The sequence below is a fragment of the Drosophila gunungcola genome (genome assembly GCF_025200985.1).
Source record: "Drosophila gunungcola strain Sukarami chromosome 2R unlocalized genomic scaffold, Dgunungcola_SK_2 000017F, whole genome shotgun sequence".
In the NCBI taxonomy this organism is placed as follows: Eukaryota; Metazoa; Arthropoda; class Insecta; order Diptera; family Drosophilidae; genus Drosophila; species Drosophila gunungcola.
Genome location: NW_026453173.1, coordinates 533,803 through 677,981, shown reverse-complemented (window position 1 = coordinate 677,981; position 144,179 = coordinate 533,803). Strand labels below are relative to the sequence as shown.

At 38.1% G+C, this 144,179-nt stretch overlaps 6 protein-coding genes, 1 long non-coding RNA gene and 1 other non-coding gene across 18 annotated transcripts; 3 read left to right on the top strand and 5 right to left on the bottom strand.

The window, feature by feature from the left end:
- Positions 1-30,743: 30,743 nt before the first annotated feature.
- LOC128256395 (hydroxysteroid dehydrogenase-like protein 2) lies at positions 30,744-32,120 on the bottom strand. The gene is made up of 4 exons (XM_052986735.1): positions 31,871-32,120; positions 31,654-31,817; positions 31,366-31,579; positions 30,744-31,301 (listed from the first exon to the last, which is right to left on the bottom strand). The coding sequence occupies exons 1-4, from the start codon at positions 31,882-31,884 to the stop codon at positions 30,833-30,835; spliced, it is 861 nt and encodes a 286-aa protein (XP_052842695.1). The 5' UTR covers positions 31,885-32,120; the 3' UTR covers positions 30,744-30,832.
- A 1,474-nt stretch (positions 32,121-33,594) lies between these two features.
- On the bottom strand, positions 33,595-35,236 carry LOC128256390 (glutamate-rich WD repeat-containing protein 1). The gene has a single exon (XM_052986720.1). The coding sequence runs from the start codon at positions 35,143-35,145 to the stop codon at positions 33,787-33,789; it is 1,359 nt and encodes a 452-aa protein (XP_052842680.1). The 5' UTR covers positions 35,146-35,236; the 3' UTR covers positions 33,595-33,786.
- Positions 35,237-36,651: 1,415 nt separating this feature from the next.
- Positions 36,652-37,068, top strand: LOC128256398 (uncharacterized). The gene is made up of 2 exons (XM_052986739.1): positions 36,652-36,841; positions 36,914-37,068. The coding sequence occupies exons 1-2, from the start codon at positions 36,783-36,785 to the stop codon at positions 37,008-37,010; spliced, it is 156 nt and encodes a 51-aa protein (XP_052842699.1). The 5' UTR covers positions 36,652-36,782; the 3' UTR covers positions 37,011-37,068.
- On the bottom strand, positions 37,039-39,451 carry LOC128256384 (mitochondrial intermediate peptidase). The gene is made up of 3 exons (XM_052986698.1): positions 39,186-39,451; positions 38,589-39,118; positions 37,039-38,537 (listed from the first exon to the last, which is right to left on the bottom strand). Exons 1-3 carry the CDS (start codon positions 39,318-39,320, stop codon positions 37,106-37,108), a joined length of 2,097 nt encoding a protein of 698 aa, XP_052842658.1. The 5' UTR covers positions 39,321-39,451; the 3' UTR covers positions 37,039-37,105.
- A 3,323-nt stretch (positions 39,452-42,774) lies between these two features.
- Positions 42,775-85,187, top strand: LOC128256383 (nuclear pore membrane glycoprotein 210). Its single transcript, XM_052986697.1, is given in 20 exon segments — positions 42,775-42,990; positions 43,049-44,108; positions 45,291-46,332; positions 46,335-46,660; positions 46,723-47,473; positions 47,535-47,852; positions 50,291-50,422; positions 50,492-50,691; positions 50,758-51,021; positions 51,702-51,827; positions 52,137-52,242; positions 66,506-66,627; positions 66,681-66,779; positions 66,838-67,071; positions 67,181-67,327; positions 72,291-72,443; positions 77,961-78,096; positions 81,606-81,656; positions 84,824-84,898; positions 84,968-85,187. Coding segments are annotated over 20 exon segments (5,631 nt in total). The 5' UTR covers positions 42,775-42,835; the 3' UTR covers positions 85,102-85,187.
- Positions 47,887-48,023, top strand: LOC128256407 (small Cajal body-specific RNA PsiU2-35.45). The gene has a single exon (XR_008267777.1). It is a non-coding gene; the product is annotated as a small Cajal body-specific RNA PsiU2-35.45 (non-coding RNA).
- On the bottom strand, positions 65,020-65,656 carry LOC128256404 (uncharacterized). Its single transcript, XR_008267773.1, has 3 exons — positions 65,553-65,656; positions 65,432-65,495; positions 65,020-65,375 (listed from the first exon to the last, which is right to left on the bottom strand). It is a non-coding gene; the product is annotated as an uncharacterized LOC128256404 (long non-coding RNA).
- An 11,652-nt stretch (positions 85,188-96,839) lies between the features above and the next one.
- On the bottom strand, positions 96,840-133,012 carry LOC128256386 (proton-coupled zinc antiporter SLC30A2). 11 transcript variants are annotated; one of them, XM_052986702.1, is made up of 11 exons: positions 132,768-133,011; positions 121,456-121,640; positions 120,801-121,292; positions 120,560-120,715; positions 120,289-120,451; positions 119,950-120,103; positions 108,757-108,987; positions 108,469-108,595; positions 97,406-97,575; positions 97,270-97,340; positions 96,840-97,210 (listed from the first exon to the last, which is right to left on the bottom strand). In XM_052986702.1, the coding sequence occupies exons 3-11, from the start codon at positions 121,089-121,091 to the stop codon at positions 97,101-97,103; spliced, it is 1,473 nt and encodes a 490-aa protein (XP_052842662.1). In that variant the 5' UTR covers positions 121,092-121,292; positions 121,456-121,640; positions 132,768-133,011; the 3' UTR covers positions 96,840-97,100. The 11 variants fall into 11 exon arrangements, 10 of the variants coding, with proteins under 10 accessions (XP_052842662.1, XP_052842664.1, XP_052842663.1 ...); XM_052986704.1 differs by having other exon boundaries at positions 132,785-133,011; XM_052986703.1 differs by having other exon boundaries at positions 132,804-133,011.
- Between the last annotated feature and the right edge of the window lie 11,167 nt (positions 133,013-144,179).

The following is a 144,179-nucleotide window of genomic DNA, read 5'->3' as shown; positions in this document are numbered from 1 at the left end:
ATCACACCGATGAATGAGCAGCAACCCAGGTGTGGCCGAGCCAAAAAACGGCTTCGGCAAACAAATTCATTGCGTTTTACACAAGTGTCAACGCGGCATGATAACTAAACGAAATTAAATTGCGACAAATTGCAGAGACTTCGGGTGCGAAGCACGCACACTGCTCCGGAGGCCTCCTCTGCCGCCACCGTTGGCGCTTAATTACAAATTGGCCCCGACTAGGCCAACTGGACACTAAACCTGGCCAGACCCCGGCGGTCTGGAGGCGGAACACCTCGTTCGCATGAAGTGTGACACTTCTGTCGCGAGGACAGGCCCTTGCAATTACAATGTGGAAAGTAAAATTTCTCGGTGGCCGGACGAACTGATTTGCTGCCCTCCCCTGCTCATCCTGCGATCCATGTCGGTTTCCCCGGCTCTGGCTGCAAATGCGGTAATTGCCTATCTGTTAGCCAACGTTGGTCCAGTTTCTGTTGCGGCTCACTACTACTCCATTTTGTAGTATTGTTTGCGGCCGACGGTGACTGCAGTTTTTAATTAATTTTGAATACATTTAGCGAAGAAATGCGCATGCCTGTGACCTTGAGCAATTAGGACCGTCGGTTTCGTCTGGCGAGCCCGTATCCGCATCCAATGGATGTGCCATATACCTACATGTCAGGGTCCCATCTCCGTTCTGTGTGGGACTTTGTGTATCAAATGCTGGTAATTAACACTTGAAATTTTCAAGAGCAATAGTCTCTATACAGTTCTCTCCTCTCTCTTTCTCTCGCTCTCTCTCTCTCTCTCTCTCTCTCTCTCTCTGTTGGAATCTCTGCGTCCCTGTTTCCATCTCTTTCTCTGTGCGTCTGAGTGGCTGGGGCTGTACTTGTGTAAGTCAATTGAAGGGCCCGCCCAGCCAGGAGGTAGAAAACCGTTTGTGGTTCAACGAACTTTTGAGGATCGATATAGCATTTTGTGTGCGATTTAAAATGGCTGCTTTGCCCCAAACTGTTTGCACACTCATTTGCTTGGGCTTAAAGAAAGCTGGGGAAATTTAAATAAACTTGACGACAGGCTAAATATTTAGGGTTATGAATAAAACATTTGCAAACGAATGAGATTCCGTCCAACAGCCAGACAATAAACAAAGACGGACCAAACACACAAAGGAATTGGAATTGGAAATGGAATTGGAAATGGAAATCACAACAGCAACAACAGCAAAAACAGCAGCCCTAACTGCCACTGCAAAGTCCAACTGCAACAATGTACGCTAAAACTGAACACAACCGTATGTCGAATATGGACTCCGAAATCGTTCTTCATCAAGGTGGAGTGGAGTTCGGAATGCACCGGGGCTTGAACTGGAGCTGGTATCTGTATCGCATTCGTACCACTGGCTTCTGCACTCCTGAAGCCGGTGGGGCAAACAATGGTTGCTTATGCTGCTGATGCCACTGCTGACGACTTTGGTTGGGTTGGCGGCAGTAACAACTGGCAATACATGGATGCCTCCTGTGCCGCCATGGCGATGCCTCCATCCTCCATCATCCATCCTCCAGCCACCCGTTCCCGCTCCTCTCGCATTTGTGCGCACAGGCGCAGTGCGAAAGAAATGGCGGATTCTGCCCCAAGTCTTGGCTTCACTTTTTGCAGCTTTAAGTGACTCTATCGCGGAAAACATGTAGCTCATGATATTCGAGAGAATACGCACCAAATGCTTAGATGCTGCCAGCAACTAAAAAAACTACAAAATATGTGAATAGAACACTTGCCTGCACCCGGATATCGACGTGGACATACTCACAGCCTCAGAAGTGAATCTGCAAATGGAGCCAACGCAGTCGCTAGCCACGTACCTGTACAGCTCTTGGTGGTTAGTGGTCGGTAACTGCGGGGGGTTCTTTGTCAATATCCACAAACCGCAGCTTTTGTGTATCCCCATCCTGCCAGCACTAAGCGCTGAAATTTGCGGACATGTGTCCAGCTTTGGTAAACGACGCCCTGTGGCTGTCAAACAACGCACTGACGTGAGCTCAGATGCGTACCTATAAGGTAACTACTCTCATTTCCCCAAGGTGCACAGAAAAAGTTAAAAGATGTGCCACTCCAGGCAAATTCACTGTTGGTAACCTGAAATTCTGAATCATTTTTTATTTTATGTAAATTATTTACGATCAAATATAGTTGCTAATAACTAATATTCTAAAGCATAAACACAGTTATGTTTTTTTAAGAAAACCTATCCTATTAGTTAGACAAAAATATATTACTCGACTACCCTGAAATAAGAAAGGAGTGTCACTTCCTTTTTTCTAATGAGCATTAAATGCAAATTGACCTTAAAAGTTGGAGACATTGCTGTTTTCAAGCATTTTTGAAACTGCTTTCAAACTTTTCTGTATTTAAAATTGTTTATGAGAAAACTTGTATCGGAAATTTTGTTTGCAATCAAGTTCTTTAAAAATAAATATTAAATTGTTTCTTCAAAATATTTGAAAATAGAAAATTGCACATTGCTATGTTCTTGCATAATTTGGAAAAGAAGAATCCGTTCGCTTGTTTTTGATTTTAAAAAATGGTTTAAATTGTAAATTGATTATCATTGAGAACTGTTTTATTTTAATTTATTTATGCAGGTATAAAAAAGTTATATTCTTCACAATAGTAATAATCTAAAGTCTCCTTTTTTGTGCAGTTATAAAAGTCAAAAGAGGCTTAGTACATAATAAGTTCTTGTTTTTTTCCGATTGATCATATGGCAGCTATGTGAAATATTAGTATGCATTGAAATGGACAATTAAACTTGGCTACATCAACTCGTCAAGTGACGCTGATATATTGTTAATAGGGTCGGAAATGACCCCTCCACTGCGATGCAAACTTATGACTGAAGTAATGCAAGCGTAAAACAACGCGACATATAATAATTAAGCTTCAGGACTTACGTTGTTTATGTGTGTAAATACAGTAAATCACCCTGAACTAGGACCCGGAACTTTGGGTTTACAGCTTTGCATCAAAGTCAGAAAGATTGGTTTCTGTCATTGTGGTTCTCAAAAACGTTTAAAAAAATTTGAATTGAATTAAAATTACCTAAAATGTGTAAGTGTAAAAACTAAACTTTTAAAAAATCAACTCAACTTCATTGTTTTTTGGTCTTAAAGAAAATTTAAAGAAAAATTTAATTTAATTTTCTTAATATTTGAAGTTGTTTGATAGATCAGAATATGCTTTCGCTCAGACTTTCTTATTTTCAACTAATTTTCTTTGTCATTACAAATACGGTAGATTTCCTACTTTACAGAAGCAGATTTGGGGCGGACAGCATTCTCTAGACAGATAATCTTAATATACATATACTCTGGAATTGAATTTGTGGCTTAAAGCAAGTATTTTTGAAACCATTTTTTAGAGGATGTAATTTAAACATTGACCAGACTCAGTAACTACAATTCAATACGAAGACAAAAAAACGTGCCTTAACCAATTCAAACCTTATCCGCCGCCACAGAAATGCAGAAACGTCAGCTACTCGTTTTATATGGTATTGGAAATGTTAACATTCAGGGAGCTCCTACAGCAGCAACAAGGCAACAACTACAATGGCGTTGACTTGCACCATCCACATCAAAGGAGCAACAGGAATCCTACGCAAAAGCAATCAGTTTACCAAGCCAAACGAAATACCTGTAGGCTGGTTTTGGCGTACGAGCGACGGAGCGCGGACAACAGGCTCTTGGTCTTGGAGTCAGCTTACCAATTGGATGCCGCAAAAGTCGCATTGTTCGCAGTGCTTGCAGAAAAGATATCAAATGTATTGATAAGCCAGAACGAACCTGGGGCTGTGGCACAGACCCATGCATAGCGCGGTCTGCAATTCCGGTGAAAAGTGCAAAACATCGGGGCCTGTGGAAAAGTTGTGGCTTTTTAGTGGCGTTCGGTGGCCATTATGTTGTAGCTCCTTGGGGATCCAGTTGAAGCAGCAACACGGAACACAAGCACACAGGCCACCTTAACGGCAGCACCGTCGATGGACGAATGACGATGGTTGCTGCTCAGGTAGATAAATTCGTAATACAACCAAAACGTCTGCAATTTTTCGGGTCTGGAACTGATGCTGAAGGGACCTCTGGGTCTTAACCGGCCGACAGTGAGTCGCAGTCATGTTGCAGTGCCGCATGTTCGGCAAAGCTTTGCTGGCTGTTTTTTTTTTTTTTTTTTAGCATTTTGTATTGTTTGTGTTTTTGCGGCTTATCCAGCGCTTTCAACGCCTTGCAGCCAACGCAGTCAGCCAGTTTGATCCGTACGTCATCCTGCTTCATGAAAAAGCCGCAATTGCCACAGCAGTGTAATTAAAGTTTTACGCCCACTGCGAGGCAAATCCAAAATGGCATAGGGAGCATGTGTGCTGCCATTTTATTTGGTTGCAAATGAACTAATCAGAGGTTAGCATATGCAATTGATTTGAGGCGAAATTTTTAAAAAAGAAGAAGTAAAGCAAATTTTGGCTAGACAACATTTATATACCTTACAGCTATTACAAAAATTAAGTATTCTCTAAAAGGTGTAAATTTTGAGTTATTGAATCATTAGCAGCTATATGATATCGTTTTCCGATTTGAACAAAATTAAATTCTAGTTCTGAATTATAAAATTATAACTATATCCAAAAGAAATGAAAAAAAAAATAGAATATTGAGAAGCTTAAATTTTTTTGATATACTTTTTTGTTAGTTCCGATTGTTTTCATCCTATATTATAAAGTCGTCCAATTTTAATCAAATTTTAACAGTAATTCTGATATAATATAACCATACAACTAAAAAAATTAAAATTCGGCAAGATTTTTTTTTCCTTATTGCCTTTGGGAATTGGATGCTATAGTCGCCCGATCCGGCTCGATCCGACCTATATACTATCTTCAACAGGAAGGCAAACTTAGGAAAATTTTATGCAGAGACAGACAGACGGACATGGCTACATCAAGAACACATATATAACGGGTCAGAAATGTCTTGACTCAAATAAAAATACCCTTTGTTTTTAAATTAAACAGTTGTTCGAATTAAACCAAATTTAAAACTTAATTCTGAAATAATAGCCAACGATTATACAGTTGCGGTCCAAATAATAGTAGTGCCAACTCCCAATAGTAGTGCCGCCGCCCCTTTTTATTATATTTCTTGCCGAATATTTACCATGATCGACTATTTAATTAAATTAGACTATATACATAGTTGAAAACAAAATAAATCCTGACCATTTCGCAGTTTTTAGTGTTACTTGTTTTGTGGACTTAAGAGAAATAAAAAGCCCATTTTGTCATAATTTTAAGAACTAAAAAAAAAACAAGAAACTGAATAAAATTAAAATAAGGTAATAGATGCATTTATATAGTAAAATCCAAAAACCTTTTCAATAGCACGAAAAAAAGTTTTTAGACAATACAGCATACAGTTTTTTTTTGCAAATCCAGAACACCAATAGAAGCAGAACTAGGATAAAGCCAACGATACTCAAGGCTACGCTTATTTTGTGTAATGGTTTTAAATAATCGAAAATATACTGTTAAAGATATTTTCAAACCATTTCCAGGCTGTAGCCATTTCATGTCATAGTTAACCACTTTTTGTGGTATTGGCTCAGTTTTCGTATACGTATTTTATTTGTACCTATATGTAAAGGTATTTCATTTTAAAGGGCGTTGGTTTTTAAAATTTCTGAGTACGATACGTTAAATTACAATGAATTTCTAGTTGTGCATCATGGTTCAAGCTAATTGTTTTCAAGTTATAAAAAAGTGGTAATGTAAATATGTAAGAGGACAATAAATTTTACTTTTAGTCATTCGAAAGACTGAGTCTGAAAAGAAACTTCTAACTAATTCAGAAACATTTCAAACATTTATTGCCCTAATGGTTTCATATTTGACCCTAACGGTGTAAAGCCAGAGCTTACAATAATCGACAAAAATCGAACTAATTTAATCCAAACAAACGTTGGGAAATAAATTATCCAAATATATTTGAGTTTTCTCATTAATTTTCAAATTGGAAATAGCACTACTATTATTTTGCCCGTGCAAAATTAGTCCGTAATTTCAATATAATGAACTACAAAATGATCTGGATTTCTTTTGTTTACAACTATTTATAGTCTAATCTAATAAAATAGTCAATCATGGCAAGATTTGGACAAGAAAAACAACAATTACAAAAAGACTGACGGACGGACGTAGGTATGGGAAGCGTTTTTTCAGAAGCCTGCCATCCCTCTTAGACTACAAATCTTAAAAGCGGTTGCAACTGGGTTATATTATCCGTTAGGTATTTGCTTGTTACATGAGGGGTCGCTTCCGCTTGCCATGTTTTTATTTGCACAGCTCTGAAGCGAAATAAAAACATCACATAAGGCCGGCAGTCAACCTTACCCAAAGGTCACTAGAATGCTTAAAGGGATTTTGCAATTTTACCTCGCAAGAGCAAACAATAAAAACAATAAATAACGATTCGATAAGGAGGTGCAGAGAACATCTTTAGAGGCTGCACCTGCTGCACAAAAGAGCTTATCAATTTCCACATTTTGTAGCTGTTAAAAAAAAAGCACGGCGGAGAACCCAGATACAAATGCTGGGGCCAGATATAAAGATTGAGCGTGCGACGGCTTCCCAAGCACATTGGTAATTTCCAGCCGCAGCCGAATTAAACCCGTTGTTAGATTGGAATTTCAACCCAATTAGGAAATTTTTCAATAAGCGACAACAAATATTGGCTGCTGATGCTTTGCTGTGGCCCTTTCTGCTGAAAAATGCAAAACCGTCTGTGGCGGAGGCTTCATACAGAGGCTGCTTCGGCAACAATACGACACGTACATAAAATATATTGTTATGTCTGCGATGAGAAAACTAATTGACGATGACAGCAGTCCACGACAACATCGTCCAATAATCGACAATATATTGCTCCGGACTAAAGACCAGAATAGCTTTTTTCAGCCTTTGCTGGCGGGTCGGGATTGGGTTTTCGGTTTAGGTAAAGATAGGCATGGGATGGGTTAGGGATAGCAATGGCGTTGACAACCGGGCCACTTTGGACGTTTTTTTACCTTCGGTTAACTCATAAGTGCCTTCGCAGATTTAATTTTCGAAGAGACAAACAAAAAACCACAATCGCTTAAATTTATTTATGTATCTACTATTGTATGGTATCAAATGTGCCGCCAATGCATCAGCAATCATATTGCGATGCACGAAATTATTGATTTGTTATTTGCAGAATTGCTGACGGAGTCTTGCCCAGAATATGAATCAAAAGTGTTACATCTGATTTTCCGGCCTTAAACAGTAATATCTAAATTATACCCGTAGCTCATAGAATAATAGTTTGTATAGTATGTATTGTATGTATGTCATTATTGTATCGTTGAATCATTCTGTTAAATAGAAGCGCTTCCGACCATAAAAGTATTGAGAAAATTAAACAAGTATATTGCACTCAGTTTGAAAATTTAAAAAAAAAAAAGTCAAGACGAAAAACTACCAGTCTGAGTTAAATTAATATTGATATTTTTAAACAATATTAATCTTAGAATGAGAATTGGCCAAAAAAGTAATTCCTATTTTCTTTCAATTATAATTTCAGTCAGAAGTTTGCAACGCAGTGAAGGTTACATCTCCGACCCTATAAAGAATATATATTTTTGATCAGCATCACTAGGAGAGTCGATCTAGCTGTGTCCGTCTGTCTCTTGTCTCTCAGCTTTAAGGCTTTCTGCATGAAACGTTGTTTTTCTATTGCAGGTAGAACATAAGTCGTAACGAAACTGTGCCGATCAGTCGCAAAAATAAATTTAAAAAAACTATAACGTTGCTGTTTCTTAATATTTTTTTAGTTCTTCGGGATGTAGTAATTGTTAAATATTTCAGAATAACGGTTTAAATTTTATTAAAATCGGCCGACTATATCAAATGCAAACAATCGGAATATTAAAAATAAAATTATTTTTTTTAAATTAACTTCTCTATTTTTATTTTTTTTTTATAAAATTCTTTTGGTAATGGAAAATTTAAATCGAAAAACGGTATAATAAAGCTTCAATAGGAACGATCAAATAATTAAGCTGAAAATCATCATAGCTTCAATCTAAACATATACGCATGTTAATCAAAATTTAAGTGTTTTCAAGAATATTTAATTTTCCCAATAGCTGCACGGGTATATAAACATCGGCTTGCCGCAGTTTGTTTATTTTCTTGTTTTTTTTTTTTCAATATTTCTATTGTTCCCATATGATAAAGTCGTCCGATTTTGACCATATTTAAACCGTAGTTAAAAAAAAATTAACACCAAATAACCAAGAACTATAAAATAAATTTAAGGAACAGCAAAGCTATAATTTGGCTTAATTTTTCCCGATTTTCCCGATTTCTATGGGAGCATTATGCTATAGTCGTCCGATCCGGGTCATTCCGACTTATATGCTACCTGCAATAGAAATACAACTTTTGGGAACGTTTCATGCAGAAGACTTTAAAACTGAGAGACAAGTTTGCGTAGAAACGGACAGACGGGCGGACAGACTGACGAACAGTCGGACGGACAGACGGACGGACAGACGGATCAAGAATATACTTTATACTTTATAGGGTCGGAGATGTCTCCTTTACTGCGTTGCAAACTTCGAACTGAAATCTTAATACCCTCTGCAAGGGTATAAAAATAAGTTGTGTTAGTTCAATAACGAATATAATTAAAGACATTCGTAAACAACTTGTCAATAATTGTGTAACTTTTTTAATCCTTCTTGACCATAGTAAAGCCATATATTAAGTATAAAATTACAAAACTTTCTTTACTTTGCAAGTACTGCCGGACGGTTCACAGAATCCTTTTTTAATGGAAAGCTACAGTCAGTTGTTTCAGGTACTTAAATTTCCAGTTTTATCCCATTTCGATTTTCTACGTATGCGAACGATTGGCCAAGTCTTTTGTCCGATTGTGAAGTTCATTTGTATCCAGATGGCATGCAAATTTATGTAAGTAGTCTTAGTCTAGTAATGAACTGCTTCAAGTGACCGACAAATGAGCGAGGGCTAATGGCTTGAGAATAAAGTCAAAAGTGTATTCTGATTGCTAATTGATACCAAAAATATTCAAAATCTGGTCATCAGCTACAAAAATTTGCTGAGCACCCACTTGATTTACGGATTACGTTCAGAAACACCCTCAGCTGGAGTTAACACATTACAAAATGTACTGGTCGAAATTTCGGCTAACAGCTTCAACTCTCATACTTCAAAACATTCCTTCCGCTTCAAATAGGGCTAAATAGGGACAAATATGCTCAAGATAGTATAGCCTTAAATTCAATTATTATATACGCTTTAAATTTAAAACGCCTATATCATTGCTCCTAGAAGTCTACTTTGGGTCGTGACTATTGGCGTCCTCAACTGAGAATGATGTGAGACATCATATTGTCAAAAGACTCTTCCTTCCAGATCCTTATGTTGTCGTCATCACCAAATTTAACTTTAAAACAAGAAAGAACGCTATAGTCGAGTTCCCCGGCTATTAGATATCCGTTACTCAACCAACAAACTTCAAACTTAATATTTCCCCGCAAAACAATCGGAGTTCAGGTGGCGCCATCTGTCTAAGAGCCTGCAGCACCCCGCCTCCCGCAAACAATTCTTTCGTTCTGTCTCTCTACATCAGCAAATACCGGCAGAGCAGCGGCCGATCGATAGATATGACCAAAACACACACACACAGAGTACAACTGCAGCTAACAGTCTAACATGTCTCAAAATGACTTGACAGACGTGTTTATTGCTTAGCGATTTCTGGGCGTTAGAGTGGGTGTGGCTCCGTTTTGAAATAAGTAAGAAATACTAGTATCTGTATTTCAAATCCCACATCTCTAGCCTTCATAGTTTTCGAGATCTCGGCGTTCATACAGACGGACATGGCTAGATCGACTCGGCTATTGATCTTGATCAAGAATATATATACTTTATAGCGTCGGAAACGATTCCTTCTACCTGCTACATACTTTTCAACGGTTACAATATATCCTGTTATTCTACGAGTAACGGGTATAATGAGAAGAGATTACTCGTTCTTCAAAATAATTGTTCCAATGGGGCTCTTAAGCTAAATGTCAAATCCGACCATGTGGTCTAAAAAACCCAGTTGTCCATGCTTCAACTTCAAAAAACTAAATTTACTCAGATTTACTCAGCAAGCTCTCTAAACTATTTTAGGGTAGAGCTACTTTTGATGCTGATATTATTGCGTTCATTGAAACCTGGTTTAATTAAACAGTACATGACTGCGAAATTTTTGCTAACAATTATGTTATTTACAGAGTTGATCGTCCGTCATGTCGTGGTGGTGGAGTCCTAATTGCGGTTAAATTAAGTCTTACTTCCGAGCTTATTGATACTCCTGCATCCTTGAATATAGAAATTATTTCTGTTAAACTTGTACTTCCCAAGTACAACACACTAGTTACTTGCTCGTATATACCTCCTGGGTCTGAATTTAATATTTATTTATTTATTCTGCCATACGTCATATGCCATCATTGGCTAGTAATAACGATTACCTTATTGTTCTTGATCACTTGAATCTTCCAAACTTCTTTTGTTTTCAATGCTATGACTCGGTCCCAATGACTCCTTATTGAGTTAAACTGGATCTCCAATCATAATGAATAATGACTTTTGTTTTTGACAACTACGTCTACCTCCTTTATCTCTTCCTGAGGACTATGACCATCCTATCCTACAGTTTTCTTTCAATTTCTATTAACTATCCAAATCCATTATCTCACCTTGATACAATCTTCAATACAGTTTTTCTTGAAGCTGATCAAGCTCACCAGGCTCTAGTTACTTATAAACTATCATTTCAACCGGACCTGATATATTCCCGAGCTGTAACCTTAAAAACTGGTCAAATTATCTCTCAAGTCCCTTAACAACGCTTTATAGTAAGTCCATAAATCAGTGTAGTTTTCCATCTCTCTGGAAGAAATCTTTTATGGTTCCGCTTTTTAAAAAAGGAAAAAGGTCAAATATAGCGATTGCTTAGCTCAGTAATATTCCTAAATTATTTGAAAAATCAATTACTTATCCATTGCAGCATGGTTTTACCAGGTTCCGATCTACTACTACCAATCTTCTTGAGTTTACCCCTCAGGTAAATTGTAGCTTTCAAAATAAAGAACATTAAGGATTTTTCTAAAACTTTTGACTCGGTAAGCCACAAAGTACCAATTCAAAAACAATTTTTAATGGGACTCACTCCTAGGTTGTTAATGTGGATAAGTTCCTAACTCTCAAACCGCTCTCAAAAGGTGATATAACTTCAAAAACCATTCATGTTACTTATGGAGTTCCTCAAGGTAGCCATCTGGGACCTTTATTATTTGGCTTGTTGATAATCGATCTACCACAAGTTATTAAGTCCGCAATTCTCTTAATGTTTGCAGATGATTTTTAATTGTGTATGACTTTATCATTGCCCGATACTTACTCTCGACTTCAACTTGTTCTTGATCACTTTCAGACTGGTTGGAAACTCAATAATTTATGTCTTAACTATGCTAAATGCAACATTATGCCTTTTTATTGAAGTTACCCGTCTCTGTATTCGTATTCTATTGACAACAATGTGCTTCAACATATTTCTACTGTTCAAGACCTGTGTTTTATATTTGATCATAAACTATAATAACTAACCCTGCGCTATTCGCAGTATTATGAATTGAGAATGAGAATCGAACAAGATATTTTTGACAAAGTATTTACGGTTTATGAGGATGCAGTAGTAAAGTATTATCCATTCGCTCTATAAAATAGTTATAGCCCTTTCACCCAAAAAAAAAACAAATTTACAAATCATAAAAAAATAAAAATGTTTCGAATTTTTATATTTATACTTATCAAACATTTTAACTATTTATTCCCTGTTTCCTTTTAATTTACATATAATAAATAGTAAATTAAAAATTAAAATTTGAATCCAAAACATTTGGATAAACAACATTTTTAGTTTTACTGTCCGGTGCATGAATGAATAAACTATGTGCAGTACCGACTCTCGGACATGCAACCTATAAGATAATTTTTTCTTATATTTTTATTCTTCTCATGGCAGCTTTATGTTATAGTCGTCCGATTTTGATGAAATTTAAACCGTAATTGTAAAATATTTAACCATTACTATACGTCGAAGAAGGATTGGTGGGATTAGCTGGGAATCAATTATTTTGAGCTGCTCCCCTATGGGCAAACGCTACCCCAGGCCACACACACCTTTGGTGACGCGTCAGAAGCTCCGGGACCTCGGATGGGAGGTTATTTTACATCCACCGTATAGTCTGGACCTCGCACCAAATGATTACCACCTGTTTCTGTCCATGACGAACGAGCATCCACCGTATAGTCCGAACCTCGAAACAAATGGTTACCATCTGTAGAAGTTGGAAGTTGGCCACAAAAAAGTACTGTGAAATTTAGCTTTCCGAGTTTTTTGCAAATAGGGCGGCGAGCATCTATAAGAGAGGCAATTTGAAGTTGGCAACAAGTTGGGAACTAGTCATCGAACAAAACAGCCCATACTTGACTTAAATCGCATTATTGTAATCAACTTTATGAATAATTAAAAATTCAATGCAAATACCACCGGACTGTTTTGACATCCAAAACATTGTGATAGCAAAAGAAACAACATATCTGTATAACAAACTCATATCTGCTCCGAGGAACTAATAATTGTACATTCCCAATATTTAACTCGCTATGCTCAAATAGACTTTTCTTCGTCGATGCTATTTTCTAGTAATAATTTCTCAAAATGCCAATATTTCATTAATAATGTATTAAAACTAATAATTAATTAACTCTAGTATGACAAATATGTTAGTAAAAGGTACTAATTTTAAGTTTAAATAAGTTTGTATATCTCATTCAACGTGACTTGCGCTAAAAATATTAAAGTGTAAACTTGGTGCGCTGGTATATTAATAAAAATAAAATGAAATTTAATTATCTATAAATAAAAATAATGTAATTGTTTTCCAATTTGTGATACCTAACGTCGCCTATACCAGAGACGCAGCCTCGTCCCAGGCACTTGCGTTCCGACAAACATCGAGAAAACATTAGCTAAGAAGGATTTTCCGGAATGCGATCTGGTAGCTAGTCTTGGTAGTGGTGTTGGAGCCGTAAGAGTTCGATTTAGAGAGAGGCTTACCGACGCCCGGAGTGTTTTACGAATCAACACCTAGCCCAGTCACGATTATTGAGCCCGGAATTCAGGCCCGGAAACGACACGGTGTAACGGCAGGTCGAAAACTAACGATGCCCTTCACTCCCCACTAGAAAATCCAAGTAGATAATTTCTTCCGACGAACCAGAAGACTACATACCCGACGTACCCGACTGACGAAACGCACCACATCAAGCAGAGCTTGGCACTCCACAGAGCCGACACGACGTCGCAAGCAGTTGCACAACTCGGCCCTTCAGAAGCGCCGACACAACGTCGCAACAGTAGCATAGCTCACGCCCTCCCGCAGCCCCGAAGTAGCCGAGTCGACAACGGCTGTCCGAGACGCCCATCCACTTAAATTACCTATTGTAAATGAGTTATTAAGAACCTAAGAAAATATAAGCATACTCCATAGTGTTCTCTCTCTGTGTCATAATTGGGGAAAGGGAGGTAAAAAACGATTTAAAAAGGAATCAAATTTCTGGCCACGGCGCCCGAACAAAGAAAAGACATATAGGCAGTAACGTCGAATAGTGACACCTAAGATCGTTAACATCCTTCCTCAACACAATATAAGGAATCACTATGGTGGAAAAGTTTACCCGAGGCTGAATAAGCAACTCCAATAAATCCCAACGGGAAGCCTATCTGATGGAATTTAAAATCAAACCAGAAACACTGTGCGAGGACAGAAGTATGAGTTCATAAAGAACGGCAAACACAGCGTGGGAACCATCAAACGCCTTCTAGAACTGTCACAGAATCATACAAGAAGCCCATCATCAATACCCGACGGAATAAGAAATCAACCGAAAGGCACTAGCGGAATAACGGACACAGAGCAAAAAATCAAGAAGGAAAACCCAAAATGCCTGCATGTATGTACCAAACACAACCGCAAAGCACTAGGAAAAACCAGTACCCGACCCCACAAATACCGAAGTGAATAAAGTGGCAACGATGGGAGTAATACGAAGCTGGGGAAAAGAATACGAAGGCACTGGCGACCCGGCAGAGTTCATAAGGAGAACGGAGGAACGAGCAGAGGCATACGGGATAGAGCTCGATCACACACCCACCCAACTCCGATGCAATCATGGATAACCTTCAAAAAAAATTTCACGAGTACCACACCCAGCGGACCACGAAAAAATGCAATGGAAACCATCACACGTTGGCACCAGGGGGAGGATCTGCCGGCAAAGGAATATACTCGAGAACTCCGCCAAATCATTTACTGCTGTTACAGAAGAGAAAACGCTAGAGTGGGTTTACCGAATCAGTCGAGTAGAATTTTAACGGTACGCTAAACGTGGAGAATACCTGCGATTTGCCAAGGAATTTGAGGCCATTGAATCACGTTAACACACAGCACTACGGAGACCACAAAAACCACCGGAAACCAGAGGAGAACCCAAGAGCCAGAACAAGCACAAAATAGAGACCTTACAAGATCGTTTGACATGAATAACAGATTCTCAAAGTGCAAAGCATTGGGACACATGGCGCGGTGGTGCAACAATCAGCCACTACTCTAAAGCTTGGTATGTGGACAAGATGAAACACGCACGATATATTGCTGACACCGGAACGAAAGGTCGGGAAACGACAGCGGCCCACGGGATCAAAGCGGACACCCAGAGTTCACACCACACCCGCAACGGGAATAAAATTCAATGTTCGACGCTTGCTCGCACAAGTCAATATAGGCAACACAGGAGTCTGCAATGCCACTGACATTGGAGCCAGACGGAGTTTCGTCTGCAGAGATCTTGCCAACGGAATAGCCAGACAAGGGATAAGAAAACAAGTAACCGAAGCCAGTAGTGAGAGAAGTGTGACGACTTACCGCCACAGCAGAGAACAAAATAAATATAACAAAATCTTAGAACATTTCAAAGCAAAGATATTTTATTTCGAAACTATTCATTCAGAACAGTCACGATGGCACCGATAACAAGCTTTTGAAGTGGGATTCACACTGGTTACACTAAACGTCACCTATATAAGCAGAGAAGCAGCCTCAGACCAATCACTTGCGTTCTGACGACCATTGTGGCAACATCAGCTATGAAGGAATGTGCAGGAAAGTGTTAACTAATCTTGGAAGTGATGGAGAACCCGTAAGAGTTCGGTCAAGATCGGCTCTACGACCTGGTGAGGATCTATGACGCCCGTTTTGTTTACGAATGGGTCGCAACAACGATGCCCTGCACTCCCCACTAGAAAATCCAAGTAAATCGTTCCTTTCGACGGACCAGAATTCTACAAACTCGGCGTACTCGACCGACGAGACGCACAACATCAAGCAGAGCTCGACCCTCCACAGCGCCGACACGACGTAGCAAGCAGTAGCACAACTCGGCTCTCCCCCAACGCCAATACAAATTCGCCGAATCAGCCGAGTCGACAAACATTGACAACGTCTGTGCGACGCCCATCCACTAAAATTTCCTATTGTAAATTAGCTATTATGAACCTAAGAAAATATAAACTTACTCCAAAGCCTTCTTTCTCTGTGTCATCATTGGGGAAAAGGGGGTAAAACACGATCTAGAGAGGAATCAAATTTCAGTCTCAAACCCTGCCACGGCGAGCTATACCGCCTCCCGAAACAGGATTCTTAAAATTTTCTAATAATGCTTACTTCAATAGATACATTAGCTGAGGAGCGTAGGTTCGCCTCCTCGGAATATCGTGTATTTTAAAAAAAATTTGTTTGTTCTTAGTGATTAAAATAAATAATTTAATTACTATTATAATTATATATTGTTAATTGTAAATTAAATTCTGCTGTGTCGTAACAATGTGTAAGTGCAACGAAAATATAAACTGGTTTAAGACCCAAACAATTATTTTATTTATTTTTAAATATAATAAAAATAGACATGTTTTGTTAAATTATGGGTTTGAATCATTGAATCCGCCAACATACCATAAACATTTTTGACATCCAATGAAGTGTTTTGATTATTTCTTTATTTCCCTAATACAGTTTAATTATCTTTGTTGAGCTCAAGAGAGTGAGAAAAAAGTACACAAGATCAAGAGATGTTCGCGTCTACAACATCTACATAAGGCTGTTCAATCTCCTCAACAAGGATCTAGCGAAAAACAAGCAAGACCATTATGACAAAATGCTGATGTGCGCAGACGCAGATGCATCAACAAACTGCTCCCTATGAAAGCTCCCTTTAAAAATAGTTTATCCCAAAGGCTGATGCTGTGGCTCTATTCAGCAAAAAGCAGATGCTTCAATTGGATGATTATTATTATTGGTATCGGGGTGTTTAGTGTACCGCGACCTATAAGATCTATTGTACCCCCATTCAGAGCTTACAGCTCAGATATCAAGAGTTCTGGTTCCTAAGATTTTACATCTTATACTTGCTAATGCCGGACAGTCTGCGGTGATGTGTTAGAAGGTTTCGTCCTCTATGTCGCAGAATCTGCAAGTTCTACTGCTGGTTATTCCCATCTTACCTAGGTGACTTTTCAGTCTACAGTTCCCGGTTAGTAATCCGGTTACGATCCTAAGTGAATTTGTCCCTAGTTGAATAAGTTCCCTAACCTCTTCTTGTTGTAGTTGTTTATTTGAGTTTTGGCTTGCCTTAGGCCTGGGGTATTCCTCCAGAGTTCTTGCCTCATGGCGCTTTCCTCTTTCCTAAGGTATTCCTTTATAGTGTGCCTCCCTATGCCACAGTAGAGCTCTGGTCCTATCAGGGGCTGTTCGGCTCCTAGTTTTGCCATTTTATCGGCATGTTCATTTCCGGATATATCCTTATGTCCCGGAATCCATCTGAGGGTCAGCCTGTTTCGGCTGCCCAATATATTTAGCTTACTCTTCACCTCTAGGACTGGCTTCGAGGTGACTTTGTTACCACTTAAAGCAGTAATTGCTGCTCGGCTGTCCGAAAAGATCGATATGTCCTTTTCCTTGTATCCACGCTGTATGTTGAGCTCTGCACAACGTCCAATGGCACATACCACAGCCTGGAATATGCTGGTATATTGGCCAAGGGATTCGTGGTATTGTATGCGAGGCCCTACCACTCCAAGGCCCGTGCCTTGTTGTGTCAGGGATCCATATGTGTACCATGCTATAGTGTGTTTAGCCATAGGGTGCATTTCAGACAGTGTGGTCCAGTCTTTCTTATTGCCTAGGTGTGCTGTGAAGTTCTGCTCGAAGATTAATCCCTAGGGTGGAGTATTAGGGGCACCTCACCTAACATATTAGTCTCAACTTTGTTATTTAGAATGCAACCACTATTTGTGCCCTCAGTGCTTATTCTCAGGAGTGTAGCTTTGCGTTGAATTTCAATTACACAGTGGAGTGGTGTTATCAGAATTTCTAAGGCAGTTGTAGGACAGGTCCTCATTGCCCCTGTCATGCATACGCAGGCAAGTCTTTGCAACTTTCCTTGCTGGTTTTGCATGCTGGTGAGCTTAGCTCGTTTACCCCAAGCAAGTGTTCCGTAAGTGAGGATTGGTCTCACAATCATTAAGTATAGCCATCGTATTATCTGAGACCTGGTTCCCCCGGATTTCCCAGCAATTTTCCGACAGGTATAGAGTGCACTTTTCCAATGTCTTTTGGACATGGGAAGCGAAGTTCAGCTTACTATCCAGGGTGATTCCTAGATATTTAACCTCTTGGCTAGTTTCTATAGGAGTTACTAGCAGTGAGATTTGTCTCATTATCTGTAGTTTGTACTTCCTTGTGGAAGGAACGATGACTGTCTTTCCAGGATTTAAGTTGAGTCCAACCTCCCTGCACCAGTCTAGCGTTGTCTTTAGTCCGAGTTGGAAATTTTCTCCTGGCGATTATCACGATGTCATCGGCGTATCCCTGAAATTGGATTCATTTTTCAGCAAGTTTGCTGAGAAGCTCATCTACAAGCAGACTCCATAGCAAAGGGGAGAGTACTCCTCCTTGCGGGCAGCCTCTGTGGTTCCAATAGCCCATTTGAGTTTCTCGGGCGTAACTATAGACTTGGCTGCTGCCCAGTCACTAGCTACTGTCCTAGGGGTTCTATGTTGATCACGCATTATGTTTCCCGTAGTGGGAGTACTTCCCGGGAAATGCGTGTCAACTGCAATTCTAATTTCTCCCGATCGGTGGACGTGAAGGTGTTATTCCCTTTCCTCAGGGCTAAATTACTATCCGTTGCACTTTTAGCTATTGCCGTGTGCAGTCTCGCGCCCTTGCCTCACGGAAGTTCCTATAGTAATCCCGTTTGGCTTTCCCGATCTCTTTGTTGTAGAGCGTCAGGCTTTGCCTGTACAGGTTAAAGTTTCTATCAGTTTTTGGTTTGTTGAAGAGCTTCCGAGTGGTTACTCGTAGTCGTTCATGACTAGCATTCCACCATGGTGCGTCTGTTTCCCGCTTCTGTCTGCCTAGAAGACAACTGTCTTCAAAGGCATTCACTATTTCGTGACCTAGGTTGTCTACCGCTCTATCTAATTCCAAGGGAAAGATTGTTTTCCTGGGGTTTCTTTAAGGGTTACATCTGTTTGTATTGAAGGCTACCTCAAACAAAATTGTCCTGGGGTCGGACATGGATTCTTCTGGTGACACATGCCAGTTCCTAATGTGGGGTTTAAATGAATTGGCCTGGCGCCGCCATTACAGATCTCTAGGTTATTGTTTAAAATAAATTCTAGTAATTGCTCACCTCTGTTGTTGACATCCGTGCTGCCCCAGATCACATGATGCGCGTTGGCATCACATCCTATGATGAGGGGGATCTTGTTCGACCGGCAGTGGTCCACGAGGCCGGGTATTCCTGGCGGTGGACAAGCCTTCTCCCCGGCAAAGTAGGCGGAGGCCACTGCTAGCTTCGGCGCAGCTCTTGTGCCGTTGATTGCTACGGCGACGCAGTCTCTGCTCATAAACTCTGAAAAGATACTATAATTGATATCTTTCCTTATAACGATGCATGATCTGGGAGGTAATCCTCCTGGATCGCATATTACCTTAGTGTCCTTCGTGTATAGGCCTTTTATGCCATGGTGCCACCATGGCTCCTGTACAAGGGCTAGCCCGAGGTGTTGGGAGGTGAACATCCTCGCCAAGACAGCAGATGCTGCTTTGAAACGATGGATGTTTACCTGGGCTAGCCGAGAGCTGCTTGTTGCAGCCATCACTCCGAGGTTTGGTGCTCCGTGATGTCTGGTGAAGAGAGAGAGCAAGTCTCTCCACCACCGTCTATCACGGTAACCTCGGCCTCCTCGCAGCTGTCATCCAGGAGGAGCTCCTGGGCCAGCTCATGGGATGTCATAGAGTGTCCATCCCCTTGGTCGTCCCCAATGTCCATGCTAGTGATGGATTGTCCGTCCTGCTCCCCACTCTGCGACGTCGGCTCCACATTCAGTGGTTCGAGGGTATCCTCGACAGCCTCGCAGATGTCGTCACTGGGCGTCTCTTCCGGAGCTTTCTTAGTCTTTTTCAGACCGCTTACGGTGACGTGGCCAAACCGGAAGTTGAGCTTGTGGTCACGCTCCACTATCTCATCCCTTCCGGTCTGGTCCATCCCTACGACCAGGAGTGCACCAGCTCCGTCGTTCTTCCTGGAGATGACTTTCCAGGCGTCCCTCTCGACACGGTTTTGGAAACCAATGGATGATCAATTGGATGATATTCAGAAAGAATATTTAATGGGTGTTCTGTGGAAGTATGTATCGTACGCCTATTAGACTAATATGATCTTAAGTCTAGAACAAGATCTTCTTAGAAAGAACAAGAAAATATAAAAACTTTTAAAAAGAGTTCTTGACTAGGGCCATCCTAAAAATTAAAATAACAATAGAAAAACAACCCAATGACTCAAGCAACTAGTAGGTGCATTTAAAACTTTTTAGTTTTATGTTTCACAATCACTTTTCCATAATTGAATTTAAATCACTCCCCAATCAACCGGGTTCATAGCAGTTTGATTACAGACCATAAATTATTGTACGACAACGGTTTATGAATATAACTGCATTTGAATAGGAACAGTGGAATTCACCTTTTTACCATTCCTAGCCCTAGACATCTATATAATGGGCTGCCAAGCCAGAAAGAAAGGAGGACGGCGGAGGAGAAGCAACGTAACAAACCAAGCTGAGTCCAATGAAACTTTGACTAGGAGGGATGCCTTGTAGATAATAACAAGATATTCTGAAGTGGACAAATCCAGCCCACCCCAAGAGGACGGCCGACCCCAAGAGCCCCTGCCTGTATCTCCTGGATCCCTAGATCCACAGTGAACAAATTATGAAAAAGTAATTTTACCATACTCATTCTAATGATCCAGTTTGAGATATCAACCCGATCAAAAAAATCCGCCAAAGCCACAATAAACAGCAATAGAACAGCTGCTTCTATTATTCCACCCATATATATCTAATATTAATGTATCAAGATCTCATAGCCGAATAAGAGGGGTAGGTTAATCGAAACACAAGTTCCATTTTTATTTATATTTATATATATTTATATTTATATTATATATATATAATATTTATATATATATATAATTACGTGCAGCAGAGTTTATTAAAATAATAATTTTCTACTTAAAATCAATTATAACAATATAAATATTTTTTGATACTTTTTTTATATTAAAAAAATAAAAAGGATTGAGTCCATATAACTTCCTACATTTATTTTACCATTATAATTGATTTATGTTATACCTTTTTTATTATTTAACAAATTCTTTAAAAAATTAAATTGTAATCAGAAACCAATTGAAGGGGGTGTTGACGCAACTGTGGAGTAGGTTAAGGAAATTACATAGTTATTGAAGGACAACCATGACAATAGGTGTGACAGGGAGGATATATGGCCGAAACACAGTCCGATCGTAATAGGATTAAGCGACATCTTAGCTTGCTGGGCAGTGCGGACTGATGACCTACTGATTTTTGCATTCATTGACTTTTAGCATACACGTTTAATATTTATTCATGTTATGTAGGAGAGAGAAGAAGCTACCAAGAATCACACGCAAGTCCGGCGAGTTGATCCGAGGCAAACAGGCGCCAGACCATCGGACGCTTTTACCTCGGTCGATGCGTCACTAAGCAGAGGGATGCAGGCGATGAAGCTGGCAGAAGAGACGACGATGAGCTCAGAGGGAGCGAGAAAGCCAACGAAAGTGGAGGGAAGATGCGCAGATGTCGGCAAGACAGCTGCACTATTGCTTCGCTTGGCTGGCAGCGGTGCAGACATAATCCTGGTACAGGAACCTTGCTTAATAGGAGGCAAGGTTTCTAGACTAGGATCAAGGAATACAAGTGAATACTTAACCCTGAAGGAGGTAAAATTCGAACCTGCATTTAAGCAACCTTATCATTTTTCTGCTAGATAGTTTCAGAAACGGAGACAAGTCTTCGGCTCCCAGCAGCTACGATCAGGCAAGCATCGGGCTACATGGCCTTCGAAAACGGGGACCCCACAGACGAGCTAGTCAAAAGACTGGTCGAAGAGAGCGACGCGCTCAAAATAGGCCTGGTAATCAGTTGCGACGCTAACGCTAACCGCACTCAGTAGGGAAGCTCTTCAAGCAACAACAAAGGCGACTCTATGTTTCAAACGAGCGTTCATTCTCTGACCACAGATTATAGTCACCACGCTATCACTAGACCCTCCCACTCCAGTTGAGTGAACGACCAAATTGGCGTATCTACAAACTGGATATGAAGATCCGAAATGGAAACAATACAAACTTTAATTAGCCTCATATAAGAAGGTTGGGCAGAAAATAATATCCAAAATAATTCTACAAAAGGCAGTCGGCTTGGCCTACTACTAGACTCTTCCCGGGAACTCTACCGGCGGAACGTCTTTCAGAAAACTAAGCCGATTTAGGCATCAATCTGGACACGCTTTCATCCGAGTAAAATGGGCCATAGATAGTTTCAAACCTTTCAAATCACCAGAACCTGATTAATTTCCACCTGCACATATACAACAGACAGTAGAGCTGGCCATAAATTTGTTAATTAAAATTTTTCGTAACATTGGAACGCTACCGTCAACATAGAGGGAAAAAAGAGTGGTATTCATACCCAAAGCGGGCAAAGCAAAGCATAAGCAGAGTTGTAACCTTTACCCTAGGAATCTCAACACAACCACTCAAGGAGGTGTACTTTCCCTCCTACTATGGAACATCGCAGTCAATAAAGTTCTATGTAACTAAGAAATGTTGTGGCATATCCGACTGGACCGCTGAGAAAGGACTAGGAGTAAATCCCTCAAAAACTGACCTAGTAAAAATAGATATAAGGTTCGACAATTAAACCCCCCAACACAAAACAATTAAATTTGGTCCTTAAGCGACAAGGCCAGATATTTAGGGCTAGTACTGGACAAGCGTCCGAATAGGAGACTAAACATTCAAGAGAGGTCGCGGTAGCCAGCTATATCTCTCTACTCCTGGAAAAAGGCCATCGCAACGAAATGTGGTATGCGCAGCAGTTCTTCAATATGCCTGGAACCACAACAGCTGTTGGATGATTTATTAGTAGTTATAACTGGAGTGGAGTGTTGTGCAGCGCGGGAAATAACATAAACCAACGCGTATACTGAGCTGTCAATGTCTCCATTACAGGAAACGGTTGGGCAGCAACCAATATGGGTATTAACATCTTTTTGTAATTAACTAGATGTGGCTTGTGGGCTTAATTTTCATTTTAGTGGCACATAGCGATATGTTCCAGTGTTTAGTACGTAGAAACTTGTCAGAAAGAACTGCATATACCGGGCGCTGAGTAGCTGCAGTTGATGTCTCAGTTTTAAGCAAGGGCATTGTGTCGTTGCTGTTATTAGCAGATCGTTGGAAAGGTAGTATGGGTTACGGGACGGGCACGGGACACTCCAGGGCTCATTTTGTTTTTGCCGCTTGGACATAATAATGCAAGGGATAGAAAGCGTTCAGTATTGCAGTTTTAGTTGGTATTGATAACTCTGCCGCTTGTATAGAGAAGTAATCGTTGTGTTTGATTGACGAGAGCCGAAATTCGTTCGTTATTTTTTTAAAATTATTTTTTAGAGCTTGGGCTAAACCAAACCAAATTTAGGTTATATTTTTATACCTATAATCTCATGACAGAGCGAAGATGAATTTCCAATCATTTATAAAATTGGTTAAAATCATTCAATTTAATGTAATAATGTAATATAAGCCGAATTATCTTGTTTTTTTATTCTTTTATTTCAAGACATTACACTGAAAAATATATTGTGACATTTTCAATAAAAAAAAATAAATTAATAAGAATATAAATAAAAATAAATAAATATAAAAAAAAATTGATATAAATAAAAAATAAAATAATATCACAAAGAAAACTTTCTGCGAAGAAGAAATTCCTCGCTGCGATGTCGATCATTCTGCCAGCAACGAAGACAAGAAGTGATTCATGACAGTGCGGAGTGGAATCCAAACACAAAATGCCTTCGGATTAGCGCGGCTTTCGTTGAATCCTATGCAAGTGTTGTTGTCCTGCGGCGACAGAGGCAGCGTGTGAAGAGAATGAGGAGAGCACGCAATATTGTTCTTGTAATTGACCTTCGCTTTGCTGAGAGCAAGACATGTATTTAACAATTCTCCTCCTATATCAATGAGCAAAGAAAAAACAAAATAGGAACTTGAGCAATGGTCTTAAGCACCCCTGTTAAACATTAGTTATTAGTTAGCTGAGTAACGGGTACCTTTAAGTCGGGGAAGTCGATTTAGGCGTTCCCTCTTGTTTTTTTATATAGGAAAAAAAAGTGTGTAATATATCTCTTTCACACATGTACAGTGAACCAGGTTTTAGTGTTCAAAGAGAAAGGCCTTCTACAAAACTGGACAGTCTATGTGTCTTGTATGAGTCTCGACCTTGCAATCGAGTTGAAGGGGTAGGTAAGAGTGAGAGCCGGGAAAGAAGATCCTGAAATACCTGCGGTACCACCGCGAGGCTTTGCTTTGGAAGGTCAGGGTGGGCTCTGTGTTGCAGCTCAGCCAGCCGCCCTTCGTGCCGTTGCCGCTCTGCCGTCCTAAGTCGCTTCATGACCACCGCTGCGAAGTTCCTGATTCGGTCCGAGAACCCTTGGTCCGAAATCAGATCTCCTAGGATCGTTAAGTACCCGATGTCCTCCAGAAGAACTGCTCGGTCGCAATCGAGCCGTGGGCAAGTAAAAATTACACGCTCAGCGGTTTTCTCAACGCCGCAGCTAGGGCAGTTGTGGTCGTCTTCGTGGCCAAACTTTGTGAGGTAACTTGTGTGGTAACTTCAAGATCAGTCTATTTGTGTCTTGTACTGTAACTATGTAAGTGGTTAATGTACATACTGGATTAAATTTTAAGATCTCGAAAAATGGTTGTGTAACATGCCCGTCTCTTCTCGTTGGGGAGCACTCGTCGCCAGAAACGCAGTGTCATCGGCACACGTAGCTGTCAGAGTATGTGTGCATCTAGGTGAAGGAAGATCCGATGCTAGTATAGGCTGTGTTGCAGACTTTGATCCGCGAAAATCAACCAGGACGGTTCTACCGATAAAAAATTAACAAAGAAGACTGAAGTATGTCAAGGGAAGAATTGGCTTAAGCTTATAAAGCAGTGGTGCTCAAAACTGCCTTATGGCAGTGCATTTACCAACACATTTAAAAAAGATCACGAACACAAGTAACGAAGAAAGAGAAAAACAAATTTAATTTGACTCAGCCATCCAAAAAATAACCCAATGAAATTGTTGTTGCCTTGCCTCGGCCTTATAAGTAACGAAAAATTGTTAGTTTATAGCGAATCTATTGTGCTGGCTCTCACATCTTCCTCTACAAACAAATTTGCTCGTTGTGCATATTCATGAGCACCCCTGTTACAGAGTAAGCCGCAGTGCTAAACACGATCAAAGACTTTTTCGTCTCAAAGACTTTCAGAATATGATTAACCACACAATGTATCTGCTCAGCAGCACTATTTAGACTCCTAAAACTAAACTGCTGGTCAGGATTTGCATTAAAAATTATTAAAACTTAAGTAGTTTGAGGAGGATTCTCTCGAAGAACTTGGAGATGGTAGATAGAAGGCTTATACACATTTTTTAGGGATCATAACAACATTTTCGTGCTTCCACTTCTCCGGAAAATATGGGCAATTTTTGTTAGCTAAGGCGGCAGAGACTGACTTAATCATGACGGCAAGCCCATTAACGGCTGCAACTTACAGTGGATTCCTCATAATAAAAATGATCCTGTGACGACCCAATCTGACGACTTGGCAACCACATTATTATTAGGTTAAGAGATAAACCTCTGAAGATTATTTTATTTCGTATTTTTGTACTTATTTCATATTTCTTATTTAGATTGTAGATTATAAGAGAATAGTGACAGTTAGTCAATTATTCGAGTTACGTTTTTATACTTAGTTCATATTTCTTCTTTAGATTGTGGGTGGTTAGAGAAAAGTGACAAGGAGTCAATTATTAAAGATGCAGTTTTTTAGTCTAATAAGAATTCGAAGAAGTTGGGTTCCGAACCAATATTTAGCATAGACACATAAAACACTAGATAAACAAAATACTAAAAGTCCTAAAAATTAGGAAAGTCCCCCCTTTTTTAAGCGGGAACTGTAATCGGTAGTCGGTATCCGAATTGGGTAATAAAATCAACAGCTCGCGTGCGATTATAACCTGGCCATTAACCTCAGTAAGAAAACTCGTAAGCATTGATTACCCCAGTAGGTAGTGAAAAGGCTAGATCCTTTCATACTTATGCGACCTGGTAGTTAGTGAAAAGGCCAGATCCTTCCGTACTTGAGTAACCTAGTAGTTAGTGGAAAGGCTAGATCCTTCCATACTCGTACATCGTCGTAGTTACTGGAAGGGCTAGATCCTTCCATACTTGTGCACGGCAGTAGTTACTGGAAAGGCTAGATTTTCCTTATCGTCGTAGGCATTCGAATAAAACCAAGATCTTGCCCTTTGTTCCTACCCCACTGTTTAAACATGGCTGCTTATTCTGTGTTTTCTTTTCCCCCCCTTTTTTTTTCCTTTTAAAGTCCCGCTTTGGTCTCAACTTGTCAGAACCGGGTCTTCGTGAAGTCCAACGTGTTCTCCACACTCTTTCCGCGGCGTGGAATTCCTCACGCGATGTGGCATTCCTCACGGAGGTTTTCCAGATTCGTGATTAACATGGGGCAAAGGTAGTATTGAGATTAGCTCTCTTATGTTTTCCTTGATCGTGCGGATTGATATTCTGCCGGAATGTATTCCAGTCTAAATATGAAGTCCGTAAGGGGCAACGATGATGGCTCTCCGTCGAAGATCAGTCCCCACTTCCGAATATTTAGTGCCTCGTACCTCGGTTCTCGTCTTGGCAACTTGTGCATAGCGGCCCCTCGACCATATGCACCATTTGGCCCGAACGGTGGTGAACTAACAAACACACATTTTTTTCCTATCCTAGATATCACAGCCTACCAATTCAGTGGTTTCATTAAATAATACCTGGCCTCTGATGATTTCCAACCAGGTAGCGCTGTTCCGCTCTACTGGAACGCCAGCGGACCGTGGCTTGCTTCAGGACTTCAGTATCAGATATATATTCCGTGTGGCTGTCACATCGAAGGAGTTCGATGAAAGAAAAGAAAAGAAGAAAAATTTCTATGTTTTTTGTGGTTGTCCTCTCCTCTCCTCTGTTGCTGTCTCCTCTCTTCATGGACCTCTGCTGGGCTGAACCGTTCCTGTCTTCTCCGACTTTAAGATTTGGCTAGCCGGCCTACACGTGCGTTCTGGTTGAACTTCGGTCTTGTCTGGTTATTGAGATGAACTGATTTCAGTATATTTTTTCAAGTGGTCGCCATTTTATACCTCCTGTACAGGATATGTGAAGGACTCTCGGATATCCAGCTGCTCATCGGTTTTGACCACCGATAGCCTCCTGCAAAGGACAACATTTTTACTTATTGAAAACGAAAAAGCCTCGAAACCCGATTTCAAATTTAGTAGCTTTAATGGTGGCTCACCAGCTTTAATGGTGGGTTTTGCTTTTTTGTGTTGGTTATTAAAATCGGATCCCGCTGTACGACCGCTGGTCTCGGACAGGTTCTTTTATTGACCTTAACCTTTATTCGCCCTTAGGATCTTGATCCCCACCTCACTCCCAGTATAAACCCATTCGGATATTGTGACAACTCTAGGAATCTCGATATAGGCGCCAGAACAAGTGAACACGAATTGTTTGTTTACAACGCAGAGCAGCATCAAGTCACCTAAGTCCGTGATTAAGGTAACTGCATCGGTTTCAAATTTCGTTTTTAAATTAGTACTGTAGGGAGAGTATTGGAGTTGAGAGCGAACTAAGATTGCAGCACCTCCGCGCAAACGACTTGGCGAATGATTGTATGAAGCAGACGAGTTGCCGGTAAACTGATTAATAAGAAATTCCCTAATTTGTATCATTATGGACATCACTGAACACTGAAGTATATTGTAAGAAAAATACAAGTCAGGCCAAAACCCATAATTATAAAATAATCAGGCTTCCAAAAATTATAATTAAAAAATAACAATAAATTGAATATTTTGAGGTTAGAGTTGGCGAAGCAGAGTACTTCTTACAAGTAATCCCAAGATATATCTTCAAACATTAAAAAAAAATGTAGCTTCACATCAGTACTTGCCACGGCTTTATTTCTGGAGCATAGGTTAAGGTTTTGCCGGCTGAGCAGCAGCCGTAAGAGACCGACACAAACAGTATAAAAAAAAAATTTAACAAAAGTTTTTCGAGTAAAATTGTATGCCCAAAGTTTTATACTAAAGTTTTATTTGGAAAATGCCGTCTAAATCTCGTTTTTTAAATACCTTTTGCTCCACCGGCCTCTACTCTAATATTCGAAAATTTCCTTTCGCACTTTTAGCATTATTTCTCATGAACCGATTGACTTTCTAAAAGTTTTGGTTTGCAGAAACTCTTATCAAAGCGATTCTTTTGAGTGCTTTATAATTTTGGAATTTTTGCTGATTTTCAATATTTCGGATATATATAGTAGTTTCCTTGCGCAGACTTTTCGGGGCTCATCGACACTACAGGAGCAAATTGAAAATTAATATGAAAAACAAATTAACTTTGCTATTTTTCAATTAATTTCGATACATAGTAACGGCTTATTATTTCAAAACGGCTTTAATTTTATCGAAATCGAATCACGATGTAATATAGCTGCGAAAGGAACTATCGAAAAGTTCATCAAAACACCGGGATAGCCTTTAAGCCTAGTACTCAGATCGACGAAAACCGTTCGCCGCCTACGAGAGAGAGCGAGAGGCAAATAACCGGAGAACACTTTTCGACAGTGCCTTTTTGCAAGTCGGTACTAAGATCGACGTCTGGGATGAACTCTCAATGAATGTTTGTCATGCGAAAAGAATAAAAAACAAGAAAGAAAGCAAACTTCGGCAAGCCGAAGGTCATATACCCTTGCAGCTATTAAATATTCTTGAACACATTAAAATTATGATTTACTTGCGTGTATGTTTAAAAGCATTGAAGCTATGATGATTTGTAGCTCAATTATTTGAGTTCCTATGGCAGCTATATGATAGCGTTTTCCGATTTTAATAAAATTAAAAGCGTAATTCTGAACTGTCAAATAATTAAATATTAAAAAAGGATTTCTAAAAAAAAATTACGAAATAAAAAGTTAAAATTTTTTTATTTTTATTTTTATTTATTTATTTTTTATATATATAACCATTACTATATGTCGAAGAACTATAAAAAAAAAATAAAAAACCGCAGTTATAATTTTTTTCATTTATTTTTCCGATTGTTCCTATGGGAGCTATATGCTATAGTCGTCCGATCCGGCTGGTTCCGACTTATATACTACCTGCAATAGAGAGACAACTTTTGGGAAAGCTTCAAGCAGAAGCAGAAGCAGCTGAGGGACTAGTTTGCGTAGAAACGGACGGACAGACGGACACGGCTAGATAGACTCGCCTAGTGAAGCTGATCAAGAATATATATACTTTATAGGGTCGGAAACGTCTCCTTCACTGCGTTGCAAACTTCTGATTGAAATTATTATACCCTCTGCAAGGGTATACAAAATTTAATCTTTGGTATTGTTGGATTTAAACTTGCAAGCGAATTGGAGGGAAAAACAACAAGTATACGAAAAAGCCGCGTGTCTTCCACCATTCCAATATCAAATTTAACTCTAGCGTCGTTTATATTCAACATCTTTGATTTAGCTTTCTTAAATTTATTTGTTCGTATAAAAATCTAAAAATCTACGCATAAAAATCGAGATATAGTCGTGTTAAGAATATTTAATTTTAACAATAGCAGGAGGGGTACAAAAACTTCGGCTTGCCGAAGTTTGCACTTTTCTTGTCAATATTAAACAAAACGCTTCTAAAAACGTATGTGAGTAAAATCCAATACAAGAATTTAAAAGGGCGACATTATAAAAAGCCTAAGGAACTGCGGAAAAAAGACATTTATTACTCACAGAAAATGCTAAAACTTTTAATATTGGCGGTTAGTTAATGCAAATAATTGTGGGTTACGACGATGTGAAATTTAAACAAAGAAAGCAGTTCGTTTTGGTAGTGTCAAGGAACAAAAACAATCTACGGCACATATGTACATATGTAGATTATAATAAAACAGTAAATAAAAGTAAAAGAGTAAAAAAAAGAAGGAAAGCAAACTTCGGCAAACCGAAGTTCATATACCCTTGCAGCTATTGCATTAATTAAATACTTTTGAAAACATTTAAATTATGATTTACTTGAGTATGTGCTAAAAAAAAACATTGAAACTATGATGATTTGCAGCTCAATTATTAGATAGTTATTTTATATATTTTTATTATTTCTATGGGAGCTATATGCTATAGACGTCCGATTTTGATAAAATTTATACCATAATTCTGAAATAATTAAACATTGCTATATGTCGAAGAACTAAACAAAAAATTAAAAAACAGAAAAGTTATCATTTTTTTCATTTATTTTTCCGATTGTTCCTATGGGAGCTATATGCTATAGTCGTCCAATTTTGATGAAATTAAAACCGTAATTCTGAAATATTAAACCATTACTATATCTCGAAGAACTAAACAAAAAATTAAAAAACAGCAAAGTTATAATTTTTTTTCATTTATTTTTCCGATTGTTCCTATGGGAGCTATATGCTATAGTCGTCCGATCCGGCTCGTTCCGACTTATATACTACCTGCAATAGAAAGACAACTTTTGGGAAAGTTTCATGCAGATAGCTTTAAAACTGAGAGACTAGTTTGCATATAAACGGACGGACAGACGGACAGACGGACGGACAGACGGACATGGCTAGATCGACTCTACTAGTGATGCTGATCAAGAATATATATACTTTATAGGGTCGGAAACGTCTCCTTCACTGCGTTGCAAACTTCTGACTGAAATTATAATACCCTCTGCAAGGATATAAAAATTTAAAGTCATACCGCACTGATTAAAACAATTTTTTCTCTATTTTCAAGTTGAACATGAAAAAAATCCATTTAAATTAACATAGGTATATATTCAAGTTGATGTCTTTACAGTTTGGCTGAAAGATCAGCTTCATCAAGGAAAATATCCGTAGCCAATTGGTGTATATTTTCCGGGTAGCATGCATACTTGGCAAGATCTTTCACGCCTACGTCCAGCAGGACCTCGTCGTCCAGAAAGAAGTTACCAGTGTATTCCCTGGAGTCACGGCAAAATATTGCGTAGGCCGCGTCGGCCATTATCTCGGGCTTCCGAGAGTACAAAGCGCCCTCGGGTCCGCTGAGCATTTCGACGGCCGCCGTGTGAATCGTGGTGCGGGGCCAGAGCGCGTTTACAGCCACGCCCTGGGAACGAAATTCCTCCGCCATGCCCAGTACACACATGGACATGCCGTATTTTGCTATGGTGTAGGCGGTGTGGTTGGCGAACCATTTGGGACTCAAGTTCAGTGGAGGGGCAAGGTTTAAAATATGAGGGTTTTCGCTGAGCAGCAGATAAGGCAAGCAAGTCTTTGAACTGTGGAGTTTGATCAGACGAGGTTAGATTAGTTGAACGATTAGGTGCCCCTCCCGCTTCTTACACTAGGAATGTTCCCCTAGCGTTGACTGTCTGCATAAGATCGTAGCGCTTCATTTCAGTGCCAAGGGTGCCTGTAATGGATATGGCGCTGGCGTTGTTAACCACGATGTCGATGCCCCCAAACTTGGCCACCGCTGCTTCCACGGCCTTCTGCACCTGCCGCTCGTCGCGCACGTCAACGATGCAGGGAAGCGCCCGACCCCCAGCCCGCTCAACTAGTCATGGTGCAAATTTCATGGAAGATTCAAAGGTAAGGATCCATTTGTCCGCTGGTTTGACGATCACTTACTCTCCTCCGCGGCCGTGTATATAGTTCCGGGCAGCTTGGAATGCGCCTCGGATGTCTTGGCTGCGATGACTATATTGGCACCATCGCGGGCAGCCTTCAGGGCGATGGCCTTGCCGATTCCACGGGAGGCGCCGGTGATGAACACAGTTTTTCCCTTCAGTTTTCTGAGAGCGATAAAGATTTGAAAATAATATCTCCCATACTGCACAAAGCTCACCCAGTGTTCTTCATGCTGCTGTGGCTGCTTTACTTCTGTAAACTTTAAGCTGTATGGTTACCCTTATCAGATAACTAAATAGTTTGCGTCAAGTGTCTGATAACAGTGGCAAAACATTTTCATTTTTAGTTCGAATAGAAGAGTGGTACTGTCCCTCGAAGTCACTAACCGAATGCCCTCTTTCCACACAGTCCATCGGCTGGAAACGGTTGGTTTTAGAAATAGAGCACACCCACCTTCAACCATCCGATTTCAGCTGATCTGAACAGCTGTGACTCATCAAAACATAAACAAAGATGTTGACCTGTTGACTTTGTTTATGATTCGACGAGCCACAGCTGTGCAGATCAGCTGAAACTATTCCTTTATTTATAAGGTGTTGGGCTAACATTCTCGCATTCTCATTAGAAGGGGCGATTTTAATATTAATTAACATATTTATTCAAACCTTTTAATTTCTTAATAATCAAGTGTTTTTAAACGTGACGTTGATGGTAGACGGTGGCAGTGTGAATTGGAGATTCACTTATTCGCCGTCTTTCATCGTTCCCCCCAAAACTACTGTAATTTTAATTGGCTATTACTTTTTTTTTAATTAATACGAGTTTCTTAAAGGTTGTGTGAACAGGTCAACCATCTTTGATTATGTTTTGATGAGCCACAGCTGTTCAAAGCAGCTGTTATCGGAAGGTGGGTGTGCTCTGTGGAAACCGGAATTTCATTTTTTTTAATCCCAACGAACAAACATCGGCTAACTATCACAAAAATTAGTCCGTCAAATTTTATCGGCGGACCAACTGGGAAATTTTAAGAATGGCAAAACCTTCTGGACCATCCGTTCAACGGTGAAGGGTGAAGGTGAAGGGATCTGCGTGGAAAGGTGCTACTAAGGACCATCTTTGAAAGTGATGGTGGATGGTGCTCTGTGGGCCTAGACCATTAATTGCTCATCTCTAAGGTTTTCGCATTCCTAAAGCTTGCCGTTTTATATTACATTATATTTCTCTTTGACATAAAATGAATTTACACTCGAATTACTCAAGAAATTTTTGTTTATTTAAATACACGTTATGGAAAGCACACGTGTTTGGTAGATTTTTGTAGAACAATTTTTAACTTTTGTGTTATATTTTTTTTTTGAGAATTTTTTTTTAATGATGCCTGAATATATATACCGCAAATCGATTTTTCACGAAACCGATAATATTTTGATAGCTTTTACGAACGCGATAATGTATTGATAGGCGTTTGCTCATCCCTATCTAGGTGATTACTTCGGCGGTCGTTTAAAATTGCGGTTAAAAAGTAACATACATACTTGTGTCGATATCCGTTAAATATTAACAAAACATAAAATGTGCATTTCAATTAGACCTTGAACTTTTGTTTGGATGTGTTTTTTAAAGTAGTTCATGTTTTGCTAGAAATTGCCAACAAAAAAAAAACCAAAATAAAGATTTTTACCGTTATTTTCGAAAAAATCGGTCTTTGATCTATTTATTCGTAATCAGGACTCCAAAATACATGGATTCTGAAAATTTAAAAATTATCGTCCGTTGGGGTTTTTTGGAACTACAGCCGCGATTTGTAAATGAGGTTGCAACAACTCTGTTAAGCATCTGAGTAAGGACCGTATAACTGGGTAATGATTGGCACGGCGAATTCTTGTAAATGGATGCTTTTATCTTTTCAAATTAAAAAAAAAAAGTTTGGATATGCAATGGTTTTCTTAGATAGTTATAGATTTTATTAATGCAGACAAAAATCGTTTCTCAGCTATTGATAACCCCCCTTAAAGTGTGAAAAATATATGTATATTCCATATACATTTAAAAGAACATTTCGGCACTAATGATTTTGTTTTTTTATCTTCTAGTAGTTAACTCATAGCATAATGGGCCAGCTGATTAAGGGGATCATACGCTGATGGTGCGGAAAATGTTAAAGCCACTGTGGGCTGTGGATAGCAGTACGCCCGGGAGCTGAGCATGCCAGTGTAGCTCCTTTATTTCCTTCTGGCCCTGATGAATAAAAAGCAGCTGGGGTGGCAACTTGTTAAGCTCATCTTCATTCTGGGCCTGGGCCTGAGCCTGGTCGGTGTCTTTCTCCACAGCCAAATCCCACAAGGCAATCTGGTCGTCGTCGCCACCCGAGGCCAGGACAGTGGCCTCACAGGGACTCCATTCCACTGTGGTTATGTGGTCTGTGTGGTGCTTAAACGTGGCAATTGGCTTCTGGCTCTGAAACTGACGTAGGTCCCAGATGTGCAGGAAGCCGTCGTCTCCACCACTAGCGATAAAAGGCTCAGAGTGATTCCACGAAATCACATTGACATCGCTCTCGTGGGCGTCCTGGCAGGTCAGCATGCAGGCCTTCTGCGGCGACGCTCTGCAGTCCCAAATGCGAATGGTTTTGTCCACCGAGCAGGATGCGAGCACGCTGCGCTCGTTCGGACTCCATTGCAAATCCTCAACCGAATGAGAGTGGCCCGCCAACGGGCGTTGGTCCACCTTCCAGGTGCCGTCCTCTAGGGGACTCCACACGTGTATGTCCCGCCGACAGTCGCCCGTGGCAAGCACGCCCTCCGCGCTAGGACTCCAGTCTACGGCAAAGCCCTCCTGCTGGTGCCCGCCGAAGGAGAATACAGGACGGGTCTCGTTGTGCTGTTCGTACTGCTTGAGCAGTTTTGAATCCTCCACAGCTTGCAGGGGTTGGCTCAGGTTCCAGATATTGACGCGGCCAAGCTCGCTCCAGGAGGCGGCGAACACCGTGTTACCCAAACGGCGGGCACGCACACGGTTAACACAACCCTGGTGCTTGATCAGGGCGCAAGTCATCTGCGGCTTCTTTAGCTCCTCACGGTCTGCGACGTCGTCCTGGTCGTCCTCTAATTCCTCGTCTTCGTCATCTTCCTGCGTCTTGCACAAATTGCTCATCTTCATCACAATGAGATTGTTAACGTGGGTGCGGGAGGCTTGCGTGCCGGCCACTATGTAAGCGGTCATCGGGAACTCCTGCCGCCCTGTCCCAAGCTCGTCGGGAATGACGTCGAAGCTCAGACAGGGAGCCCCCGTGGAAGCCTGGTGCAACATTACGTAGGCACTCTCGTCGCAGACCAGCTCCTCATCGTCGGCCAACACGTTTCCGGGCAGATAGACTTCTTTGGGCTTGGCGCTGTCGTCCTCCGCATCACTAGCACTGTCCGAATTCATGTCGCTCTCCGCGTCCTCGGGCTCCACAACCTCCATACTGAAGTTTTCGTCATCGTCATCCATTATGCTGCGCTTTTTCCTCAATTTTTTTGTTTTGAATCAGCACGTGTAGTCTAAGATTTTTAAGTGACCGTAGATAGGTTTCAGATAAATGACAATATATATGTATGTTTTAAAGCCCATGCATCCCTAAAAACAAAATCTGTTATAACCTATTCCCACAAAGCACCATCAAATTCCGTATATGCCTACTCATAGCGCATTTCCACAGAGATCCATCAACCTTCCACCATCTGTTGAAAGGATGATCCTTAAGGTTTTGCAGTTCCAAAAACTTCCCAGTAGTCCGCCGTTAAATATTCACAGACTTTGACGGATATGCGATAGTTAGCCCATGTTTTTTTCGGTGCAACCCTCTTCCCACTAGGTTCATCCCTGAAAACTGTTGGGATTTTTAAAATGTGCAAAACTGGGATTTCCACATAGCACATCCACCATCCGATAAAAGCTGATCATAAAAGCTGTGGCTCATCAAAACATAAATCTGTTGTTTTGACGAGACGATACTGTTCAGATCACCTGTTTTCGGAAGGTGGATAGTGGATGTTCTCTGTCGAAATCGAAGTTTCATATTTGTCAAAAATGGGAATTAGACCCTCAGCACAAAGCCGCTTAAAAGAGTTATTGCAAGAGCAGGTGAACGAACTACAAGAAGTAAACAAAAATAAAGTGAAGACAAAATTAAAAATTTCCGTTAATAAAATTGATTTTAACTAAATACAATTTTGACATAAGCCAGTCGAAAATTTTTTCTTTGCTTATGATTTTTTACTGATATGAGCCTATAATGGATAGTTACGGAGACCACAACTTCCTGATCCACTGGTTCCTGCTGGATTTCCCCATGAATATGAACCGAATTTTGGTATAAAAATACCATTCGACGAAATACCACCGTGGCCAGTACATCAATGAGCAAAATTGTTTTTAAAAAGTACAATTTTGCTCATTACCGTCAATTTTTTCCTCTTCCGAGTGCTCACAATAAAGTGATATCCAACCAAAAATTAGTAATAAATGCACTAAATTGAGCTGCTGCTGCTCGGCGACAGACAAAACAATAGCCATATCTAATGAATTTTTCATTTTTAAACAGTTTTTGGTTGAACCTCACTTTGTTTTTAGCACTCGGAAGAAGAAGATGTTGACGGAGGCAGTTTCACTTTTTCACCGTTTTCCCATCGTTCACCCAAAAAATACTGCAATATGTATTGGCTATCAGCAGTGATGACAGTAAACAATTGAAAAATGGAAAAATTTAGTTTTTATATATGTAATTATAATTCATCATCATTTAAGTTCTCTGAATTTAAAACCAATGAAATCAGCCGCAACCTAAGGTTTTGCTTTTGTACAACAGACAAAATAGTTGGTAAATTTTTTAGTTTAGTCAAATTAGTAAAAATCCCAAGTTTTCCATGGATAGTCTATGTGGGAAGTGGGTATTAGTGTGCCTGAACTGTTCATATTGTGCCTTTGACAGGCGCTATCGTAACAAAAAATCTCTGTAAAATACCAAAACGAAAACAGATTGGCAGAGCCAATCCTTTCGTTCACAATTGTCAACATTCCCTCGTGCAAAAAGGTAACTAAAAAAAAATCCACCTGGAAATAGGCAGATCCGAGGTAATCACAATAAAATGGTGAAATCGAACCCCCTGAATATTTTGCGGAGCATCTACAACAGCGAGTTCCAATGGTGAGTATCGCAAATACGATCAGATTCCATTAAATGTAACTTTACATAACCGGATTCCTAAATCGTACGCAGGATGCTGGTCAAGAGCTACGGCCTGTTTTTCCTGGGAGTGCGTCTGGCCAAGGAGTTTGTGGGCGTGGAACTGATGCCGGCGCTGGGACCAGCCTAGTCATGAAACCAAAATTGAATCCGCCGCGTAAAACAAAGGCAATAAAAGTTAACTAATACGAGAATGATATAAAACTGAAAAGGGCGTAAGGAGTGTTAACTTCTGCTGATCAGGTCCTTGATTTTCAACTCGTCGGCGTCAATCTCGGCGATAAGGCTGTCGGCCAACACGCTGGGCGTCATTTCGCGCTGCAGGAAGTTTGCCACCAGCTTCCGGCTGGGGACGGCTCCTCCGTGGGCAAGGATTTCGGATCGGTACTTCTCGCCCGCCTGTCGGTTAAAGGGGTTCGCTTCAAAGTACGTCTGCCAGATCCAGGAGGCGATTGTCTTCGAAACGAGGTAAGCGTAGTACTTGGCTCCGTAGCCCACAAGGTGGGAGAAGCGCAGCTGCCACGCCGTGTTCTCCACATAGGGCAGGCCATAGAAGCGGCTCTGCACGGAGCGCAGAGTCTCCGTGCTGCTGCCATCCTTCTGGGCCCCTGCTCCGTGGTACTCTTGGTCCAAGGCTGAGTAGAACACCTGGAGCTGCGTCTCGCTGGCAGCAAAGAGGTGCTTGGAGGCGCACAGCCGCCTAAGCATATCTTCCGAAATGGGCTCGTGAGTCTGGAAGTGGCGGGCGAAGGTTCGCAGCACGCGCGGATCGCTGGCAAAGTACTCCATGAGTACGCTGGGGACCTCGGCAAAGTCTGTGGAGCACCTCGTACCCGTCACATGTTGATGCTCGGTACGAGCTAACATCGAGTGCATGGCGTGACCCATTTCGTGGAATAAGTTGTCAACGCGCGCAGGCGACAGCAGGGTCGGTCCGCTCCAGCGCGGCTGCGCCAGACCCAGCATGACCACTACCACGGGGAGTTGGTAGGTGCCGTCCGGCAGACGCTTGCCTCCCTTGATGGTGAAATGGCAGTCTTGGTTGGGCTTGCCAGTGCGTTCAAAAAAGTCGCAGTAGATGTAGCCCAGAAGGCCTTCTCTTTCGTGCACTACAGCCAGCTTGTAGATGTCGTTGTGCCACGATTCGCCTGGCTCCATCTCGGTGTTCTCCAACCGGACGCCATAGAGAGCACGTAGCAGGTTATCCAATCCTTCCATGCAGCCACCCAGCGAGAAGTATGGAAGAAACTCGTTGGTCTGTTCCTCGAGGGATTGCCTCCTCATCTGGGTGGTGAAATAGGGTGTATCCCAAACCTCAACCATGGCGTCCGCCCGACCGCACTCTCGGCGTTTCATTTGAGTCATTTTGGCAAAGTCGGCCTCAGCGCGCGGTCGCAATTTCTCCGACAGCTCGTCGATAAACTCGTGGACAATTTCGGGTCTCTCCATGGTGCTGCCATTAAGGGCCCGATGGGCGTACGTCTCGAATCCACAGCTGCGGGCCAGCTCATGCCGGCAGAGCAGCAGGTCTCGCAGCAGATTCTCCTGGCTGTCGGAAGGTTGCAGGTATAGCCGATAGGCGGCCTCCCGAACCTGCACGTTCGCTGCGTTTGTGCACAGTCCCGTGATAATTACATTGTCGCCGGAGGTCGGAAAGCTAGGAGAGATATTGTCAGTATAAGCAGGATAGAGGTATATATAGACTAACTAGTTACGAATAGCCTCAGGGACGTGATGGCGCGGGAGAACGCTGGGCTGCACGGCTCCACTCATGAACTTCTGGCCCAGCTGAAGAATGTAGTCGTTGAGACGAACAACCCGTAGGCGCTCCTCCTCAGGCAAATGGATGCCGCATTGTTCAAAGTCAAATAGAAACAATCGGGCTACATGCCTATCCACCTCACTTGTTGGCAGCTTGTCCCCGTGCTGAACCACATGGCTCAGGGCCTGGTAAATGGGCTTATGCGTATTAAGGCTCTCCACAACGCCGCAAATGCTGATACAGGCCTGCTCTGCCGCCTGGGTGTACTTGCTCTGAGGATGGGCGATCCTAACGAACTCGGCTAGGTCCGCTACCTTGCACAAGGTGTCGGAGAGCTCGTCGAAAATGTCAACCATCTTCCGCCGCCGCTGATCGGATATGGCCTCCGATATGAGCTCCTGCGTCCGGCTTTCCGCGTTGTCGCGTAACAAGTAGAAACCCTCGAAGCCCCGCAGTTCCGGCATACAAAAGAGACCCTGCAAAGGAAACGGGCATGAAATCCTAGTCGCAGTGGTCCTGCTTGTTTGTGTGTCTGGCTCTTACCACATCGTCGCGGGTAAAATTGAGCCGCCTGGCCGGAGGAGAATTAAAGGCTGTGGCCAGCGGAGTCCAGGTAGAGACCCAGCGGCCGCGATGCCAATATCGCGAGCGCAGCAGGGTACGACTAAGTTGCAGCATAGTGCTTGATTTAAGGTGGACCACTTAACTTGCTTGTTTATAATGGGAAGATTACATAGTCAATCACCTGTCGCTAGTGTGACCGTGCCGATAACGATAAGAATTACCTTCCCGCCAAAAAATAAATACCATTCCATATACGCCATTATTTAAAAGTTCAGATAACCATTTAACAACTAATCAATAGCATTAAATTTAAATTTAAAATTAAATTTAAGGCATTTTTTCAAGATAGATAAAAAATAAATAGAAATAAATTTGTATATGGCTGTTAAAATTTTAAGAAAACAGAAAAAAAAACCAAAAAATAAAAAAATAAACATTCCCCGAGAGTGGGGTCTTCGAAAAAATCGCGGCGTCCTGGTTGACATGATTTCTACCCTTGTATAGATCGAAAAAAAATCAAACAAATTGTTCATTAGTAAAAATCCCGTTATCGGGTCGACCACTTTAAAAAAACGACTTGAAAACAAAAATTGTTTTAACCACTTTTTTGGCCTTTTCAAATATTTTAATCAAAATTTTGTCAAGACCGAAGTAGTCGCAATATGAAGTAGTGTAAACAAGATATATACCAATTTTTAAAGGAATCGGTTCAGTATAAACTGAAAAATAATGTCAACCACCTCAAAAAAATTATTTTGGAGAAAAGCGCGTTCAAAGTTTAAGAAAAATTAATAATGGCTCGGACGCCACGTCACAAACTCGGCTGCATCTCCTAAAATAATTAGAATTTTGAGAAGTCTAAACATTCAAAATATGCAAAAAAAATCGATTTTTTCAAATTTGTAGACCAAAATACCCTTAAAATAAAATAGGAGCTGGAAAAAGTACTTCTAAAAGAGTTAGATAGAGTTAAAGACCCCCATCAAAAAATTCATCATACGCCACTGGGTCTTTTGATGGATGGCGGAACACCATTGCACCTTCCATTAAAAATCCAAACCGTTTCGCTTGGATGGGCTCTGTAGGACTGGCCCATAATGTTTTGCCATGCCAAACATTTCCCGTTTATTCCTTGACGGAGGAATTTACGTTCATAACCGCAATTTCCAGCCGATATTTTGCTGATGTTTTTTCGGTGCAACTCTTAAGTCTTGGCGCGAAATTTCAATATGGAGTAGATACAAAACATTACTTAAAAGTTCAGATAACCATTTAAAAATTATCCATAGTTTTAAATTAGAAAAGAAGACGGAAAATTAAATTTCTCGGTATTAAAGCACATAATCAAACAAAAAAATTGCCAATTTGTTATGAAAACGATCTAATTTTAGGCCTGCAAATACTTAAAATTTGCCTTTGAAAATCATAAAAATATTATGTATACGTTTTGAGAACAAATTTTTAATGGACATGAAAATGCCGCGCATTTTTTGAGTAAACCAGTTCGTACGCCAATGCAACAACCAAATTACTTCCTCCATTAAAAACACTACTTCGATAATAATTTGATAACTTTTTTCGTCTTTCGCAGAGTGTGTACCAAGCCGAGCTCTATTTTTAAAAATAATATTCACAAGTACTAGCTTTTGGGAAATTTTAAATAATTTTTATTTCTGGAAATCGAATAATTGATGGTCCATACCACAGTATTTCCAAGACACAAACCATAGTGAATCATCAATATCTAATCGACACCCCAATCCTTAAATTATATAAGCCTATGATTTATAAACTCCTTTATATGTATCCCATTACTAGTCCTCCCTTTCTAGTCATTTCGTTGTAGATTTTGCGAGATATTCTATATTTTACACTTATTTCTTTTTCTAATTTTATTTATTTTGAGCTGTTTTGCTGCTACCCGGGACAAGAATTTTCTGCAACTGAGGAAACGACCCAAAATGTTGCCTGCTGAAATTGTCAAACAGCTGTTTCACCAAAAAGCCGTTACAGCTACTGTTGGTAAATTACCCTAGCTTTGTTTGTCTTATAGCCGGATTCCGCATTTGGCCTGATGTTCATTTAGTTAAACAGGTAATCCCACTAGGCTAAATGCCGCATTTAAAATAAATGAGATAATAAATGCGATTAAGAATAATTCGCCCCGTACGTATTTAGAAAAAATACCGAAAAATACTGATATTCCACGATATTTTGTTAGTGCCACCCCTACAACAGCTAGTTTCTATATGCAAGGATGGCGCGATTTTTTATTTTGACGACTGAAAAAAAAAAAAAAGCACACGCAACAAATCCTGGTTGCAGCCGCACAGTATATTACTGCTGGATCTCTGGCAGGAAATAACTCCCACATATATGAGGATCCTTGCTATGTAGAAACTGTAGTGCTCTCCTTTGCAAGCCCGTCAAGCAACACCATCAGCACTAAAGATGTCCGTAAACTTGTTCATATTCATTATTTTTAATTAATTTCGTTTTGGTTTGCGATAATTCAAAAGTAAACAAATCCAGATCAGTTGTTCGTGCCACTCATATGTCGGAGTAGCATTAGTTAAATGCTAATGCGCCAATGGAATCAGGCTACTAGCTATTGCTTGAATTCGAGGAAAATGTCCTGGAAGAGTAGCAAGACGAACTATTGGATTTAATAACTGTCTAATAGCCTGATTCCATTGGCGCGTTAAAAGCCTGATTCCAATGGCGCATTAAAACGCATTTAGCCTAATGCGCATTTATTTACACAGGGAATCCCATAAGGCTAAATGCCGCATTTAAAATAAATGCGATTATTAAATGCGATTAAAAACCATTCGCCCCGAACATTTTTAGAAAAAATACCGGAAAATTCCGATTTTGAACGATATTTTGTTCGTGCCACCACTACAACAGCTGTTTTCTATATGCAAGGTTGGCGCAATTTCTTTTGAATATAAAATCTATTTTGTATAAAAATGACTGAAAACTAAATTGCACGCTGCAAATTCTGCTCGCAGTACCACAATGCATTACTGCTAGATCTCTGGCATAAAATAACTCCCACATATACGGGGATCCTAGCCCTTTTTGGAAACTGTGGTGGTTTCCATTGCAAACCCGTAATAACAACGCAATCAGCTTCTCTTCCTTGTCGTCCAAGTTGGAAAATGCCTCGGTCGCATTATAGATGTCCTGTTGAGCATTACAGAGTTTAGTAAACTCACTCATGTTCATTAATTTTGATTAATTTCTTCTTTCTTCTCTTCCTTGTCGTCCAAGTTGGCAAACGCCTCGGTCGCATTATGGATGTCCTGCTGAGCATTAAAGAGTTGAGTAAACTCACTTAAATTCATTATTTTAAATTTATTTCTTTGGGATTTGCAAAATTCAAAAGTAAACAGACCCAAATCAGGCACATTTAAAAAGGCCACTAATGCGGCAATGGAATCAGGCTATAAGAGATGAAAAATATCGATGTTGGATTGACAAAAATCGATGCTACCGATTTCTTGAAAACATCGGTGACATCGATGTTTCTTAATAGATGTCATCGATGTTTCTTCACCTTAATAGTCCATCCCTACCGGCGTTTTGTTAAAAATATCTTTAAGCGTGCTGCGGTTACCGCCAAAATGGATTCCGTTTTATGCTTAATGTTGCTGATTTTGGCAGCCAACCACGGTGCTGAAGCAGCTAGGTTGAACCACCCACGTGTGCTGCTGCCAATTTTTGAGGAGAAGGCCATTAACTTCACCCTGGAAGTCGACGAGTCCAATTGCTACAAATGGTAAGTCGCCGTCCCACTGGCCTTCCGCCATTATAACCCTACTTTGTAAACCCCGCAGGTCAGCCTCCCGCCAGGATCTAATATCTATCATGCCTGTCTACAAGGGCTTCAGCGAATGTGCTTACCAGGCGGTGGTAACGGTGCGTACCCACGAGAGGCGACGGAACACAGCGATTGTCTTTGCGGAGGAGGCTCACACGGGCGAGACACTGCGCTGCGACGTGATTGTGGATGTTATCGCCAGCTTAAACGTGCGAACAGCCACCCGGCAGCTCTACCTCGAGGAGGCGCCTGCCATGTTCGAACTGCACGCTTTTGATGAGCAGGGAAACGAGTTCTTCACCTTGGAGGGCATTGAGTTTGATTGGGAGATTTCGGAACCCAATAGCAAGAAGCCCGCCGCTATGCGCTACCTAACCTTCACGGACAGTCCCTATCACACGACTCCGCCCGCCCTGGAGAAGTTTGAGGCGGAGGGTACTAAGGGGTACATGATCCTCCTTGAGGGCATTAACACGGGCACAGCCAAGGTAAAAATCGGCATGCCCCAGGTCGAGTACAGGCACGTGAAGCCCATTGAAGTTTACATCAATGTCTTGGCCAACATTATTATAGAGCCCTCCGAAGTCACCATTCTGGCCGGCGACTCCGTCTCATTCCGTATCCTGCAGCTGAAAATGGACCGACTGCACGTTATAGACAACAAGCAATACTACTTGGAGGTGGAGGATGTCAGCGTTGCCAAACTACATGGCAACAGTGCCACTGGATCGGCTTTGGGTCGCACTCAGGTCTTTCTACGGGATCGCAACATGGCAGACTCGGATAACGCCACTAAGGGACCGAGCGCCCTTTTGACTGTGGCGGAGCCCCAAAGGCTGGGCATCAGCTTGCTACCCCATCTCAATTGGGCCACGGTGCAGGGCGTGCGTCACGAATTGGCCTTGGACCTATTTACCGCTGACGGGCAGAAGATCACGCTGGGCAGCCGGTATTCCATTAGCTCAGAGGTGGACGAGACCCTATTCGCAATTGATCACCGAACTCGAAACGGGAGTCGGCTTGTCGGTGAAGCGAAAAAGGAGGGTATCACTCAAGTGTACGGATCATATAAAGACGTAAGTTTATGTTTTTGTGGTCGGTAGGTAAGACAATTACAAGAAATTTTTTTTTCGGACTACATCCTATTGCTTCCAAAATAATCGATTTTGTAATTTTAAATCAATTATGACTGTATAGCTGATCTAGGGAGCATTGGAAAAAGATTTTCTGTATACCTTTGCCAATCGTATCATAATTTTATTAAGATGATTGCAACGCAGTGAAGGAAAGACTCCCGAGTCTATAAGGCTTATATCAGTGAGAAGAGTAAAATGGCGTTAAAAACTATATAGCAGGCCGAATAAAGCGTTTCCGACGTTTTAAACTTTATAACAAAATGTATACGCATTCTTCATCAGAATCAAAAGTTTATTTCCGTCTGTCTGTCCGTCCGTATGACCGTTGAGATCTCGAAAACATTAAAATCCTGAGATTTCGGATTTAAAACACAGATTCTAGTTAAGTATACGCAGCTATTATCTGTCATGTCACCCTGACAAAGAAGCCATTTATTGGGAGGTGTCAGTCTTATATTTATATCGACAAACAAGCATTTAATTTTTAAAAAATTTACAAAATAGAAAAGTTACATTTAAAAAAAAATTTGTTTTTTCATATTTTTATTGTTTCCATGGGAGCTATATGATATAGTCGTCCGATTTTGATGAAATTTAAAACGTAGTTCTGAAATATTTAACCATTACTTTATGTCGAAGAAGCAGTCATAATACCCTCTTATAATTTCAGTCAGAAGTTTGCAACGCAATGCAAGAGACCTTTCCGACCCTATAAAGTATATATATTCTTGATCAGCATCACTAGGAAAGTCGATCTAGCCATGTCCGTCTGCCAGTCCGTCTGTCTGTCCGTTTCTACGCAAAGTAGTACCTCAGTTTTTATTGCAGGTAGTACATAAGTCGGAAAGAGCCGGATTGGACGACTATGGATTTTAACTCCCATAGGAAAATTTCTTTGAATATACTTTGAGACATATTTACTATTCAAAATTACTATTTCATTAAAATCGAACAACATTTAGCAGTTTTTACAATTATTTGCCAATAAAACGAAGTTTGCACCGACATTGCATTTTTTTCGTTAACTGAATTTGAATATATAAACTGAGAATTTGATTGCAATGCAAAACATTTTCTAGACTTACAATTACTTTAATAACTTAATTTTTTTACTCATGACAGCTGTCGGTACAAGCTGAGCTTCAGATCTTTGAAGAGCTTAAGCTGATACCAACCAAGGTGGTACTGCCCTACGATCAAAGCAGTTTGAAACCGTTAGAGCTGCAGTTTCATGCTTCTGGCGGAGACAACAACTACGCTTGGTTCTCCGGAAACCCGCAGATGCTTCAAATAGATGCCCAGGGCTTGGCCAAAACTGAAATCCGAGATGTTCGACCGGCCCTCGTTCTCCATGAGCGTCTTCAGAACGGCAGTTTGGTAGCCGCTCACACCACCGTCAAAGTGGCACTGACCAGAAACCAGAAAATCTCCTGTCTTGCGCAGATTTACTTCCTGCCCCCCAACAGACTCCAGATTAAGCACAGCAACTTTGAGACATCCCTGAACGGCTTTGTTTTCGTACATGTCGGTGTGTACGCCCGAATTAATAATTCAGACGTTCCCTACACGACTTGCAACAACCTCCACTTTCAGCTTGATTTCAGCCATCCCATTTTACAGCTGGAGAGCAACGAGGAGGTACAGGAAGCGGTCCATGATGCGTGCCACGTGCTACGGCTTCGGGCTACCGCTGTGGGCAGCACTTCGTTACGCGTATCATACATGTTTCAGGACAAAGTGCTTCATGACACTGTAGACATTTACGTTTTTGAGCCGCTGGGCGTGCTGAATCCGCCGGATAACGAGGTGGTGCTGCCCGTCGGTTCATCCCGCAACATTATCTACTCAAACGGACCGCAGCGTATTTATACGCTGGCGGCCGAGCTAACCAAGTCCACTGATTTCGATGGCAATATAATCAAGGTGTCTGAGATAAAGTTCGACATACAAAATGCTATTACCGCGTTCACGGTGCTGTGCCGCAAGCTGGGCCAGACTGAGTTCACTTACCGTGTCCACAATAGTCTTTCCACGCCCAACTTCGCCGTCTACCGATCCGAGGTGACCACCAAAGTGCATTGCGTGCGTCCCCGCTTCTTAAAGCTCTACGCTCGCCACAACCTGCGCGAGTCCTGTCCCCTGGAACAGCGCTCCTCGCTACTGTTTCTAAAGATCGGGAGAACAAGTTTGAGATTGAAATAGAGGTGCAGGATTCAAATAATCGCCGGCTTATGAATGTGAGCTCTCTTCAGCTGGACTGGGAATTTTCCGCGGGTGACGAGCGCTACCATGAGGACACTGTTTTACACCGTCATGTCACCGAGGAGAAATTTGTTCACACCGTTAGCGTTCCGAACCGCGATCTTCTCGTCCTAACTTTGAGCGAGGTGGCGCCCAACTTCCGCATTAAAGGAACGGTGTCCCACTACAAAGAAAAGCTGCTCGCCGAGCAAGATATTTACGCGGAGCGTCCTGCTTTCGGACTCAAAAATGTGGGTTATCTTTGCTAAATAATTTTCCTCTCGCTAATTTATCTTTAAAATTCCCTTTGCAGCCTAAAACGGGGTTGATTGGCACGCCTCTAATCGAAAACGAGATACGATTTCACACAGTCAACAGCACGCTGTTGCCTAAAGACCACATCAGCATTTTTCTTGCTAAGGGTCACAGCGAAGAAATACCCATCACTCAGGGCAGCGGTTACCTGCAGCTCGAGCTCTCCGAGGAGGGAATCGTGCAGGTCGAATATGACGAGAAGACCCGCCTATTAGTGTTGACGCCGTTGCGTTTCGGCCACGTGCGTCTCGAGCTGACCGACCGCTGTTTGACTAACGAACCCAGTCATCTGTCCATCTCCGTTGTGGGAATTGGGGCCATTGAAGTAGCTAGCATGGACCGGATGGAAAGGACTACTCGCATTGAGGCGATTGTCCGGGTCTTTGACACCAACGACAACCTTTTGCTTGTGGACCGAAACATATTGAGTGTGTACGATCTAACTTATCAGGTCTTGGACCAAAGCGTTTTGAGTGTGCGTTTAGGCGAGCAGAATGACTTGCGACCGGGGGAAATCCGCTACACCATCACGGGCAACAACGTCGGCGAGACCAAGATCGTTTTTCAGTCCGGAAGGGGCACCCTGCAGGTGACAAGTGAGCCGCTTAACGTTCAGGTTTTTGCCCCGATTCGTCTCTATCCGCGCACCTCAACTCTCGTGGTCGGCAGCAGCATACAGATCTACTACCAGGGCGGGCCGCAGCCAAACACCAATATGGTATACACAGTGGAGTCGGAGCAAATAGCAAGTGAGTTTATTTCTGGTGTATCGCTTGACCATAAGATTATTTTTATCCGTCTCTCTTGCAGCTATAAGGTCGTCTATTGTTACGGCCCACAGGCTGGGGACCAGTAAGATTGTAGGCAAATTCGTGCTAAAAAACCCCATAACCGGTAAGGACGAGGTGGTCTCTCAAGACTCGGTGGAAATAAACGTGATTGCCCTTAAGGGAGTGCAGATACGCACGCCGCTGGTCCGAGTTCGTTGCGGTGCCGTAATGCCTGCCACCTTGTGGGGACATTCTGATTTATCGCCTATGGTTCTGGGTACTCTGCAAAATACGAAAATCTCCTGGAAAGCTAGCCCAACGCAGGTGGTTGAATTATTTAACGTATTCACGGGTGCAGGTGAGTTTAGTTTTATCAAGTCTTTAGTATAAATAAACGTGCACGGATACCGCTGAAGAGATTATATCAAGCTTTATGCCCACAAAGTGCACGAACATTAAATTCCAAATGTTTTTCGATGAGCCTGCCCGTTTGAGTTTCGAAGCAGGAACAGATACGGAACTTACAAGCCCTTCCATTAATGAAGAAAAGGCCTGGAAGTAATTTCTTATTTCCAGTTTTATCGCGGCAAAACTATTAAAATAGATAAGCCAATTATATAATTAAAATTTTCCTTTTTCAATGTAAGAATATGTAGCAGAACATACCAAAATATGCTGTCATGCAGAGGGTATAATAATTTCAGTCAGAAGTTTGCAACGCAGTGAAGGAGACATTTCCGACTCTATAAAGTATATAATTCTTGATCAGCATCACTAGGCAAGTCGTTTTAGCCATGTCCGTCTGTCCGTCTGTCCGTCCGTTTCTACGCAAACTAGTCTCTCAGTTTTAAAGCTATCTGCATGAAACCTTCTTAAAAGTTGTCTTTCTATAGCATATAGCTCCCATAGGAACAATCGGAAAAATAAATGAAAAAAAATTATAACTTTGCTGTTTTTTAATTTTTTTTTAGTCCTTCGACATATAGTAGTGGTTAAATATTTCAGAATTACGGTTTAAATTTCATCAAAATCGGACGACGGTAGCATATAGCTCCCATAGGAACAATCAGAACAATAAAGAATATTTAATAGCTGCAAGGGTATATGAACTTCGGCTTGCCGAAGTTTGCTTCCTTTCTTGTTTTAAAATGAAGTCAAAAATTAAATTAATATTTTGAAGAAAAGAACGACCATTAAAATACATTGTAAACATTGTTTCCTACCGTATTCTTTAATATTTAACATTTGACTTCTTCAGTCAAATTAAATAATAAACAATTATAAAGAATTTTTTAAAGAACCTTAAATTTAAAAATTTTCTTTGGAGTACACCGTTTGATTTTATTTAAAGTTTATGGATTTGTCTGGTTCAAGACGTTCGCTTTTCTATAGGAAACTAATAATTTTATTTGGAAGTTCAAAGTATATATAATATTTTATACAAAAAATACCAACGGCAGTTCTGCAGTTCAACTAACTTTTTGGAGTAATAAAGTTACTTCTGGAGATTTTTTTGGTTTCAATTGATGACATTAAAACTTCGTTTGGCTGAATTGTAATTGACTACGTTTCTGTTTCAGTACAAATTTGAGCCAATGGTAGTGCAAATGAATTAGTTGCAAGACTCTACAGGCTCTGTCTTTGTCGTTACGAGCCCAGCTTCCTAAACAGTTTCTTATAAGGATGACTGTTTCAGCCGGCGCTCTTTAATTTGGTAGATTTTTTCACAAGAGATTCTTTGTACTGATTGGCGCTAGTTTCTTAGTGTACCGTCGTTTTTTTCTTCTTTCTTGAGAGCCCTGGTGAGTCTGCGAGTAGCCTCCTTAAGGCATTGTTTCAAAGATGGTGATGTGGTGGTCTGTCAAGCACGCCTCAACCGTCTCTATTCCAAAAAAAGCTGTTCAATTTGAGGATTAGTTTTGTCTTAGTTGGTTTGCACATCTTTCCCTTCTTGTGGAGATTCCTTGGTTGCTGCAACGAGTAAAGATTCTAGTGCATTAGCATAACAATGGATGTTCTCCTTGATGTTGAGCTGCGGTATTAGTTCTATGTGGGAACTTACATACTTCTTGTATTTAAGCCAGTTGGTTCTATGCGCCAGCCTGTAGGGGTGCTCGTTTATTTTCGGGCAGTAAGGCTCGAGAGCGTTTTCGCAATTATTAGATAGCGAGAGAAGTTTTTGTCATATTGAAATCAATTAAATCTGTGGTTCTGGGATCTACTGGCCAATATGAAGGGCTGTCCGGCGAAACGTAGACCAGTTTATTGCATGTTTGGATGAGATCCCCACTGATTATGCTTGGAAGTTAATTAAAAAAGTCAATGAATGGGCATTAGAGATGGTAAAGCGAGGTGTGCAGTAGTGCCCAATGGTAAATTGTGTTTCCGCTAGCAACATAACTGTTCGAATCGTTAGATTCACAATTGCAGATTCACAATTGGAGATTCACAATTGGAGATTCACAATTGGAGATTCACAATTGCAGATCTGCAACACGACTGCTTCTACCTGACGCTGAGCCAAATTTCTTGTCTCCGTTTGTCCGCGTATGTCACTGTTTTCACCAAAATCTGTTAATCTGTTTTTAAACATATACGGAAGTTAATCATAATTTTAATGTTTTCAAGAATATTTAATTTTTGCAATAGCTGCAAGGGTATATGAACTTCTGCTTGCCGAAGTTAGCTCCCTTTCTTGTTTTTTTTTGTTAAGAAATGATATTTATTTCGACTTTGCAGATACTTGAAAACATCTTATCGCTTAGTGTAAATTATCGTGTTTAAATCCAATTCCAGGAATCGAATACCAAAGTGAAGACTTGATATCGGTCCGAGTAAGAGCCCTTAACCCCGGAAAGGTTACCATATCGGCAACCATCAGTTTGGCGGATGGAACTATGCTGCCAGCAGCCACCGTGGAGCTAACTGGTTAGTGTGAGCTCACTTGACTATTTACAAGAATTACTTTAAGGTCGCAAATGAAAATTATTCTCGTAGTTTTTAAAACACTGGAACTGGTCGCACCAAAACCAATCCAAATGGATTCCATTTTGGCAGCGCCGCGAAGCATTCTTCAGCTTAAGTCTAATATGGACAATACGGTCTATAGGACAGCCGGCCAGAGCAGTGGCATTATCAACGTATCACCCGATGGCCTTGTGCAAACAAAGGACATTCTTGGCCGTGATCTGATAATTGTAAGATCCAGCATGCGGGCACAAAAGCGGAATTCTATTGAATTGAATTTTATGTTTATCTTCTAGGCTAAAACAGCGGACCAAACACTGTCTATCGGAATCGAAGTGAAGAATGTACAATACATTTTGGTGACACTAATACCAAACCTTAAACTTAGGAAAGTCGAACACAAGGTTCCGCGAGGTATGAACTTTCTATTTAAGATATCGCTACACGACAACCTGGGCAACGAGTTCTCACATAATATCGAGGATGCAAATGGACTGCGGTATGAACTGGCCACCAAAGATGTGGTGGACGCCAAGATAGATAACAATCTGACAATTGCAGTGAGTACGATTTTTCAGTTTTGAACGCTACTTTCGAGGCCTGTTAATATGTAGCTGTATATAGCCGAGTTCCGCCAAGTATCGATTTTTATGAGTATATGCGTATAAGCAATAGATATTTTGGTGTTTCGCTGATTCGTTGTCTGATCTTAATAAAATTAAAACCTCATTTCTTAAAGGTTAAACCATTTCTATAATTATATTCGTAAAAATGGAGAAACAGCTGAGCTATTTTGTTCTTTAATTTTTTTGGCGATTGTTACTTTTTGAACCAGTCGTTTTATCTTAATAAAATTAAAATTGTATATTTGAACTGTAAACCCATTACTATTTCTCGAAGTTAAATTGTGTAGTTTAAAAACATCGGAATTTATTTTTTTTAATTTATTTTTGCGATTGTTCCTTTAGGAGCTTTTTAGAAACTGCCATACATGACTAGACTCTTCTATGGATGCTGATGAAGCATTTATTTACTTTATAGGAATGATAATTTCTTTATTGCGTTGCAAACCTTTGATAAACATTATAATAAACTTTGCAAACTTATAAACATAGAGCGACCACGGTTCTAAATTGTGACTAGCCGCAGGACGCACTGAGTCAAAGCTGTAGCTTTTGCAGCTCAAATTTTATACGCAATGATTAAAACATGTTAACGATATACGCATATTTACACACAGCTAAACCTGCAGCGGGAGACCAACAATGTCATCGCCATCAGTCTAAGAGACCCAACTGGAGTCAAGCATGCTGAGGACTACATCAAGTTGTCAGTGGTCGAGTCAGAAAACATCTTTCCCACCCAGGTAAGCTGGGACTTAATACTCCTATTGACATTAAAAAACAGGTTAACATGGGGTAGAACAGATGCAACATGCATTGCTGGTCGCAGAAAACGAAGAAAATGTTAGAAGCGTATGGGTTGTAAGACTGTCACCTATGATTTCCTAGCTATTTAAGTGAGTGATTTCTAAACGCCTCTTACAAATTAAATATTTTTTTTTCTCCCGCATGAAAAACACGTCTCCTGTTTTTACTGACACACATTACCCCTCAAACACATTCACATACAATTATAAACAACTGCTCGTGTCCAACCGTCAAACAAGCGACAGACCATTTTCTCTGTAGGCGACATCATTTGCTTCGATTCACCGCTAACGCTGTCATCGATTTGGAGCAGTTCGAATGAGCATATTATTTCGATTAATAAACACACAGGTGAGTAATTTGGTGCTTCAAAAAAAAAACTATTAGAATGGACTAGATTATGGATTGCTTAATCGTTGAGTGCTAGTTTTTTCGGGGTTTGAAAATGCTTTCACAGCATTACATTGTTTTTGCTTTACTGCAATATTAATTTTCTAGACAGCAAAATCATTTTTTTGATCTGGCTGTGAGTGCCTTGGAAGGAACAGACATCTGTCACTCTTACGAACTTTACAAGCAACATATTAAACCGCTAAATAGAAAAAATTTAACGGGTTACATAGGTTACCTCATACAAAAAAAATTAAAAAAAAAAAAAATTATAAACTTGTCTATTACTGCGTCATTTTCGGCAGTCCCTTGGAAAAATGGACCCTCCGCGTTGACAGCATAACTTTTCGCGGGATCATCAGAAACCAAAAAAAAAAAAAATTGTTTTAGTTAAGACCATAAAATGGTTATTTGACGAAGGAAGGTTTCCTCGAACAATATACAATTTTACATAAAAAAAAAATATTTATTTCAAATCTCCAATTAAGATTTTGTAAAATTAAAAAAAAAAATATTATAAACTTGTCTATCACGGAGTCATTTTTAGCAGTACCTTTGAAGATATCAAAAATGAAATATACTTGTTTTAGTTAAGACCTTCTATGCAAATTCTAGTAGTTCCTACGCAGCACAAGATTATTTCAAAACGGAGCCACGCCCACTCGACACCCGCAATTCGTGAAAGACATGTGAGACCGTTATATCTATCGGTTCTATGCCCTCTTTCCACACAGTCCATCCGTTGGAAACGGTTGGAACTTTAAACTCCGGTTTCCACAGAGCACAATCCACCTTCCACCTTCTGATCTGAACGGCCTTAATGCAAAATACAAGAAAAATCGGCAGCGAAAAAAACAGTAATTTGGTTATTCAAATAAAATTTGTAATACTCTGCAGAGGGTATTATAATTTCAGTCAGAAGTTTGCAACGCAGTGAAGGAGACATCTCCGACCCTATCAAAATCGGATGACTATATCATATAGCTCCCATAGGAACAATGATGTTTTAAAATTTTTTTTGTTAGTTCTTCGAAATATAGTAATGGTTAAATATCTCAGAATTACGGCTTAAATTTCATCAAAATCGGACGACTACATCATATAGCTCCCATAGAAACAATAAAAATATATACATTTTTTTTTAATGTATCTTTTTGGGTTTTTGAGACAACTTTGAACTCTCAATCACACCTACAGACTCTGACACGATTGCTAAATGCCAAAACGATTCTGATTCCCACTTTTTTTTTGGCGTTGAGATCTTTGGGCACTGCGACTCTCATGACACTCAAATAATCACGGTTGCTTGCAATTCTATCGTCCGCTACGTATTTGATCTCCGTCGTACTGACCACACATCTCAACCTATTAGTAATGTTTTTGACCTTAGCCTTAATCAGTGGATCGACTCATTTATTTTCAAAAAATTTTGTGCAACCGTGAACCTTTCTACTTGTTTCAAAATCTTCCAGGATAATCGCAAGGAGCACAAAATTTTACTGTCCCCAGACATAAAACCTTATGCTCAAAGAGGCAATTTTTTCTTAACGCCATACGCCAATCGAACAATCTATCACATATGTACACTGACACCCTTCGATTATAAAGTAAAAGAATTTGTGCGAACCTAAGGATAGTTGTAACTTACGTAAAGTAAATTGCCAGTTTCTCAAGGAACATCTCTGCACTTTATGAATTTCATTTTAATCAAATGAATAAAGAAAAAATTAATTGTAAGTACATTGAGTAAGGATTAATACAATTTTTTTCTCTACAACTTAGTGTACAGTTTGTGAACTGCACACTAATAGGGTGTACTAATTATGTATTGTAGAATGTGATACAATAATGTCAATACTGGCGTTAAAACAACATTCACTCACATTCATTGAAAGTTGTACATGTAAACGTGCACTCAGTTTTAGAATGAACGATTCATTTGCCATTTTGAATGCATTTACGCAGACCTCTAGTAAAAACATCCAATTGGACTCTTGCTGCTTTAAGGAGGATTTCTACTCTCGAGAAGAGAAATTGAGTGGTTATTTAGGAAATTTATTACAAAAGTTTTACTGCAAAGATTTGAAATTTTTTTTTGTCACTTAAAACAAAAATTTGTTCCAGAACCTTGGAATTTGCTTTTCATACAACTTTAAATTAATTTTCCCGAAAACGTCTTTTTTGAAGTTCGTGAACATCAGAACTCAAATAAACACACATAAAGCAGAAGTTTATCACAAAGGGTTTTTTTTTCTATTTGTTAAGAACAATTTAACCGCTATTTGTTTTTAGTTAAAACCGCGTTGTTCACATCAAAATGCTCAAAAAATAGAAAAAAAAAACTCTTTGTGACTACTTCGAAAAATTCATCAGCTTTAAAAAGCATATAAATTTGTTTTCCGATAATCCGGTCACAAGTTATGATGTTCACCTTAAACTAACTTTTTTTTCAATACGCCTCCGAAAATTCACCGTTACCGTCTTATTATTTATTATTTATCTTTGAAATTTTTTTCTTACATTCTTTAAAAGTTGTATAATAATATGTAATTAAATTTAAAACAAGAAGGAAAGCAAACTTCGGCAAGCCGAAGTTCATATACCCTTGCAGCTATTGCATTAATTAAATACTTTTGAAAACATTTAAATTATGATTTACTTTAGTATGTGCTAAAAAAAACATTGAAACTATGATGATTTGCAGCTCAATTATTAGATAGTTATTTTATATATTTTTATTATTTCTATGGGAGCTATATGCTATAGACGTCCGATTTTGATAAAATGTATACCACAATTCTGAAATAATTAAACATTGCCATATGTCGAAGAACTAAACAAAAAATTAAAAAACAGAAAAGTTATAATTTTTTTTCATTTATTTTTCCGATTGTTCCTATGGGAGCTATATGCTATAGTCGTCCGATTTTGATGAAATTAAAACCGTAATTCTGAAATATTAAACCATTACTATATCTCGAAGAACTAAACAAAAAATTAAAAAACAGCAAAGTTATAATTTTTTTTCATTTATTTTTCCGATTGTTCTTATGGGAGCTATATGCTATAGTCGTCCGATTTTGATGAAATTTAAACCGTAAATCGGAAATATTTTACCATTACTATATGTCGAAGAACTAAACAAATAATTAAAAAACAGCAAAGTTATAATTTTTTTTCATTTATTTTTCCGATTGTTCCTATGGGAGCTATATGCTATAGTCGTCCGATCCGGCTCGTTCCGACTTATATACTACCTGCAATAGAAAGACAACTTTTGGGAAAGTTTCATGCAGATAGCTTTAAAACTGAGAGACTAGTTTGCATATAAACGGACGGACAGACGGACAGACGGACGGACAGACGGACAGACGGACAGACGGACGGACAGACGGACTGTAACGAGTACGTGGCTATGATGTTGTTGCATGACGATAAGGACGCACGCGCGATGGTCCAGCTGCTCCTTGTCGGCTATTTGGGGTGGTGATCTTGTCCTTCGTCACGAGCCAGTAAATTCTAAAATTTTATCGAATTTTCGCGTGCAGCGACAAGTGGTATGGGGTAGGAAAAATCATATGAATCCGCGCCAGCACGAAGAGGGATAGTTATTTTACTCATGGAATTCCTAAAGTTCCTCGGGTGTTCTAATGGAACCAAATTTGCCCTCCCTGCCTTGGCCGTTCTTTACCGAAAACTTCCCATCATATTATCGAACGGCCCCTTCTACCGACTCGGGTTCTACCGGGGACTCATCCTAGTCGAAGGCAAACAAAAAATATAATTTAGCTAAACATTATAAAGTGTATTTAAAACCTAATTAAAATTCTTAAAATTAGAGAACATATTGAAAAGATATTAAATGAGAACATAAATACATGCAATACAACTGAATTATCAAATTAACCTTCGCAGTAAGATGTAATACGAAATAAAACCAAAAAAAAATATTATTCGAGAGCGAGAATACGGAAATGGCAGAAAATTGCAGTGAAGAGCGCACGGCGAATTCAAATTGAGTGGTTTGTTTTACTTATTTCGAAATTCATCTCACTCAAAAATTTGAGAGACCAGAGAGATGGTAAATCCGCTGCTTTTTTTTTATTTTTTCCTTCTCCTTTATGGATTATTCGAACTGCTAGGTTTTGTACGGTGGGACGCAAAGTAATTTACTTGATATATATATTTTACAAAGACATATTAACAAAACGAGATATCAGACTCACCAACATTCCGGAGATCCACCGACGAAAGCGCTTCCGTAAGTGCACCTTAGGCTGAAAATTTAAATTTCTTTAAATATACACTGCAAGCCCACTGTGCAAAACAACAGCAAAATTTTTTTCTTCTTTTTTTTGTTGCAGTTCTTTCCTTCTTTTTTAACACATTGGCTTGTTTGTCCACCCAAAAAAAATTAAAATAAATTATGCCTAAAGCAATTCGTGCTTCTAGCTATTCATTATTAAAGCCTTTCTGGCCTTCTAACTATCACTGCACTTTCCTCTTCTTTTCCTTCTTTTTCTTACTCTTTCACTCTCACAGGCTTATTTCACCTAACCTAGACCACAAAAAAAAAGGAAAAAAAACTTATAAAATAGCTTATAAACTATCCACTTTCAGCAAACTCCGACCGATCTTTGGCTTTCTGAACTGCCTTACATTCCGTACGGCGACTTAACCATTATTCCATAATGTTATCCGCCGAGTTAAATGGAATTTTCGTCCGACCGTGGACCGAAACGTCTAACCTAGATCAGCGCGCCGAAAAACTGCCTACCAAGCTGAGCCTCGCTAAGTTTCGCTCGCAGACGGGAGATAACGAAGATGATGAAGAGGGAATATAAATATTATGTGCAGTTTGGGCAGGTGTTACATCTCGAGTTCTTTTTGACTCTTTTGCCCTCTCTTTATCCTAGCTCCGCTCCCAGCGACTTAGGCTGATTAAATAATTATCTCGGGGAACTCTTAGGCCTTTGAGACCCCTTATGCGGCGATAATTTCCCTCCCCCGTCGGATGACTTCGCTCTTCTTTTGGGGTGTCTTGATGAATTGTTCCCTCTACAGCAATGGCCGGATCCAATATCGGATACTAAGCGCCAAACCTAAATCAAAAATCACTTTTGGGTCTGCAATCTTCGCAACCATTTCTTTTTCTTACCCGTAAACAGGATTTAGCGCTATATCTAATCCGGAAATTCTACCCGTCACTTTACACAAGGCCACTGTAGAGATATAATTTTCAAGCAAACTCTCACCAACTAATTAAATACGAGACTTACAATTGAACTAAACCGCACTCGATGGCTGCCGAAAAGGGAAAGAAAGCCAGCAGCTCGTGGCTCTGGGCGGGAAGCTAAGTTAGCCCCCATGGAATAACTCTTCGTTTTCCGGGATCATGACAATTGACTCTGTTGCCTCTTCGTCTCCGAAAATTCTTACCCCAATCGCGGCACCCAACTGACCACTAGATGGCGACACTTTCGGTTTTTGCCTCATAGATGGCACTGCCCATCGATTTACCTGCCACAAGCGTTACAAATTCCCCCCTCACAAGATCAGACTTGGGGGTGAAACACACAAGGCTGACCAAAACTGAGCTTGAGGCAGCTACATTACTGTTTCATATCCTTAGCATGATATCTACCCATTAATCGTCCCTGCAGGTCTTCCAGATCATAGTAAGCATTTCCCACCTTCTGGCGTACCCTGGCCTTAAGATACCTCGGACCCAATTTAGCATTATAGCCTGCTTGGAAATTGCTTTGCCTGAAATTCTTTAGAAATACTTCTTGCCCAAGGTCATAGGAAACGTCCTTAGCCCGCAGATTATAAAGTCGCTCGTTTTTCTCATTTTGCTTTTTCATAACTTCGACAGCTCTATTCCGCACTAACTCTAAAGAATCTTCTCTAGAAAATAGCGCAGAACGATCATCCAGCAACCCCAAAGCTCTTAGCAGCTTGTATGTCGATCCGGAATTTATAAAATGCTGGCCAAATACCATATAATAGGGTGTCGTTCCCAGAGAAGAGTGTACCGCCGATCTTAATGCACAGCAAATGCTGCTCAGCTCTTCGTCCCAATTTTTCTGATCGGGCCTAACATATGATCGTATTGCGGCTATCACCGACCTGTTTACTCGCTCCGATGCATTTGCTTGTGGCGAATACACTGCCGTGAATGAATGCGTTACCCGGTGGTTCCGAAGAAATTTTTGAAACGCGTCTGATTTAAATTGTGACCCATTATCCGAAATAACCGTTTCTGGCACTCCAAATGTATGGAACAGATCAGTTTGCAGATATTTAATCACTACGTCTGCATTTAGTTTCTTAACTGCTTTTAAGAACACAAACTTCGAATAGTGGTCTAACACGATAAAAATGCCTATGTTACCGCTTTTTGAACGTGGATATGGACCCAGGAAATCAACATATAACCTCTGAAAGAATCTTCCCGACTCTGGTGGTACCCCTAGCCGAGGTCTCTGAACTGTATTAGGAGCCTTAGTCATTTTACACGTATCGCAAGAAAGAACATGGGCCTTTACATCCTTTACCAGACCAGGCCAATAATAATATCTTCTAACACGCTCTAAAGTTTTATGTATCCCTCCGTGCGAAGCCATGGGATGATCATGAGCATTCTTTAAAACTTCCTGAACTAACCCCTTCGGGATCCATAACTTCCAAATAAACTCGTCGTGAAGTGAATCTCCTGTGGCGTAATCCATTTTCTTGTACGCCAAACCATCGGTAACCTTTATATCTGGCAACTTTTCGCTGTTCACTTTTAGTCGGTCCACAAATTCCACATATTCTGGAGATTTAAATTCTGCCGATTCCAAATCCACTAACAATCCATGTCCAGCATCTAATGCAGCCATATTTTCCTCGTTTACTCGAGACAGCGCATCCGGAACAACATTTAACTTTCCGCTGCGATGCTCAATTTTAAAATTGAATCCCTGCAGTTTCAGAGCCCATCTAGCTAAACGAGAATGTAAATCCGTTTGAGTCATAAGCCATTTAAGGGACGCATGGTCAGTAATAACTGTGAACTCATGACCCTCGATATATGCCCGGAATCGTTTAATGCAGACTAGTGCGGCCAGGCACTCCTGTTCGCTAACTGAGTAGCATTTTTGTGTTTTATTTAATTTTTTTGACACAAACGCTATCGGATACTCATCACCCTCAGCTGTTTTCTGCACTAAAACTCCTCCGACACCAGTTTTACTAGCGTCGCACTGCACAAAAAATGGTTTATTGAAGTCTGGACTACGAAGAACTGGCGCCGAGCATAACATGTTTTTTAACTCTTCAAAGGCCTGTTTTCCTTCCGCCGTCATGGCAAATTTCTGCTTCGGCTTTAACAAATCTGTTAATGGGGAAGCCACAGATGCAAAATTCTTAATAAATTTCCGATACCAGCCTACCATTCCCAAAAATCTTCGCAGACTTTTCAATGAATTTGGTAGCGGAAAGTTTGTCATGGCTGAGATCTTATCGGGATCCGTTCTTATTACACCCTCTCCCACAATATGACCCAAATATCTGACGGATCGCATGCAGAACTTGCTCTTTTCGACGTTAAGAGTCAACCCAGCCGCCTTTATATGCCCCGCAACTATCTCCAATACCTTTAAATGCGACTCAAAACTATCTGAGACAACCAATAAGTCGTCCAGATAAACAAATACTTCGTTACGGAGTTCGGCAGGAATGACTTTGTCCATCAAGCGAGTCATAGTTTGTGAAGCGTTGGTCAGTCCGAAAGGCATGACTTTATATTGATAAAGAGGCTTTCCAGGTATAGTAAACGCCGTCTTATCGCGAGATTGAGGATCGAGAGGCACTTGCCAGTAAGCATCTTTGAGGTCAAGGCTTGAAATATACATTGCTTTTGGGAGACGCCCTAAGATGCCATCTATTTGGGGAAGCGGGTACGCATCTTTTCTTGTTACTGCATTTACTTTTCTGCTGTCTAAGCAAAGGCGAATCTTCCCTGGTTTTTGAACCAGCACAACCGGTGACGACCAAGCACTATCCGACTCTTCAATTACACCCAGCTTCAGCATACGATCTACTTCGGCATATAAAAGTTTTTCCACAGCCGGCGATACTGGAAAATGCCGCTGTTTTACTGGCCTAGCATCTCCAACATCAATCGAATGCGAGAGGATACTTGTCTTTCCCAACCCAGAAACGGAAAACGAGGGAAAGAAACTAACAACTTTTTGCAAATCTTCACTTTGTTTTGCCGTAAGACTATGGGTGTCAGACACAATTTCAGAGATCTGCATTTCTGTTGGCAATAAACCAAATTTAGTCCAAAAATCAATCCCTAAATATAAGTCTTGACTGAGAGTTGGAATTAGATGGAGATCCAATTCATTTTCCTGATTGTTGTACTTTACTACAGTTTTTATTCGACCAACGACTTCTTGCTTCGTTCCGTCGGCAGTGCATGCTGAAGTTGTTCCCCGCTTAAAAGTAATTTTACTTCTTATTATTTGTTGAGCCAGGTTTCCGCCTATAACACTAATAGCTGCCCCCGTATCCAATAACCCCATAACAATACGATCCAAAAGACTCACTTCGGCATAGGGACGCTTGTCCTTCTCCTTATACCTAATTGTATTTATTGTTTTCAAAGCTGCCCAATACCCTCTCATTCGCTGTGCGTTCCTGGATTGAGACTTTTGATGTTTTAAACAACTTGGTATTTTAGATGAATTTATTTGTAAATTTAATTTGTTCGACCAAAAAGATTTTTGAACAGAAGTTGGTGCTGAAGAATTGGGATTTTCTATTTCTACCGAAGTATTTTCAATGTCTATTGTTCTGCCTCGGAATTCGTCGGGCGGTGGCGTTGAACACACGGCTGCTGACGAGGCTGTGTGTTCCCCTTCGCGTTTTTTTGACACTTACTACACGAAGGTTTGTAAGTGTTCGGCTTTCCACAACCATAGCAGAAAACCCTACGCTTCCCTTCACAATCTTGGTAACGATGCCCTTCTTTGTGGCAATTCCAACAAATCAAAGCCAAAGCTCCCACTTCCACTTCGCTTTCGGAAAATTCGGCGGCTTCCTCTGGCAACGGATCTTCAAGCAGTTCAGCAACTTGCTTCCGGTAAGGAGTTGCCTTTGTATATGCATAATTCCGCCTCACGTCCTCCAGAAAACTTTCCCTTCGCCTACAAATCTCTCTCAATTGCCCCACCGAATTAATTTGGATATGAAGAAGTTCATGTCGTATTTCAGGGCGCAAATTCCTAGCTAGTATTTCTGCCACGGACTTTTCCGAGAGCGGCACTTCTAACCCATCCGTTAATGAGACAATGGCATCATGAAAAGTATCAAAACTTTCCTTCTCTTTTTGTTTTCTATCCCGAATTGCTTCACGGATATCGACATCGGAGCGGGTATCCCTAAATTGTTTTCGAAGAGCTTGGCAGAGAGCTTTCCAATCGAGCCCCTCTCCATTGCAGGATTTATGATATCGCCAATAGAAATCGCGAGCTTTACCATCAAACAATAGGCTAGCATTGCTAGCTAAAATTTCAAACTTTGAATTTAATGTTTGTTCTGTTAACGCCTCAACTCGATATATAAAATTGTCCACGCTTATGCCATCAAGACTGCCATTGAAACGAATTTTCCAACTATTTAATATTTGGCCCACCCTATCTGGTCTATAAATGGCATCGGATTCTACGCTGACAGGAGTAAATCTGGACTCACTCCGGAACTGATCAAAATTTTCGACTGGTTGTCTTTCTTGATCCGTCCAGTTGGTGTTTGTGCTTGGGTTTGGGGGTGCTAAGGGATTCCCAGGAACCAGTGCAGCAATGTTAGCTTGTATAATCTGAGCCATTTGCTGAGAAAGTTGAGTGAGTAAATCATTTTTCATCCCCTGGACCGCTTGAGTCACTAAATTCCCTATGTCTACCTCAGCGCGATTTTCGCCGGTTTTCCCAGAGGGGGCTGGCGAATTGACAATCGTTTTACTACTCGGTGGGAGTTGAAAACAAATGATTCCGCAAATCGGACATTCTCTATGAGTCTTCGAATGACTAGTTATGCAAGTCTTATGGAAGTCATGACCGCATTTCGTCTTGTAAGCTGTGGAGATCGCCAAGTCTTTCTCGCACAATTTGCACTTAGACCCCGTTGGAGTCTCTACCTTATCGGCATCGCTCATTGTTTGGCCTTTTTTTTTTCTGATCTTCAACCTATGAGAAAAGTAAGAAACCTAAAATCCTAAAAATATATGTTTTTAATTTACAGCTAAATGAACGAGTAAGTTAAAGTTACTAATTATATTCGGCTAAAATCCCTAACATTTAATCATTCCTTCCTTGCTTTTATTTTTTTCTACACCTGCGGTCAACGACCTTAACAAGCGGACCAGCTGATTTGTTTTATTTTTTTACGCTCAATTCTTAAAGACACTCAATTTCTAAAATCACTCAAGAGAAACTCGGGTCTAAGTCAGAAATGAGAGGAAAGGAACAAATAAACGAGAGAGTACAAGTATTAAGTAAGCTAAAAAAAATTGTAAGAAAAATCAAAAACACGATAGAAATATATAAACAGTTTGCCTTCAAACATAGGAGTTCTCCCTGCCAAACCCTTATCAGCAGTTTAACTCGGAATCCGTGAGTAAAAGAAGATGAAAAAAATAATATAATTGCTGCCTATGCAGAGCTACGTGGCTAGCCCTTCGACTATTGCCAAACTCAGATTCACTAAAACAACAACTATAAGAGAGCTGATCGGTTCTCTTCCAATTCTCTCTTGTTTTGCAATCTGGCCTACGTTTCCCGCTGTCAACCGTGGCCAGTCGACCTCTTTTTTAAAAGATTTCGGCTGTCTATCCAATGCACCTGACAGACGCGATGGCGATTGCATGAAATTTGATAGATGGGTCCTCAGCGCCGGCCCATTATCCGTGGTCAGGTGAAAACTTATTGATAAATTTACCACCTGCATGTCCAAGCGTCTACTTAACCCTTGCTTTAGGTCCCGAAAAAAAAGTAAATAGAATAGATTTGCCCCACTCTTACTTTCAACATCAGCCGTGGCTAGTTGAACGCTTGCGTACAACTTATTCAACTATATGTCCTATGCGCCTAATATCGAAATTAAGGTAAGACTAGAGACGAGATAGTTGGCATGAGTATTGCAGCAACCGTGGCTGGGATGTAAACACATCTTTCAACCCACTGTGATACTGCATTACCAACTAGATGAAAAATTAAAGTTTTTTTTTCTTGTGTGAGCGGGATTCTTAGAGTAAAATTTTGTTTTTCATTTTTTTTCACATCTAAAACCCTGATTTTTGGCCCCACGTTGGGCGCCAGATAAATAGAATTATATTATTATTACTGTAACGAGTACGTGGCTATGATGTTGTTGCATGACGATAAGGACGCACGCGCGATGGTCCAGCTGCTCCTTGTCGGCTATTTGGGGTGGTGATCTTGTCCTTCGTCACGAGCCAGTAAATTCTAAAATTTTATCGAATTTTCGCGTGCAGCGACAAGTGGTATGGGGTAGGAAAAATCATATGAATCCGCGCCAGCACGAAGAGGGATAGTTATTTTACTCATGGAATTCCTAAAGTTCCTCGGGTGTTCTAATGGAACCAAATTTGCCCTCCCTGCCTTGGCCGTTCTTTACCGAAAACTTCCCATCATATTATCGAACGGCCCCTTCTACTGACTCGGGTTCTACCGGGGACTCATCCTAGTCGAAGGCAAACAAAAAATATAATTTAGCTAAACATTATAAAGTGTATTTAAAACCTAATTAAAATTCTTAAAATTAGAGAACATATTGAAAAGATATTAAATGAGAACATAAATACATGCAATACAACTGAATTATCAAATTAACCTTCGCAGTAAGATGTAATACGAAATAAAACCAAAAAAAAATATTATTCGAGAGCGAGAATACGGAAATGGCAGAAAATTGCAGTGAAGAGCGCACGGCGAATTCAAATTGAGTGGTTTGTTTTACTTATTTCGAAATTCATCTCACTCAAAAATTTGAGAGACCAGAGAGATGGTAAATCCGCTGCTTTTTTTTTCTTTTTTCCTTCTCCTTTATGGATTATTCGAACTGCTAGGTTTTGTACGGTGGGACGCAAAGTAATTTACTTGATATATATATTTTACAAAGACATATTAACAAAACGAGATATCAGACTCACCAACATTCCGGAGATCCACCGACGAAAGCGCTTCCGTAAGTGCACCTTAGGCTGAAAATTTAAATTTCTTTAAATATACACTGCAAGCCCACTGTGCAAAACAACAGCAAAATTTTTTTCTTCTTTTTTTTGTTGCAGTTCTTTCCTTCTTTTTTAACACATTGGCTTGTTTGTCCACCCAAAAAAAATTAAAATAAATTATGCCTAAAGCAATTGCCTTCTAGCTATTCATTATTAAAGCCTTTCTGGCCTTCTAACTATCACTGCACTTTCCTCTTCTTTTCCTTCTTTTTCTTACTCTTTCACTCTCACAGGCTTATTTCACCTAACCTAGACCACAAAAAAAAAGGAAAAAAAACTTATAAAATAGCTTATAAACTATCCACTTTCAGCAAACTCCGACCGATCTTTGGCTTTCTGAACTGCCTTACATTCCGTACGGCGACTTAACCATTATTCCATAATGTTATCCGCCGAGTTAAATGGAATTTTCGTCCGACCGTGGACCGAAACGTCTAACCTAGATCAGCGCGCCGAAAAACTGCCTACCAAGCTGAGCCTCGCTAAGTTTCGCTCGCAGACGGGAGATAACGAAGATGATGAAGAGGGAATATAAATATTATGTGCAATTTGGGCAGGTGTTACATCTCGAGTTCTTTTTGACTCTTTTGCCCTCTCTTTATCCTAGCTCCGCTCCCAGCGACTTAGGCTGATTAAATAATTATCTCGGGGAACTCTTAGGCCTTTGAGACCCCTTATGCGGCGATAATTTCCCTCCCCCGTCGGATGACTTCGCTCTTCTTTTGGGGTGTCTTGATGAATTGTTCCCTCTACAGCAATGGCCGGATCCAATATCGGATACTAAGCGCCAAACCTAAATCAAAAATCACTTTTGGGTCTGCAATCTTCGCAACCATTTCTTTTTCTTACCCGTAAACAGGATTTAGCGCTATATCTAATCCGGAAATTCTACCCGTCACTTTACACAAGGCCACTGTAGAGATATAATTTTCAAGCAAACTCTCACCAACTAATTAAATACGAGACTTACAATTGAACTAAACCGCACTCGATGGCTGCCGAAAAGGGAAAGAAAGCCAGCAGCTCGTGGCTCTGGGCGGGAAGCTAAGTTAGCCCCCATGGAATAACTCTTCGTTTTCCGGAATCATGACAATTGACTCTGTTGCCTCTTCGTCTCCGAAAATTCTTACCCCAATCGCGGCACCCAACTGACCACTAGATGGCGACACTTTCGGTTTTTGCCTCATAGATGGCACTGCCCATCGATTTACCTGCCACAAGCGTTACAGGACATGGCTAGATCGACTCAACTAGTGAGGCTGATCAAGAATATATATACTTTATAGGGTCGGAAACGTCTCCTTCACTGCGTTGCAAACTTCTGACTGAAATTATAATACCCTCTGCAAGGGTATAAAAAATTTTATTATAGATGACGGTGCAAACATTTTTTTAAAAATATGCGTTTTTTTTTTCAATTTTAAGAATTTTTTCCTACAAAACATTCAAAGGTGGCGCCATCTGTCGAATTGCATAACCAACACTATAAGCTAAGGGCGTGCAGCACGCCCACCCGCCCGCTAACAGTTTTGTAATTCTCTCTCTCTCACTCTCTGCTAGCAGCGGCAGAACAGCGGCCGATCAATGGCTAAGCAACGGCAGAGGGGCGGCTGAGAACCCAATAACTCCTAAATTAATAACTCGATTTCGATTTGATTTTTTGGGTCTGCCGATAGACATGAATGAAACGCACGCACAACAACAACCACAACCTTCTAACATGTCTCAGAGTGACAGTACATACTTTCACAATTTGTGGGCGTTAGAGTGGGCGTGGCTCCGTTTTGAAATAAACTTCTATTGCTTAGGAACTATCAGAATCTGTATGCCAAGTCCTAGTCTAGCTTTTATAGTTTCCGAGATCTCGAATAATAAATTAAATAACCGTGTAAATAAATAAATTAAAAAATATCTGTATTGCAGGTATTGCTCGGGTATTGAATCATCAGCACAAACTTGGTGAAAAGATTGTGATCACCAACGGCGACGAAGAAAAGCGCGGCGGTTTCATTAAGTTTGACCTCGAAGTTCGCGAGTCTGATGCGGTATTAAACTCGTTCTTACCCATTGACACACATATTAAATGAATTTTCAATAGATTGTTTTTGCCAAGTCATTGGACACATTCAGCGGATCGGAGTATCGGGGACATCTAGTTCTCCGCAACCACGTACAGTCAGAAAAGTACAGTAACCTCGTAAGTGCTTTCGGATAAAGAGTGTATATAACTAGAAAATAAAATTCCTCCTCGATAGATTGCAAAAAACGTTTCCAAGTGCGCCGGACAGCTGGATGGCATGTCAGTGGATGTCTTTTCCTGTCGGCTAGCTGCCAAAGAGGCGCTCGGTCGCCAATTATTAAAGTTATACAAAGTGGAGGCTTTGTTTGATGCCAGCGTTGGGCAGTATTCTTGTCGACTGGAGCTGCTCTCAAGTTTCATTGAGCTTCTGAACATTGTCAAGACAAACGACGTCTACCTGGAGCTGGAGGTTGGTGGCATACTTTTTTGTATGGACAAAAATCCCTTTGCAAAAAAATTATTTTTAAAACAAATTTTGCATAAAATTGTTTGTTTCCTACTTAAAAAAATATAAACAGGTGGCGATGGCCGACGGCATTTTGGATAAGATGTCATTGAAATTAGTTCCCGGTATCAAGGTGATTCCTGAATCAGTCCGAGTGACCGTCTTGAAGCCCCAGGAGATCCATGTTAGTGGACTGGACAAGGCATTGCATAAGGTTCAGGTGAGTCGCTGGTGGGTTCTCATGTTTAACAATCATAAGTATAAGCGATAATCTATTTGGCCAAAAAATACAGGAAATCAATACACACTGTTATCCGCTTATTTTTCAAACCGCTATTACTGCTTTGGAGTCGACCACTGCCGACCCCATTTTATACCCTTGCAGAGGGTGATCAGCATCACTAGGACAGTCGATCTGTCCGTCCGATTCCACGCAAACTAGTCTCTCAGTTTTAATGCTAGCAGCATGAAACTTTCCCAAAAGTTGTCTTTCTATTGCAGGTAGTATATAAGTCGGATCGAGCCGGATCGGACGTATAGCATATAGCTCCCAAAGGAACAATCGGACAAAAATATTAAAAAAAAAATTATAACTTTGGTGTTTTTTAATTTTTTTTTTTAGTTCTTCGAGATATAGTAATGGCTAAATATTTCAGAATTACGGTTTAAATTTCATCAAAATCGGACGACTATAACTTAAAGAGAACAATAAAAATAAAAAAAAATTTTTTTTTTTTAAATTTAAGCTTTTTATTTTGTAATTTTTTTTAGAAATTCTTTTTGATTAATTAATAATTTTACAGTTCAGAATTACGCTTTTAATTTTATTAAAACCGGAAAACGATATCATATAGCTGCCAAACGAACTATCAAATAATTGAGCTGCAAAACATCATAGCTTCAATGTAAACATACACGCCAGTCAATCATAATTTTTTTTGTTTTCAAGAATATTTAATTTTTGCAATAGCTGCAAGGGTATATGAACTTCGGCTTGCCGAAGTTTGCTTCCTTTCTTGTTTGAATTGAAATATAATGAACTAAAATTGTTGTTAGAGCTTCACTCTAAAGAATGAAAAAATTGAAAAAACTGAATTTATTTAGTAGAATGTATGTATACATTTTGGGAGCTTTTTTTCTTCAAGAAATGTTAAGCAGTCGTCCCCGTTTGACATGGGTATTAAAAAAAGAAACAGAGCAATGTTCTGATGATTTTTGTCGATAATACCGTTGCCTATGTTTCTCTTTTATTTAAAAAAGCTATAAAAATAAAGCTTTATGGCGCGTATTTTCAACAAGAATGCAACCAGTCCAAAACACTGAAAATTTATCCCGCCGGCCTTAACAGCTCCAATTTTCTAACAGCCATTAGCCTTAGTTAAAGCGATACCCCTTAAGTGATTGATACTTACTCTGGACTTAGTCTACAGCACAACTTCAACTGGCTTTTCGTCGTTGCTGACGTCCAACAAGCAATCATTGGAGCAGAATTCTTTACGAATCACGGCTTACTCCTAATCGTAAGGTTAAACACCTAGTGGATCCTTTGACTTCCACATCAACAAAGGAAAAGTTAACGTAAGCAAAGCTTTACAACGTTTTCACAATCAGCTCAAAGGGTTCTGTCAAATTAATCAGCCAATATTCCGAGCTTGACACGCGTCAATAATAATTCCAAAACTGGTGAGGAGCACTTGCAGCATCTTTAAAAGATTTTCGAGATCTATTTGAGCTAAAAGCCTCCAAAGCATCGCTGAGTTAACTGCTTTAATTGGATTGCATTTCCCAGTTTTTTAAGGAAATCGCTTACAATGCGAACAATGTAATCGCAGATTGCACGTATATACGCGATCAGCATGACGGCTAATTTCAGCGCTCTTGCGATATTAGACTCATAACAAGCTGCAGCAGCTCTGTGGACAAGATTGAAATTCCTGAACCGTTTTGAGCATCTTTACATCGACTTGATTGAGCTTCCCCAAGCTCGCAGCCTGCGTTAATGCATTACGATCATCGAACGTTTTAGTAGATGGCCACTAGATATTTCTCTTTTAACCCACTGGATTCGGATGTTCCATGACAGGGGACTCAATTTGGATACTCACTGTTCGCCGACATGGTAGAGAGATGGAATCGCACCCTCGTTAATGTATGCTCTCTGTGTCTTTCCTGTCACCGTATGTTTGATCGTCTCTTTAAATGGGCCCCCGTATTTTGGTGGTATCTTCGATGCAAACGCAATATCTGCTTTTGATAATGGGAGTTGTCGTTCCCATACGAGGTCTCCTACTTTGGGTCTCCAGTCTCTTTTACGTAGGTTGTACGTTCTGGCTTGTGCTGCTTTTCCCATGTTCCGATGTGCCAACTTGCTTGTTTCTATCATGCGTTGCAACCGTGCTTCGATGGTTTCCCTTACCATTCCGGATCCGGGTGTGGTTTCGTTATACAGACTCCCAGGTAGTCGTATTTCCCGTCCGTATAGTAAATACGCCGGGCTGTATCCTGTTGACTCTGACCTGCTGCTGTTGATAGCAATTGATATTTCGTGTAGCCAGTCGTCCCACCGCGTGTGTTCTGTTCCGGAGAATTGAGCTGTCATTGTCTTTATTGTCCTATTTGCCCTTTCGGCCGGGCTGCTTTGCGGGGTGTATGGAGCTGTCAACTGGTGGACGATTCCCCATTACTGGAGCTGCGCCTTAAACTTGTTGCCTGTAAACTGCACCCCGTTGTCCGAGATGAGTTTTTTTGGTGCTCAATATCGTGTGAGGATCTGTTCTCGTATTACTTTTACTACGATTTCCGTAGTTGCTTTCCTGACGGCTGCTAGCTCCACCCATTTAGAGAACTTGTCAAATGGTTTTCTCGTTCTCCTTCCCTTTGGTTCTTTGCAACGCATAGTTTCCACGGTTGCGTATCCTCGTCTGCGGCCCATGACGGTAGATCTCTATACAGTTCTTCTACTACTACGTAATCTGACCATGTTTTTGGATCTTGTCCTTTTGCAAAGAGTTTCTGTTTCATCCACTTGTCTTCCTCGATCTCGGCTCAGTGTCCTTCTTCCTCTATCTCGGCTCCGTGTACTTCTTCCTCGAGCGTTCGGGATAATGTGTCTGATACGACGTTAAGCTTGCCTTTGCGATAGCGTACCTCGAATGAGTATGTGTGCATTGCCAATGCCCATTCGGCAATCCGTCCTGATGGGCTCTCGATCGAGTTAAGAAATTTAAGAGCTTGGTGGACAGTGATGACGACGAAGAAATAACGTGTTCCTCTTGGGTTAGTACTGCTCCCAATCCGCAGTTATTGGCGTCCGTCTGAAGTACAAAGGTTCTTCCAAAGTCAGGGCAAGTCACGTGCTTCCGTTACGGCTTTCTTCAAGTTTTTTGTTGCCTCTTCTGTCTCCTCGGTCCATTTAAACTTTGTACCCTTCTTAACCATGTTGTATAGCTGTTGTGCCAGTTCCGTGATGTTAGGAACGAATCTTCTGTACCAGGATTCCGCCCCTAGCTGTCTACCTGCTTCGTTGTCTGTGGACTTGGCTTGTTGAGAATGGCGGAAAGTAGCTGGTGCTGTGTGTAATCCGAAAGGCATTACTTAACACTGAAACAGTCCGTGTCCTGGTACAGTAAAAGCAGTGTACCGTTTACTACCTTCGTCCATCGGTATCTGCCAGTAACCACTTTTTAGGTCTATTGTGCTTATATATTTTGCCTCGCGAAGTTGGTTGAGTATGTGATCTATTCGGGGTACCGGGTACGCGTCTCGCTCAGAGTGTTCGTTCAGCTGCCTATAGTCTTTGCAAAGCCTCCATTCTTTGTTTTTTCTTCTCCACAATTACCACTGGCGAGCTGTAGGCAGTGTGCCAGGGTACTACGAGGTTTTGTGCTAGGAGTTCGTCACATTGTTTATTTATTATTGATTGCATTGCTGGGTTTCGAGGGTAGTACCTCGGTTTAAATGGGCGGTCGTGCTTCATGAAGATTTTGTGGCTTGCAATGTGACTAACTCCTTTGATTTGGCTCATCATCTCCAACTCTCTTGCAGAGGGTATTATAATTTCAGTGTATACATTCTTGATCAGCATCATTTGGAGAGTCGATCTAGCCATGTCCGTCTCTCAGACTGTCTGTCTGTCCCTCTGTCCGTCCGTTTCTACGCAAACAAGTCTCTCAGTTTTAAAGCTATCTGCATGAAACTTTCCCAAAAGTTCTCTTTCTGTTGCAGATAGTACATAAGTCGGATCGAGCCGGATCGGACGACTATAGCATATAGATCCCATAAAAACAATCGGATAAATAAATAAAAAACAAGAAAGAAAGCAAACTTCGGCAAGCCGAAGTTCATAGAGTATACCCTTGCAGCTATTGCAAGAATTAAACATTTTTGAAAACATTAAAATTATGATTTACTTGCGTATATGTTTAAAAACATTGAAGCTATGATGATTTGCAGCTCAACTATTAGATAGTTATTTTATATATTTTTATTATTTCTATGGGAGGTATATGATATAGTCGTCAGATTTTGATAAAAATTAAACCATAATTCTAAAATATTTAACCATTGCTATATGTCGAAGAACTAAACAAAACATTAAAAAACAGCAATGTTATTTTTTTTTTCATTTATTTTTCCGATTGTTCCTATGGGAGCTTTATGCTATAGTCGTCCGATTTTGATGAAATTTAAACCGTAATTCAGAAATATTTTACCATTACTAAATGTAGAAGAACTAAACCAAAAATTTTAAAACAGCAAAGTTATATTTTTTTCATTTATTTTTCCGATTGTTCCTATGGGAGCTATATGCTATAGTCGTCCGATTTTGACAGTTCAGAATTACGCTTTTAATTTTATTAAAATCGAAAAACGATATCATATAGTTGCCATAGGAACTCAAATAATTGAGCTGTAAAACATCATAGCTTCAATGCTTTTAAACATACAAGCAAGTAAATCATAATTTTAATGTCAAGAATATTTAATTTTTGCAATAGCTGCAAGGGTATATAAACTTCGGCTTGCCGAAAATTAGCTTCCTTTCTTGTTCAACGTAAATTCTTAAAAAATCATGGTCCATCGAGGATAATTTTTTTTGGGGGTGAGGACCCTAACCGACTATAGTTTTTGCCCATCACACATTTTATAAAGAGTCATAACGTTAGATTATTTATTTCTTCCAGGTTCAACCCTCTAATTCAAAATACATTGCTGTGGAATTTATTGAGCACGGACATGGTATAAGTAAATATCGTTTACGCTTTTTTGAGGACCTTCCGCTGGATGAGCACTTCTACCTTCTAGTAATATCGCCGGAAACAGATCAGAGCATAAAAGTGAGTTTTAGCTAAAATTAAAAATGTCTAAAAAGAACCCATTTTAATTTGAGGATGATTTATCATAATCTCGTTAACTATGAATGCTAGAGATTTGGGATTTAAAATGCAATTTCTAGAAATGCCTACGCAACGCAAGTTAACGCCCACAAAACGAGAAAACCTATCATGTCACTCTGATTAATGGTAGAGCTTAGTTATAGGGCTGTGTAAGATGTGTTACGGTTTTTTTATCGGCAGCCACAAATTTTATATGGAATGAAAAGGCATCCAAAAAGATGCAAATTTATACACTAGTATTGCACATTTGTGTGATAAACAACCATTAGTTTTGGACGGTAAATTACGTTATTGCATTCGAATTCATACAAAAAGTGTTTTATACCCTCGCAGATATTATATTTTCCAGTCAGAAGTTTGAAATGCAGTGAAGGAGACATTTTCGACCACTAGGTGAGTCGGTCTAGCCGTGTCCGTCTGTCGCCCGTTCGTTTCTACGCATACTCAGAAATTTCTCTTTAAAATCCAGTAAAATCGCCTTTGAATTTTCGCCAAAGGCGTGTCGCCTTCATTTGATTTAAATGGTGAATCCTTTCTTCAAACAAGAAATGCAGCTCTTAAATTTTATATTTATAAAATTAAGGAATAATGTCTAGAAACATTATTTCTTAAATCAAGAAACAATATTTTTAAACCTTAAAAAAACAGAAAAAATTTTTCTTAAAATAAGATAATTTCTCTGTTTTCTGTATGAAAACGCAATCAGTCTTTGTAGACCGATTTCGGACATCGAAAACTAGTTTTACTAGTAATTAACGTTCTTTTACTTTTTGCTACACAAATATCGGGATTTGTTAAAAAAAAACTAACGAAATTAATTGTTAACAATTAAGTAATTGCTTCTTAGATTTTATGATAGCGGCGAATTACTATCTATTATTTAATTTAAAGGTAATATAAATATAAAATTAAAGATTTATTTAATATAAATATAATATTAATATAAAATAATGGATACACATTGATCCATTTGAACTTTACTATGTTATGGGTGCTCCTGACTAAAAGTCGTACACAAACATATGTAAGTTCCATTACCTAGAGATTCCGCAGTATAGCTAAATATATGAAAATCCGTTGTTAAGCGACATATTTAATTATAATTGTTTATTTGTTTAGAGCAGGCGTGCTCAAAACTGCCTTATGGCAGGGCATTAAGCAACATATTTTAAAAAGTTCACGAAAACAAGTTATTGAAGAGCACAAGAAAAGACAAAACCAAATTTAATTTGACTTAGCCATTCGAAAAAAAAACAATGTAAATGTTTTGGCTTTGCCTAGGTCTTTTGAGTACCGAATTGGACCGCAAGGATGAAACGAAAAATTGTTAGTGTATAGAAACGTGTGCATGTGGTAAGCTTGCTACCTATGCGACGGCCGTGACATCTCCAAAAGCATGGTTTAGAACTATGGACAGCTCGATGAACTTAAAAATTGTACATGAAATAAACAATAATTTAAAATATTAATTTATCTGCAAGAAGTGGATGAGTTGTTTATGGATGACAAAAATGTTACGATTCTACTAGAGTTTAAATCATAGGAGCACTCAAAATATATTTGGTGAAAAGTTTATTATATTTGTCGCAGAGAACTCGGAATGGATCAAAACGGGAGTAGTTTGTTTGCACACCTGTAGTGCTAATGGACGGAATTGATAAGTTAGTCTGAAGGGACCATTACAATTAAGGGAGGTTATAAGTTGAGATGAGCCCACAGCGGCAGTTATGAGCTTGTGAAGGAATATCACGCCGTAACAAATCCGACGGTCCATTAAAGTTGGCAGGTCCAAAAGGCGGAGTCAGTCTCTATAGGAAGGATGTAATAGAAGTAATTGCTTCTGGACTGATTCTATCATATCTTGATTGTGGAGATAATATGCTTGCGCAATACTCATTTGTTGGACGAACTAGGGAATTCCTTGGGCCAGCATTTATTAAATGTTTGGAAATGGTAATGAAGTGTCGATTAAAGCATATTTTATTATTGAACAGGACACCTAGAACTTGAATAGATTTTCCAATAGAGTGTGTGTGAACAGTTGGATTGGACCAATAAAATGACATGGGCCAACATTTATTTGGTTTGAGCAGTAGCTTATTGACTTGGCCCCGGATTGAAGGTTATTTAACGATGTCATATGCATACTCAATTTCACATCATTTGCATACATCAAAACTTGGCATCATCAATAAACAAGCCAATAGAAATGGACCAAGGACCTTTTCGTACACCAGAACTTAAAAAAAACTGTTTTGGATTTTATGCCACTGTATTGGACCTATTGGGTCCGGCCTGTATGGTAGGAACGAATCCACACCAAAAGAGCTGGAGGGAATCTAAGAAGAAGGAACTTATAGATCAGTAGCTCTCGTTTCACTGAATAGAAGGATTGGGTGAAGTCAGTAAAAATTACATCAGTTATTTTTGAGGATAAGAACCCTTCACTAATGAAGGTCGTGAGGTTAGTTGTAGTTGATCGACATTTTGTGAAACCATGTGGATTCCGCAGCACTGATGCTGGAGTTGATAGCTTATGAGTTTCTAAATAGCTACGAACAGCTCTAAGTTTAACTATGTCACGGTATTACTTGTGTCGGATTAGCTGCCCTTTTTATTGAGCGGAATTATGAGGGATTCCTTCCAAATTACTGAAAAAGTGCATAAATCGATGGACTTTTGAAAAATAATAAATAATGGATCAGCATGTGGTTCTGCACATTACCTTACGACGCGGGAGAACAAGACAGACTTATCATTGATAGACTTAATAGACTTGATAAGACTTCGCATACATCTATCAATACAATGAATATAAACTAGACTGATAGATCATAACAAAGATCAAAATTGAGATGATTTGAAAAAAACGAGTAAGTGGGTTGGAAAAAATCTGCAAACAGGTTACTGAGTTTTCTGCTCATTTGACGCAGTTTGGTTGTTCAATTAAAGGCATAATGTAAACATGTTAAATTTTTGCTTTGAATTGACAAATAAGTAAAATAATTTTATATTGCTGCGGAATTCGTTTTTGCAGCATAAAAGACAGATATTATAGCATTGAGAATTATTAAGGATGTAACTGGACTTAGCGACGCTGCACTTGAAGAAATCCGTTTCTGTTCCTGTTTTTACAAACTTTTTATACAGTTTGGTTTTTTAGGTGAGCCATGTCTTTGGATGACCACGGAGGACTGTTAGAGGTTTTATGAGTAATGAAAGAAAACAAGAAAGAACGCTATAGCCAGTTTGTTGGCTAACCTAAGTATTTCCCCTACAAAACAATCGAAATTTAGGTGGCGTCATTGAACTACAACACATTAAGCTAAGAGCGTGCAGGACAACACCCCCTAATATACAATATACCCTTATACTCTACGAGTATGTTGATATGAACCCATCAAGAGGAGAATTGTGGAATTGTGGAGACAGGCCCAGTAAACTTTGGATAAGAAAGTCGACATTCGAGAGAAATCGACCTTCCGGAAACATCGGTTTAGCAAAGGCGTCGTGCGGGTGTTAGAAACCTAGAAAAATAACTTGAATGGAAATTTGCAGAGTTGGGTGATGAGGGTCCTCTGGATATGAAATTTACTTGGAACTAGTGCAGCGACATTAGGACATGCTAACCAGTGTATTTGTGCCATATTAAAGTCACCCAATATATTTAAGTAGTCAGAACCATCAGCGAATAAGGAGATATTCATGAAAGCGGCGAGGTGCTTCAAATAGATTGAAGCTTCCGAACCTGATGGAATATAGGAGGAGGTTACAAAAAGGTTGCTGTTGGGAAGGCATATTTTCACGGTAACGAGTTGAATATCGTCGTCTTCCGAGATTGTCAACGGCTCGAAAGATATTACTGATTTAACTGCATTGAAGACACGTCCACCTTGTTGAGAGGGCAGTCACATCCATAAAGAAAGTAATAATTAGACAATATCTTATTATCATTTTAATTCGGGTTTTGGGATAGGCCTTGGACTCGTCACAACAAAGATTATTAAAGTCCTCTGGAGTAGGATTTGTTTGGATCTGCTGGAAGTAGCAACATGGACGGCGGTGTTGGCACCAGCATGTCCGACACTGAATGAGAGCCAGGGGACAGGTTTGTACCAGTGTTCAAAAAACTGCAAACAAAAACCAAAGTGACAAAAGCAAATTCATCCAACAGTCGAAAGCAGTAATTTTCCCGACTGCAACTTCTGACGAGTTCCGAAAGTCGATGCCTGCCGCAGCTCCGACTTACGCTCATAACTGTAAGCATCAGCAAGCAATGAAACGAAAAACAGCGACTGTTGTTGCATTCTTATTTTTGTCGTTTTTGTTTTTGTTTGCAGTTTTTTAGTAAATAAATAAATACATAATAGTATGTACTATTCTTATGCGGTAATAAGTACAAAAATACTTTTAAATTTGATTTTAAATAAATATCTGTCTTACCATATTTAACGGAACACAAAAGAGAGTGCTTAAAATAAATCCTGGTTTTTTTCGTACATGACATCTGGCAACTTCCTCTTAAATTCGTTCGGAATCTGGAATGGGGTCGGTGGATTTGTAAAAAATCTGAGGGCTAGAATCGAACCGATTCTGAGACGATAAACCAAATTTGTATAGCAATAATGTTCTTAAGACATCAAAGAATAAGGTAAAAATATCATCTGAACTTTAACTAATCGCAAAGTTCTTCGAGATATAATCATGGTTTATAATATTAGCATTACGGTTGAAATTTGATTAAAATTGGACGACTATATCATAAAGCTCTCATTGAAACAATCGGCAAATTACAAAAACTAAATGAAAAAGATTTAACCTTTCTTTTATTTTTTAAAATTTTTTTTTGGATATAGTAATGGTTTTATAATGATGTGCTGAAAATCAGTATTTCTTCAATGTTTCTAAACATATACGCATATAAATCAAAATTTAGATGTTTTAAAAAATATTTTATTTTTGTAAGGGTATATAAACTTCGGCTTGCCGAAGGTTACTTCCTTTCTTATTTTTTGATGAGGAAAATAATGTGCGTGTTTTTGAGAAACAAGTTGTATCAGACAAATTAGCAATTTCTTTGCTGTTTACCGCGTGGTATCCAAAAATTGTATTCGAAACTAATTTGAAGACACTGTAGTTAAGTGAACTCTTGTAGGTGTTGTTCGCCTCTTAGGTGTCGGTGGAAAAAGTCGTGCTTAGCCCTTAATTTAAGTTTATATCAGAACCTCTCCTTCTTAACTGTATTGATAGTTTTCGTCAGCAAAAAACAATTATGTAACTTCAATTATATGGGCTGCCCTTAGCTGATGGAACATATTTTTGTATGGGACTTTTACTCAGGAGCTTCCGATTATAATGAAAAAATAACAAATGGTTCATGGAATGTTTTGGCTGTGTACCTGTGTTATAACACTACTTATTGCTTTACTCACAAATTTTTATTTTTTTTCATTGCAGGTACCCATTGTCGGTAGTACAATGCTGGCTCAAAAATGCTCCAGCAGCTTTTATGGTGGACCTTTGGTGTATCGCATGTTGGAGAATCTCGGCTTCGTGCTTACCACCACGGTGATAGTAATTATTTCTATCTGGGGTAAGTTAAGGCGCCTGCAAACAAGAATTAAGTTATATTCAGCCTACTTTTTGGCGGTGTAAATTATGTAAGAAATTTAAATTGCTCTGGGCAACGTCATTGCATTTAGTCTGCAGGAACAGAAACAAGATCGCAAATTGGAGATGCGAGCCTGATCCCAGCTGAGCGGAGTGGCAAGGAACATCATTGGCCCGTTTTGACGGTGACGCTTAAAGCGTGACATTTGTTTGGGAATTCCCTTAAGCCCTGGGAAGCCTTGCAGTTATCCGATCGACCTAATTTTTTTGAGCACATTTCTCGTGCTTAAGGTCGTCTATTGTCGATGCCTTAAGCCTTAGATTATAATTCTGATACTTACGAATTTAGGGACTGTAAAAATATTAACTACACTGAATTGGAAGTGGAATATTACAATTTTGATTTCACGTCCATGTATATGTCTCCCAATATCGAGCATTAATTGCATATTATCAACAGCAACATTGATTACCTGTATAACAAATGTGTGTTAATAAAACAAAAAACTATCCATCCAAAGCAAAATCCCTGGTTTACCCATAACATAAAAGGAAAAGAAAAATAGCGATCCGAGACGCATTTTACAATCAGTGGAAGCGATATAAAACCGATTTTATTAGAAAACAATACACTCGCTCGACAATGCTCGGCAGATCATGATAACTGCAAAGTGTGACTTATTGGTCCGAAATTCAAAATCTAGCAATTAAAAAAACGTGGCGTGAACTTAATAATAAAGGAATTGGTAGAGGCAAGCAGTTTTCCCTACATCTAGTGGACGTCAATGATCTGAACAGGAAGTTTTTGCAATTAGATGTACCTGAAGCTAAATGCAACAAGTACCTGAACGCCTTACCAGACTGTGATAATAGATTTAGTTTTATGTGCGTTAGCCAATGTGATGTCCTCGAATGTTTAGGTGAAGTCAAACGCAGAAGGACTGGATGGCATCAGACCAAAATTTATTAAATTATTGATACCTTTACTCCTTACCCATATTACACACATTATGAATACAGTAATAACCACATCCACCTTTCCCTCCGCATGGAAGTACGTGAAAATTGTCCCTATACCGAAAAGTCAAACTGAGTTCAGACCCATAGCCCTACTTCCTTTTTTGTCGAAAATGTCGAATAGAGTATTCTGGCGGCACAGATACAACCTTTGGACACCAACTCCATGATTGGTGATAAGCAATTGATTTCAGGAAAAAAAGGAGTTGTATTAGTGTTATTACTGATGTAGTTGAGGACATTCGATCAAGGTTAGATACTAATGGGATTACGTTTTTGACACTTCTCGATCACAGCAAGTCCTTCGACACCGTCAACCATAGTATTCTATGCACAAAGCTAAGAAACCTGTTCAATTTTTCTGACTCTGCAGTCATGCTCTTGAGGTCGTATCTAACAGGTAGACAACAAGCAGTCGTGTCTGGGTCGTTTACTTCTGGCTTTATTTCGATGTCCGAAGGTGTTCCCCAAAGATCTGTGCTAGGGCCTTTATTGTTTTTCATCTATGTTAATGACTTACCTAATGTTCTCTCCCCTTGCGATGCCCATTTATACTCTGATGATGTTCAGTTCTATGTTAGTAAGCCTCCATGTCAAGTTAACGATTGTATTAGTATGTGTAGTACCTTGCTTTTTAAAATTAATAACTGGGCCATTGAAAACGTAATGTATAGCTATCTACAAAAAACCCTTCGACACTACGAACTCCCTAATTTATTAATTGGCAATAGCCCAATCAAATATGTTGATTCGGCATGTATCCTGGGTATCACCTTTAATAACACCTTAACACGGAGCAAACATATTTTCAAAGCAGCTGGGCGAACATATGGTCTTCTGCCAACTCAACTACGAATGCTAGTGGCCAAAACAATTCTAGTTTCCACCCTGTTTTACGGTGTTGAAATCTTTGGGCATTGCGACACTCAAGATTTGCAAAAATTATCTGTTGCTTGTAAATCAGTTGTCCGCTACGTTAATCTCCGTCGTACTGACCACACTTCCCATCTAACCAACAAAATTCTTGACCTTAGCCTTAGTCAGTGGATTGACTTTGAGACTTTAATTTATTTTCAAAAAATTGTGTGCACCCGGGAACCGTCTTACTTGTTTCAGAAGCTTTAAGATAAGTGCAACTTAACTTATGTTATTTTTATACCCTTGCAGAGGGTATTATAATTTCAGTCAGAAGTTTGCAACGCAGTGAAGGAGACATCTCCGACCCTATAAAGTATATATATTCTTGATCAGCATCACTAGGCGAGTCGATCTAGCCATGTCCGTCTGTCCGTCCGTCCGTTTCTACGCAAACTAGTCTCTCAATTTTAAAGCTATCTGCATGAAACTTTCCCAAAAGTTGTCTTTCTATTGCAGGTAGTATATAAGTCGGAACGAGCCGGATCGGACGACTATAGCATATAGCTCCCATAGGAACAATCGAAAAAAAAAATAAAAAAAAAATATAGCTTTGCTGTTTTTTAATTTTTCTATTAGTTCTTGGACATATAGTAATGGTTAAATATTTCAGAACTACGTTTTAAATTATATTAAAATCGGACGACTATATCATATAGATCCCATAGGAACTATCGGAAAAAAAATACACAAAAAATTATAACTTTGCTGTTTTTTAATTTTTCTATTAGTTCTTGGACATATAGTAATGGTTAAATATTTCAGAATTGCGTTTTAAATTTCATCAAAATCGGACGGCTATATCATATAGCTCCCATAGGAACAATCGGAAAAAAAAATACAAAAAAAATTATAACTTTGCTGTTTTTTAATTTTTCTATTAGTTCTTGGACATATAGTAATGGTTAAATATTTCAGAATTACGTTTTAAATTTCATCAAAATCGGACGACTATATCATACAGCTCCCATAGGAACAATCGGAAAAAAATACAAAAAAATTATAACTTTAGGAACAATCGGAAAAAAAATACAAAAAAAATTATAACTTTGCTGTTTTTAAATTTTTTTATTAGTTCTTCGAAATAGAGTAATGGTTAAATATTTCAGAATTACGGTTTAAATTTCATCAAAATCGGACGACTATATCATATAGCTCCCATAGAAATAATATAAATATATAAAATAACTATCTAATAATTGAGCTGCAAATCGCAAGTAAATCTTAATTTTAATGTTTTCACAAACTTCGGCTTGCCGAAGTTTGCTTCCTTTCTTGTTTATATAAACTTCGGCATGACTAAATTTTCTTCCTCTCTTGTTTAACTGAAATTATCATATCCTCTGCATTATATAAAAATGGTGGCTAACCACCTTGGCTCACTGTTGAAATGATTGCCTGCCAATCAAAAACTGATTCGAAAATTTGCTATGTTTGGTTTTATTTTTTCTGTAGTCGCTAGCTTATTTTGATAAATTACATTTTCCTTGCATTAGTTCTAAGCTCCTAATATATAAAGACAATGACCCAACCATTTTTTTATTTTTTTATCTTTTGCAGTGTACATGTCTTGTTTTCAAACACAGGGTGTCACGCAAGTCAACTCTGAGGGTAAGTTTAATTAATAACTTTAAGGGCACACTGTCCCGGGGCGAGGGACTCCAGTTCGGTCAAAAAGCTGTAGTTACGAACAACTTCAGCCATTTCGAGCATCAGTACAAAAAAGTTCGGGAAGCGGCTATGACAGCCTGAGCGTTAAAAGGCCCACTATTTTAAGTATCATCATAAATACTGTTGGAGGCGTTTAGATAAATTTAATAGCCGTTACCGTGGATAAATGTTGCGCTCGATGAAAAGAATCAGGTTGAAATGAACGTGTTTGACCCTAGTAAGTACATTTATCAGGGACTTCAAATATGATTATTCATGTGATTTTTTAATCAAAAAATCAATCACTTAAAATCGCCATATTGATCGTTTTTGGTCAATTTCTTTAAAGATTTTTAAATTTTTAACTTCTATAATATTTTTTAAAAATAATTGTTTTTGATCAAAAAGATAGTGGTAAAATAATACACTTTTGAAACAAAAATAGGAGTGGTACTATCTTTTTTTCAAGAAGTCAAAGTTTGTTTTTTTTGCCCAAGTTTAATCATCTTATGACCTTCAAAAAGATAATCTTCTTCCAAATCGTTTGTTGCCAACTAAATGGCAAGAAAGTAATTTTTTGGCGTTTTATACTTTTTTGATATATATGACAATGTAAGCCGTCCAACTGCTCTCAAAGGGTTTGTTGTAGTAACATTAACTGCGTGCTTAGCCAAGAGGCTTGTCTTCGCTTGAATAATTTTCAGTTTCTTTTGGACTTAAGCCATTTTTGAGATGTTTTGCAAGCATGCTTCTACCTTTCTTAACTAAAATTGAATCATCTTGCTTGGAACAAGGTCTGAGAAATTTCCCTTTCATATAATCGAAAATGGCGACCTCCTTTGTATTTTTTTGTATCTCTGTTATCATTATGTGAAGCAATTTACAATTGGCAAATGTAAGAATGTGACCTAAAAATTTGAATTGCAAAGAAAATGCGGAAAAGTGCTTTATGGTTGATTAATCTACAACAAGTAATTAGTTTAAGAGGTGGAATGTGTGGCAATCTTGTTATAGCTCTGTTTAAATAGAACAAAACACTACCAGTTTTTAGTTATTTTAGAGTTACAACCTATACAAGACTACAAGGACAACTAAATCGATATTAACAGTTCAGTCTACAAACACATAATAGAAACCAATAAAAAAATTACACTATATTTGATTTATTCGCCACTTTCTTAAACCTAAACTTTGAGAAAAAACTTAAAAGAATAATTAAAAAAACAAGAAAGCAAGCAAACTTCGGCAAGCCGAAGTTCATATACCCTTGCAGCTATTGCAAAAATTAAATATTCTTGAAGACATTAAAATCATGATTTACTTGCGTATATGTTTAAAAGCATTGAAGCTATGATGATGATGATGGTAGCTATATGATATCGTTTTCCGATTTTAATATAATTAAAAGCGTAATTCTGAACTGTCAAATAATTAAATACTCAAAAAGAATTTTAAAAAAAATTACAAAATAAAAAAGGTAAATATTTTTTAATTTCTTTTTTTTTTAATATTTTTATTGTTCCCACGGGAGCTTTATGTTAAAGACGTCCGATTTTGATGAAATTTTAACCGTAATTCTGAAATATATATCGTGTTTCGAGTATAGTATGGGGCTTTTACCATGTGCCTTAAAATTTTCGGTTGGCAAGACTAAATATGTTTTATGGTAGTGTTACGGGCAGTGCCCCAAACGTGTATGCCCTAGGAAAGTGTGGGAATTAGTAATGACTTGAAAATTCGTGTTTGGCTGTTAGGGAAAGTCCACTGTCTGGCCAAGAGCGCCACCTAATCTTCTTGGCTTCTTGGCACAAGCCCCCATTATATTTGGCTTCCAGGCGAACAGCGTGTCCAAAGTAAGACCAAGGTATTTAACTGTGATACGTGTTAGGCCTGTTGAGTGAGAAGGTTGTAAAGGGTATAAAAAATAAAACAAAAGAAAAGTTACATTTTTATACCCTTGCAGAGGGTATTATAATTTCAGTCAGAAGTTTGCAACGCAGTGAAGGAGACATCTCCGACCCTATAAAGTATATATATTCTTAATCAGCATCACTAGTCGATCGACTATACCATATAGCTCCCATAGAAACAATCGGATAAATAAATAAAAAAATTATAACTTTGCTGTTTCTTAATTTTTTTATTAGTTTTTCGAGATATAGTAATGGTTAAATATTTCAGAATTACGGTTTAAATTTCATCAAAATCGGACGACTATAACTTAAAGCTCCCATGGAAACAATAAAAATATTAGAAAAGCAAAATTTTTTTAATTTAACTTTTTTATTTTGTAATTTTTTTTTTTAAATTCTTTATGATTAATTAATAATTTGACAGTTCAGAATTACGCCTTTAATTTTATTAAAATCGGAAAACGATATCATATAGCTGCCATAGGAACTATCAAATAAGCTTTTAAATAGCTTCAATGTAAACATACACGCAAGTCAATCATAATTTTAATGTTTTCAAGAATATTTAACTTTTGCAATAGCTGCAAGGGTATATGAACTTCGGCTTGCCGAAGTTTGCTTCCTTTCTTGTTTTTTATTATTTTGATTTTTTTCATTAAAGATTTTTAAGATATTTAAACCGTAATTCTGAAATACTAAACCATAAAAAAATCTCAAAAGAACTAACAAAAATTAAAAAACATCAGTTTTAATTTTTTTCCTTTATTTTTCCGATTGTTCCTATGGGAGCTATATGCTATATTCGTCCGATCCGTCTCGTTCCGACTTATGTACTACCTACACTATAAAGACTTCTGGGAAAAGTTTCATGCAGATAGCTTTAAAACTGAGAGACTAGTTGGCGTAAAAACGTGAGACAGACGGGCAGAAGGACAGACGGACATGGCTAGATCGACTCTCCTAGTGATACTGATCGGAAATTTCTTTTTCACGTTGTAAACGTTTGACTGATATTATAATACCCTCTGCAAGGGTATAAAAACGAGTTTTGTGTTTGCAAATATTTTGTGATTGCTGAAAAAAATATAAGAAAACTTTATAAAACATTTCTTGATTTATTTACTTACTAAATGGTTTTAACTGACTCTGCTGAGCAACTCTTTTTGGCTTTTAAGAACTCTGCATTGACTATAAATATTCTTTCTATAATTACAGTATTTCAAAAAAAACAATTAACGTCCACCATTAACGGATCTCCAAGATCGATGCATCAGGACGACAGTTTTGGTGGTGAGTCTACTAGTCTAGTCATAATGCAGTTTAATTGCATTTAGGTAACAATTTTCTTAATGTTATTAGATTCTTTCAACTTGCGAAACTATTCTCCAAGTCGACGAGGCCAAAACACCGATACTTTGTCGGAGGCCTATGTTTACGGACACCCACGGCTAAACACTCCAAATAGGTCAGGCAACTCGACTCGCTTTAATTGATTGCTTCGTGGATACTTCATGTTAAGACCGTCGCCAATCCGTCTCGGGAAAAATGTAAAATTAAATAGGATTAACTCAGGCTGTAATTTTATATGTATGTAGTTTGTGAATCTTAATGGCTTGATCAATAATTTGTTTTTAATTGTTTTTGTTTTAAGAAGAAATGGTAGGAATGAACCAACAACTGCAAACGATACACAAATATTATAAGTTTAAGTTTAAGGACACAATAAAAATACATAAACACACATGGGCGTTGATATACAAATCATTTATGCTAAAATAAATAATTAAAGAACTACTTTTAAAACGAATAAACTTCTGCCTGACACGTTCAAAGCCACTTACATTTTTTTCAGCTCTCTCTTAACCCCTAAGCCTTTTAAGCATTGAGTGCTGCATACCCACTACCAATAATTAATTTTTTTTGGCATTAATAATGGTATCTTTTGTGCTCCCTCTGTGCATTTAATTTGCATTTTTAATAAGAACAGCGTCATGTCAAATACGTTATTAATTCTACATTTGCGGTTTTGAAGGGTGTTACGCCCCACAGGAACACTTGTCAAATGGGGCAGTACTTGACGGCAGTTTCGAGACCACAGATTAGGCAACTTGGTAAGCTTTTAAATTAATAAAATTTTTTTAAAGTACTAATCATGACACATCGATTGACTAATGGCCATTAATATTCACTGCCTTCCCGCGATGGAAGGATAACGATTATGGGATGTGCATACACATGCCCGCATCACTTAATCATTTTAACACAATTTGCTCAGCAGTGAAATGGAATATTTGGTTCTCGTTTTCAGTTTCGTTTCCAGCTTTCGGCCATTCTAATAAATTATAAATAACTTAATCATGGCTGAGCGTTTTGAACCGTAAGTCCTTTGCTTGTCCTGAAAAGAACCTACGAACCCTCACCGAATCTCACTCTTAGCATCTTGAGAAGATTTACTGTGCCCCGAGTTGACGCGGCTGGACAACTAACAAATAAAACGAGCGCTTTTATATTTTTGCCACCCACTTCAGCCTGATCAAGATGGTTGAACATAAACTCACTTATGTGTGCTTATGTGGGTGGGCGAACATGCTTGATTTGCTCATTTCCAGTTCATTGAAGGCCAACTAACTAGGAGGAAACACGGTCATTTCCCGTATAACTACACAGCTGACTAAATTATTTGCAAGCGATATTTTAATCGGATTTTCCCAATATATGAATTATGCTTAGGATCATGCCGCAAACTTTACGGCCCACCAATTAAATAAAATATTTAAATATTTAATTTCCGGTGCAGATAGACTCCGTGGTTCAAAAAATTACAATTCTGTTCAGTTCTGTCTGTCCGTCCGTTTATACGTAAACTAGTCTCTCAGTTTTAAAGCTATCTACATTAAACATATATACAGAAGTCAGATTTTAATGAAATTCTGAATTCTGTATTTATGAAACATTCAACAATTACTATATCTCGAAGAACTTAAAAAAAAAATAAAAAACAGCCAGGTTACTAATTTTTATACCCTTGCAGAGGGTATATTGGAGCTATATGCTATAGTCGTCTGATCCGCCTCGTTCCGACTTATATACTACCTGCAATATAAAGCCAACTTTTGGAAAAGTTTTATCCAGATTGTTTTAAAACTGAAAGACTAGTTTATGGACGGACGGACGCTGGCTAGACCAACTCTCCTAGTGATGCTGATCAAGAAAATATATATTCTTTATAGGGTAGGAAATGTCTTCTTTACTGCGTTGAAAACTTCTGATTGAAATTATAGTACTTTCTGCAAGGGTACAAAAAAATTAAATTAAAACAAGAAGGGAAGCAAACTTCGGCAAGCCGAAGTTTATATGCCCTTGCAGCTATTGCGAAAATCTAACTTTTTTATAAGCTTAGCTTAAAAACAGAGAAATTGATTGGAGATTAAAATCAGTTATTTATTGAACTTCATTGCTTTTTCGCTACTACTACGCGATTTTCACTTAAAATAAAAACTAAACTGCAAATCTCACAAGTTTCGCGATTTGCTAATACAAAATTAAATGTTCAATTGTTTCAACGTGATCTGCAGTAGAGCTCGCGATTTTTTACAATTTTTGTTTGTTCAAATAAGTGATATACTTTTAACAAACACACACTACAACATAATTGCGCCGGTTAGGCAAAAAAAAGGGTTAGTCGTAGGAATAGCTCTGCCAATTCAATTCCTTTTCCCTTTTTTTGCTGTTGCTGGCCATTTATCGCCTGATTTTAGTTCCTAAGCTATTACGGCGTCGCCGCAAGGGCTGCCAATCCCGCTTTTTTATCATCAAATCTGGTTGTATTTGAAGGCCAGGTGCGTGCAAAATTTTAAAATTTGCGGGAAGCGGGAATTTTGGATTTTTAAAAACAAAATTTGGCTTGTTTAAATTTTTTAAATAATTTTTTAAATACGCACGTTGATTATGTTTCACTTCTTAAAAATAAAATAGAAGTAAAAGATCAAAAATATGTTGTCCGCGAGAGTGGGTAGAGAGCCGCTTTAACAAAATGTTTGCTCATATCAATTTAAACTAAGGACCAGCCAAATAACGTTGGTAGATCCTCGATGACCCCCGCCGAGCGTCGCTCTTCACATTCTGCGAAAAATCCTCTCAACTAAAAAATTAAAAATTTCGTTGACAAAATTTAAACTTGGCACGACATTGAAAAATTCAATCAATCAATTTCGTGTATAGCGGGATACCATTTAGGACATTTTAAGTCACTGCGGCAAATTATCGCAAAGCTCTTTCTAGCCTGAAGCGGATGTACGATAATGATTGTCTATTTTTTTCGACAACATATAGAAACTTTTAATTTGCCAAAAATTTTCGAGCCTTCAGCTACAGCCTTGGCCACCCTCATCGACACAGTCACAGCCCTTAATGACTCCTTGCTGTCTATTGTGAATGGCACAGGCATTTCTATTGCTATGGAAGCAGAACATGATTTGAAGGCCAAAACTGTTAAGCCGACCCAATCTAATCTTAAGAAGAATACAAATAGGAGTTTTTTGTTTGTCGCTGTGAGGAACGACCCTGTACAATATATTGCAGCTCATCTAAAGATCAAAATGGAAACTGCGCTTCTTCCGATTTCGCTAAAAGAGCATCCTTATGTATTAACTGCCTTTAAAAGGGACACACTGCCAAAAAATGCAAATCGTTCAATTCTTCACACAACACGTTTCTACAAATATCTTTCGTTGCCACCCCCTTCTTACCCCACTCTCATGCAGACGTTTCCATACACTTCGCATGTTTTGCATGGAAATGCATCGGATGGAGTCATTCTTGCAACTGCTGTTGTGAGCTCAGGTTCACAAATAAACTTTAAGATCGCTCAGAGACTCAAGATTACAAAAGAGGACGTGTGCTTAAGCTTGCGAGGCCTTGGGCAGATTAATGTCGAGGTACAAAAAAAAATACTCACGGTTGTGAAGTCGCCAGAGGGGACAGTCAGTCGTCGTCCGATTTTTGGATCATTAAAAATATTTCTGGCTATCAACCGCTTCAAGCAGTGAACACAAGCGGGTTGAGGGTGACTGAAAATAATCATCCTTCTTCTTCAAGCCGTAAAAAGTAGAAATGCTTATCGGTGCAGATACGTTCTTTGAGCTATCTGTTGGCCAGATAAAGCAGGGGCCTGAGCTTTCCATCTTAAAAAAGTGTTCTCGGCTGGATAGAAGTGCCTTTGAAAATATAAAGGCTGAAAAATGGTACATCTCTGGAGTCAATTGACATAACCATGCAAAAATTTTTGTGTGTGGAGGACTTTCTTACCAAGGCTAAAGTTTCCACTCCTGAGCAGCATGTTTTTGGACAGCACTTTGAGAAAAATACTAAAAGATTGTCGCCCGTCAGATTTTCGGTTCGCTTGCCGTTCAAATCTGACTTAAATTCAATTGAAAATTTTCAAAGGGCCCTGGAGGAATATTTTTCCATGGGCCACATCTCTTTTACCAATGACAAAATTCCAAACACATCGCTCTATTTCATTCCGCAATGCGTTCTACGGCCTCGAAGTACTACTTTTTTTTTAGCTATATGATTTTTTTTATTTGTTTAATCGGAACGGAATTTGATGTATTCGACTGTGCCCACCAGTATACCGCCATACAGCGACTCTCACGTGACGGTTCGATGCCGCTATCAGGAAAAGCTACCGTTGGCGATGTTGGCACGTGGAGCTCATTCTCAATTGCCACCTTAAGTTCATCTAGGCAGCACCTTGGTGGAAACCTCGAGCCCACCAGCACCCTTCACCTAGTGAATCTCAGCGCGCAGTGTTACTTGCTGCCAGCGCAGACAAAAGTGGGACAAGTGAACCGGTGAAGCTTCGATCCAGGACACGGAAGAGAACGCGACACCTCTCGATGAAAAGGTACCCCCGGGCAAGACCCGATACGACCTTCGATCGAACCCAGTCGAATTTAGCACTGGAGAAGAAGTTCGGCTCTACTCTCCTACACGGCGGATGGGACGATGACCAAAGTTGCTGTCTGATTGGGTTGGACCTTCCAACGAAATACCCCGCCACTCCGACCTGGTCTAAAAGATACGACTCCCCGGGAAACGTGCTACCAGGACCGTTCATGTCAACCGCCTAGCCCCGTATAGAGACCCAGAACCAGAAGTACTTGGCCAGGAGACTCGAGTCTGAGAAGGGGATAATGTAATGAAAGTTACCAGATCTACCGAAACCCTTTCAGTGAGCTTTCGATATTCGGACAAAATGTAAAGTACGCGATAGTTACGAAGAGTTGACAGCCCGGCTGTCAGATTACTTTTCTCTCTCTCTCTCTTTTTTAATTTTCTTTCCTCGGTCATAGAGTAAGAACTTTATAGAGGCACCATGGTGCAACTATACAAGGTGGTCCCAACGCAGGAGCTGCTCTTTTTTGCGGACGTTATTTGTACCAGTCGTTTGTCAAAAGTGCGAAAGCATAGAGTGTAAACTATAGTTTTTACACTATGTTATTGGGACAGACTTATATGCTCACATTCTGCAGAATGGAATGGTTAAAGTAGATGGCTTCCTTGGTCAAAAACCCGATTTTGGGTGGATTGTTTCGGGAGGTGAAAATCAACGAATCTAGCAATCCGTATATAATATAGAATTCGAGAGAGATAGGGAGCTAGACGAATAATACTTTTTATTTGATGTTTTATTTTTTTTTATTACCTTTGTAGGTATATTGAAACCTAAGGTGAAACTCTAAAACGGGTTATTGGTGACGAAAGCCACTAAGAATAAGTGGCACGTTCAAAGAAGAGATTGTGAAGGATATTGGCCGTAGAGTAATGCCAACAATTTGACATGTGTGTTAAGCCTGTTAGACCAGCAAATTGTGTATAGAGGCGAATTTTACATTCTTTCGCTTTGGGTTATATAAGAAGCAAAAAGCACTTGGCTCTTTAAGGGTTGCATGCATACATAAATAAAAATTCAATGCGAAAATTCAAAAATGGATAAGTCAATTTGCCAGAGGAAGGAATTTCAACTCTAAGGTCGGATTGCACAGCTCGCACAGACTATAAATTTTTAGTAGCACAATATAATATTAATACAGAGAAGCAAAATGTGGTATCATCAGCGTATATAGGTGGTATCACGGATATACGGAAAATTGTTTGGATCAAAGAAATGCATATAGAATTGAAGGGATTAAATGTGCATCACATATCTTATCATACTTCTTTAATTATATGTATTTTAATCCTTGTAACTTTAATTGTAGAATGTTTTTGACTATAAGTGATATCAGGGTAGTTGTAATCTTACTTATCGCACTTATGAATGTTTTCCCAAGTTAGGGATAAACAAGCAACTCCGTGTGATATACGAAATAAAATAATAATACCGATTAAAAAATTTTTCCAGCTCTGTGCATGCCACTTTGTCAATCGATCCAGAGCCATCATTTACGATCTGTAACCTAAACCATGCAAGGGAACAGTTGTTAGCACTTGTAATCTGTAAGGACACTTGAGCCTCCAAGTATTATCACTTGAAATGTGTCCCGCACTGCACAAAGGACTTATGCGGGGGTCAAAATATAGCTCTCCCGCTCAGGGCAAACAGATGCGGTATTTGCGTAGGCCATAGGTAAGAATAGAATACGAACGACGCTAATGTTACTTGCTAAGAAACTTTATGAAATAAAACAGGTTGAAATTAAAACTCAGCAAATGAAGACGTGTCATTATTTGGACCTTCTTTTCACTTACGCTGTCCATGTACACTTGTCTTCTCATTTGTACTGCAATTAAGCATGTGCTGTGTTGTGTCCTTTTGAGTGTCGAGTCCCGGTTGGGCATCTCGTAAAGAAGACTTTCGTGGTGTGTTCGATTACATCCGTCAATCTTGCAGTTTTGTTTGTTTTGGCAATTCTGTACATTGTGCTCCTTTGATAGACACACAAAACAAAGTCGATTTGTTTTAGCGGTATCCCAACGAGCCGTAACTTTTGTGTTTTCGACCCAGATTTGGCACTCACTTAAGTTATGTTCCAGTTCACATAATGGGCATTTCGATAGCCTGTTCGAGGTTTTCGCTATAAACACTGGCTTGTTGCTTTCATATTTGGGATTTTACAATAAGAGAGGCGTCGATTACGGACACATAACCTTGGCGGTGGTACACAGCCATTTAGAAAATTCTATAATAGACATTTCTACTTTAGTTGTTTCGACCAATTGGACAGTGGTTCCGCCCATATGCCAAAAAGATGTGATGACCGTGTATATTAATCATAAAATTTTTGATTCCATGTACACAATTTGACTTAAAAATGTCCAAAACTTTTTATTTTCAAACCGGGTTTTGCTAGATATCTAACCGTACTTTCCAACACTAGAATTAAAAGCATGAACACATGTTAATTTCCGAAGCACAGCTGTTCTTTGATAAATAATTGCGAAGGAAAAGCGCATTTCGAATTGGTCTCGTTATTGTTCAAGTTCATAACTTAAAATTATTTTAAATGGATTTTGAAGCTACAGGTATTTACTTTATCTTGTGTAATAAATTTAAAACTAATTTGATTTGTGTATTATGTGAAATGTTCTCATGGGAGCTATATGATATAGTCGTCCGATCCTTAGAAAGTCCCAACCTTATATTTTACACCAAAACTATGGCAATTCCGAACGTTCAGTTATGTGCCATCTACAGGATATAGTCGTCCGATCCTTATGTAAAAAAACGACCCATCATTCTTACTAAAAAAACACCAAAGTTATGGCATTTTCAATCGTTCAGCTATATGGAAGCTGTAGGACATTGTCGTCCGATTTGTGAAATTTATTTAGTATATAGTTATAAAAATTTTATAGAATTTTGATGGAAGTGTCATAGCGGTAGCACATCAAAAGGTATTTATGGCCGCGGCTCCACTGTGTACTGTTCAAACAAAATCGAATTATACAGGTGTTATTTACAGTTCGAAGTCAGATAGTAGACTACTTCGCGTACATTTGTTAAACATGAAACAATCTGTTCTAGCTTTCCAAAAGATATCTTGGGAAAATCTTTGATCTTGGCCTATTGGGATCTTATTAATAACTCTGGCCTTCCAAACCAAAGCTATAATTCTTCCATTATATCTTGGACGTTGTTTGGATTTATCTTCATATATGATACTATGGCTTCACCTACAAAGCACTTACGCCAGCGTATTTAGTTGTCTGTTGTCATATTGGAAGTAGGGAGTAGAGTCATCAAAACTGTGTTTAAGCAATGGCCCCTCATCGGTAAAACCAGAAAATTGTGGTAGATCTTCCAGATTTACGCTATGTCGAATAGAGGGGTTTCGTTCAGACCTCTCTTTTTCTATTTTCAGTATACTATGAACCTCAGAGTTGACTTGTTGTTGAATCCGATGGCTTGTTTCTAAGTCACTTTCCTGTGTAAACACCTCGTATTGTCTTATTTGTCGTTCAGTTAACGTTTCTATTTCATTTTGAATATGTTGTATTCCAAGGTGTGCTTTTTTTATGTCGGATTGAATGACCTTTTTGGCCTTATTTAATCTTCGATATATCTGCTCGCAGTGGTGATAACAGAGCCGAGATTTCTGTATTGGGATCGTTAGAAGGAGTTTTACCTGTACTAGTCTCCCTTTTCTTCATTTTTTGAAGAATTGTGTTGTTAAGATCATCCGAGTCTATTTCTGACATCTTTTTTTCCTTATGTTGTACATGCTCATGTATTTGATCAAACAGAATTAGCTTGTGCCTTATATATATATATATTCTTGATCAGCATCTCTAGGAAAGTCGATCTTGCCGTGTCCGTCCGTTTCTACGCAATATAGTCTTTTAGTTTTAAAGCTATCTGCATGAAACTTTCGCAAAAGTTGTCTTTCTATTGCAGGTAGTACATAAGTCGAATCGGATGACTATAGGATATAGCTCCCATAGGAACAATCGGAAAAATATATGAAAACAAAATTATAAGTTTGCTGTTTTTAATTTTTTTTTTAGTTCTTCGACATATAACAATAGTAATATTTTAAAGAAATTAAATTTAAACTAGAAAGGAAGCAAACTTTGGAAAGCCGAAGTTTATATACCCTTGCAGCTATGACAAAAATTAAATATTCTTGAAAACATTAAAATTATGATTTACTTGCGTATAGGTATGTTTAAAAACATTGAAGCTATGATGATTTGCAGCTTAATTATTCGATAGTTCCTATGGCAGCTATATGAAATCGTTTTCCGACTGCAATAAAATTAAAAGCGTAATTTTTAACTGTCAAATTATTAATAAGTTAGTTAAGAGAAAAGTTACATTTAAAAAAACAATTTTATATATTTTTATTGTTTTTATGGAAGCTATATGATATAGTCGCCCGATTTTGATGAAATTTAAACCGTAATTCTGAAATATTTAACCATTAATATATGTCGAAGAACTAAAAAAAATATTTAAAAAAAGCAAAGTTATATTTTTTTTCTTTATTTTTTTCCGGTAGTATGTATATTATGGGAGCTTTATGCTATAGTCGTCCGATCCGGCTCTTTCCGACTTATGTACTACCTGCAATAGAAAGACAACTTTCATCTAGATATTTTTAAAACTGAGAGACTAGTGTGCGTAGAATCGGGCGGACAGATGGATGGACAGACGGACGGACAGACGGACGGACATGGCTAGATCGACTCTCCTAGTTATGTTGTTCAAGAATATATATAGGTCGACTGAAATTATAATACCCTCTGCAGGGGTATAAAAATTACTATGGACTTATTTATATTTACTATTTTCATGTATAAATCGTTAGGAAAAATAATTTATTCAATCATGAAATAGTGACATTTACTATGTTTTTTTTACCAGTGTTAAGTCTTCATTTCAGGTTTATAAATAATGATTACTCTTAAAGTTAAATTTTCATTTTGGCAAGTTTCTCTATTCACTAACTAAATGCGAGTGACGTCAGTGACGTCATAACAAAACGTAATTGCCAATAATTTCTAAGATAACAGCTTAATTTTAAATTTTTTTATTTAAACGATAGTTATATATTTAAGAAAGCGGAGGAGAGCGGAAGAACTGTAAGCGGGAGGAACCCCGCTATTCTGCAGATGGCGCCACATTGCATATTTATTTGGCTAGTTATTTTGCCAAGTCAATTATTCTCTTCAGAAAATACAAAGAGAACTTAAATTCAATTTAGACGCGGTGTTGCGCTTGTAGATTGGTGTTCCAGAAAATAAAGTCCCAAAACATTTCGCAGCTCCTTACTCACGATGATGGCGTTGCCAAATATGTCGGGCTGACACAGAACTCCAAGTACTTGAGGCGGTCAACTGATACTAAAATCTCGTTCCGTTAGGGGGATTCCAGAGGCTGCTTAACGGCGTCAGTGCGTATGAAAACGTGAGTATAACTATGAATTTCTATTAATAAAAACATCTTTTGTTTGAATGACGCCCTGATGTTGTTGGTCGAATTTTCTGCATGTATTCTCGAAAAAAACTTAAGAAAATTGTAGAGTCTACTGTTTCGTCCAAATCAGCAAAAAATTTGTTTGGCAGTCGAATGGGTGTTCCATACAACATCTCTGCTGCGGATGCTTTAATGTTCCCCTTGAAGCAAGTGCAAAGTCCAAGCAGCGCCGTTGGTAGCATTAAGGACGATTTAAAAGATCTGTGCCACCTTTTTATGAGTCCTCTTAAGTGTAGGCCGTAGTGCGTATGTGCTTACTTCCAATGAGATTTGTAAGTTGCTTGAAAAATTCAGATTCAAATTGAGTAAATTGATCTGTGGTAAGCGGTTGGCAGATCCAAACCGAGAAACCCATTGAGTCCAGAACGCAGAGGACATCAATTTACCGGTAATGTTTGAGAGTGGTACCGCTTCTGGTCATCGCGAGAATTACTCAATCATTTTGAAACTGTAAGCGAGAGTTCTCATGCAATGGAATCACAACAATATCCAGGTGGACATGGTCAAATCTCCCGTTTGGAACACCGATCTATATTGGAGAGATATGACTGGGCTTGTGAATCTTTGAGCTCCGACAAGGAAGGCAAGTTCAACACCTTTTAAGGACGTCTCTATTCATCGATGTCCACACAAACTTCAGTCGCACTTGACGGACTATTACTCTGACACTCGGATGAGACAAACTTAGAATATACGAGGATTTTGGTACATAGAAGCGAACGGTTTCTGAGGCAAACTGATTACTGTTGGCATTGTTATTGAACACAGTCTCGAAAAAGCACCTGCAATTGTATTTTCAGAAATTTACGTAAAGAATAATCGAAGAGAATCGAGAAATATAACTTAAGTGGTTATTTGACGGGGAGATGTTTTTTGGTCGCTTCTGAAATACATAAACAACCATCGATGAGGTGATTAAAGTACTTGATGGCCTCGAATATGGCAATCAGTTCTCGATCGTAGGTAGAGTAATTTTTCTCAGTGCTACTTAAATATTGGAGAAAAATACCAGCGTTTGCCACTTTTTGTCTGTCTCTTAGCAGTTCAGACAGTGGTGCTCGTATGATCGGGCTTAACATCTTCGATAGAAGTTTATGACGCCCAAAAAATGAACCAGTAGGTTAATAGGATCAGAAAGTGCATAATTGAGGAAGGCATCTATACGTTCGGGTGGTGGTTTAAAGCCATGTTTGCGATTGTGCAAGCTGACATTTGCTCAGGTTGGTGCTAAGGCCATTATTCAGAAGGATTTTTAAAACATCCCGAATATGTTTTTCGTGTTTATCAGCGGATTTCGACATTATGATTATATCGTCTATGTAGCAATAACCAAAATCCATGCAACGGAATATGTTGTCCATGAAACGCTGGAATTTTTGGGTGACGTTTTTCAATTCGAACGGCATGTACTGGAATTCAACTAGTCCGAAAGGTTTTATTCTTGTTTGATTTTTTTAATGTGTTGCGGGTCAGTTGATTTTGATGGACAACGTATTTAACGTTTTCTCGACCACCGTTGAACATTTTGAAACATTTTGTACTCATAAGTTCTTAACTTAATATTACAAATATTTGTTTTTGTAATTAAATAATTAATTTTATCGGGTTACAAAAGAAAATTGAGTAGTCACATGCTATAGAATATTGTCAACCCATTTTAATAAAACTCAGCGCATTATATGATATATTCCAACCGTATTAGGTTAAAAGAGTTTTCTGTATATATATATATTTTTTCAAATGTATTTATGCATTGTATATATAAAAAATGTTGGGTTATATTAATTAAACTTAAAATATATTTTCTTTGGCCTAACATGACTAAAATTTCTAAATATATTTTCCAAAGTATGTTGTCCTTAAGCAGATGCACAAAGTAGCTAACTTGACGACATGGATAAAGTAAAAAATACATGAGTGGCTAAAATCACAAAACGCCTTCGATGCCTTTGGTAGGTCAGAACTTAGAAGCTTATAATAAATTTTGGGGTGGTTTATTGCTTATTAGAGCTACGCAGAGGCTTGTTCTAATTGAATGGTAGAATGCCACACGTTGTATCTCGGGCCGGAAACAAGCTTTGTGGCCGCCTGAAGTATCTCATTTCTGTCAGATCGATAATCTGCAACGCATAAAAGAGTTTGAGGGTGAAAGAGGAACTCGATATATCTAGAAACTTACCTGTGACGAGATGCACCATCATCACACGTTGCTGGGTGGTGTGTTGCCACACGTTAAGGTGGTGTACCGATCTACGAACAGAAATCAGTATTCAAAGTAGGATTTGTTTTCACAGGTCCAAAGTAGGTCCACTCACCTGACCCCATCGAGGTTGGCCAGCTCGCAATGCAGGGTGCGCAAGCTAAGGCTTAGTGGCACTGCATTCAGGAGGATGGCCAAAGACTCTCGAAAAAGCTGCACCGTCGTTATTATTACAATTATAGAGAAGAGTATCGTGCACAGCGGATCCGCATATTTAGCACTTGGCTGGAAATAAACAAATCAATAATTTAAATAAAAACATGAAGAAACGTTATAGTAGAGTGCCCCGACTATTAAATACCCGTTACTCAGCTAAACAATTTCAATAGAATAAACATGCCGCTGAAAATGATCGGGTTTTGGGTTAAATGTTTAGATTTTGAAAATTTACATTAATGCTCATAACTTCATAAATAATGGTACAATTTGAAAAATTTTGTATAAGTCGATAGATATTGACCGAATTAACATATGTGACTGACCTCTACAGGATGCCGTGACGGACATTCGCGATTTCTGCGACATATGTATAGTGGGCTTTGCCTCATTTACGCTGTGTGGGCATAACTTAAAACTAAATCCCATCTCATTTTATAGTTTCCAAAATCTCGACGTAAACTTGCGTACGACTTTCTTGTTGTTATTTCACTTATCCAGTTCATACACTGGTTGATTATTTTATTAGATAAAAAAAAAACACCTCTTGAATTTAAGACGTTTTTAAAGTAGAAGGTGCGTCACGTTAATATTGTTTGATATCAAGTCTCAAGCAGTCTCTCACAATCTCAAGCAGTATCTGTCTCTGAGCTTCAAAGAATCCGTCATACGGGTATGGCATTACATTGTTCGCCACATTCATTGACAATTTCATTGAAGCTCAGAGACAGAGACAACTATATAGATACTGCTTCAGATTTTTTTGGTAATAAGTTCACGGTCACACTGCCTTTTTAACGTTAAATTCAAATTTTATTCTTTTGTTTATTATACTGTGTTTATCCCGCTAATTTTAACGTTTAATGGTTTTAGTTGTTACCTTTAAATGGTAAAAAATATTTTGTAAACATTTAAGTCTCGCTTTCTTATTCCGGTTTTTCGTCAACTTCAATAAATGAGCAAAATTTTACTTTTTAAATACAACTTTGCTCATTGATGTATCGGGCCGGTGGTATTTCATCGAATGGTATTTTTAAACCAAAAGCCGGTGCATATTTTTTACTTTCGGGTATCGGTTCTGACAATTTTTCTCATTTATTGCTCATTATAATCGTCATAGGTAAAACAAAAAATGAGCAATGAATGAGGCCAACAATGTAGTGTCATAACCCGTATAAGTAAAAACCTAATTTTGGCTATAATTTCGTAATTAATTTCCTTGAAGAAATTATGTCAAGGAAACGTAAACAGTCCTTAAAATGTACAGCAAGCATCCATAGCCTTAGTCGTTTGAAAATTTAAGGCGTGTGAAATTTATTTTTTATAGCCGCAAACCAAGTGACTTTCTAAAGCTCTTAGTATACACAAACTTTTTGATTTATTAAGATCGGACTATTCTTTGCTGATTTCGAATATTGCGGCTATATATAGTAGTCTCCTCGCGCACGCTTTCCGGTGCTCATCGTCACTACGTTGACGGCCAAGCACACTGGCTATTTATAGTTGAAAGCAAATAAATTCCGGACCATTTTTCAGTTTATTTCATTGAAATCAACTCTTATTAGAAATGAAGACTAATTTTGGATTAACTCAATAAAATTAAAAAACGCTTTGCTTTTATATTTTTAAATATTTTTTGGGCAACATAACCCTTTTTTGTTATAACGATTTCGCAATTTGGAAAATATTATTTGTTTTCTGAAGTTGAGAAAATAACCGGTGTTGTCATAAGTGTTCAAAAAAGTTATGAAAATGATATGTTGATAATTAGTTTTACGCATTTCAGAAATAAAACTGAGCTAAATATCTTAGCTTATACGACCCGTAAGGAATACGAAAAAAATTTGTGTTTAGACATATACAATTGTTTACAGAACAAGGACACCCATAGAAGTAGAACTAAGATAAAGCCAATGATACTCAAGCCTTATTTTGTGTAATGGTCTTTAATAATCAAAAATATATTGTTAGAGATATTTTCAAGCCGTTTGCAGGCTGTAGCCATTTCCATGTCAAAGGTGTTATACCTTTTTGTGGTATTGGGTCACTTTTCGTATAAGTGATTTTTTTGTATCTACACATAATATGGTACTGCATGGGGTTGGTAAAACTTCGATAGTGTGCACTATCTATAGTTTTGGCTATCGATGTTGGGCACTATTGTTTTGTCTCAGAAAAAAAGGACGAAATATCAATAAAACGAATCTAAATTCTTAATATATTCTATTTGATGCTGAATAGAACAAGACAGGAGACAAACATCGGCCAGCTTAAATACATTGAAGCTATGACAATTGTTAGATCGATCCCATGTCAGCTATTTAAATCTTAAGCAAATTTAAAATTTATAAAGATTTAAAAAAAAATTGAAAAATTGAGAAATTAAATTTTTTTATTTATATTTTTTAATATTTGTATTGCTCCCATGGAATCTAAATCGTAAATCGTAAATTTAAATCGTAATTCTGAAATATTATTTCAACACAAAATTAAAAAACAGCTAAATTATAATTTTTCTTCATTTATTTTTATGCTATATTCGTCAGATCCGGCTTGTGCCTGCAATAGAAAGACAACTTTTGGGTAATTTTCATGCATGCATGCTTTAAATCTGAGAGACTAGTTTGCGTAGAAACGGACGGATGGCTAGACTCTGCTATTGATGCTGACCAAGAATATATATATTTTATAGGGTCGGTGACGCTTCCAGCTATCTGTTACATATGTTTCAACAAATTTAATATACCTTTTTACTCTACATGTAATGGGTATAAAAAAAAATTGAAACGTATGCAGTTTGGAATGGAAACCTATCTAAAAGTCTGCATTTTTGCAATCTTGATTAACTTGTTTGGAAACGATGGTCGACCATATGTGAAAGAAATGTAAACAAAAAAAAAAAGGAAGCAAACTTCGGCAAGCCGAAGTTCATATACCCTTGCAGCTATTGCAAAAATTAAATATTCTTGAAAACATTAAAATTATTATTTAATTGCGTTTATGTTAAACTATTCGATAGTTCATATTGCAGCTAAATGATATCGTTTTGCGATTTTAATAAAATTAAAAGCGTAATTCTAAACTGTAAAATTATTAATAAGTCAAAAAGATTTAAAAATAAAAAAATTGCAAAATAGTTACATTTAAAATAAAACAAAATTTTTTTTTAATATTTTTTTTTGTTTAACATGGAAGTTTTATGTTATAGTCGTTCGATTTTGATGAAATTCTGAAATATTTAACCATTACTGAATGTCGAAGAACTAAAAAAAAAAATTAAAAAACAGCAAACTAATCATTTTTTAAAATTTATTTTTCCGATTGTTCCTATGGGAGCTGTATGCTATAGTCGTTCGATCCGGCTCGTTCCGACCTGCAACAGAAAGGTAACTTTTGGGAAAGTTTCATGCAGATAGCTTTAAAACTGAGAGACTAGTTTGAGTAGAAACGGACGGACAGACGTACATTGCTAGATCGACTCTCCTAGACATGCTGATCAAGAATATATATACTTTATAGGGTCGGAAAGGTCTCCTTCACAGCGTTGCAAACTTCTGACTGAAATTATAAGGGTAGAAAGATGGTGGGCATCAGTAATGGTTTGGGGTTCTTTAGGGACTAGTTACACTTGGGTTGCTTCATTGGGTTTGTATGGGCAGACAGAGATGGGGAAAAAGTGCGTCAAAGTGCATCAGTCTACAAAATTGACATTTTTACCGATGTTTACTAGACATTTACTCGATATTTTTCATATCGATATGCTATCGAAAACAACAAAATTAGCCTTTAAACAAAGGCGGGTGGATTTTCCTTGACAAATCAAAACAAAGAACAGCTGTTCAGACGCAGTGACGCACGTCTGACAAATGTAAAAGGATATTATACTTCATTGCGTCCATTCCGATATCGATAGCAAACATGCGTGTGTGTAACTAGGCCATTTCTTTATCTGGTGTAGGTCAAATAGTCAAGATTGACGGCACAATGAATGCAGAACTTAAGGGGGTATTCTGGTCTACAAATTTTATAAAGTCGATTTTTTGGGAACGTATTGAATATGTCTCCTTTTAAAAATATGATCCTTAAAAGATTTTTCAAAAATTCTAATAATTTAAGGAGACACAGCCGATTTTGTAAAGTGTCGTCCGAACCATTATAAATGTTTCCCAAACTTTAAACGCGTTTTTCTCGAAACTACTTTTTTTGAGGGGGTTGACATGATATTTCAAGTTCTAATGAAATATGGCATACATCTTTATAATACTCTCTATCTCGTCTGCCTCAACAAGAAGTTGAAGACACATTCATGGATGACAAAAATTTAACGACTCTACTAGAATTTACATCCTAGGAGCACTCAGAGATAATTGGTGTTGAAGCTCGTTATATTTGCCGCAGAGAAATCGGAATGGATTAAAACTAGAAGAGTTGGTTCGAAGGGAACATTCCAGGTAATAGAGGTTATAAGTTGAGATGAGTACACAGTCGGAGTCCTGACTCCCAGTTTAAGCCTGTTTGACGAACAAGCGAAACATTGAAAATCGCAAGGGATGGCATACCAAGAATTAGGAAAAATTAGGAAAAAGGGCGGTGAAAGTGAAATACAAAATTTTTTTTTAACCTCTTGGGCCCTGTTTGGTAAAAAACTCCAATTTAGCATAATTGAAATTTTTTTTGAAAATACGCGTCGAAAACCTTACTTGTTATTCAAACAAAAAAAGAAGCAAACTTCGGCAACTTCGAATTTTATGAGTACCCATTGAAACCCATTGAAGCTATAATGATTTTTACATCAATTATTCGATCCTTCCTATGGCAGCTTTATAATATCGTTGTCCGATTTTAATAACATTATAAGCGTAATTCTGGTTATTAAACTATTTCTTTAAAAAAAATATACAAACCAAAAAATTGCAAAATAAGAGAAGTTTCAATTAAAAATAAAATATTTTTTAATGTTTCGATTTTTTCCATGGGAGCTATTTCATATAGTCGTCCGATTTTAATCCAAAATATTAAACCACCACTAAAAATCGTAGTACTATAAACAAAATTTAAATGCAGCTGAGTTATAATTTTGAACAAAAATTTTTTTCTATTGTTCCTATGGGAGCTATATGATATAGTAGTCCGATTCGGCTAGTTCAGTCTTATATACTGCACCCAGAGAAATAGAAGACTTGTTTTTGGGCTGCGCCTTCCCTAAAATATTCCTTATGGACTAGAATGTCCGCTTTAGGTATCGCATTACCTAAGTCTCTCAAAACTTGGACTGCTTTCCTATTTCCTTTATTAAAAGTAGTCAATTCTAAATCTGATCTGAGCCTAAGAGAAGTTTTCGCCGTTCAGCCGCTGTACCCAGAGATAGCTGATGAGACTGCGGTGATGTGCAGACGAAACTATCGCTAGTCCTATCTGAGTCCGCGGTTCACTCTCTAGGTTGTGCTCGTGTGATGAAAGTTGTCAAAAAGTTAAAGATTCATAACCAACTATGACCTCGAGTTTTTCGTTTCGATTTATATATAAAAAATACAAGGTCGCTAAAACCAACAACAATTTTCAAAACGTTTCAGTAACACATTTCGATGAAGTATTGGTGGTGAACAATAATAGTTGCTTCTTGTTATACAGTTTATAATTTAAGGAATTATTTTAAGTTTAATTTTGCTTAAATGTTGCACTGTAAGGTGTATGCTAGAGAAATATAGAAATATCGATAGAGAAAACCAATTGACGGAAAATGTAATGCTATCGTTATCGCCTTAAAATAGGTGACATGCCATCATATTTATATACCTTACATCGTAAAGTTTCAGTGAAAGTGCAAGTGAAACGTTATGAAGCAAAATAAATCTGCAAGTATTTATTGCGAAGCTTAAAGTACTTTTGAAGGTACGATTAAAATGAATATACAAAAATTATAACCAATTAAATTATTATGTTTACAATAGAACTTGGAATTGATGAGAAATCCTTCCTATTATTAACGGGGAAACACCTCAAGGAAAAAGTTCCCAAACAACTTTTTAAAGAAAACAATAAAAAATTATAAAAATAAAACAAATTCAAATGTAAGTTTTAGGGGTACAAGTCCTGAAAATTGGGATGAGGTAACTGGTAAATTTTAACCTAAATTTATGGTCATCTTTGAACGAATTAACGAATCTAAATTCGGAGAGGGAGTTTTCTCAAATTTATACATAGGTCGCCAATAACCTAAGACTTATGTCTTTCTTTTATCCTAATTTTAAGGTCTTGAACAGCCTATATTTTTTCTAAAACTTTTGTATCTAAAAAATTTTCAATAACCTTAAAAAAACCCCTTTTTAACTTTAGGTCATATCTGTCCTGAAATGTTTAGGACAAGGATTCCTAAGCTTACCGCCGTCTTACCGCCCCTTTTAGGTCATGTTTCCTAAAATATTATGTTATTTTCTCACTTTTTAGTACTTTTTTTTTCTGAGTGTAAGACAACTTTTAAGAAAGTTTTATGCAAATAGCTTTCAAACTGAGAGACTTTTTTGCGTTGTAACGCACGGATGGACATGGCTAGATCGACTCTAGGTCATATCTGTCCTCCTCCAATGCCGCTGCTCCCACTCGGCGTTCCCTCGCTCGCGGGCAGGCTGCCAGCCAGGATGCCTGAGCCAGGGAAAAAGGAAACTATTAGAATTAAAGAGCGTGAGCCCAAGAAGCGCCGCGTGTCTCCTTCGCCAGTTGCACAGCCAACAGGTAGGTGCCCCCTGCGCTCCTTGACGCCAGAGGCCACCGCCAGTCGCTCCAACGGGCGGACACTGCGTAGCAGGACCGTGGCCGCTTGCGTTCCCAGTCACCCGGTCAGCCGCAAATAATTGGTCCGAGAGATCGAGGGCTATGTTCCATAGATCCGAATGCGTGCGTTTAATCCACAGCTGCCTTTTTTTTGTAGCATCTTTAGGTTTTTGGTTTAACGAGTGTCCATATAACACCATTTAAATTTTTTTAAAAACCAGATCTCCTGACGGCAGTATAAGTATCTATGATAAAGCATGGACCTCATAGGTTATACAATAAAAACTACGTTGTAATGATACAATTTCACTTATTGGCCTTTTTTTAAATGACGAAAAAGAAAGTAAAGTGCGGCAAGCCGAAGTTTATATACTTTTATATTCAACGAACGAAATCGTAATTAATCACAATAGCTCCGAGTACAAGTAAATTCCATGAGCAATTAACGATATGCATTAGGATTCTTGCGTACAGAAGAATTTGAATTTAACGGTTAAAAGCCAGTGTGATCGTGGACTAATTACCAAAAAAAATTTCAGCAATCTGCATTGAATTGTCTCTTTCGGAGCTTCAATAAATCCGTCAATGAATGAAACCAACAACGCAGTGTCATAACCCCATAAAAAACAGTCAAGAACAGGAGTGTTACTTTGACCATTTTCGAAAGTGCGAGTTACCATACTCGGTAGAGATGGAAACATCGATGATGGCTTGCCAAAAATCGGTTTTATCGATATTTAAAAAAACATCAATGACATTGACATGGTCATCGTTTTTTCTCCACCTCTAGGGTCGTATGTGTTTTTTTGCGTTAGTAATATGTAAATGTTGTTTTATACAAGTAATAATTCCGGTGGTCTTGGAAAAAAAGCTATAAAACGAAATGTTTACAGTTGAAGTGTTCTGTTCAGAACGAAAGCAAACGAAACATATTTCTTTTTTTCGGTTATTTTTGGGCATAGAACTTACTTTATAGGCTCGAAAATGTCTCTATCTCTGCGTTACAAGCTTCTGACTGGTACTATAAAACCCTTTGCATGGGTATAAAAAGGAGAAGAAATTCTTAAAATAAAAAATAATAAGAAGAACACGTATTTCAAACTTGGTAACTTTATCTTGCGCAGCTAAAAAGATATAAGCAAAAGACTTTAATTAATTTTTATTTACCACAAAGTCAGAATAAAAGTCTTTGAGTAATTTTTTGTATTTTTACGTAAACTTATTGTTTTCTGAAGACTTTTATATGAAAAGTCTTTGATAAAAGTTATTGAACACTTATTAAAATAAAAATCAAAAATAAAAATTATTTTTGATAATAAGTTTATAATAATAACTTTTTTGAGACTTTGAAGATAACCATAAACATAATTTTTGTACAAACAACTTACATCTTTTACCGTCCCTGCATTTTACACCTTAACTTTAGCGCGGCGATCCTTTCATTGAGAATACACCAAAAAAAAATCTGGTCAAAACAATAAAAAATCAAGAACGAAAACGGACAAACAGTGCTCGCTCATAAAATATTACCAACATTTTGAGGTCTATTACAGAACATTTTAATATTGAATTAGTTATCTTACAGCAAAAAAAAATAAAGATGTTTTTCTACCACTTTGAAATGATAAACACGTTTAAGAAATGTTTGCAACCAAATTAAATATACTATTCTTTTGAAGTCTACTTAAGAAACAATTAAAATAAATGCAGAAAATTAACAAAAAAAAAAAAAAAATTTATTACTTTTCTCAACGATGTTAGCCCGGATGTCCAATGCCCAATGTTTGATGTATGAAGACTTTTCGCCCCTAGGCTAAACTTTTTTGAATGATTACATGAACGGAAGGTTTGTATTTTATAAACGGCGTTCGATTTTTGTGAACGAACGGATCGAATTTTTTTGAATGGAAAGGTATGTGTTTACGATTTCGTTAGATTTTTGCAAAATGAGAGCAAAGACAGGCGAACGGATTATTCGTAAAAAAAACCAAAATATTGCTTTGCCAGATTTCTCTAGGTGAACAAACGCGGCGTAAAGAATAAAAAATTTAATCTTTTGAGGTTGAAGTTGGCAGAGCATAACAGTAAAACCCAAAAAACTGAGAAATATATGCCACAGTGAAACAATGTTGATCACAAAATATTCCCGATCCATTTATATGCCCCTTTTGTTAAACACATCGCAAAGTATAGCTGAAAATCTTTAGAAAGATTGTATAATAATAATAATAATTATAATAGTAATTATTTTACATTCTTATACCCTTGCACAGGGTATTATAATTTCAGTCAGAAGTTTGCAACGCAGTGAAGGAGACATTTCCGACCCTATAAAGTATATATATTCTTGATCAGCACCACTAGGAGAGTTGATCTAGCCATATCCGTCTGTCCGTCCGTCTGTCCGTTCGTTTCTACGCAAACTAGTTCCTCAGTTTTAAAGCTATCTGCATGAAACTTTCCCAAAAGCTGTATTTCTATTGCAGGTAGTATATAAGTCGGAACGAGCCGGATCGGTCGAGTGTAGCATATAGCTCCCATAGGAACAATCGGAAAAATAAATGAAAAACAAGAAAGGACCTGTTGCCGATTTTATAAAGTATATAATTCTTGATCAGCATCATTAGGAGAGTCGATCTAGCCATTTCCGTCTGTTCGCCCGTCCGTCCGTCCGTTTCTACGCAAACTAGTCTCTCAGTTTTGAAGCTATCTGCATGAAACTTTTGCAAAAATTGTCTTCCAGTTGCAGGTAGTAAACAAGTCGGATCGGACGACTTTAGTATATAGCTCCCATAGGAACAATCGGAAAAAAAACGTATAAACTTATAACTTTCCAGTATTTACATTTTTTTTTAGTTCTTCGATATATAATTATGATTGCGATTTAAGTTTGGACTAAATATGACGACTATATCATATAGCTCCAATGGGAACAATCGGTACATTACAAACAAAAACCTAAAAGACATATTAACTTTTCTATTTTTATACCCTTGCAGAGGGTATTATTATTTCAGTCAGAAGTTTGCAACGCAGTGAAGAAGACATTTCCGACCCTATATATTCTTGATCAGCATCACTAGGCGAGACGATCTAGCCCTGTCCGTCTGTCCGTCCGTTTCTACGCAAACTTGTCTCTCAGTTTTAAAGCTATCTGCACGAAACTTTCCCAAAAGTTGTCTTTCTATTGCAGGTAGTATATAAGTCGGAACGAGCCGGATCGGACGACTATAGCAGCTATATGCTATAGTCGTCCGATCCCATAGGAATAATCGAAAAAATTAATAAAAAAAAAACATATAACTTTGCTGTTTTTAATTTTTTGTTTTTAGCTCTTCGACATATAGTAATGGTTAAATAGTTTAGAATAGTAATAGTTAAATATTTCCGAATTACGGATTAAATTTCATCAAAATCGGACGACGCTAGCTCCCATAGGAACAATCGCAAAAAAAATACAAAAAAAATTATAGCTTTGCTGTTTTCTTTTTTTTTTTCTTTAGTTCTTCGACATATAGTAATGGTTAAATATTTTAGAATTACGGTTTAAATTTCATCAAAATCGGACGACTATATCATACAGCTCCCATAGAAATAATAAAAATATATAAAATAACTATCTAATAATTGAGCTGCAAATCATGATAGCTTCAATGTTTTTAAACATATACGCAAGTAAATCATAATTTTAATGTTTTAAAAAATATTTAATTCTTGCAATAGCTGCAAGGGTATATGAACTTCGGCTTGCCAAAGTTTTCTTCCTTTCTTGTAAAATATTACATATAGATTTACAGTACTGATTATGATTAAATATAGTTGCAAACTGGCGGGTTGAAGTTGAATTGTTTTACGTTTGTCAACAATCCCAGCTGACTGACAGTAAGACCATAAGGCCAAAACTTCGGTCACTCACGAAAGAATAAACTTATAACGCTGACAAAACATTTCGTCGATCTGAGTAATAGGCGTAAATTTTTTTTTTTTTGGGTGTGGAAAAGTGTTTTTTTTTGGCAGAGCGTAAAGACTTGCCGCGATAATGACTTAGGCCAACATGTTGTATGCATGATGTAGCAGCCGCTGCTTTATGTCAGAAGTTGACTTAAACGGATTCCTTTTATGAACAGATTTTTAAAAGTCATGTTTGCGCACGAGAATAAATTTATTGGTATGTCCACAGAAAAAACTCACGTAAATTTTGATAAGGACTGCGGCCAAAAAAACGCCAACGCTCTGAACCAGGTCCCCAATCACATGAATCATAGCTGCTCGCAAGTTCAAATTTTTCTCTTCGTGAGTTATTTGCGAGTATGTCGCCCTGCAGAGAGAGAGAGAGAGAGAGAGAGAGAGAGAGAGAGAGCAGTCAGCAGAAAATGTTAATACCAAATTATCAAAAATTAGTTTGTTAATTCAAATAACAGGTATGTATTGAATCAACAATTGTAGTCCATGCTTGGGTTTGTCTGTATTAACACTTACCCAGTCTGCTGGAATGGTTGCGTCCCATTTGTAATAACAATGTTATGACCGTTTGTAAGTTTATCAGTCGTCTCCAATGGTGCTGCTGCCTCCGTCATCAGAAAGCTCTCACTACCAGCCTCAGTAAGTGATTGGGTGTGCGAGTGATCGTGACTGGGTCTGTGACTATGACCGTGACAGTGGCCGTGTCCATTTCCCACGAACCAGGAGCCATGCAAAACAAACACCATTCTGTTGGGTACACAGAAATTTAATTCTACAATTGTTTAATGAATTTACAAAAAAACTAGAAAGAACGCTATAGTCGAGTCTTCCGACTATTAGATACCCGTTACTTAGCTAAACAAAATTTTAAAACGAATCGAACTGCATTACCAACACTACACAGAGAAAATTCTGACGTTCAGAAATTGGAAATTTGAATTCTCAACTTGAGAATATTTGTACTCATTTTAAGAAATAATACTTAAATACTTTTCTGAATTTGAGAAAAAATTTTCTAATAATGAGGCAAAATGTACTCAAAATCCGTGGACGAGCGGTCTGAGATGTCCGAACCAGGAAGCTAACACCCAAGGTTTTGAGGATCCGAGTTCAGTTTTCGTCGTTGTTTTAATTTTTATTTTATTAATGCTTATTTATGTAACTCTTTATCATTTCTAAAAAATAGCCCAAATATTTTGCTTAAAATACGAATTCGCCTTTTCAAAGAAAATAGTTGTGCGGCTTTTGCTTACTGACAAGTTAGAGCGTGCGTGGACGAGTGGTTAAGGCTTACATCAAGAGCGCGAAAGGTCCGGTGTTCAATTCTCAGTTTAGGCATGTGCTTTTCATAAAAATATTTCGTAAATAAAATGACATTTAATTATGAATTATTATGTTTATAATGAATCAATTTAGCTCTACAATTTTTATACATATGTATGTAAAACAAACAATAAAGTTGAAAGAAAATGTTAGTTACATTTTTGGCCGGTTTATTTTGGTAGATTCTCATTTTGAGAAAAAATACTTGAAAAAATCGCATATGTACTAAATTTGAGTTTTTTCATTCTTGAAAATTTGTACTCAAACTGAATAAACTGGACTCAAAGAGAGAATTTTTGGTCTTGGAATTTTTGGGTACGAATATTCTCAAAATGGTAAAATATACTTGATAATTTTCTCTGTGTAGGAGCTAAGGGCGCGCAGCACCCCCACCTCCCGCCAACAAAGGACTTAATATCTCAATAGCTTCTAAATAAAAAGCTCGATTTTGACAAATTTTTCTGTCTAGCGATAGATATAACCGAAAAACACACACCAAGAGTCAAATAGCTAAGGTCTAACATGTCTCAGAATAACAAAACAGACTTTTGCGATTTGCAGCGTTAGAATTACTTGAATCTGCATTTCATATTAAAATCTCAAGCTTTTCTAGTTTTCAAAATCTCGACGTTCATACAGACAGACATACGGGCAGTCAGACGGTACTGGCTAGATCGACTCGATATTGATCCTGATCCTGATCCGCTTAAAATTTTCAGAATTTATGTACTTTGTGGTTTATGAAAAAAAGGTCAAAATATGCGACAAGACCAATTTCTTGAAAAAATACAATTTAACAAAATTGTGAGATCTAGTTAAAATACACATTTCATGTTAAGTGACTCTTTTGCATAAAGCTGATAGTTTACGAGAAAAATGTAGAAAACTTTTGCGTTCAAACCGTCATTTTAAAATAAGCCCACAAGTAATTGGACCGGGGTGGCATTACTAAATTCTTATCGATACTTAACAAAACTATCGCGTAATTGTTCATATCTAAGGTTTTCGCATATCTAAAGCTTGCCGCTTGATACATTTTTATTTTTCTCTGACATAAAATCAGTTTACAGTGTAAACTTCACACTCGAACCTCATCATAGTTTTTTTTTATTTTATGAAATTTGAAATTTCAATTTTGGTTTTATTTGCTTGGTGTTTTTACTATTGTTTTTTTATTTTTTTGTACATTTTATATATTCAGAAGCACAAGTTTTCGGGAGATTTATGTAAACAAAATGTTAAGTTTTTGGTATTATTTATTGTTTGTTTTTTGTTTTGCCGATATGGTGCAGGAAAGAAGGAAGGTATTAGGGAAGAAATGGACGATGGGAATGATAGCGCCGCAGGCAAATTTGCCTGCATATGATATATATGTTGCATATCGATAACATTCACGAAAACCATCATATTTTGATAGCCTTCTCGAACGCGATAATGCATCGATGAAAGTTAAAATAGTTTGTTCATCACTATCTAGACCTTGTTTGGATGTGTTTTTTTCATAAAGATTATATTTAGCAAGAAATTGATAAAAAACCAGAAATAATAATTGTATTTAAAAAATACAATTTTGCTCATTCATTGGAGCGAGGCTTAAATGTATCCGAAATATTTTTTACCATTTAAAGGTAACAACTGAAAACCTTTAAACGTTAAAATTAGCGGGATGAACACAATATAATAAACAAAACAATTAAGTTTGAATTTAACGTTAAAAAGGCAGTGTGACCGTGATCTTTTTACCAAAAAAGTCTCGAGCAGTATCCATATATTTGTTTCTGTCTCTGAGCTTCAATCAATCTGTCAATGAATGAGGCAAACAATGTAGTGTTATACCCGTGTCATTGATGTATTGGCCCCAGTCTTATTTTATCGAATGCTATTTTTGTTGCCCAATTCCGTCTAGTATTTTACTATTGGGTATCGGGTTCTGTCAATTTTCTCCATTCATTGCTCATTGGAATCGTCCTACGTTTGTCCTGCTCGCCCTTACGTAAAATCGTATAGTTAAAAAAATAAATGAGCAATGAATGAGGCCAACAATGTAGTGTCATAAGCCCATTAACAATTTTTGCTTTGTGCTTTGGATCACCATCTAGTTTCTCCATAAAATTGGGAAGATAGGTATTCAAAAATACTTTTGACTAAATGCAGAGAGCCACCATGTGAAGCATCCCCGAACAATTAAGTTTCCGCCGCCATGTTTAACGGTTTGCTTTACATGGTGCCTTTGAAGACTTTCTTCGGGTTTTCGCCAGCAGTATTGCTTTCTATCTGATTGGAAACGGTTAAATTTGGATTCTTTAGACCGGATAACACGTATCCAATCATCAGTGGTCCAATTTTTGTGGTCCCTTGCCAATTTTAAACGCGCTTTAACCTTCTTGTCGGACAAGAACCTATGTTATGCAGCTATGTTCTGGCAGTCCACAGGCTAACATTTTTGTTAATGGCCAAAGAAGCACATTTCGGTGTAAGCAGCTTGTTTTTTCACATTTTGGACATCATTAGTCGAGCATCTGGGTCCATCAATAGTTTTTTGCGACCTTTGACTCCCTACGCGGCTTGGGAGTCATATTTTTCCTCTTTTGAACTGAGATCATTACAGATTGGCTTATACCAAGACTCTCGGAAATAGTACGAGAAAAACAGCCCTTTTCAGTATTTTCAATTTCTAGGCTTTTTTTTGTCATTTCAAAGCCTAGTGCTCAGATCGACGAAAACCGTTCGCCGCCTACGTGAGAGAGCGAGAGGCAAATAATCGGCGAACACTTTTTGACTGTGCCTTTGTGCAAGTCGGTACTCAGATCGACAGAAAATACTGAAATGTGCATAGCGTTGCCAGACGTCTTGGATGAACGTTTGTCAGGCGTTTGGTGTTGGATTTGAACTTGCAGGAAAAACGATAAAAACAAGAAAAAGTCGCGTATCTGTCACCATTTCATTTAACTCTGGCGTCCTTTAAATTCAACATCTTCGATTTTGCTTTCTCAAATTATTTTGTTTATCAACAAGCCCAGCTGGTTGTATGAGCAAAGCACACGAACTCGGTTGAACTCTGCGAAACTATTCGTCCATCTGAGTCCAAAACTTAGTATTAACAGGAAAGCAATTAAAAAAATAGGTAACACGTCTTTAGCTGCACTACGAACAATAAGAATAGCATACGAAATCTAAATATAAATCTGCCTAATTTGCTGACAAGAATGGTGTGAGAGAGAAAATAGAAGTAGGTAAAAAATGTGGGTTTTTTGAATTCATCTAAAATGTTATATTTTCTCATTCACATACTTGTTACAAATACAAGAAGAGAGTGGCTCCGTTTTGAAATAAACTCGCCAAGTTGCAAAAATCTCTAGCTTCCGAGATCTTGACGTTAGAGCTTTAGAACAAACGATGGTGGGACCACAGATGATATTCGATGGTTTTAGAAAAACAATCGAATACTACCGATGTTATTCAGTCTATTAAAATTGCACCAATATGAAGTTTTTTAGTTTTATGAGCAATTTTTGTAGCCTAAATGCCAAGCCTAATGGCCTAGCCCCACAGAGCACCATCCAGCATTTATCATCTTTTTCAAAGATGGTCCGTAAGGTTTTGCCGTGCAAAAAATTTTCCAGTTATTCTTCAACACACGCACGTTTCTAGCCGATATTTAGCCGATGTTTTTTCGGTGCAACTTAAAAGTTTTTGCGCGAAAGAATTTGAATTGACATGGCGGCCATCTTTGATTCTGTGAACCAGATGCGTAGTTGAAAAACAAAGGGGCTTGGGAGGTGAACACTCCCCCAGGCAGCAATTTAAACTCAGAATAGATATAAGCCACTATTTAAAAGTTCAGATAACCATTTAACAACTAATCCATAGCATTTAAATAAAATAAGAGCTGGAAAAACAGTTTGATAGAGTAAAAGAACCCTCAAAAAATTTTGCATACTCCACTGTGACTGTCTTTGATGGTCGGTGGCTCTGTGGGTACACCAGTTTCAGTTACACTGTTTCGCTTGGATGGGCTTTGTGGGACTGGGCTATTAACGGGGTATTTCGGTTAAGAAGAATGAATTTTTGGCATTTTTTCAAATAAAATACAAAAAATGTGAAGAACATTTTAAAATTCAAATAGCTTTTATTAGCTATACTTTTGAGGTCAACTAGATACATATTTAAGTAAAAACAGAACGTTTGCAATAGAAACATAAAACCAAAAAAAAATAATTAATTGATTACTTCGTCTGGGATTTGAACCCGGGATCTTAATAGCTACCCAATTACCTCCTAGTCCAATCATTTTAAGAACGAAATGTTCTTGCTTTAAATTATTAGGTATTGTGTTTTTTTTGTTAAATAAATAGTTTTTTATAGATATTACTGTTTTAAATAATTTTGGTATTATTTACAAAACACTATAAGCTGAGTTAAGGCGAAAAATATCGTTTTCTCTGTGTATTAAAAATAAACATTTTAAAATATTATTGTCAAGTAGGATCCGTACTTGTTCTGTACACGTTCGTCCTAAAAATTCTAATTAATATTCGGCCGATTTTCAAGTACGTCCGTACTAAAACTATTCGTACTACTTTTTTCTGGTTGTATACACTAACAATTTTTCGTTTCTTCCTTGCGGTCCAATTCGTTACTGATAAAACCGAGTCAAGGCAAAAACAATTACATTGTTTTTTTTTTTGATGGCTAAGTCAAATAATTTGTTTTTGTGTTCGTGAATATAATTTGTGTTTGTGAACTTTTTTAAATATGTCGGTCATTGCTCTGCCATAAGCATTTTTGAGGACCCCTGCCATAAACCCTTTTAGTATACCAGTAACGAGTATAATTATGTAAACAAAAAAATTTAATTTGTTTGATTATCTTGAACCTTAAGTTTTTTAAGTTTCGGAACATGCACTCACTTTTGCTCGCCACTGTGTATATAATATATCATTATATATAGGTAGCTATATACATGTATACAGTGGTGGAAAAAATAATAGCTACGCGCAGTTTTGGTTCCTTGTCTCCAAATATTTCATTAGAAATAGATCAGATATTCATTAAATAATTTTTTTAACACATACTAAAGCATGTTTCATATTAAGGAACCGTTATATCAATTTGTGTAAGAACTTAAAGAATTAATTTTTAGTTTTTTCCTTTGCCAAAAATAATAGAAACAAAACACTAAAAACACTCTAAAGTAGTTTTTTAACGAATATTTAGTAGTACTTTCGTTTTTAACACCGCAGAGCATCGGCGATTCATAGAATTGACTAGGCTGGCACAAATTTAGGGTTTAATGGCATCGTAATCAAAGTTTTTTGGGCGTATTACATATGTTTTTCTTTCTGATCCAAACATATTTATTTTTAGTTTCATCGAACCACAAGACGCTTTTCTAATTTTGGCGGTCTAAATGTCGTTTTGCAAAAATAAGTATTTCTTTTCATATTTTTTTGTTTTAGGAAGTATTCTGGCCCAGAAAGTTGAAAACCATTTTTTTTGCTTATTTTAAAAGTTTAGACTTTCAAAAATATAATCCCAAAAGGATTTTTAAAAATTCGAATTATTTTCGGAGACACAGCCAATTCTGTGAGAATTGTTTCATAATCTTCGAACTCGTTTTTCTCGAAAAAAACTTTATTTATTTATTTATTCGCCAATGGATAAATCCTTATCTGGCTATCAACTAACTTAACTTTAAAACTAAGTATTAATTAAAAATTATTCCCTAAGTAATTGCCTAAGCACATCCTTTTTTATCCCCAAACCAATCGAATACTTAGTGGCAGAGTTAAAAAGTCTTAAAGTTCTTAAGATTGGCTCATGCCGCGCATAGTTAGTCCTCGCAGCACTTTCAAAAAATGGGATGATGGTACGGAGACTCCTGGCAGGGATAATGAATTTAATTGAGCTTAATATGAATGGACTATCTATATTACCAATTATAACATCATTGATATAGAGCAAGCTCACTATTGAACGGCGATCTTCTAGACTGCAGGTATGCAGTAGGCAACATTGGCTAGAGTATGCTGGCAAAGGTTCCGAAAAGTTTAACGGCTGAAGTGCAAATTTTAGGTATTTTTTCTGCAGCCTCTCAATTCTATTGATATGAACATCACCTGACGGGTTCCAAATAAAGGAAGCATATTCCACTCTTGAACGCACAAATGCTGAGAACACTGTCAGTCGTGAGTATGGGTCCTTAAAAAGAATAGTGTTTCTTTTGACAAATCCGAACATTGCATATGCCTTCGGCAGAACATGGTTTATATGGTTAATAAACAAAAATTTACTGTCGAAGGGGACCATAATCTCTGCACATAATCTCAGTAAGTGCAGAGAGTGAATGGTTATTAATAACATATGTAGAAAGAATATTTAAGATACATTTACTATAGCGAGCAACATCACATTTATTTAGGTTGAGAGGTTAATTGTTCTGAATACACCATAAACTGATTTTGTTCAAGTCCGATTGTAGCAAATAACTGTCATTTAAGGAATTCACTGGCATGTATATTTTAAGGTCATCCGCATAAAGAAGATACTTGGCAGATTGAATGCAGAAACAAATATCATTAATGAAAATAATGAAAAGCAAAGGACCAAGAGAACTGCCTTAAGGAAAACCAGAGGTTGCTTCAAAGAGGTTAGAAACAAACCCGCTGACTTCAACATGATAGGATCGGTTTGTTAAATAAGAAGAGATCCAAATAGAAAAGAGCCGTGAATACCAAGCTTAAAAAGTTTTGCTTGCAAGACAGAGTGAGAAACCTTATCAAAAGCTTTGGCGAAATCAGTATAAACTGTGTCCACCTTGGAATGTAACTCAAAGGCTTGTATGCAAGGTTTCGCGAAAATAGCTAAATTCGAGGTAGTAGAACGACCAGGCATGAACCCGTGCTGATTAGGTTCAATAAAGTACGTATCAGGAAGGATAATTTTTTAACTACAATGCTTTCGAATGGCTTATTTTTGCTTATTTTAGCAATAGGCCTGTAATTAGAAACCTCAGACTTGCTTCCGTTTTTATGAACCGTTAAAATTTTGGCAATTTTCCATCTAGAAATAAATTTACCCTGAAATAGCGAAGACGAGAAGATCATCTTAAGGGGTTGAAGAAGACTGTGATAAATTTTTTTAAGAAAAAATGAAGAAACTCCATCTATGTCCGGCTTAATGGAGTCGTCAAATTGCGAAATAGCTTCAGAAATGTCCTCATCATTTATTTCAAGGGAACCAATATTCCAAATTTCTGGAATGTTAGTTAGAATTTGCTGGTCATTCCAGTCACAAGCAGGCTCAAAATTGGCCCAAAAAAGGATTTGCAATATTTGTCCCAGAATTAGCGGTAGTATTGTTATATGACACAGTTGACGGTATGGAAGATTAAGATTTCTTTGAATTAATAAAACGCAAGAACACATTTGGATTTGACTTTAAGCTTTTTTCAATATCGGAAATGTATTGATTATTTAAAAATTTATTAAGAAACTCAAATTCCCGCTTATGTTGTCTATATCTATCACGATCCAATGGATTACCCCATCTAATGAACCGTTTGTAGAACTTATTTCTTAGATTTTTATATTTCTGGAGACCTTTTGTAAACCAAGGAAGCCTATAGGAACCCCGTAACTTGGTTGAAAAAGTGCTGTAAAGAATATTTTTTAAAGCGACAAGAAAGTTATTGTAATTGGTCTCAATGCAAGCATTTGATAGCAAGGAAACCCAATCCTTAGACGTGAGGCAAATACTTACGGCAACCAAGCTGGCATGATCAAAATTATACATAGGAATAAAGTTAACAACTGGGAAGAAATTATAAAATTCAATATTAAAGCATAAGGGCTTATGATGAACATCACAACTAGAAATAATAAACTCAGCAAGGCTTACCGAGGAATGAACAATAGAATTGACGAATATTAAATCTAGTAGCCTATGCAAATCATTAAATATATAATTTATCTGGGTGAGGCCCATACTATAACAATCATCGATAACAATAATTTATGTGCCTGGTGTACATTGCCAGGCACCATAGCATGGGATTGCGGATCACATGACCATACAACAGATCCCAAATTAAAATCTCCTGTCACAACGAGACCATCAGAATCATCAATGCTGGCATGTAGGCAGGCAATGTTATTCATATGCGCCTGATAGAGCGTAAAGTCACTTCCAGGGGGAATATAAGAAGCAACTATTACAGTCTTCCCAGACAATCCAGATACCTCAACAGCCAACTGGTCCAGAAGAGAGTCCTCGTTTGAAAGTACAGCTGCGCAGAAGAAGAAGGTACGGCGGACAGCCACGATGACGCCTCCACCTCTCCCGCACTTCATTCTGCTGAAGTCTCTATCCTTGAGGTGGTTGACATGATATTTTAAGTTCTATTGAGCCGATTCCTTTGAAATTTGAAATATGTCTTGTTTATAATAGTCTCTATCTCGTCTGCCTCAGACTTTACAAAATTTTGATTAGAAGTACTTTTTAAATATTTGAAAAGTTTGACAAAATTGGCTAAAAAACATTTTTTGTTTTCAAGCTGAAGCGTTTTGTTATTCTTAACTATTTTTTTTAATGGTCAATCCGATAACGGCATTTTTACTAATGAAGAATTTGTTTGATTTCTTTTTCCGATCTCTACAAGGGCTGAAATCATATCAACTAGAACGCACCGGTTTTTTTGAAGACCACACCTCATCGGCCTGTATCTCGGAGAATATTGGTTTTTATACCCTTGCAGAGGGTATTATTATTTCAGTCAGAAGTTTGCAACGCAGTGAAGAAGACATTTCCGACCCTATAAAGTATATATATTCTTGATCAGCATCACTAGGCGAGCCGATCTAGCCCTGTCCGTCTGTCCATCTGACCGTCTGTCCGTCCGTTTCTACGCAAACTAGTCTCTCAGTTTTAAAGCTATCTGAATGAAACTTTCCCAAAAGTTGTCTTTCTATTGCAGGTAGTAAACAAGTCGGAACGAGCCGGATCGGACGACTATAGCATATAGCTCCCATAGGAACAATCGAAAAAAAAAAAATAAAAAAAATTATAACTTTGCTGTTTTTTTAATTGTTTGTTAGTTCTTTGACATATAGTAATGGTTAAATATTTTAGAATTATGGTTTAAATTTCATCAAAATAAGACGAATATATCATATAACTCCCATAGGAATAATCGGAAAAAAAATACAAAAAAATTAGAACTTTGCTGTTTTTTTAATTGTTTGTTAGTTCTTTGACATATAGTAATGGTTAAATATTTTAGAATTACGGCTTAACTTTCATCAAAATCAGAGGACTATGTCATATAGCTCCCATAGAAATATTAAAAAAAATATAAAATAACTATCTAATAATTGAGCTGCAAATCATCATAGCTTCAACGTATTTCAACATATACGCAAGTAAATCATAATTTTAATGTTTTCAAAAGTATTTAATTCTTGCAATAACTGCAAGGCTATATGAACTTCGGCTTTCCGAAGTTTGCTTTCTTTCTTGTTTTTAATTTTATCTTTGTATTTTAAAATGTTAATAAAAAACGTATAAAAAATTGTATATTCAAAATGTTTTTCATTTCTTTTTTATCTTACTTGAAAAAATGCGTTAAATTCAGGCTTTTAGACCAGAACACTCCATTGAGTCAGCCTGTTTATTACTGTTCGACTAGTTACTTTTACCATTAATTTATTTTGAGTTTCTTCGATGTAAGGCATGGGTCCTTTTTTTAATGTTTTTGGTTTTGGCTTGCTTTCCACCTCGTATCTCCCCTAATTCTTTCATTAATCGCCGAAAACATTTTTTTATTTGAGCACATCATTAATTCTGTTTTGCCGTCGTCATTTAGTTTCTTGATAATATATATCTTTCCTTGTCAGTGCAATGTAATCCGCGACACATTCTCAATTTAAAAATTTGTAATGTTGTGTTTAATTTACTTTGAAGTATCAGCACTAAACCTTAATTAATAAAAGTTTATTTCGAAATATCGCTGTAAATCGATCGCGGTAAGTAAAGCGAAAGCAACTAAAAAGAAGCCTAGAATGAGGTACGGTTATCTGTGATCTACGTGGAGTTGGCTTCAAGTCTAGAAGTTTCGTACATTTTTGGCAATTGGATTCGAAGTGCAGAAAAGAATGTTCTTTCTCTTATTTACCATTACCATTGCAGTGCAGGCCTGAATGTTTTAAGTTCTCGATCAGAGAGGTATATTTGGTATGGATTTGATATCATATATTTTGTATGTTGAGGGTGCGATCGTCACGACTTTTTAACCTCGTTAAGAGGTGTTTGGTTTGATAATGCCTTAAATGAAGGTCTGAGGTCTGTCCTAATTAAAACGTGTAGTGACAAAAAATGTTTATAACTCACACAATATTAATGGCGATACCAATGCCGGATATGACCATCATCATGTCGACGTTCAGTTCAAAGTCCTGAGAGTAGATCCTCTGAATGGCCACCACGACGAGCAAGGAGGTCAGGAGCCAGATTCCCAGTATAGAGGCCAGAGCGCCGATGACCTCTTTAAAAACGAAACAATCAAGAAAATGTTGTTAGTAAATGGCCAAGTCGGTGGACGTGAGCGATTTGAGCTGCCTGTAGGGCAGACGGGTTCAGTGCCTGATACAAATGGGGGCGAACGCTCAAAATGAACTATAATGCATCATATTGACCCGAAATAATGACAGACACAATTGGCCTACTTACCGAAGCGTTTGTAACCAAAGGACATGCGCTCGTCCGGGGGTCGACCGCCCACCCAAATGGCGACCAGGCCGATGACGAAACTAATGCAATCAGAAGCTAAATGGGCTGCATCCGTCATAATGGCTAGGCTTCCGGCCACGTAGCCGCCAAGGAACTCAATGATCTGTGTTTGCCGTTATGTCCGATGATAGCGCCGCGGGGCATAAAATGTATCATAATTAAATCAACAATGCGTGCCCACACATATCGAGGGTGATGTTCGCCTTCTCACCATAAAGATGCAACACAGGGACACCGCGAGCAGAATCTTAGATTTGGCCTCCTGTGCTGATTTGCTCCTACGATTGGCCCCGAATCCTGGCTGACGGCTGCGGCACTCTAGCTCCATACCATATTCCATTCGCTCGTGGTCCGAGTGCTGCAAGTGCTTATAAATATGAGTGTGCATATGTAAGTCTATTACATATAAATGGCCCGCGCATCACTTGGATCCCGCAATTAGGCGCACTTACCTCCATGCCTGCGTTGTCATCACTGCACAGGAGGGGCACCTCCCATGTCTGTTCCTCCGGAGTCTGGTCGGTTTTCGTCTTTGTTGCTACCACACAGCTCTTAACGCCGTTGTTGTTAAGGCTGTGTTTATTTCCGTAGACGTTTGGCAGGCGACCTGCTCGATTGGTTGGCTCCTGCTGGAGGCCCGGATCCGTCTGATTATCATCAACGTACAGCGCGACGCCCTCTTCGCAGTCGTCTTCGTAGCCGTGGGGCGGCACGGATGTATCAAGCTTCTGATATTTTGGCATGGTCTTTAGTCTCTGTTTGCGTTTTGTGCGCGTGTTGATGTCAGCGTTTGCTAAGGTGGAGTTGGACAGTTGTTCTTTAGCTTGCGCAATGTGAGCATCCTATTATCAAAATTATAACTCTGACACATTGAGTCAATCAGTTAGAGGCATTGTGATCGCTCCTCTTTGGCTTAGTCAGTATTTAAGTGCACCAGGTACATCCTGTCGAAAATTTAAAGTTAATATAGACACACGTATAACTTTAAAATGAGTAAGTTAAAATATTTTTAATATTTTTGGGATTACAACATTTTTTATGTTAATGAAAAGGAAGGAGATACTCTTACATTTTTTTTGTTAATGAAAAGGAAGGAGATACTCTTACATTTTTATACCCTTGCAGAGGGTATTATAATTTCAGTCAGAAGTTTGCAACGCAGTGAAGGAGACATTTCCGACCCTATAAAGTATATATATTCTTGATCATCATCACTAGACGAGTCAATCAGTTAGAGGCATTGTGATCGCTCCTCTTTGGCTTAGTCAGTATTTAAGTGCACCAGGTACATCCTGTCGAAAATTTAAAGTTAATATAGACACACGTATAACTTTAAAATGAGTAAGTTAAAATATTTTTAATATTTTTGGGATTACAACATTTTTTATGTTAATGAAAAGGAAGGAGATACTCTTACATTTTTTTTGTTAATGAAAAGGAAGGAGATACTCTTACATTTTTATACCCTTGCAGAGGGTATTATAATTTCAGTCAGAAGTTTGCAACGCAGTGAAGGAGACATTTCCGACCCTATAAAGTATATATATTCTTGATCATCATCACTAGACGAGTCGATCTAGCCATGTCCGTCTGTCCGTCTGTCCGTCCGTTTATATGCAAACTAGTCTCTCAGTTTTAAAGCTATCTGCATGAAACTTTCAAAAGTTGTCTTTCTATTGTAGGTAGTATATAAGTCGGAACGAGCCGGATCGGACAACTATAGCATATAGCTCCCATAGGAACAATCGGAAAAATAAGTTTAAAAAAATTATAACTTTGCTGTTTCTTAATTTTTTTTTTAGTTCTTCGACATATAGTAGTGGTTAAATATTTCAGAGTTACGGTTTAAATTTCAGCAAAATCGGACGACTATAGCATATAGCTCCCATAGGAACAATCGAAAAAAAAAAATAAAAAAAAAATATTTTCTTTGGTAATAACTAAGGAAGAATACTTTTCTCAATTGTTGGCGATTTAAACTTAAACTTCTTAAACTTTTAGAAGAACAAGAAAGAAAGCTAACTTCGTCAAGCCGAAGTTCATATACCCTATCAGCTATTGCAAAAATTTAATTTAGTATCCACAAACGCACGTTTTCCGGTGCTCATCGTCACAACGTGAACGGCCGTCCACAGAGTAAGTCGCCCGATTTTAATCAAATTTAAACTGCAATTCTAAAAAAGTAAATTATTACTAAATCTTAATGAACTTATATATTCCGAGATCTCGACGTTCATTTAGACGGACAGACAGACGGACATGGCTAGATCGACTCGGCTATTGATCCTGATCAAGGATATATATATACATTACAGGGACGGAAACGTTTTCTTCTACCTGTTACATAATTTTCAACGATTACAAAACAACGACTATAAAAAGAAAAAAACATCATATCTACATCATTTTTAATTATACGGGTATCTTATAATCGGTGACTCGACTATAGGTTTTTTTTTTTTTTTTTTTTTTTACATTCTTGTATAAATATTGTAGATGCATGTTGTTAAATACATTATATATGTATATGTTCCTGGGGAACAAATCCAGATATATTTTAAAAATTTGTGACGCTGTTCTTGTTTTGGGAGCAAACTTCGGCAAACCAAAGTATATGTACCTTTGCAGCATTGCAAAAATTAAATATACGTTTAGACGGACGGAAAGACGGTCATGGCTAGATCGACTTTCCTAGTGATGATGATCAGGAATATTTATACTTTATAGGGTCGGAAATGTCTCCTTCACTCCGTTGCAAAATTCTGACTGAAATTATAACACCCTCTGCGAGGGTATAACAAAAAACAAGTGGAATCTAATTGTTTGAAGCCATGAATCTATGTTTAGAAGCAATGGTAGAGCAAATGTTAAAGAAAAGTTCACAAAAAAGGCGGTTCTTAAATTGTAGAGTCCTTGTTGAAAGCACAATCTAAAAACGTTCTGACACGGCCCCCAGACCTAAACCCGCTGGAGAACTTATTATTATTATTTGTATTTGTATTTTATTATAAATTGTCATCCCAACGCTACAAGTTTGGAACTTGTAAGTTAATGCGTTAGTCACAAAGAGTTGCAAATATTTAAATGTTACATGAGACTTTATTTTATAAAAAGAACTAACCTTAGTCGGCTTCTATTTTTACTTTAATTTACGTGACCCTGCTAATCACAGTTTGCAACAGTGTGTCACAGTTTGAAAAAATTCTATTCCATAAAATAGCGCTTTCACAATGCAGGTTTTAGCTATAAGTAATCTTATATGAGTGGGCAGGCAATTTTTAGTAACGGATAATGTCCTTATTATGCCATATGTTTTCCCTACAGACTTTGTAATATGATCACTCCAGGTAAGAGTTCTGTTGAATGTGAAACCTAAACTTCCAGCTGTTTCAACATACTCAAGTGGCGCGTTATTTTAGCTCAGTGGCCGCAATAAATTAACAACTATCTTTCTATTACTTATGGCAAGACATTTTGATTTTGATGGGTTGATCCCAGTCCCTTGTTGCCGGCCCACTCATTTAAACGTGCAAGTTCTCTGTTACAAACATCTAGTAAAATCGAGTGAACATCGGTAAAAATCAAAATTTTGTAGACTGATGCACTTCAAAGCACTTTTTCCTCATCTCTATCTGCCTATACAAAACCTATGTAAAAAAAACTGCATATAGCCACAGACGCAATGACGCAATAGAGCAACCCAAGTGTAACTAGGCCCTGAGGGACTATTCGCACACATTTGGACATCATCAGCATACAAGTGAAAAATAAATTTAGATAACGCATTGGGAAGTCATTAACATATAATGTAAGCAACAGAGGACCAAGCTCATTTTCAAATGAAGACGAAACGCTATACAGTACAACAGATTGACGACGATTTTGAAGGTACGAAGACACAAGTTTGACAGAAGTTTTAGAAAACATAAACATACTTCGAAGTTTGCACAAAGAACATTATGGTTTACTGTATCGAAAACTTTAAACTAAACGTATAACATTATTTTCGTCTATTTGTTCCCTTAGGTCGTCTGCAATTTTTTGAAATAGCTGAGGTACAGCTTTTGTTTTTCCTTAAACTAGACTGATTATTATTAAGCATTGCATTGTCGGTCATAAATTTATTGAATTGATAAGCCATGATTTCCAAACCCAGTAGCTTCACTCTTAATTCTTAGTATACTCTGAAGAACATTACACTTGCTAATACACAGACTGTTTTAGGTACAAATTGTGGGTTTAGATATTTATTTTCAGTGATTTCAGGTACTGTGCAGTTTAAGAACTTCTTATTGAGTTCATTAACATTTATGTCTTGTGCAGTACTTGGGTTAAGTTTGCATATTCCCAAGTTTTATATAATTTTCCATGTATGAGTAGTGGAAGATGGGTTATTTAATTGACGGGTATCAGTAAGTTGGGTCGCTTTTGTCTCAATTACTTAAACACCGCGTAAGCCTAACGTGTCCTGTACCTTTTCCACTTATTGTACGCCCCGTGACGCTAAATATTGCATCTTTAATGTTTCTATGAAACCATTGTTTTTCAGAAGAACGAGACAGTTATATAAATAAAAAAATGTTGTGTTGTTAAAAGTTAACTTGTTCCTCAACTCCGGAAAGGGAATATATTATATGTTATTCCAATTGCACGAATTAAAGGCTCAGTCCAAAAGGTCGTAGTTGATATTTTTAAAGTCCCTAAAAACTGTTGTATGGTCAAGGTATTGTAGGTCAAGAATGAAACGGATGGACAATAAATTGGTCATATGTAGCTACTCTGTCTGTTTCAGACACAAAAAATAAATCTAATAGCGAGTTGTGGGTTTTGGTAAAATGCGTAGGGGACACGGAGTTGCCAATCCCTAACAGCTCATGGCTATCTGATCGATTGGGTTTTAAGTTTATGTTATTGCTGTTACTAATTTTAAATTATTTAATTGAAATATAAGCTGCGCACGTTGTCTACATATATTAATGAAACAAAGACACACCATAATGATAAGCAGACTAAAATTAAAGCGACTGATTCTAAGCCTTATTAAATATAATAAAATGATAATAATTTATAGTATTTATATTTATTTTAGTATGGCATTTTTCTCTGGGTGTATGACCACGGGAACTCTTTGCTACGTCAGTAATGTTTAATGGAATAATCGTAGTCTGCTGAGAATTCTAATCGCAGTGCATTAATGGTATGTCAGTCGTCAAAACTAGGTACAAATGTATGGTAAAGTCAAACAACTCTACATTCAAACTGCTCCAAATAATACAACTGCACGACTCAAATCTAATATTGTGTTTAAATTCTTATCAGCGAACATTTCCCTGCTCACATATGTGTAGTGCGGCTAGGTTGCTTACGCATTTGTTGTATGTTTTTTATCGTGAGTTTTGTTTTATGTTAGGCCGCACGCGTTTATTGTTTTGCTGCCTTGGGGCCCTTGAGTTGCGATAAGCTTCACGTTTCCTATTAGAGTTGTCAAAGCCCCAGCAAATTAATAACTTATAGGATTTGTCTAACTTATCGAGATGTACAGTTGCTGTCAAAATAATTGTAGTGCCACCGCCTCTCATCTTTAAGGGGGAGGGTTTTCTTTTTCATTGTTTTTTTCTGAATCAACAATATGTTAAGATTATTCTGTACAAATTTAAAATCATTCCGAGTAAAACTTACGGAGTTACAGCGTTTGAAACGGCAGGCAGTATTACCAGATTGTTCACGTATGAAAAACTTTAAATCGATTTTCCCGAAAACGTCTTTTTTGAAGTTTGTGAACATCTGAACTCAAAATCTACTCAACCGATCCTTTTGAAAATTTTAACATTACTTCTTCATACAAATAAGTAGCTTATCACGAACAGTTTTTTTTAATTTTTTTTTATACCCTTGCAGAGGGTATTATAATTTTAGTTTGTAACGCAGTGACCCTATAAAGTATATATGTTCTTGATCAGCATCCTAGGAGAGTCGATCCAATCAACCATGTCCGTTTGTCCGTCCATCGTTTCTACGCAAACTTGTCTCTGAGTTTAAAATCTTTCTGCATGAAACTTTCCCAAAAGTTGTCGTCCTATTGCAGGTAGTACACAATGTCAGAACGAGCCGGATCGGAAGACTATATCACAGAGCTCCCAAAGGAACAATCGGGAAAAACAATGAAAAAAGATTAGGTTTTTTTTTTAGTTTTTCGATTTTTAGTAATGGATTTAAATTTGGTTAAAACCGGACGACTATATCATATAGCTCCCATGAAAACAATTGTAACTTCTCTAATTTTCATTTTTTTTAAATTATTTGGTCTATACTTTAATAGTTTAGATCTACGCATTTAATTTGATTAAAATCGGAAAACGATATCTTATAGATTTTTTTTAAACATATACGCATATGTTTAAAATGTTTAAGATGTAGATGATTAAGAAAATATTTAAATTATGCAATAACCGCAAGGATATATAAACTTCGGCTTGCCGAATTTGCTTCCTTTCTTGTTTAATAAATAACTTGTTTTTAAGTTTTCAATAAGTTATGATTAAAAGTTTTATTTGAGGGCTCTGACGCAATTGACTTTCTTGGCACAGGGTCCCTGCAAGCTTTGAGCTGAGAGCTCTTGTTAAGCTGCGACAGGGACACACTAAAATAATATTCAGCATTGATAATGTAGGTTAAAAAGAACTCTTAGCTCAAATATTGGTGTTTTTTATACCCTTGCAGAGGGTATTATAATTTCAGTCAGAAGTTTGCAACGCAGTGAAGGAGACGTTTCCGACCCTACAAAGTATATATATTCTTGATCAGCATCACTAGTAGAGTCGATCTAGCCATGTCCGTCTGTCCGTCTGTCCGTCCGTCTGTCCGTCTGTCCGTCCGCTTATATGCAAACTAGTCTCTCAGTTTTTAAGCTATCTGCATGAAACTTTCCCAAAAGTTGTCTTTCTATTGCAGGTAGTATATAAGCGGAGCGAGGCGGATCGGACGACTATAGCATATAGCTCCCATAGAAACAATCGGAAAAATAAATAAAAAAAATTATAACTTTGCTGTTTTTTAATTTTTTTTTTAGTTCTTCGACATTTAGTAATGGTTTAATATTTCAGAATTATGATTTAAATTTTATCAAAATCGGACGACTATAGCATATAGCTCCCATAGGAACAATCGGAAAAATAAATTAAAAAAAAATTATAACTTTTCTGTTTTTTAATTTTTCTTCGAGATATAGTAATGGTTAAATATTTCAGAATTACGGTTTAAATTTCATCAAAATCGGACGACTATAGCATATAGCTCCCATAGGAACAATCATAAAAATAAATGAAAAAAATTATAGCTTTTCTGTTTTTTAATTTTTTTTTTAGTTCTTCGAGATATAGTAATGGATAAATATTTCAGAACTACGGTTTAAATTTCATCAAAATCGGACGACTATAGCATATAGCTCCCATAGGAACAATCATAAAAGTAAATAAAAAAAAATTATATCTTTGGTGTTTTTAAATTTTTCTATAAGTTCTTCGACATATAGTAATGGATAAATATTTCAGAATACGGTTAAAATTTCATCAAAATAGGACGACTATATCATATAGCTCCAATAGAAATAATACAATTATATAAAATAACTACCTAATAATGAGCTGCAAATCATCATTGCTTCAATGTTTTTAGACATATACGCAAGTAAATCATAATTTTTATGTTTTCAAAAATATTTAATTCTTGCAATAGCTGCAAGGGTGTATAAACTTCGGCTTGCCGAAGTTTGCTTCCTTTCTTGTTAACAATGCAACCGAATTTTTAAGAGTTACGTTACAAACTCGATTACAGATAAAACAATAATGTTTTTATCAACTATTTTATGCCCAGTTCCTTTCCAACATTACAAAGTTTGAACAAAGTCATATATGTGAGAAACATTGTCGAGCTTGGACCTACATCAATTTTGTAGGCTCAAACTTGTACAAACAAAAATATTTACAAAGTTTGATCTTTTGTTTACATTAGTGAACGGATAAGTTTCTAGATAGATACAAAGACCTCGGTGCGCAGATTTCGAATCTGGCCAGGCAGTTATTAATCAATAGCAAACATAAAATATGATAGTCGAAGTCTAAAACATTTGTACAAATTTTGTACGTAATTTTTAGTAACTTGCATCTGAACCTTCAGATTTCGCAGACAGTAATTGTGAGTGTTATCTGTGTGTCCCAATATTTTCTGCATATTCCCAACGGGAACTGATAAAGAAATTCGAGCAAATTGGTTGTTGGAGAATTTAGTTTCGATGAAATCTTATGTCATGACTCCTCGAAATTTAATTTTTTGGTTCGTTTTGTTGAACTTTTTCTTGCTTTTCTTTTTGCAACAGTTTGTGGCTTAAGACAGAGCACAGCGCTTAGGTGTTCTAACTAAGAACTTCTTAGAAGCTGTTTTGCCGCAGTTTTTAAGTCAATTCTAATCTAATCAATTACGGGAACATTTTTAAACAAAATAGGAAGTTTTACTATCCAGAGTATTTATACTTATTACTTAGCCAGAGGCCATGCTAAATAAAGCAAAGGCTGGCGGCAAACGTCCAGTGACCTTACCAACAGGTTTGATTTTGACAGCGCTTAATGAATTAAGCTGTGGCTCTCACGTGATGATGCACAAAGTAATCTTGACGTCGCTAAAAAATAATTTAAACTAAGCGCCCACTAATAATAGAGATGATCTCTTATTACACTTCTAAAAAATACTTAACTTTGCTTTAGAATTAAAAAGAGTGATTAAAAACCATTTCTGCCAATGAGGCAGAATTTCAGGCACATAAGTTAATACGCTTGTTATTAAAGTAAAATTACAAAAAATTTGGTATAATTTCGTCAAAACGGACTCAGCACATGTAAATCTATTAAATTTCGGTCTATTTTTAGTAAAAACATGAGAGAACGCTATAGTCGAGTTTCCCGACTATAAGATGCCCGTTACTCGTCCAACAAACTTCAAACTAAGTTTTCCAACTACAAAACAATCGAAGCTTAGGTTGCGCCACATGTCAAACTGCATAGCGAGGAAGAGAAACTAATTGCGTCCACCCCCCGCTAACAGTTTCGTTGTCTGTCTCTCTACTGCAGCGATTACCGGCAGAGCAGCGGCCGAGCAGCGGCAGAGGCTACCGAAAGATATGACCAAAAGCTACGGTCTAACATGTCTCAGACATACTTGTACGATTTAAGAGTGAGGCGTTAAAGTGGGCGGCTGCATGAAAAGTCTTAAATCTTTAGCGTTTAAATAAATATAGTTTATAGTTTCCAAGATCTCGACGACAATTTTTATACTCTGCAGAGGGACGTTTCCGACCCTATAAAGTATATATATTCTTGATCAGCATCACTAGGAGTGTCGATCTAGCCATGTCCGTCTGTCCGTCCATCTGTCCGTCCGTTTCTACGCAAACTAGTCTCTTAGTTCTAAAGCTGATTACTTCCCAAAGAGAATTTGGTCGTCGGACCACAGATTCTTTATAGGATTAAGGTCAGGCGACTGTCCATGCCTCTCCAATACGTTGACAAAACCATGGAACCATTTCTTTGCTTTCCTGCTGGTATTATTCGGGTCATTGTCGTGTTGGAATACTCATACTCTGCAAACGGCAGCATAATGGTTTCCAAAATATTCATGTAGACGTGCTGATCTTTGATGATTTTTATCCAATATATTAGGCTTACTCCATAATAGGAAAGCAATCCCATACCATAGTACTACACGCTCTATGCTTAAAGTCCCAGTACAAAACTTGTATTCATCGTGATACTTTTCCTCCTTGCTCTTCTCTGAGATATGTGATCCGTCGCATTTAAATTCAGCTCTTTTTTAAGCACAGGAGCAGTCTTGAAAGGATCCTTTGTGCTCTTGTTGCCTGAGATATGTGTGAACTGTTTGATCTGTCGCATTTATTTTCAGTTTTTTTTTAGCGCAATAGAAGGCTTGAAAGGATCCCTCTTCCTCTCACGAATCAATCTATTGACTCAAAGAGGGGTCAGAGACCGTTAATGTCTTCAGGTTTTTTTGAAGGTTTACAGCGTTGTTAATCATTTTGTTTGACCATCCGACCAATCGACCAACTTTTCTGTAAGATTTTCCTTTCATTAATAATTTTTGACGACTTCACGCTTTTTCAAAGAGCAGTGTTTTCTACGTGCTTCTTAGTTACTAATCGAAATAAACAATTAAAATTCCAACAAAAATACAAAAAACAAGAAAGAAAGCAAACTTCAGCAGGTCTAAGTTCATATACCCTTGCAGCTATTGCAAGAATTAAATACTTTTGAAAGCACTAAAATTATGATTTACTTGCGTACATGTTGGAAAACATCGAAGCTATGATGTTTTGCAGCTCAATTATTAGATAGATATTTTATATATTTTTATTATTTCTATAGGAGCTATGTGATATAGTCGTCCGATTTTAATGAAATTTAAACCGTAATTCTGAAATATTTAACCATTACTATATGTCGAAGAACTATGTTCTTGTTCCTATGGGACTTATATACTACCTGCAATAGAAAGATAATGGGAAAGTTTCATTCAGATAGCTTTAAAACTGAGAGACTAGTTTACGTAGAAACGGACGGACAGACGGACATGGCTAGATCGACTCCCCATAGTGATGCTGATCAAGAATATATATACTTTATAGGTTCGGAGATGTCTCCTTTACTGCGTTGCAAACTTCTGACTGAAATTATAATACCCTCTGCAAGGGTATAAAAATAGAAAAGTTAATATGACTTTTAGGTTTTTGTTTGTAATATACCGATTGTTCCCATTGGAGCTATATGATATAGTCGTCATATTAAGTCCAAACTTAAATCGTAATCATGATTATATCTCGTAGAACTAAAAAAAAATTAAAATACTGGAAAGTTATAAGTTTTTACGTTTTTTTTCCGATTGTTCCTATGGGAGCTATATACTAAAGTCGTCCGATCCGACTTGTTTACTACCTGCAACTGGAAGAAAATATTTGCAAAAGTTTCATGCAGATAGCTTCAAAACTGAGAGACTAGTTTGCGTAGAAACGGACGGACGGACGGGCGAACAGACGGAAATGGCTAGATCGACTCTCCTAATGATGCTGATCAAGAATTATATACTTTATAGGGTCGGCAACAGGTCCTTCACTGCGTTTCAAACTTTTGACTGAAGTTATAATATCCTCTGCAAGGGTATAAAAATACGGAAAGGAATTTGAAAAACATTACCCCTTTTTTCGTACAGAGATAAAATCTTAAGTTAAAGAAGCAAGCTTCGGCAAGCCGGAGTTCATATACCCTTGCAGCTATTTCAAAAATTAAATATTCTTGCAAAAATTAAAATTATGATGATGAGTATATATTTAAAAACATTGAAGCTATGATGATTTGCAGCTCAATTATTCGATAATTCCTATGGCAGCTATATGATATCGTTTTCCAATTTTAATCGAATTAAAATCGTAATTTTCAACTGTCAAGGAATTCATAAGTCAAAACAATTAAAAAAAAAAAAATTACGAAACAAAAAAGTTACATTTAAAAAACAACATACATAAGTCGGAACGGGCCGGATCGGACAACTATAGCATATAGCTCCCATCGGAACAATCGGAAAAATAAAGGAAAAAAAATTATAACTTTGCTGTTTCTTAATTTTATTTTAGTTCTTCGACATATAGTATATAGCTCCCATAGGAACAATCGGAAAAATAAAGGAAAAAAATTATAACTTTGCTGTTTCTTAATTTTTTTTTTAGTTCTTCGACATATAGTAATGGTTAAATAATTCAGAATTACGGTTAAAATTTCATTACAATCGGACGACTATATCATATAGCTCCCATAGAAACAATAATATATATAAACATTTTGTTTAAAAATGAAACTTTTCTATTTTGTAATTTTTTTTAATTTTTTAGACTTTATAATAATTTGATAGTTTAGATTAACGCTTTTAATTTTATTAAAATATTATATAGCTGCCATAGGAATTATCGAGTAATTAATCTGCAAATCATCATAGCTTCAAAGTTTTTAAACATATACGCAAGTAAATCATAATTTTAATGTTTTCAAGAATATTTAGTTTTTGCAATAGCTGCAAGGGTATATGAACTTCGGCTTGCCGAAGTTTGCTTCCTTTCTTGTTTTAAATAATTGTAGTCTTTTAAATTTCGTTGTCACCTTTTGATTGAAAATCGCTGTTTCAATCGTTTTCAGCAAATTTCTAAGCATTAGTTACTAAATATAGGACAAAAAATGTTTAAAAACCCATTTTTCACATATTTTCACATCACACTAAAAGATATATTTTGTTGGGCTGTGTTATCAGTCGATTCTGCCCGAAGTTCGCTTTGTAGTACCAGCGATTGGTTGTTGTTACTTATGTACTTATGTAAACAGTATACATTGACTTGCGATGTTTACAGTTGTGGGCGTACGATTCTCAGCTGCTTATTTATTTATCATCTCATCAATCTCTTCGCCTTCTCTTGCTTAAGGTTGAGGAATTACCCTGATTTAAACTACACTTTACACTACACTCTCGACCTGCTAATTTACGATTTTCGATCGCGACCACCAGCTCTCGTTTTTTTCAGGCCGCACGCAGCGACGCGTGTAGTTCAACTACCAGAGGCGTCGGCGTCGTCGACTCATTTGTGGTCCGTATAAGGAGAGAGTGAGGGTTGGGTGCCGGCATCGACGCCTCGCTCTCGCTCAAGTGCTAATCAGCTGGCTCTCTCGAGTGGTTCACTCGAGTGATTTTTGAGTTATTTGTAGAGCTCACAGCGCAGTAGCCGAAATGGCTAATCTGTAACGTACACTTAGAAAATAAATCAAAGGTATTCGCGCTTGGTTTTAGAATATTGGCTTTGATTTGGATACATGGGTGAATGTACCTACATTACAGAAAGAAAGAATATATATGGGGTGTAATTTTTGTAAAAAACAAAAATTTTATATTTAAGATAAAAGAGTTGGAAAAACGTTACTAACTTTAATGCCTATCTTTCTATTTTATTTTCGGGGTATAAATCACATCAATATTTTCATGTAACGCCCCGATTGTTCCCATTGGAGTTATATGATATTGCCGTCCGATTTTAATAAAATTTAAATCGTAGTTCTGAAATAATAAGCCGTTACTATACAGTGGCTCTATCGCATAGTCGGACAACTATTTCCATAAGATAAACATGCCTCAAATCCATTTAGTGTGGAGAGCTAATTAAAAATTTTTGTATACCTTTGCAGAGGGTATTATAATTTCAGTCAGAAGTTTGCAACGCAGTGAAGGAGACATTTCCGACCCTATAGAGTATATATATTCTTGATCAGTATCAGTATCAGGAAAGTCGATCTAGCCATGTCCGTCTGTCCGTCCGTTTGTCCGTCCGTTTCTAGACAAACTAGTCTCTCAGTTTTAAAGCTATCTGCATAAAACATTTCCAAAAGTTGTCTTTTTATATCAGGTAGTATATAAGTCGGAACGAGCCGGATCGGACGACTATAGCATATAGCTCCCATAGGAACAACTTTGTTTAGTTCTTCGACAAATATTTAATGGTTAAATATTTCAGAATTACGGTTTAAATTTCATAAAAATCGGACGACTATATCATGTAGCTCCCATGATAACAATAAAAATATTTAAACAATTTTTTTTAATGTAATTTCTATTTTAAAAATTCTTAATTTTTTAAATTCTTAAACAAATTGGCAGTTTAGAATAACGCTTTTAATTCTATTAAAATCGTAAAACGGTATCATATTGGTGTCAGAAGAACTATCTTATAATTGAACTGCAAATCATGATATGTACACCCAGAAAAAAGTAGAACGAATAATTTGAGTACAGACGTTCTTGAAAATCGGCCGAAAAATTCTTAAAATTTCTAGGACGAACGTGTACAAAATAAGTACGGGTAAAATTAATAATAATATTTTAAAATGTTTTTTTTTTTAAACACAGAGAAAACGATATTTTTCGCTTTAACCCTACCTATAGTTTTTGTAAATAAAACCAGAATTATTAAAAACAGTAAACTCTATTAAAAACAATTAATTTAACAAAAAAACAAAAACTATTATTTTAAAACATGAACATTTCGTTCTTAAAATGATTGGCCTAGAGGGTAAGTGTCTTTGAACATCAAACATTCGAATTCTTATACGGGCTTAGTACATACTAAATTGTGATGCCAGTGTGGCGCAACCGGCTAATGCGTCTACGAATTTGAAGGCCCTCGGTTTAAAACCCGGTTAGGTCGACTTGCAGTAAACAAAATAAGTTAGCTTTTCTGTTTGCTTTACTTATCAGTTTATCATATTCCCTTTCATTTTAATTTCATATGGAATAAAAGAGAAAAGACTGATGACGTTCATTCTCAAATGTAGAACTTCGGGATTGAATAATTCGTTTTTGAATGTTGCCTTTCGTACATGAATCAAAAAAATCGAATTTACCCTACTTTTGACAACGTTCGTACTTGATTTGACACCGAAATTCTGGATTTTTTCTATGAGGTAGCTTCAATGTTTTTAAACGCAAGTAAATTTTAATGTTTTCAAGAATATTTAATTTTTGAAATAGCTGCAAGGGTATATGAAATGGCTCCAAATGTAATGCACTCCTCTTTAGAACTTAGTTTAAATTGAGAGAGAAACTGCTAAATTGGTCCGAAAAAGCAAGCCTACTGTTCCGTGATGAATTCAGGCTGGCCAAAAAAGCAGCGAAGGTCAAAACAATATACTAAATGACCGAGAAGAGGGATAAGTTTATTGAAGGTTCTAATTACCGACGAAAGTAAATTTAATTTACATGGATCCGATGGAAAAATGTTTGTATGTCGCAATCCAAATTCAGATTTCGAGCCGAAAACCACAAAGGGCATGGAGGAGTGAGCCAATTGCAAGGATTTGGTTGGCCTGTAACTGCGCCAAAACTGTACCAACTCCAGCACAGAGCCCCGATCTTGACTTTATTGAACATCTCTGGGAAAAATTGGGTAAGACGGTGAACCAAAAAAAAATGTAACACACTGAACGAGCTTAAAACACCTTTATTAGAAGCGTGGAACCCCATTGAGGCGGAAGTATGCAAAAACTTCGTAAATTTCATGCCTAAGCGCCTGCAGGCTGTCTTAAATAACGAGGGATTAGTAACAATAAATTAAATATGCCATTTTCCTATCTTTCTTTATCTATTATATTTTTATTTGTCCGAATATTCGTTGAGCGTCAGAAATTAAGATAGTTTTGTTACTTGTTGAAAAACTAAGAATTTAGTGTAGAACGGTAATTTTTTGTATATAATTTTAAAATATAAGAATGTTTGGTTGAACAAAAGCAAAAGAAAACTATAACTTACCCAGTTTTTTTACTGTTTTTGAGCATATTTAGCCTAAGAAAATGACTGTCCGATTATGGAATGGAGCCATGGAGACGAAGTACTAAAAAAAAAACAAGACAGAACGCTATTTTAGAGTTTCCCGACTATTAGATATCCGTTACTCGGCCAACAAACTTCAAACTAAGTATTCCTCCTTCAAAACAACCGAAGTTTAGGTGGCGCCATCTATCGAACCGCATAGACAACACTAGCAGCTAAGAGCGTGTGGCACCCCCACCCCCCGCTTACAGTTCTTTCGGTATTTCTCTCTACTGCAGCGATAACCGGCAGAACACCGGCCGAACAGCGACCGAGCAGCGGCCGAGCAGCGGCCGAGCAGCGGCAGAGGGGCAGCGGCAGAGGACTTCATAACCTTCACAACTTCTAAAACAATAGCACGATTTTTAAAATTTGTTTGTCTACCGATAGCTTCTAGTGTTGGCTATACATGTGGGGGCCCAAGTTAAAATACCATCTAGCGGAAAATCTGTAAACTAAGAACTTAGCTACAATATTTATTGTTATCTCTCTGATCGATATGTTCTAAGAAACACATCTCTATCTTCACTTCTTCCGGCTCTCGGCTAAGCTGCACGCACGCTTTGTAACTCCTTATTGTGAAACCCAAACATACATTAATAAAATAATAGTAACACCAATTCGTGTTACCATAGTGGTGACCCCGATAGTAGATTTCAGCTAAGTATATGACAAAAACCTTTTTAATTGAGCCAGACAGTCGCAAAATTAAAAATTTGTCCACGTACTGAGTTTTATGACGAGCAACAACAACTGCAAACCAGGATTCGAGAGCTTCAAGCTCAGGTGGAGGCTTTACAAATGAATTCTACTGCAGGACAAGCGGCGAACACTGGACCAATGGCACGGGCAACAGTCCGCCTGCCAAAGTTTACTAGCAGCAATCCTCAACTATGGTTTGCCCAGGTGGAACGTTCATTTCGTTTGCACGGCGTTAACAATGACGACGACAAATTTGATCACATCACCGTTAACTTGGATCCGGAGGCTCGCTTGCTCGACAAACTTGCAGAGTCAGCAGAATCAATACTACGGCGTTTACTGCAAGGTGGAGGAACTTCTGGCCTGAAACCCTCTTAAATTCTAGCTCACATGCGTCGGCTGGCACCGGAATCTAGCAGCGAACCAATAATCCGTACATTGTTTCTTTCTGCAATGCCTCAGAATATTCGTCCGATTCTAACCGTCTTGGAAGAGACCGACCTTGAAAAACTGGCCAAAGTGGCAGACAAAATGCTTGAAATCGGATCTTCCAACACGTTCGCCATCTCTGCAGATGACGTAGCCGGAACCGCTTCGGTGAATGCAGTTGCTCGTCCGGAATCTATCAAGGACATCGCGGACTCTCTGCGTGCGCTGGCAAAAAAGGTTGATACGATGCAAGCTGACCTTTAACGTATTCAATCTAGTAATCGTTCCGCCAGTCAAACTCGTGGATCATTTCACCGATCCGCTTCACAACAACGCTCTCAATCGGCAACAGTTTCTGATGGTCCATTACAACAACCTGGCGATCCACAAGCTGAACTTTGCTATTATCATCGTCGTTTTGGAAATGATGCTCGCAAGTGCAAATCTCCTTGCTCTCTTGCGCACCTTTTAAACTAATGCCGCTGTCACCTTCACCGCTGGAGGGTGGCAGTACAACCAAAGCCAGCGAAAAGCTCGTACAGTCAGTAATCTTATCTGAAGTCCGCCTTTACTTACCGACCGCAACTCCCACCACAGATTCCTTATCGACTCGGGCTCCGTGGTTTCTGTTGTTCCCCGCCCACGGGCAAGGCATCACACAAAACAAGCCAACCTTGTTTATATGCAGCAAACGGAACAGTCATCCACACCTATGGAAGCATGCCAGTTGACCTGAACATTGGGCTACGGCGTAACCTTATCTGGCCTTTTATCGTTGCTGACACCGAAGTAGCTATAATTGGTGCAGACTTTCTGTCCCACTTTCCTCTCCTCGTCGACGTAAAGGGCCAAAAACTCATCGATGCGAACACCAATCGATCGACACCAGCTTGTACATCAGGAATTTGTGGACGTTACTGGGAAGCAACCATCACGATGTACAACACTACATTGAGACTACAGGAAGCCCAATCTCCGATCGCCCATGCCGTCTATCTGGTGAAAAACTTTTAACTTTAAGTCAGAAGTCAATTTCTTGCTTAAAGAGGGTATTTGTCGTCCTTCTAAAAGCCAGTGGTCGAGCCCGCATATGGTGAGCAAAAAAGATTGAAGTTGGCGATCTTGTGGGGACTATCGCAAACTCAACGCGATAACGGTACCTGACCGTCATCCAATTGCTCATATCCACGATTTCTCGGAGCAACTACACGGGAAAAAGATCTTTTCTACTCTTGACCTAGTAAAAGCGTATTATCAGATTCCAATGGCTGAGTGTGACATCCCTAAAACCGCTGTTTGTACACCTTTTGACCTTATTGAATTCCTCTGTATGCCGTTCGGTCTTAAAAACGCTAAACACGAAAAACATCTGCGTACCGTTATGGAGCTCCTTCGTAAACACGGACTTTGCATTAACCTAAGCAAGTGTCAATTGGTCCAGATCTAAGTTATACCATTAACGAGCACGGAATCAAACCTCCTAGTAATCGGGTGGAGGCAATAAAAAACTATACGAGGCCGTCTACAATCAACGAACTCGTTCGTCACACATCCAGGCTCCTCTTTCAGAACTTCTTAGGAACGTCAAGAAAAACGACCAACGCCCGATCGAATGGACACCAGAACGAGTTGCCGCTTACGATTCTTGTAAACAAAGCGTCATGGATGCGGTACTACTGGATCATCCCTTTCCAAAAGCACAACTGGCTCTCGTATGTGATGCTTCTGATGTCGCAATCGGAGCTGCACTAGAACAGCTGGTCATTGGCAGCTTCTTGGTTTTTTTTCAAAAAAATTAACCGACACTGAGAAAAATTACAGCACATACGATAGAGAGTTGCTCTCCATTTATGAAGCAATCAAGTATTTCAAGCACTGCCTTGAGGGTCGAATATTTTGCATTAAAACAGACCACAAGCCTCTCGTGTATGCATTTAGTCAACGGCCTGAAAAAGCGTCACCGAGGAAACTTCGTCATCTTGGCTACATTTCGTAGTTAACGACCGAGATCATTCATGTCAAGGGATCTGAAAACGTAGTCGCGGCTATGTGCTATTACCATGCCAGTCTCTGTCAGCTTAAAGCAAATCGAGGAAGCACAGGCAGCCGATTCTGAGCTCCCAAACTTACTGCAAGGAACTACTTCGCTTCAGCTGCAAAAAATACGCTACGATGACAATGTCGCAATGTCCTTATGTACCCACTGCTCTTCGCAATAAAATATTCTCTTTCTTTCACAGCCTCTCACATCCGAGCGGCAGATCCACTCTGCAACAAATTAAGCAAAAATTTGTATGGCCGGAAATGAGGAAAAACGTCATTGAGTGGTGCAGGACTTGTCTTTCTTGTCAACGTGCCAAGATAAGCAGACATAATCATCTGACTCCAGAAAAGATCACAGTTCCCAGCGACAGATCCAACCATGTTCATATCATATCGGCTGATACGGTGGCTAAAGCTTTTTGGTCACAATGGGTTGCTCGTTTTGGAACACCTAAAACAATAACAACTGACCAAGGCACTCAATTCGAATCAGCGCTGTTCAAGGAGCTGGCCCACCTCATGGGCAGCGAACACATCCACACGACTGCTTATCACCCCCAGTCCAGCGGAATGGTCGAAAGATGGCACAGATCATTTAAGGCTGCGATGATGTGCCATTCAAGCACCCCTTGGCCGGAACTGCTACCCATCGTTCTGCTTGGACTTCGTACCTTTTTAAAAGAGGACCTTAAATCATCGGCTGCGGAGATGCTCTAAGGAACAGCAATACGCATGCCGAATGAATTTTTTGAAGATCTCGATGTAAACGTGGATCCTGCAATTTTCGTGACCTGATGCGAAAGATTCGTCCGATTCCTTCTGCGCACCACAGCAAGCTAAAAATGTTCCGCCTAAAAGAAATAGACAAATGCTCTCATGTATTTATTCGGACCGATGCCGTCAAACTACCATTGGAACCGCCTTATTCAGGACCTTTTGAAGTCGTTTATCGCAACAGCGACGAGTTTTCACATTAAATGTCAACGGCAAGGAAGTAGCTGTCTCCGTGAATCGAATAAAACCGGCATTTCTAGCTAAAACCGACACACAGCAGGATGCTCAACCTGAGATCGCTGTACAGCCACGAACGTACCAGAACAAGCGAGTACAATTTAACGTATCGTGACGTCGTCACTGGAGAGGGAGTACTGTGGCGAACCAAGTTAAAATACCATCTAGCGGAAAATCTGTAAACTAAGAACTTATATTTATTTATTTATATTTATTTTTATCTCTCTGATCGATATGTTCTAAGAAACACATCTCTATATATCTCTCTTCTTCTGGCTCTCGGCTAAGCTGCACGCACATTAATAAAATAATAGTAATAGTAACACCAATTCGTCTTACCATATGCAGTTGATTGATGGCACCACCTAGAGTTCGATTGTTTTGCAGGGAGAATACATAGTTTGAAGTTTGTTGGCTGAGTAGCTGGTATCTAAAGCTGGTATCGGGAAACTCGACTATTGTGTGGAACTTCCTGTTGTCTGATAGAAATTTTTTTAAAAATAAGAGCTTCCTTTAAAAAATATTCTGCTCTTTAAGGGATATTTGGTAATTATGTTTATCTACTTTGAGTGTATTAATTTTTAATTCATTTAGTATGTTATAACTGCAGATTGCTATCAATAGCCTGTTTATAGCGGCGTTGTTAAAAAAAAAAACGGGAAAAAAAAGAGCCGACGCAAATGTTGGGTCAATCGCTATCTCAAGAAAATAAACTTTCGAAAAAGACTTCGTTGATTTGGTGATGTTAATGTTGACTCATCATCTCAGTTTGGAATGGATGCTATCGGTGTCAGACTTGAATTTCCACACGACACTATAATTAATGGTATTCGGATTCCGTTTTTTTATACCCTTGCAGAGGGTATTATAATTTCAGTCAGAAGTTTGCAACGCAGTGAAGGAGACGTTTCCGACCCTATAAAGTATATATATTCTTGATCAGCATCACTAGTAGAGTCGATCTAGCCATGTCCGTCTGTCTGTCCGTCCGTTTATATGCAAACTAGTCTCTCAGTTTTAAAGCTATCTGCATGAAACTTTCCCAAAAGTTGTCTTTCTATTGCAGGTAGTATATAAGTCGGAACGAGCCGGATCGGACGACTATAGCTTATAGCTCCCATAGGAACAATCGGAAAAATAAATGAAAAAAAATTATAACTTTGCTGTTTTTTAATTTTTTGTTTAGTTCTTCGAGATATAGTAATGGTTTAATATTTCAGAATTACGGTTTAAATTTCATCAAAATCGGACGACTATAGCATATAGCTCCCATAGGAACAATCGGAAAAATAAATAAAAAAAAATTATAACTTTTCTGTTTTTTAATTTTTTGTTTAGTTCTTCGACATATAGCAATGTTTAATTATTTCAGAATTATGGTATAAATTTTATCAAAATCGGACGTCTATAGCATATAGCTCCCATAGAAATAATAAAAATATATAAAATAACTATCTAATAATTGAGCTGCAAATCATCATAGTTTCATATTTTTTTTTAACATATACTCAAGTAAATCATAATTTAAATGTTTTCAAAAGTATTTAATTAATGCAATAGCTGCAAGGGTATATGAACTTCGGCTTGCCGAAGTTTGCTTTCCTTCTTGTTTAATAGATAAAACGATGCATTTCCACTGTACAAGAGAATTATGAAGCCATCAAGCGGCAGATATATATAAAGGTCGAAACGCATCTTCTACTATCGCTTGAGCCGTGCTTGTAGATGTATAGAAAAAGCTTTTGGAATACTCAGCTGGAGGTGACTCAGCAAACAAATCTCAACTGCCAACCAAAGGCGGCGCAAAAAACTACAACCACATTCTGCTTGCTTCATAATTTCCTAGTCAGAAATAAAAAGTAGATATTGTTAGCGGATGCGACGAACAGCAAACTGAAACTACTATTACATTGCTGCTGCCATATATTGGCAGAGCAAATGATTATGCAAAGATGATCAAAAACCATTAATGTGCCCATATAAATTCCAACACGAATGCTGTGTCCTGGCAGAACCGAGCATTTGGAAACCAATGTCGCTTACGAGGAGTTGTAAAACTCCCCGGCAAGATAAAGAAAACACGTCGTTGTAAGCCATCCAAACATAAAAATAACAAAATGCATCTTAATTATTTTATTATTGCGTTAATTTTTTTTTTTTTTTTTATTTTTTTTTTTAGCTATTTTAGCTATAAAGACACTCTGTGAACCGAGGGCTGGTCAACAAGGCCGTCAAACTTTTTGATAAATCACATTGCAGATACTATCCAAGCAAGTGCTTTTGCCGAAGTTGTGAACAGACGACAGATTAAGATCACCTGAGCGGAATCGGCACAGTGAATTGGAGGGCTGGTGAACAAGGATACCGTCAAAACGATTTGATAAATCATATTGGAGATACTATCCAAATAAGTCCTTTTAACAAAATTGTCAAGAGACGACAGATTAAGGACACATCGACTTAGGAAAGTGGTAGGCTTGTCAACAAGGCGACCATCTCCGTCAAAAGGATTCCGAAAAGAAGGGTTCGTGAAACTTACGCCGGACACACCTTTAAAGTTGTCAACTAGGCGACTCGTTTAACATCACTTACGTCCTGAAATATTCTGACAATTAGTCAGATCTGAGGATACCGAAACTTTGCTTTGACCTTAGACTTTTCTGTTTCTTTGACCAGCTTTGGTAGCGACTCGGAGCGTATCCAGCATCATTGAATAAAACACAGAACAAGGAGCGAGAATGGCGGACGGAAAAGAACTTCTGCAGAGGTCCAAGAAATCTTAGATACACAACAGGAAATAGCAAATGAAATTGTTCGGTGTATCAAGAATTTCAAAAATGATGGACCCGATTGCAAACAAACGCCTTCATAGTTTGAAGCAAGGCTCTCGGCCATTAAGGAAGCCTGGGAGATGTTTATAAACAATGACCCGGCCATACCAGTCACAAAAAACTAAGGCAAAAACTTTGCCGGAAATACGGAAAATCTAAAATCTAAATACTATAGAGTCCCTCGCCTCGTTAAAGGGCCTAGGCATTGACGTTTCGTCTTGAGATCCATTCTATGTCGTGATGTTGTCAAATAAGCTGGACATAACAAATATGGCTTTGTATGAGCAATCAATTGGAAGCTCTACAGAGATACAGCCGTTGCACACCATGCTTGATTTTCTTGACCAAATAATACGAGTTCTAAAAACTGAAAAATCTGAGAAAAAGTAGTGTTGGGTAGAACTATGTTAACAGTACTGGCGCTGCGGATGATTTTTCACCTAGCAAGGGCACAGACTGCCAACATTTCACGGTTCGCAAATAATCCTGGAATACTATACGAGCAAATTGGCACCGCTCGGATTGCGGAATTAGACTCTTACCATGATGACATGAAATATTTAAACTCCGGGTTAAGCCAACTAGGCCAAGAATGCAAAACAAACCAGCATGTGGGTCAATTCTAGGACACTTTTACAAGTATACGCAGAGGTACAATCAAGGAGGGCTCTAATGCATCACTGTCGAGACCCCGCAGGTCTCCATTCAATATTATTGGATACATAGCGAACGCGTTATTTGGAGAACTTGATTCAAACTATGCTGAGAAAGTGACAAAAACCATAAGTAAAGTAGAAGCAAACGAAGGATTCCTGATGGAACTGCTAAAAAACCAAACGTCAATGATGGACTCAACTATCAACATTATCAAAAGAAATAAGGTAGCAACCGATAATCGCCTAAATGGGTTGGAGCATATCGCTTTAATCAAGCAGGATGACGGAAAATACCTTACGCAAGCATACATGGTATTAACAGCCAATTTGATGTTGCTAACCACCAGTCTGCAACGAATACAAACGGAGGTAACATCGAAGTCAGGAACATGGCACTCATTCAAACGAAGGTCTAACATTATTGAGGTCAACGCCCACAGAGATCAGTTCATGGGATTCACTGAGGAAGAATACCAACGATGCCAAACTGTTCCCAACAATGTTCATATCTGTTCCACTCATAAAACCGTATTCAACGACGAGGACCGGTGTGAATTCAAATTATAGACAGGCCTGTTCCAGTTTTCACTTCCGAAAGATTCACACGGATTCGAATTTCCTAGACCTGTCCCAGTTTTCACTTCCGAACGATTCACACGGAATCTAAATTCCCTCTGTTAATTCTCTGTTAACTTCCGTA

What these genes read in the sequence shown, in the direction of transcription:
- LOC128256395 (XM_052986735.1), bottom strand. An exon ending in ATACACGGCCGCGGAGGAGA is followed by an intron (nt 31,580 to 31,653) that starts GTAAGTGATCGT and finishes CACCATGACTAG; the next exon opens with TTGAGCGGGCTGGGGGTCGG. An exon ending in GCTAGGGGAACATTCCTAGT is followed by an intron (nt 31,302 to 31,365) that starts GTAAGAAGCGGG and finishes CAAACTCCACAG; the next exon opens with TTCAAAGACTTGCTTGCCTT.
- LOC128256390 (XM_052986720.1), bottom strand. Translation starts at nt 35,145, where the DNA reads ATGGATGACGATGACGAAAACTTCAGTATGGAGGTTGTGGAGCCCGAG.
- LOC128256398 (XM_052986739.1), top strand. Translation starts at nt 36,783, where the DNA reads ATGGTGAAATCGAACCCCCTGAATATTTTGCGGAGCATCTACAACAGC. An exon ending in TACAACAGCGAGTTCCAATG is followed by an intron (nt 36,842 to 36,913) that starts GTGAGTATCGCA and finishes AATCGTACGCAG; the next exon opens with GATGCTGGTCAAGAGCTACG.
- LOC128256384 (XM_052986698.1), bottom strand. Translation starts at nt 39,320, where the DNA reads ATGCTGCAACTTAGTCGTACCCTGCTGCGCTCGCGATATTGGCATCGC. An exon ending in ATTTTACCCGCGACGATGTG is followed by an intron (nt 39,119 to 39,185) that starts GTAAGAGCCAGA and finishes TTTCCTTTGCAG; the next exon opens with GGTCTCTTTTGTATGCCGGA. An exon ending in CCTGAGGCTATTCGTAACTA is followed by an intron (nt 38,538 to 38,588) that starts GTTAGTCTATAT and finishes TATCTCTCCTAG; the next exon opens with CTTTCCGACCTCCGGCGACA.
- LOC128256386 (XM_052986702.1), bottom strand. Translation starts at nt 121,091, where the DNA reads ATGCCAAAATATCAGAAGCTTGATACATCCGTGCCGCCCCACGGCTAC. An exon ending in CAACCATTCCAGCAGACTGG is followed by an intron (nt 108,596 to 108,756) that starts GTAAGTGTTAAT and finishes CTCTCTCTGCAG; the next exon opens with GGCGACATACTCGCAAATAA. An exon ending in GATGGTGCATCTCGTCACAG is followed by an intron (nt 97,211 to 97,269) that starts GTAAGTTTCTAG and finishes TATGCGTTGCAG; the next exon opens with ATTATCGATCTGACAGAAAT.